The sequence below is a fragment of the Epinephelus fuscoguttatus genome, linkage group LG9 (genome assembly GCF_011397635.1).
Source record: "Epinephelus fuscoguttatus linkage group LG9, E.fuscoguttatus.final_Chr_v1".
Taxonomy (NCBI): Eukaryota; Metazoa; Chordata; class Actinopteri; order Perciformes; family Serranidae; genus Epinephelus; species Epinephelus fuscoguttatus.
Genome location: NC_064760.1, coordinates 4,214,988 through 4,336,883, shown reverse-complemented (window position 1 = coordinate 4,336,883; position 121,896 = coordinate 4,214,988). Strand labels below are relative to the sequence as shown.

General features: G+C 40.7%; 3 protein-coding genes across 4 annotated transcripts in view; 1 reads left to right on the top strand and 2 right to left on the bottom strand.

Annotated features, from left to right (window-relative positions):
- Positions 1–341: 341 nt before the first annotated feature.
- On the bottom strand, positions 342–41,788 carry nfkb1 (nuclear factor of kappa light polypeptide gene enhancer in B-cells 1). Its single transcript, XM_049586424.1, has 24 exons — positions 41,483–41,788; positions 40,320–40,363; positions 37,647–37,728; positions 33,012–33,052; positions 30,184–30,282; positions 16,754–16,905; positions 16,508–16,671; positions 15,632–15,790; positions 13,736–13,840; positions 10,572–10,663; positions 10,275–10,413; positions 9,994–10,137; positions 9,722–9,844; positions 9,466–9,612; positions 7,506–7,635; positions 7,210–7,324; positions 6,062–6,281; positions 5,775–5,944; positions 5,542–5,644; positions 3,881–4,020; positions 3,447–3,516; positions 2,407–2,570; positions 1,886–2,015; positions 342–1,780 (listed from the first exon to the last, which is right to left on the bottom strand). Exons 2-24 carry the CDS (start codon positions 40,356–40,358, stop codon positions 1,695–1,697), a joined length of 2,814 nt encoding a protein of 937 aa, XP_049442381.1. The 5' UTR covers positions 40,359–40,363; positions 41,483–41,788; the 3' UTR covers positions 342–1,694.
- A 4,050-nt stretch (positions 41,789–45,838) lies between these two features.
- LOC125894800 (diacylglycerol kinase theta) lies at positions 45,839–86,395 on the bottom strand. The gene is made up of 23 exons (XM_049586426.1): positions 85,201–86,395; positions 73,381–73,460; positions 68,921–69,020; positions 65,886–65,971; positions 64,460–64,585; positions 63,853–64,006; positions 63,210–63,278; positions 62,883–62,983; positions 61,966–62,180; positions 61,789–61,879; positions 60,849–60,903; positions 60,195–60,256; positions 58,930–59,080; positions 58,752–58,790; positions 56,789–56,904; positions 56,505–56,656; positions 56,099–56,247; positions 55,840–56,018; positions 55,406–55,506; positions 55,165–55,311; positions 54,960–55,071; positions 54,683–54,835; positions 45,839–52,979 (listed from the first exon to the last, which is right to left on the bottom strand). The coding sequence occupies exons 1-23, from the start codon at positions 85,424–85,426 to the stop codon at positions 52,884–52,886; spliced, it is 2,760 nt and encodes a 919-aa protein (XP_049442383.1). The 5' UTR covers positions 85,427–86,395; the 3' UTR covers positions 45,839–52,883.
- Positions 86,396–103,279: 16,884 nt separating this feature from the next.
- mgat4b (alpha-1,3-mannosyl-glycoprotein 4-beta-N-acetylglucosaminyltransferase B) overlaps positions 103,280–121,896 on the top strand; it is a 175,729-nt gene continuing 157,112 nt past the window's right edge. For both annotated transcript variants that reach the window (XR_007450112.1, XM_049586441.1), the window contains exon 1: positions 103,280–103,551. Coding sequence is in view for 1 of the 2 variants with exons in the window: in XM_049586441.1 (XP_049442398.1) it covers positions 103,455–103,551 (97 nt within the window). In the remaining variant the exon portion in view is untranslated. The remainder of the gene's footprint in view (positions 103,552–121,896) is intronic.

Genomic DNA, 121,896 nt, shown 5'->3' with positions numbered 1-121,896 from the left:
TTGTTCTGGTGTCCTGTTCTTTTGTGTGTTTCATGGATATATGTATATATTCACATACTGGATGTGTGTATGTCTTTGTTTATTGTTGTTCAAATCAATAAAAAATACTGTTAGAAAAAGAATAAAAAAGAAACTTGGGAAGAAATGTCCCACAAATTGCAAATAATTCCTAGATTTAGAAAGGTCTTTTTCTAAAAAAAAAAATAAGAAAAAAGCCAGGGAAAAAGTATATAATAATTATTATTATATATCTAAAATTATGTCACAGAATTACAAAAATTTTCCTTGCTTGTTTGTTTGTTTTTTACTTTTTTTTATTATTATTTTTTTGAATAATATTCTTGTTTTAATTTTTTTTTTTTTTTTTTTTTTTACTAATTTCATCCACTTTTTTTGGTTTCTTCAATCATTGCTCGTTGCCTTCTTCCCACGTTTTTGAAAGAAATCAAGCCAATTTGTTCACGTTTCAAAGGGTTAAACCAATCACAAGGGTCTTGGGTGGCACTAAAATCAGGATGCACTGACAGTGCTGTTGCAAAATTGTGTTGACAGATAGCAGAAGGGAGGAGAATTCTAAAAAAGGCAGCCAATAGCAGGCTTATACCAACAATCTACATCCTGTGAGTCAGGTTAGATCGGTTTAAGTCCCTGTAGGAAATAAAACAGCCCTCTCATTCATTACAAGGCCGGACGTGAGCGCAGACTCTGGCTAAATTCATCTGCAACATTAGGGCTATTTTGCAGCAGTTTCCCTCCTGATTATCACAAGAGAAGAGTTGTAAAATCCTGTTTTTGGTTTTTGATAAACCCTCACAGTTAGATATTTAACTCAAACTGGACGTCTGAATCAGATTAAACACACATCCACACAGACTACCGCATGCTTAACAAAGAGCTGTTTTCACACTCAGTGAACTCAGATTATCTTCATCTGAACTGTAGATTTCTGAACCATCTCCTGCAGTGGAGTCATGTTTAAAGAGATCTCTTCACAGCCAGTCTGAACCGGAGGAACCATTAGAAACACCAACAACTCTCCATATGAACATTTGAGCGTTGCATTAAAACAGATTTGCAACAATCTGAACCGATCGTTTCGGGCAAATTTCTTTACAATCATTTCAGTATCAATAGCACCTTTCCCCCTGCAGACAGACGATACCTGCTGCAGAAAAAACAAACCGCAGCTCAGAAGACTTTTGCTGCTGAGAATCAGCCGTCCACTTTCACTCTGTCAGATCTGTCCACTCAGCAGCCAACAGAACATGATTCCAAATATTATACAGTCGATCAAATCAATACTTTTCCCTACCACGTGATATCTGACGGACTCTGCTTGCTTTTTGTTTTGTTTTTCCGAGTGAATGATTCCTTCAAACCCACAGTGATTTCTTTCTTTGTTCAGAGAGGAACAAGAAGCAGATTTACATTCTTTGGTGGAGCTATTGGAGTGTAGTGTGGGCTGAAACCTTACTAACTAATATGTACGTTACAAACATCTTTTCTGTCTCATCAGGTTAAAAATAACACGTTTAATTAAAAACAAATAAAATGTTCGTGATGAGAAACTGTTTCCTCTGAACTCAGCTCAGCCCGGAGTGATCGATCAATGAATCAATCACTGGATGGATGGATGGATGGATGAATGAGTGAATGGATGGGTGAACCCAACTGGGGATGGACCAATGGGACGGTCACGCTGTGGAGAGCTCCACCCCGCTGTCACAGACCCCACTGTCGATCCGAACGTCTGCCTTCAGATCGTGAACCCGAGAATCACCTGCCGAGAGAGAAACAACAGCTGAGTGGACCTGTTGTCACGGTGACGGTGTTTAAATCGACAGGACAGTCATGTGACTGGACTGTAACCATCATGTCTGCTCACCGCTCATCTCATTGGTCATCTGTTCCTCATCGTCGTTGTTGCGCAGCGCCTCCTCCAGGACGCTCAGAGCTTTACAGTCTCCGACTGCCCTCAGACCAGCCAACAGGTCCCTGATCGTCCCACCTGACACCTGCAGGACGACAGATTAAGATGATGTCAGCCTTTATTAAGCCTCAACTTTATTTATCTACACAGCATTTTTCATACAAACATGCAGCCTAAAGTAAAAGCAAATAAATAAAAGCAAAAACAAAACAATGAATTAAATTTAGCATGACAAAAAATTACAACAATAAAACAATAAAATTAAAAAATAAAAGTCAATATAATAAAATAAAATTAAAAACAGGGAAAAACAATGAAAAAAAAGAATAAAACTTAAAAAATTACTAGATTGAAAAACAGTTTGAAGAGATGATGGTTACCAGTTTTATTGAGTAACCCCAGACACAGAACATGAACAAACCAGTCATGTGACAACCGTTTGTGTGTGTATGTGTGTGTGTGTGTGTGTGTGTCACCTCGTAGCTGTCCAGCAGTGTTTTGGCGGGGGAGGGGCTCAGCCTGAAGGCCGTGTTAAGGATCCCGAGACCCAGACTGTGAGCCAGATTCTCCCAGCATCCTTCACTCTCCAGAGCGCGACACACCTGCTGCTTCACCTCCATGTCCAGGCTCACCAGGTCGCCTACACACACACACACACACATATATGTATATTCATACACACACAGATGGTGTATGACGTAAAATACAGTCCAGACTTTCTGTAGGTGTCAGATTTAAATTTAGATTTAAATTCCAACTCATTTATTTATGAATAACTTTTATATTATATGTCTCTATCGTGTCTTGCTTTTGTCTTTTATTGTGAAATACATGTGGTCTAAAAGGTGTGACGTAAATACACTGCCGATTATTGATATTTTATTTGAGTGGATACAAATAAAAGTATTATATTATTGATCATTAATAAGCTTCCTTTTACACTGAACCTGACACTGATTTATTTTTAATCATAGCTTCAGTGTAGACAGAATTATTAAGCTTAAAAATCTGAAAACAGTCTGATAACTGACAAAATGAATAAATAATAAATACATAACTGTATGCATGCGCTCCTTCAGAGCATATAAATACACATGTATGTGCTATAAGTATGCATGCTTTTTAATTTGCTTACTTTTTTATTTGTCTGGTTTTTTTTAGATTTATTTATTGGTTTATATTTTGTATCACTGATCAATTTCATGTTTTATATTTTTATTTTTTATTCAATGATTCTGTTTTTTATCATTCATTTATGTGTTCCTTTTTTGATGATAATTATTATTTTATTATATCTTTTAACAGTAAATAGTTCCATTTTATCATTCATTTTCACTATATTTATTTATATTTTTTAATATATTTTATAATACATTTTTATCTGTACTCGTCTGTCATATATACATTTTTCCTGTTCTTTTCTTTTAAATCTATTTTTTCATGTACACATGGAAATGTTCATGCATCTTACATATCATCAAGTGAGAAATGATGTCCGATTAGAGATTAAACTCACCTGGAGGAGGGACGAAGGATCTGTGTGGAGACTTTGGTTCATACTCTTTACCATTCAGAAGCTCCAACACCTGCGAACACAAACGCCATCATGTAAACTCTGCATATTTTAGATCGTGAAAATAAGATGAGTTTATTTCTGTTCAGCCGCCTGTTGATCAAAAACACTTATTGAGGCTTTGAGAATAAAACCAAGGTTGGGTTTGATGTGAAAGGTTTGTTTTCTAAAGGACGTATGAGAATAAAATATGTGTTAGTACACTTCTACATCACTGCAGCACGGTGAGAGTTAAAGTCACTGAGAGTTCAGCAGAGACAAGATTTTCAGCTGCTCTTTAAACTTTAGAAGTTACCAGGCTCATATTTTGAAAGTTACATGTTAACAGCCAAAAGTAAATGTCTCGTGAGTCGAGGTGCTGCAGGAGGACGGTGTACCTGAGTGGTGGCTGCCATGTTGAGCGGAGTGGTTCCTGGGATGTAGCCTTCATCTTCATCCTCATCCTCCCTCTCTTCATCACAGGAGTCCTCCTCCTTGAAGAACAGAGGCTCAAAGTTCTCCTTCTTAGGGTCTGCACCTGGAAACACACACAGACAGTAACATGTCAGTCAAGCCTTTAAGTTACTACTGCTATTTCAGACAGTAAAAATATAATGTTATGCTTATTTCAAAGGTCCAGTGTGCAGGATTTAGGGGGGATATATTGGGGGCATTAATTTGGAAATTAAATATAATAAGAATGTTTTCTTTAGTGTAAAATCATCTAAAAAAAAAAAAAAAAAAGTCTATGTAGATCGCCATGTTGCTCCATCATGACTGCACTGCTATATTTCTACAGTAGCCCAGAACGGACACAAGCCCTTCAGCAACAAGCACCATCAGAAAAAGACTTATTTCTTAATATAAAACTGCTTTATTCAGTGTTTTTATCTGCTTAAATCACCTGGTCTGTTTATTTGGGAGAGGAGGAGACCTTTGTGGGTAATTTACCTTCCAGGAAAAACGTCCTAAAGGTCGAGGGCCACATGCACAAAGCATCTTAAGTTTGCTCCTTAAGTGTGACACTTAAATGATTTCATGAAATACCTTGCCAATTTCAGACTGGAAAGATCCTGTTGCATAAAACCACAGAGCAATCTTAAATTGTAACAGGGTGTGCAGCTTTGTAAAGTTGAGTGATTCAACTCCAGATGGTCACAATCATTAATTGACCTCTGGTAAAATTTAAAAGTGCCAAGTCAGTTGCTCATCAGGGTTCCACTCTTCTCTGGATGCCTTAATATTTCTCATTTATCTCCATAAACTCAGCCATGTTGCCGTTAAGATGGAGCCAGAGGTACGTTATGTTTTTGTCCTTACTTTGGTTACTAACGTTCTCTGTGCAATGGTTAAATAAACTTTGAGCAATTCCTTAAGTATAAGACCAAGATAAGGAGAAAAACTTAAATCCTTAAGTAAACATTTTACGGAAACCTAAAGGAGAAGACGTGAGGATGTTTTGTGCAACCAATTTTTTTTAACTCTGACTTTAAGGGAAATCTAAAGTTAAGGTGCTTTGGATCTTACGTTCATTTATTCATTCATTCATTCATTCATTTTTCGCAACCACTTATCCTTGTATACAGGGTCGTGGGCGTGCTGGATCAGAGCTGTCACTGGGCGAGAGGCAGGCTATACTAATCACCAGACTATCACAGGGCTGAGACATAGAGATGGACAAACCATTCACGCTTGCGCCTATGGGAAATTTTAAGTAACCAATTCACCTAACGTGCATGTCTTAAGTTAAAAGAGAAAATAGGTGAGCACACATTAGCAAGTGCTAGGCTAAAGGCCTGCCTCCAACATGCCAAACAGCGTTGGAGAAACACCGCTTCGTAACGTGAAACTGCTTTATTCAGTGTTTTTATCTACTTTAATCACTTGGTGTGTTTGTTTTGGAGAGAAGGAGACCTCTGTGGATAATTTGCCTGGTTGAAATCTGCAATCTTCACCATTTGACGCTACTTAATTCCCCCGAATCTCACACACTGTTTCTTTAAACCAACATGGGACACGAGGTCCTTAAAGTGTAGCCAGCGTGTCCTGTGTGTCGTACCTGCAGCCATCAGGAGAGCTGTCAGCTTGATGGAGCCCCGCCCTGCAGCGATGTGGAGGGGGGTGGAGCCATTAAAGGTAAGGGAGTCCACCTTGGCGTTACCCTGACGACAGAAAACATCACACGCTGTTAGACGTCACTGGGTACAACCTGAACCTGACAGCTGTTCATGCTGTATCCGCTCTCTGCTCACAAATACCCAGTCTGCCCAGTAAACCCAGTCCAGTCAGTACCTCCAGCAGCAGGCAGCCGGCCAGCGACACATTCTCGGCCTCGGTGGCGAGGTGGAGGGCGGTCCGTCCACAGCTGCGCTCCTGAGCCTCCACGTTGGCCCCGCCCTCCAGCAGCTCCCTGAGAGAAGACAGCTGATTGGCCAGGACTGCCAGGTGGATCGCACACAGACCTGTAACCATGGAAACAGACAGACAACGGATTGTCGAACATGTTGAACATTCAGTCTTCCTCTGCGTGTGTGTGTGTGTGTGTGTGTGTGTGTGTGTGTGTGTGTGTGTGTGTGTACCTGCTGTGTTGGTGTGTTCCAGCAGCTCTCTCAGCTCTCTGTGCTTCAGTAGAAACTGGACCATCCCTCCTCCTCCTCCTCCTCCTCCTCCTTCCAGCTGAGATGCCAGGTGGAGCACTGTGTTGCCATGACGATCTGTCAGAGTTGGGTCGGCGCCGGCCAACAGCAGCGCCTCCACCGCCTCTCTTTGCTGTGTGATCACAGCCAGGTGCAAAGGAGTCTGGGATACATGGACAGAGAGGTTAAAGAGGGTACTGTTCCTTTTATTATACTCGCCCCCTCACCAGGAAGCTTCCTTTCCTTACCGAGGTCATTTCCTTGTTCTCTAACTAGAAACACCTTTGCTCCTTGCTTCCCAAATGCTTTCCTGCCTCCTCCCCTCTAAATAGGAAGCTTCATTCTTAACTCTTTAAACAAAGAGCTGCCTCACCTGCACTCTAACAAGGAAGTGTTCTCGCTCCCTTGATGGTGCCTAACTCGGTCACTTGCTTGGTCATTGCTTCCAGGGTTAGTGTCCTTTTTGCCTTGTCCCTCCTAAATAAGAAGCTTCCTTGCCCCCATGTGGGAACTTTCTTCCCTTGCTTCCTGACTAAAAAGTCACCTTTCACTCCCTAAATGCGAAGCTTTCTTTGTTGCACTGCAGCCACTAAGCTTCTTTGACCCCTAACTAGGGTAGTTCGTAAATCCAATCTATGGCGTGACTATTTCCGAACGCACTCACGGTAAATGTCTTTGTCCCCTAGCCAGGAAGCTTCCTTTTCCTACAAGGACATGTTCTTTTGTTCTCTATATAAGGTGCGTTTGTAAACCCAATCTGAAGACCAGTCTTGGTGCTCTCCTGCTCCAAGAGTGTGGTGTTCTGAATAACCGAACACTAGAAAGACAGAGCGCATTTAAGTCCCGTCCCCACCAGAGCTGAAAACAATTCATTGCTCTCCATTGACTTTTCTTTGTGTAAAGGTGCCTTCCTGTCATTTACGGCTGCTAGCAAACAACACAAAAATACCTAAAAGCTGCTTTGTGGTGGGATGCACTACCAACATGGTAAAGAATCTGTAACTACGTTTTTACAAGCTGCCGAACTGAAAAACTAAACTTTAAAGCAATAAGACACGAGGCATCAGCAGGAAGAGTTGGTAGTTCAGTACCTGGTAGAGGTGGTTCCTCATGTTGAGCACCTCCTCTCCAGGCAGCGCAAACACAACCTGAGTGAGACTCTTCAGCGCCTCCTTCTGGCTGTGGAGAACTGCCAGATGGAGCCCACTGAGAGGAGAGGGAAGAGGACAGAGAAAATGAAGCAGAGACTCACTGTGCTTTGATTTTTACTTCAATCCAAGATATAAAATTGCAAACGACCTTTTTTAACGAGATCACACAGATGATATTCAAAGACAAGAATAAACAAATTTCAATAAAATATTGTGTGTGTTTTGTGTTTACTGACGTGTCTCCGTCCTCGTCCTGTGCGGTCATCAGGGGGCGCTGTGCAGCCAGCAGGTACGCTGAGTCTCCTGTGACTGAGTACTGAAACAGAGCCTCCAACTGTCTGCTGGTCACCTGAACCAACCGCTCATCTGCATCACACAAAACATCATTTTAAATGTATTTAATAAAGCACAGCTTAGCAATAACATTTCATAAAACCTTTGATATGATTCAGTATGAAAACGTTTGTCAGCTCGCTGCCTTTTGAGTCATGATTCTTTTACCATGAATGAAACCTTTAATCACACAGTGACAGTTACAATAAGTCTGATTAACGTGCACATAATCTAGTTATGACAGAAGGGCTGAAACAATGAGTCAATTAACTGATCAGACTACAAAAAAAAATCATCTTTTTTAACAAACTGACGAGAAATAACGGATTCCAGTTTCTCAAATGTACAAATCTGCTTCTTTTCTTTGTTTCTGTGATATTAAACTGCCTGTCAAAACATCATTCATCATGTCACATGCTGTCAGTGTTAACCTAGTAACAACCTGCACCTGTCATGAAGCAGGCTCTGAAATTTAGCCGACTTGCTTGCTAACTGGCTAACTCAAGTGCTAACTCAAAAACATCGACACATTTTGGAAAAGTAAAAGAGCTGATGGGCACACCAACAACCCAGCTGACAAAAACTCGGCTGCAAAAAAAATACCAAAAACTCCTGGCCGAGTTAAACTCGCAGGTATGAGGCAACATGAAGTATAATCGTCCACTGCACATAAAAATGACTGTTACTGGCCCGAATGTGTTCTCTGCCACACCACTCACTCAAATGAGCATTTAAAAAACTGTCTAAACTTCTGCTTGTCTTGAAACAAAAGCATCTGGCAGAGGCCGAACAAAACAGCCAACTTTCAAAGGAAAGGAAGAGCATCTGGCCAGGCAGTCGACCATATTTGTGCACCGAGCTACTGTCCCGAACAGGCACTGAAGGCATCGTTTTCAGCTTCGTTCATTCGCTTTTGACATTTTGCTGTAGTGTTGTCAATCAATTTTAAAGACATATGCAAATGCTGTTCATGGGGCCTTGGCATGGAAAAGTTCAGAAATTCCTGTTCCAGACCAAACAATTTTTTCATTACTCAAGACGATAACCAGCAGATTTATTAATTAAAAATTATGTTTAGTTACGGCCCTAGTGTAAAACTGACACCAACTCTAAATCTGAATGAAGATGTGTCCTTTAGCTGAGATGACATGAACATATATTTTATTCATAATCACAAGTTGGAGGTTTGATCATCTGCTGTGTTTGATTGAAGTCCAAATTCAGCTGCAGCAGGGTCTGAGTTAATGAGTTAGTGTTTCTCTGTGTGTATGAACACAGTCAGTACATTTACATGCACAGTTGAGTGGAGCTACAGTTACAGCTCGACTAGGACATCTAACTGGCCTACTGTCCTTGTCCCAGTACACAAGCACGGGAGGGGAATCCATTTATTGAGCCAAGTATGTGCGACTCCTCTACGATAGGTGGAGATATGCCCCCTTTCAGCTTGTTAGTATTGGACCTTTTTCCTGTTGACCTATTACGTCACAGACCAAACAATGGACAAATAAGTTAGCTACGGTTAGCTAGCAGCTAACTGCTACCATGGTGGACAACTTTACAGCTCTGTACATTTGGTCCGTCCAAAAGTCACGGCTCTGGATGTAGATTTCTCCATGTTGTTACCGGCTTCTTCTTCTTCTCTTACACATTTAATGCTATTGGACTTCCAGGTAAAAGCCCGGGGCGGAAACTGTGGAGCATGCTCAGAGAACCAGTTTGGGTACGATTTTAGTCGGACTAACATGTTTACATGTAATTTAAAAGTCCAGTTTTCATCGGACTGACACAATTAATCGATTTTCTCTGATGTCATGTGGATGCACTGAGTGTGTACGATGACGGCAGGTTGTAGCTGTGTACCTCTGTGTGGCTCTGGCTCCTCCTCAGTCCTCTCCCCTGCCTCGAGGTTTCCCTTCAGGGCTGAAGCTCTCAGCACGACCCCCGACCCCGAATCATCATCTGGATCACTGTCGTCGCTGCTGTCGTCTGCTGCGCCACCTTCAGAGGCTTCAACACAACATTTCCAATTAAGAATTAGGATCTTTGGTTTGGATGCAAGTGCATATCGTGGTGTTGTGAAATAAAATAGACTGTAGATTTCAGTGTTATTTCTCACCATGTTTGATGCCTCCTCCTGCCAGACCAGCTGAGTATCCTGTGGAGAAACCTCCACCTCCTCCTACTCCTCCTACTCCTCCTCCTCCCCCATAGTTGTAGGTAGTAAAGCCCTGAAAGTAACCTGAAATCAAACACACCCACGACATCAGCTGACAGTCTTGTGATGATGAACAACAGTGACATGAAGACGGTTTATATCTTCTACTTTTCTGAAACATCCGAACTGTCAATGACTCTCCAGGTTTTCCAGGCTTGTGGTGCGGATTTTACCTCCTCCTCCCCCAGAGCCAGGTCCTCCTCCTGCAGCGGGACCTCCACCTCCTCCTCGGTACAGACCTCCACCTCCTCCGTGACCGCTGAAGTCCTGGAAGTTTGGCAACGTCTTCTGTCTCTTCCTCTGCACCTCCTCCTTGTCTGAGTACACACAGGTACAAGAGTGTGAGCATGTGCACAGGTGAGCTTCATGTCACCACAACAGTGTGTTTGTTGGTTGATGCTCTACTGTGACAATGAAATACCAAATGATCTGAGGGTGGAGTCACCTGACCTACCTATGATCTGAGGGTGGTAGGTGAAGGGTTTGGGCTCGCTGGTCTCGTTGTCAGACTTCCTCTTCAGCTGGACAAACACAGACGTGGGCTTCTGCAGGTTCTGGTCTCGATACTTCGGAGTCTTGAACACGATGGCGAACTAACGACAGAGAACACATCATCAAATCACAATATATCGCATTATATCTTGTCGCAATATTCAGCGTATCCCGACATATTTAAATCATGGTAATAATGTATCGTGACTTCCTTGTGTGAAAACTATAAACAGTAGCGCTACTACGTCCTCGTACTGACCTGTCTATGGACGTCTGTCGGGGAGAAATCTCCCAGAGCCTCCCAGGTCAACCCCGAGTCATCTTCTTCATAGAACCGAACCTGGATATCATCTGGAAACACACACACACAAAACAATTTACACTACTTTTAACTCAACATTTTCTTTTTAGAAATACTGGTGTTCTCTCTGTGTTTTTCTTTCATGTCTGAAATCTCTGTCGTGTCTTCGTCCCCATTATTTTAAAGAAAACAGCAACACCTCCATTCATTCAGAGGTTAAATTTAGATTTTGTACAATTTGGTTTAAAAACTGTATTTTTTCTGCCTAATATAACATCAGTCCGGGGAGCTGCGAGCCTCTGACCACATGTTGAATGTACAAACTAATGTTTGTTGTTGAGGCGACCTCAGTGTAAATCCATGAGCAGCTGAACTGGAGGATTGCAGCGAGCTGAGTCCAGATCAGCTGCTGCCGCTCTGCCAAGATAACTAAACAAACAAAAACAAAAAAGAAGAAGCAGGACACAAAAAGAAAATGATCCCAGTCTGAGTCGGTCTCTTCCTCCTGAGGGATTTCACATATTATCGGAGGGGAATTCCCTGAAGCTGGACTTCCTCCAGGAGAACAAACAGCTGCTCTGACGAGGAAAAACTGTTCACAGATCCACTTCACTGCATCCAAATAAAGCTTCAGGGAAACAACACAAATAAGATCTCTTCAGCTGCTGTGCTAAATACAATTAATATGATTTAAATGCTAAAAATCAGCATGACTGTAATAAATGTCATGTGTTTGTGGATGAATACACCCTCAGCAATAAACTTTCCTTTCAGTGTCCATCAGACTTTCAAACTCCTTTTAAAGACCTGCAAGTGTTTCTAGTGGATGAAAATCATATTCATATAGTATCATTTTTCTGAATATCATTTTTTTTACAAGCATGTACTCGTAAAGAAATTATTTCTATGTGGGCTGGCTGCAGCTGGGAAATAAACCTGAGAGAGTTAAGAAAAAAAACATGTGAAAATAAAACACTAATTGGTGTTTTAGTCTTTCATGTTCATGTTTACCAGTGTGACTTGACCGATCCTAACAGTCAGTAAGAAAAGCAGCTGATCACTTACATCTCCTATAAGGGTTTGACTAAAGAATTAATTAGGGATGGATATCGTCAGGATATTATTGATATTGATGTGGATACTGATACTCTAATGACAGGAAAATGTTGAGTATATTCTTGTTTTATAACAATATATATGTATACTTATAACAGCAGCAGAGCTCCAGGCAGCAAGGTAAAAAATACAATCTAATATTACGATATATCTGTAACTTATAAAGTTACATAATGTTACGTTAAATGGCAAATAACTTAAAGCTAAAGACAAGTAGCAAACTAATCCCAGTTAGCTGTAATTCGTTAGCTGAAATAACGATAAGGAAGCACTATAACATCAATGAATTTCCATCATGGGTCCCAGCGTCAGATGTGGGCCCAAGCTTGGAGCTCTGCGGCAGGACCCTGTTGATTAGCTCACCCGCCATCTGCAGTTCATGTTAGTAACCCTACCTGCAGTACTTCCTGTCCTGTCCAGCTTTTTGCTCCACCGCATGAGTAAATTAAGCAAAGTTGGAGCTCACCACACCTCAGGTGTGATCACTGAGCAATCTGTTTGAATAACTGCATTGTTTTTTATTTGTTTTTGTTTTTGGTTTTTTTTTGGGGGGGGGGGTGTTTGTATTTATTTAGTTAGTTGGATGCTTGCACGTCTGCAGCAGCTGGATGCCTGATGCTTTAACTTTTTCTGCCTACACCAGCAGCTAAAATAAAACCAGAATTACTGCCTTGGTGTATTGCCTTCATGAACCAGTCACCAATTCAGTATCTGACCAAATGTCTCACCTTCTGTTCCTGAGATATGACACTGAATAATGGCCAGAAAAGGGTTTTATGCAGAACATTATGATGTCACAGTGAAGTTGACCTTTGACCTTTTGGATATAAAATGACATTATTTTATCCTGTTTGACATCCGTGTGAAATTTTGTCATAATCAGCGTATGAATTCTTGCGTTATGGCCAAAAACATCATTTGAAAGGTCACAATGACCTTTGGCCACCAAAATATAAACAGTTCATGCTTAAGTCCAAGTGGACGTTTGTGCCAAATTTGAAGAAATTCCTTTACGGTGTTCTCGAGATATCGTGTTCACAAGAATGAGACACTCAAGGTCACAGTCACTTTGATCTTTGACCGTTGACCACTGAAATCTAGTAAGTCCATTCCAAAGGTCAAGTGGACATTTGTGCCGATGTTGAAGAATTCTCTTACACCGCCTTTAAGATATCGTGTTTACGAGAATAAGACAGACAGATGGGGGTGTGTACATACTGTACTTACTTACAGACAGACAACCTGAAAACATAATTTTGACTAATTAACCTTAAGTAATTAACCTTTTGCTGCCTATCGATGTGTCTGTGGGACACTCGCACTGCTGCTATGAAAAGCTACATGAGTATAAACAGGTGATGATGATAGATTAGACTCATCTGCGGTTATTTTCCCAAAAGAATACCCTGTCGTAAATGAATCGAGGTACAGTACACAACAGAGAGTACAACCGAAACCATAAATATACAGTATGTTCCTTTACTTTCAAAGCAGCCTATCTGAAAAATAAATCCTCCAAAAGTTTATGTCAGAAAATAAACAATAGTCAATTTGTTTTATATATTTGGTTGTGATGAGATTTCAAGGCTTTCAAGTCCTAATTGCTAAAGAGCCTCTTCCCTGATAAAACCACTCAATGCTCCTTTAAACACGTGTGTGCAGAGGATTCAATGAACCGTCCAGCAGGTGGTGATATTATCAGCCGATAATCACCAAGATAAAACACCTAATTTACATTTCCTACACTCACGATATCACTGTCAAAGTGGAGAAACTCTTAACGTCCGAGCTGATACGAACTGAAAATGGAAATCTGTTTTTTCTTTTAATCCAGTCATCACTTTACAGAAACCAGAAGAGGAAAAAGCTTCATGATGAATCAAACCTGTGACTGAGTCTTTGGGGTTTTTCTCCTCTGATTTTTTTGGGGGGTTTTATGTGTTTTTACGTTTTTTCAGTGTTGCTGTAAAATGTACTTTAGAAACAGTCTTCATATGAAGTCTCACCTTTCTGGACTTTGTCACAGAGCAGGTAGACCTCCTCTCCTCCGCTCACACAGCCGGCGGTTCGATCCATCCTCACGATCTTCAGGTTGGAGGCGTTCGGAGCCTCTGAGGGAAGAAAGACAGAAACACAGCAGGTCAGTCAGTGGAGGAAGAAAAAGGCTGTGGGTTCAGAGACATATAAATGCAGCTGCAGCGAAAAGGTGTTTTCACTGTTAAACCTTACAGTATTTTTCTAATCTACATTTAATTTGGACTAAATGTGTCCTGGAACTTTCCCAAGGACTCCTGGAACATCCTCAAGAGTCTGAAGACGTTCTACAAGTGACTAAAATAAACTTTACTGTAACATTTGACAAATGTTTGTCCAGAAATGATGAGGTCAGTCTGTCCAAGGAATTTAATCTGAACAGTAGCTGCTGAGATGAAGCAGAAGATGAACACTGCAGATTTTAAATACCCCCTGGGCCTTTCCCCTCTGGACAAACTTTACTTGTTTAGCTCCACGACTGTTCAGACTCTAAGAATAGATTGCCATCAGTGTGCTGTTTGTTCTGTTCAACACATTCATACTGTGGCTGTCGTGAACTCTGCACCCTCTGGGGGGACCACCAAGGGTTTTTACAAATGTTGGATGACAAAAAAAGAAACAAGATTAAAAAATAAAACTTCTCAGCTTTAGTCTGAATCTAAAGTGAAAGTGCAGAGCAGTCCTGAGGTGATGAATTTCAGTCTTCTGAGAGGAAGCTGCAGCATACGGAAACCAAACCAGCAGGAAGAGGGAAATGAAACCAGGCGGTCTGACACAACTTGACAATAATCCTCAGCTACAGAGAGTCAACTGCAGACCTGTTCACTACGGAGGGTGTAATCAGAGCTCAATAACTTAGACCTGCAGTGAGTTTTATCCCATTAAATCTCTAACCATCTTATGCTACTACAGTACAACAGCCCTGCAATGGATAGATATTGTTCTGACTTGTGTTATCTGCAATAAATGAGGTAACAGTTTGTTTCAGAATCAGTTTAAGTACTGGCCTGGTTGTACTGCTGCAGCAGCCAATTCACCATGGTTCAATAACCAACATTGATCCATGATATTACAGAGGTTCAGAGTTCAGTTTTAAATCTAAAGTACAGCTCACAGTAGGCCAACGTCACAAACTAACATTTAAAAACTTCTTCCCAAAGTATCATAGTAAAGAAATACCAATAAAACACAGGCGTGACCTGCAAACTGACTTCTGTCTTTCAACCTCTGTAATAAAGCTCTCAACACTCAGAGTGATTAATAAATCTATACATCTATTAATAATTCATAGATTTTTGATTCTTGCCTAAATTAAAAATCTATTAATCAACTCCAGAATGTACAGAATTCAGCTGCCAGGCTGCCATACATTTTAATCATATAATTTTTATCTTATCGGTGTAACAACAGTCTGTTTCCAGTTTTAAATGCTTGTTCAGACATCATGTCTGTTTTTATTCATGTTTCTTCCTCTCTTTATTTTTCCTCCACACACACAGATGAGCCTTTTTCTGTGGTGAAAAATGTGACTGAGATCATGTATGAAAAAGCAGGCTGGCAAAATGTGAAACTAAGCAGAAAATGAAACTTAATTTTGTTGTGGTTTCATACTCGAATCATAAATTAGAGATTTAACTCTCAGGTAGTGCCCACTCTGCAGACTTTTTTTCCGAAGATGGGTTATAAATATTCAGCATGTTTGATTCGGACAGTATTCTGAACCCCTCTGGGATCTTACATCAGCAAATGAGTGAGCAGCCTGAAGAAGGAATCTACAAAACTACCAACTAGCTATCCTCTTTGAAACAGGATTAATGAAAGCAGCCTACAGTGTCTGAATGTGTAACTGTGTGAGAGTTCAGACTCACTGCTGTCGTAGATCGGTTCAGACACGACAGGCTCGAGTCGTCTAGAGAAACCTCCGTCACTGTCGGGAAGGAACGCCGTGAACATGAGCCGGACAACGCTGAGGTCCATTTCTTTAGCCTGAAGAGATGCCGCGCTGCTGATCACACTGCGCTGGTGGTCTGAAGAGAGCGATGGGGACAGACATACTTTCATTAATTAAAAAAACAAAGTGAGAAAAAAAATAAATAAAATACAAGGCAGAGATAAAAAAAAAATATATAAGAAAATGGTTGATATTTTATCAGGTTTTTCATGACCAGACAAAATGTAAGGAACTTCACTTTGTAAAAATTTCCTCACTTTTAGAAAGCCTTCTCCCTTTCCTAAAACGTCCACACATTCCTAAAAAGTCCTCACTTTCCTGAAACATCCTTGCTCTCCTGAAACGTCCACACTTTTCTAAAATGTCTACACTTTCAAAAAATGTTCTCACTTTCCTAAAACATCGTCCTACTCTAAAACATTATTACTTTTCCTCACATCATAAAACGTCCTCACTGAATTTAAAAATTCCTCACATTCTAAGAAATATACTTGCTTTCCTAAAACTTCCTACCTTTCATTAAGTGTCCTCACTTTTCTTAAAAAGTTCTTACTTTCCAAAACATAACCTCACCTTCCTCAAACATCCTTATTTCCCAACTTTCCAAAAAATGTCCTCACTCTCCTTAAATGTACTCACTTTTCTAAAACATCCTCACTTTGCAAAACGTTCTTTCTTTCTGTCTTTCTTTCTTTCTTTCCAATATGTCTCTGCAAGTTCTATAAGTTCAATAGGTCCTCTAAAAGTTACCAGAACAGGATCAAACACACACACACAAACACAGAGGACTGACCGGTGAGGTCTCGGGGGACTCGGACTTCCCCCTGCAGGACATCGATTTCAGGATGGATGGAGACTCCACAGTTGTATCCCAGCCTGAAGGCCTCGATCATCCTCTCCTCCAGAGTCTTCGCCACGTTCTTCTTCGTCACATGAAGGATCCCCAGGTTAGGAAAACTAAGAGAAACACACCTGTGAGTCTCACACCTGACAGGTTCATACCTGTATTTACATTACAATCTGAGTGGTTCCTGCAGACCTGATGTTGGAGTCTTTGGGCTGTAGGTCGGTGATGCAGATCCCTTTGTCGCACTGTTTTCCCACCAGACTGTGAGCGTGGAGCTGAGCGACGGGGGTCAGCGCCGTCACCAGCTGGACCACGACCCGTGCCGGACCCTGGTAGTTACAGATCTGAAACACAGACGGATTTATTGACAGTAGTTGAATAAATTACTAAACAACATTCTTTACTTTTTTGCTCCTGATATTTTAACAATCACCTGGAAAAAAAGGAGGATGTGACTTAAACTGTACTGGGTCTTAGGTCCATGCTGGATCCATAGAAACTATAAGACCTGAGGGTCGAGGGATCAAATACAAAATCTGCCTTCTTATGCTTGGTTTTGAGTTTATTTTTTAAGCTTCAGAATCCAAATCGATGCAACAGAATCAGACATATCATCCATTATTTTATTCCACACATTCTTGAATTTCCCCCTGGGGGATCAATAAAGTATATCTTATCTTATTCTTCTTTCTTGTTGAAACCTGGGGTCTCATTTATAAACATTGTGTACATAGAAAACGAGGCTACAGAGTTTTGATTAGCTCATGTTTCACAGAAACACCAGGCTTCAGCAAAAAATTGGTGAATTTAACTTCCACTTCCACTGGAATTTAATTATTTCCAAATGCATCCTGTGTTTTGATAAAAATCACTCATGCCTGTCATAAATCTTTCATTTTTCACAGATAATCAGCATGTTCTCCACATGTAAGTCCAGCCAACCACAGCTCCCATACAAAGACATATTCAGCTTTATGAACACATAACGCCACTGTCTCAAGCACAGATTAAAATCTGACAACAGCTTACTGATCAGTAAACAGTTTCCTTCCTGTCCTCAGCTGGTCAAATGGCCAGCAGCTGGTTTTAAAGCACGTCATCTGCTTCAGCCAATCAGCTTGTAGTAAAGTCCGCTGGTCGAGTCAAAATGCTGCTGCTGGCTGTATGTGCTTATGCCCCGCCCACACACACACACACATTCTGATTGAGTGATGAATTGGTGCTGGTTATTTATATTATTGTGGCGTATTGATTATGAATACAGTCCATCTGATGCTGGTTTTGTTTCATCACTGTAGCCAGTATCTCACTATCACTATCCTCATTCAGATTTTAAGAAGCTACAAATTATATTCAGCCACAAAATAAGTCTGAAAAGCTGCAAATCAGAAAGGAAGCACAGAGAGTTGTTGACTAGAGATGATACGCCGTCTCATGGTGGTCACTTCCTGTCGACGTTACAGATCAGAAGCGCAGAGAGTTGTTGACTAGAGATGATACGCCGTCTCATGGTGGTCACTTCCTGTCAACGTTACAGATCAGAAGCGCAGAGAGTCGTTGACTAGAGATGATACGCCGTCTCATGGTGGTCACTTCCTGTCGACGTTACAGATCAGAAGCACAGAGAGTTGTTGACTAGAGACGATACGCCGTCTCATGGTGGTCACTTCCTGTCAACGTTACAGATCAGAAGCACAGAGAGTTGTTGACTAGAGATGATACGCCGTCTCATCTAGTTGCATTGGTGGGAACTGGCAGGTTTTCAGAACGTTGCACGTTTCATCTCGTCTTGACGCAAATCTTTGGTCTGAACTAAGACTTCGCCAATGTTGTTTCTCTAATTTTTGGTAGTACATCCAACCAGCCTTGAAAACACAGATGGCTGTGTCTCAGAGGTAGAAGAGGTAGTACTGAAGACTTTCTGCATGAACAGGCACAAACCATCTCAGGGAAGCTCATCTACATGTTTGTGGTCAAAACAGATACCGAATGATTCTGAGGTGTTTGTCATCTGAAATCCTAGCAAAATTAAATTCAAAAATTATAGCTGCTGCGCAGCGATGGGTCAAGTCCGGGCATTTTTAGGCAATTCTGAGCAACAAGCAGAAGAATTGGAAGATATTTAGGAATTTAGCAACACAATCTGCCTTTTTCATCAGCTGAGGCTTGAACTCACAACCTCTGAGACTAAGAATCAATTCCTATCTCACTGAGCTAATTAGTCAGTGACAATTCATGTGTAGCTTCACAAATCGTGCAGGTTTAGCAGCCGTCCATGCATGGAAAAGCAGATTTCAAACCACTGTAAAAAATTCAGTTATCAAAACAAAAATCTGAAAATACACATACTGCATCTAGACAGCATGGAGATGTTGGTAATTTGTTTGTAACAATGATTGATTTGCTCCATAAGTGAAAAACTGATGTTTAACCAGTTGAGCTATGTGCAAAGTGAGAAGCCTCAGATGGTTTCACACTGAAGTATTGACACTGGATCTTTGTGCAAAGTTTGGTTTATTTTCAAGCATGAGAAGGCAGATTTTCTAGCAGAAAAAAGACTTGAAGATGCTGCACAGTGATCAGTCACGCTCAGGCAATTTTAAGCAATAAGCTGGAGCACAAGAAGATGATTACATTACAATGTGGATTCTGCACTAGTTGAGGCTCAAATCCGCAACCTCTGGAACCTAAGACAGTCATCTACTGCTCTGAGCTAATTGGCAAGTAGCAACTCAACAGTGGCTTCACAAATTGAGTAAGCCATTCACTGTTGTGTAGCAAAGCAGCCAACCGTGCATGGAAAAGCAGATTTGAAACCACTGTAAAAAATTCCGTTATTAAGACAAAAATCTGAAAATACACATATTGCATCTAGACAGCATGGAGATGTTTGTAACAATGATTGATTTGCTCCATAAGTGAAAAACTGATGTTTAAAATTGCCATTTTTACATTGACTCCAATTGTTCACATTAGAGCAAAATTCAAAATGCTGTAAAAAAAATTCAGTTTTTGAGATAAAATTCTGAAATTTGCCACACATCATCTACCATGACTCTAGAATTTTGTCATTTTTTTCCTGAACATTGAAGATTTATTTAGCAAGAATTTGCATGTATATGTTTACAGTACTGTTTACAGTCAAACATTTTGATGCACTGTAGGCTCAATTTTTGATAAATCAAAAATCTGAGAAACGTAATTTGTGTAGGACAGTCTGAAGATGCTCTGTAGCAAGTTTGGTGTCAATCGAGCAAAAATTGTGGGAGAAGATAGGTTTAAGAAGTTTTACAGTTTTTGAAAAAAACAGAGTGATGAACTTCATAATTTTTAACAGGTTTAAATGTACAAAAGTTTCTTCAGTATTGGGGCTACAGTTTGATGAAAGTTGTGAAGTTGTAGCACGTATGGTTGATTTGTTATGAATTTTCAAAGTTTTGAACTTTAGACGCTTGCTGTAGCGCCACCATCAGGACTATTGGCTTGAGTTTACAGCTGAGGATATCTGGCATGAGACTGGACCTTTGTGCAAAGTTTGGTGAGTTTTCACCCATGGGAAGTATGATTTCCTCGGAAGAAGAAAGAAGAAGAAGAAGAAGAAGAAGAAGACCTAGGATTACAATAATGTCCTGGCAGCTTAGCTGCCCGGACCCTAATAAAATTGCACATTTTCAAGTGGCCTTTTACTGTGACCATACCAAAGCACACCTGTGTAGCAATGATGCTGTTCAACCAGCATCTTTATGTCACACCTGCCAAAGGAGACCTGCTCACTGACAGAGTTTAACAAATTTCCAACCAAAATTTGTCAGCAATAAATCTACTGAGTGCATTAAAAAGTCTCAGCTCTTTAAGTTCAACTTGTGAAAAATGGTGTTGCATTTAAATTTATCTTCACAATGTCTCTGGAGTGTTTCACTCATAATGATATGTTATCTCACACTAGAACTGAGCTGTTTTACATAAAGGAAATCAGATGTAAAAAATACTGTGTTCCTGTTTCGTGTGTGTGTGTGTGTGTGTGTGTGTGTGTGTGTGTGTGTGTGTGTGTGTGTGTGTGTGTGTGTGAGAATCATGTCACTGCAGGTATTCATTTGCCTGCAGGAACGTTGCAACTGCCGCAGTAAATAAACACGAGCACCACTTCCTCTTCCCGGTTCTGTCGGCCAATTGAAGACACACAAACCCAGTTCCTAGAAACACAGCGAATGCTGCAGCTTAATGGTTTCCTGGCTTGAACAGGTTCACAATAAATATTTGTAATAAATGTCACTCCCAGTAGCTCGAAACAGCCAGGTGGGGTTGGAATACAAACACACTAAGACCTGCTGCTGCAGTAAAACACAAACTATCACAGGTGTCTGCACAGAGCTGTTGTTCAGTGACATTAACATGCACACCAATTACAACAGGTTAGGTCTTAAATCAGCATTAAATTTAAAAATATCTACATCCATCCATTTTCATCTGCTTTTCTGGAGCCGGGTCACGGGGACAGCTAGCCAAGCAAAGCACCCCAGACATCCCTCTCCCCAGCAACGCTTTCCAGCTCCTCCTGTAGGACCCCAAGGCGTTCCCAAGCCAGATGAGATATGTAATCCCTCCAGTGTGTTCTGGGTCTGCCCTGGGGCCTCCTACCAGTGGGACGTGCCCGAAACACCTCAAACAGGAGGCGCCCAGGAGGATCCTGATCAGATGCCCGAACCACCTCAAGTGACCCCTTTTGACGTAAAGGAGTAGCAGCTCTACTCCGAGCTGAATGTTCAAGCTCTTTACCCTGTCTCTAAGGCTGAGCTCAGACACGCTTCAGAGGAAACCCATTATGGCTGCTTGAATCCATGATCTCATTCTTTCGGTCACTACCCAGAGCTCATGACCATAGGTGAGGGTTGGGACGTAGCTGGACCAGTAAATCAAAAGCTTTGCCTTCTGGCTCAGTTCCCTCTTCACCAGGATGGTCCGGTGCAGCACCCGCATCACTGCAGAAGCCACACCAAACTGCCAATCTTTCTCACGCTCCATTCTGCCCTCACTCGTGACCAAGACCCCGAGATACTTGAACTCCCTCACTTGAGGCAGTAACTCACTCCCAACCCAGAAACATGTAGAAAAAAAAAGCAGCAGCAATCACAAAAACTTCTTTGGTTGACACAATTAAAGTCACTTTAATTTCCATTTCTCTGGTGTGACTAACAAGGTCAAAATGAAGGGAGGTTTCTCCTTCTTATCGACTCCGCCAACACAAAGTAAAAACAGTATCAGGCTTATTTCGTTTTGGAAAATGTAGTAAAACGATAACTGAGCAAAAAGTAAGAAAGAAGTCCAGAAACATGAACGCAACATGACAGATCGCTGAGTGGAAAACGTTAAAATGTCAACAGTCTGCGGCTGTGACTGATCAACATGGAGTCGCATGAACATGAAGTAGGCCGGCGATGTGTCGGTCAACTACAAAGGGTTAAAACGTGTCAGTATTTCTGGGCCAGAGTGGGCGCTCACAAAGATATTACACCTCTGGATGTTTCATCTCCGAGCTGAAACTCAACACCTTTCCTGTTTGTGACGCAACTCCACTTCCTTGTAATTACATGTGGGTGTCAGGGGAGGAAATTCCCAACAGACATGAAACAGCAGAGGAGTGTGTGTGCATGTGTGTGTATGTGTATGTGTGATAATATAAACCCGGACAGGTCTAGACAAGCAGAAGATTCTTTAACCTAAAACTCAATTTGTGTCTGTGACTTCTACTGATGTCAGCTGTAAAACTACAAACACACACACACACACACACACACACACACACACACACACATACTGCCAAAGCTGCACAGCTCACTCCATGATATTAACAATTATTGTTTCAATGAGAGAAAAATGTATGGAAAGTTTTGTTTTGCACCTGGACCGACATCTGAATAAACTCATGATGTACCCGAATTCTGTGCAGGAGTTCACAGGAAACAAGTGAAAAAACAAATTAAAAAACTAACTCATTCTTTGGACCACAGCCAAACTCTCAACCAAACGTAATTGAAATGTCTTTGTTTTTAACTTATTCTGCAAAACTGAAAAAAATCACCAGCAACACAAGCAATCAGTGGTGAGGAGTCAGAGGTCAGAGGTCAAAGACAGAAACAAAAATAAATTAAAAATTAGTTATAAAACGATAATGGAAAAATGAACAGCACAGATGCAGAAAATTGAATTTTAAAATGATGAACAGCCATGTCCCATTCAGGGTGTAATAAAATACTATAAAACTAGACAGATAAACAAACAGTAAGGACTATTTTATTGTATGTATGTAGATATGCACACATTAAAAAGGACCACAGCCTAATTTATTATGCTATTAAATGTTCAATAAGTTTGTGTGAATGTGTCTGAATATAAATCTGTGGAGTTCAGCAGGTGTCATGTCAGCAAAGAATAATATTTTTAGCACACAAATCATTCTCAAATGAATAACTTGTGCTCTTGAATTTGTGATTCAGTGCTCTCGATACATTCACAGAAATGACTGTTATATATAGTGCACGCAGGTTATCTTTATTAAAATAGTGTTGCCCAGTCATGAACTAATTTCTGCTCTTAAAATAATAATTCATGCTCATAAAGCCCGGTATACACTGTGTGATTTTGGGCTGTCCCAGATGAGAGATGACTACCAAGAAAGAAACGAGGCGACATCTTTGGTCGTGGCTGTAAAATGGTGGTCCAGTGTCGCACACTGACAGAGGTTCAAGGATGGCCGTCACGGTCAAAGACAGCCTGGGATAAAATTCATACTGTGACCATCTAACTGTGTGATGTTACCACCTACATCTTCTAACCAACCAATAGAAACGCAGCATGAAATAACGCAATGGTGCTTAACCCAAACAAACAGACAGATAGCAGCTCGCCATGGAAGCAAAACACGCTGAAAGAAATGTGTGTGATTCCAGCAAAGAGGAAAACCTTGTGAAGCCTTGCCTGTATGATGTGTCCTCCAGCTCTGACCATGATCGTGTACAGAAGGACGAAGCATGGAAGTTGTGCTATGTTGTACATTTTAAATTGGTTGTTTTATGTCTTTACTTATGTTTTCAGGTCTCACTTCAAAATGACAACTCGATCTTTACGGGAATTACCTGATTAAATAAACACAGTGTTTTATCTTTGACAGTCATTAAACAGATTGTGTTACAGAAGGACAAATTGTTTCAGTTTAAAAACCTCAATAATGACTTGTTTTCCTTTGACACCAGTGTATATTTCAATTCTTTGCAATGGGAGCTCTGCATACTTACACTGCATTACAAATGCCAGCAGCTTAAAGAGGCACTGAATGTCTACGCTGTGCTGAACGCTGTATGTTTGCAAGGTTTTCTTCTGTGTGCCAAGAGCTGAAAAATGTTCAGCTTTGGTAAAACGCTGCATGCGTCACTGACACTTTTTAGTCATCCAGTAACAGTGGAGGTGGAGGGGGGACAAATAGCCTACCACAAAGACCAACCGTCACATCTTACATGCACAAGTGCTGCACAACAACAGAGGAGGAGAAATATGTTAATATACTGTGTATATATATTTTAATACATGTTTCCTCTCATTAACCCACACAGACCAGCGGGTCCCTCCGCTCTCTCTATGTGCTTCTGCCTTCTCGTAATCCAAAGCAAAAATTCTACCACAGTAGTTCCCAACTGGTGGGTCGTGGTCCAAACGTGGGTTGTGAGTCCATTCTGAATGAACCACAAGTGACTCAAAGCATGTCAAGTCCAAACAGTGAATTTCCAGCAGAGAGCTTTTATTTTGAAGTGCTGTTTCCTGCTGTAGAGTGAGTGACTAACGGACAGCCACTAGCTGGACGACATGTCCAAACACAAGTATGACACTGAATATATCAAACTGTGTGGACCTTTAATGACTAAGGAGAACTTTGGACCGGATGGGAACCACTGGCTATTCTGTAACGTAGCAACCAGACACAACCAGAGCGTTTCAGCTGAAAAAACACTGCAGCTCCAAAACGCTCTCAAGCGCTCCCAGCTGGGCATTCCCTGAGGAGCACCTGGCGTTTCAGAATGGAAAATTGTTTTGGTGGACACAAAGCTTCATCTAACAAATCTGTCGTTTGTGAGTTATTTCCAAAAATTCCTGGAACGTAATTTGGTAATAAATAGACACAGTGTTCAATCGGTCGACTTCAAATGTATGAATCTGAGGGTTTGTCTACAGCGAGGTGTGGACTTCAACGTTTACAAAGAATAAAGCTTCTGATAATAAATAAATACTGAAGAAATATTTACTGTTGATATCGAGCAGTTATTTTAGGGGAATTCTTATTTTCTCCTACAACCAAATTACAGACGTCTTTCCAGGAAACGACTGAAGGAATTATTGGGAAATTACAGACCTGTAAAATCAAGTCCGTAAAACAAACCACTTTAGGTTTCTTGAGAACTTCCTGGATACAAAGTGAGGCGGGATACGAACAACGAACATGCCGTAACAGGCTATTTGACAGCACAAATTATGGATTTGAGGGATGGTTTACACATTATAAAGAAAAAAAAAAATCACGTTTCTGATAAAGATGTCAGTTTGGTGAGTCAGAAACATCATCATCATCATCATCATCCCACTGGTCCTAAAAGAACAGGAGGGGCTTTCCCACTCTGCAGCCTCAACACGCACCATGAACACATTTATCTGACACCAAACACAGAGACACAGAAAAAGACTTCCTGCTTTGTTCGCGTGACCTCATCTCATTCATTACAGAAAATATCCATCTGAACACCTCAATAAATATTTTAAATATGTCAATTAATGACGTGACATCAAAAGATTATTTTTTTTTCTTTACAAGGCAGCTCCTCCTCCTTCAGCTCTGCTTCTTATCTCCGCCACGTCATCACTTTAATGCAAATTCTTTTTTACTTAACCACAAAATTTGACACTAGTTGAGTTCCCAAATCATCCAAGTGAGTTCAAATACGTCCAGTTCTCTAATTTATAAAAAAACGTCTTTTGAGGACTTCCTACATCCTTCCTCTTTTGAAAATACTGGAAGTTCTGAACTAAATTAAATAAAATTGAGAAAAAAACATTTATTTTTGCACATTATTATCTGAAAATGTCTTTAAATAATTGTTTCTAAAAAAGAAGAACAAATGATTTCACATCACTGGCCGACTGCTTGCTCTCAGGATTATTAGATGTGACGACACTTGAGAAGAACGTCTGTCAGGACGTGTCTAAAATCTGGATTCGTGTGAATCAAATTTCAGATATATTTCTACAGTAAAGTGCGGTAAAGTCAGAGAGTAGAGGCAGAGAGAGTCAGACTGCAGCAGGAATCTGGGGATTTCCCGTCTCCTCTTGTTTTAGTCAGAACATGTGGGAGCTTCAGACTCCAAACACCAACAGAAACACCATGAAATATAAAGTCCTGTAAATATGAGGGAGTCTCACACAGAACCTCAAACCACACGGGGTCATCCGATACGCAGATGGAGTTTGTGGGAGATCTCAAGAACTGATAAAATGGTATTTTTGGTTGATATTGACAATAAATCAAATATGTAATTTCGAAATGACAAAATCGAAATAAGAAATAATTCTGATAGCTCTCTGGTGTCTGATTCTGAGAAAGCGGTGGTCTGTCGGGACCAGAGAGAATTTCAGACAGATTCCGAACAACACTGAGCTGTGGTTACTTTCCTTTTCGTGATGCAACTAAACATTTTTCATTTTCTCAATTTAATCACTTTATTGTTTAGTCTGTAATACATCAGAAAAAAGACCTTAAGTTGTGATATTAACATGTCTTGTTTAACCTGACCAACAACCCAAAGATTTTTACTTCACTGTCAACAAGACTAAAACAACCCAATATACATTCACCGTTAACTAACTCAGAAACTACCAACACCTTGGTATTTTTACTCAAAAAAACAACTTCACTGATTGTCAAACAAGTTGCTGATTAATAAGTCTCTATATACAGACTCTACATTCACTGAATGTAGAGTCTGTAGGCAAACCCCGGAGATCTTGCCTCCGGAAGAAGAGCGGAAGAGCCCTGGTTTCCGGTTGTAGGCTGTTTGTAGTCCGCGTGATATTGATCAATCACGTTTGAGCTGGCTGCAGTTGTTGCCAGATTAAACAGTCCGCGCGATGAACTAACGAGGCGGAACATAACTGGCGTCACTGCAAACTCTGAATCCATCGCAATGGTTCAGCATATTTACTTATATATAAACGGAAGTCGGAAACGGAAATTCGCCTCCTCCGCCCAAATCAAACCGGAATGCCAAAAAATCAGGGGTCTGCCCCAGAGGCTGTATCGCCGTCTGCCAGAAGTCAGACGCTGAATACAGCCGTTGGGTTCCGAGAATGCTGATTAATTATCTTCTGGTTAACTGATGGTTTTACCTCTAGAGCTGACAGAAGTGAGAACAAACATCCGGAGCTGAAATCACGTGCAGAAAAGGATAAGAGCACGAGATTAAAAACAGCCTGCTGTGTCACTTTACATTGTTTGTGATCAACAAATATTATTCCACATGAATCAGTGTCATGTGGAATAATACAAGTGTAGTGATGCAGGAGTCACATCACTCCACGTGAAATCAAATAAAAGGGGCTCAACACAACAATAAATCCTCCCACGTCCACCACATTTGTATCAATGAGACACACACTACATCCAAAACGATAAAGGTTAATGAGGACTGCATTAGTTTTGTAAAACCTCAGAAATTCAAAGGAAAAAAATACTGAATTAACTTTGTAGAACTTCATTTCTCATTAGGGTTGGGATCTGGATCCGGTTCTTTTTTGGAACCAGGTCCAAAGTTCCATCACATTTGGCTTAACGGTTGCTGCAAATGGTTCCTAGACTATGGGGAAAAAAAAAAACATCACGTGCATTTCCATTACAGTGCGGCACGGGCTGCATATTTCTGTCCGAACCTGACCGAGCCCGACATTATCTAATCACTAAAGCACTGAGTTTGTGTCACACAGTTGTCATGGTTACAGGCTGTTTAACAGGCCGGGTGTGCGCCGGGTGCTCAGCGGACAGAGACTTCTGTGTTTGAGACGGGAGTGGGCGGCGGGAGGTCCGACGCTTTCAGCGAGGGGAGCGGTAGAAATATAACAAAATAAGATAAAATAAGAGACACCAGTCTCCCTCTTTTATTTAATTTTCAGTGTTTAATCAAGGCGGAGGCTGGCGGCGGGAGGTCCGAGGCTTCCAGCGAGGGGAGAGATAGAAACAAACAGCCACTGTGTGTGTTCAGGTGTTGTCACGTAAATAACAGTGCCCAAGCATGAATGCATATAAGTATTTTTTTATTACATTGCTGTGGTTAATTTGAGGTAATAGTGTTACTGTAGAAATCAGAGAATCACTTTTTGTTGTTATATATTCTCAGGGAGATGATACAAGCTCTAAATCTGAAACACACACCACACACAAATGTGTATTTTCATCTAATTGTACTGTGCAACAGTTAGAATAAAGTTTTTGTATTTGTATGACTGCATTTGTGTTTATTATATACTTGTTTAAGTATAGCAAGTATAATGAATATAATGTAGGAATCGGTAAGGAATCGGAATCGTTAAAATCCTAACGAGTCCCAACCCTATTTCTCATGGAGCACATTTTACACGTCAGTCGACTAGGACTCAAGTCGTCACCATTGTTGTTGTTTTTTGTTTGTTTTTGTTGCTAGTCATTCAGTACGTTTACATGACTTGAATCTCACAGTGGGACTAACACACCCAGATCATGTGACTCCTGCATGTATACAGTCAGTCAGACCCAAACTGGCCGAGGCGCTCTGAGCATGCTCCACAGTTTCCGCCCCGGGCTTTGACCTGGAAGTCCAACAGCATTAAATGTGTAAGAGAAGAAGCAGCCGGTAACAACATGGAGAAATCTACATCCAGAGCCGTGACTTTTTGGACGGACCAAATGTACAGAGCTGTAAAGTTGTCCACCATGGTAGCAGTTAGCTGCTAGCTAACCGTAGCTAACTTGTTTGTCCATTGTTTGGTCTGTGACGTAATAGGTCAACAGGAAAAAGGTCCAATACTAACAAGCTGAAAGGGGGCATATCTCCACCTATCGTAGAGGAGTCGCACATACTTGGCTCAATAAATGGATTCCCCTCCCGTGCTTGTGTACTGGGACAAGGACAGCAGTCCAGTTAAATGTCCTGGTCCTAACTGTAGCGCCACTTAACTGTGCATGTAAACATACTAAGTGTGCTGTGCAGTGCACCTCAGGGGACGTTTTGGTCCCCAGATTTTGCTGCAGAGTGAGCGCTCTCGACTTACACACTTCCACTGCAAGGCTCTAAAATAACACTATCTTCTCTATTCCGCTTGGAGATGGTGAATTTACAGCTCACACATACTTAATATGACAGCCTCTGACTTTTGTTTCATTTCCAGTGACGGCAAAAATGTTGTTGCACATTTCCGATCCATTGTTAGCGCTGTTAGCTTGTTTATTATGGTACATGAATGCCACTGTCACACTGCACGTCCCGCTGAGCTCTGTTCAAACTTTAAAACTTTGTATGAAATTTTCAAAAACTGATCGCTGAATATTCGTATTGAACACCTAAATCTGATTTTACTGACAGTTGGTTCAACCCTACTCATAATGGAGCTGACACGGACTAGACTGAGGTTTGCCGAAACTTACCAGCTTTTTCTAGAGCTTTCACCCACATCTCACAGCCTTCACCAGCAAATTTAAAGCTGATTGAAACTCTAGACAAAGCTCGTAAAAGTGGATCTTGTATTAAGACTTTTAAACTGCAGCAGCACAAGGACAGACGTGTCCAGATAGATGGAGAAATGAAACAGTAAGCAATAATGAGAAGCACATACAACTAGCAGAGAAAAAAAAAAAGTAGAAACAGAAACTATAGGAGAGCAAATAAGGACAAGCTATAAGGATGTTTACCCAAAGGTGGTTTTGGTAATCAAAAAAAAAGAAACTTAATATAGAACAAAAGCTTCTGTTGCATCATATAAAAACAGAAGTAAACTTGAGGTTGTGTGTTGCGGTGAATCACAGGGTATTTGTTCTCCTTAAATCCACTTGCATGAAATATTTTGTTAGTCATTCGGAGAAAAACTCAAACTACAGAAAACAAACTGCTTCACCATGACAGAGTCAGCGAACAGGAAACTGTTTCTGCAAACAAAAGTCGACCACACTCACTTTGTGTTCGCAGCTTTCACTCGCCTTTGTGCATCAAATAGTTTATGTCACTTCCTGGACAGTATTTTTAGCCTCTTTGTTTCACACTGGAATGAACTTTAAATGTCACCTGCTGTCAGTCCGGCTTTTCAGTAGTAGACAGGTGAGCTCACTGTGATCCACACACACCTGCAGCTGGAGGTTGACATGTGTTTGTTACGATCTCACAGCTCAAACTGAGGCTGTTTATGACATTGAAATGTCTTTACAAGAGAAGAGGTATCAATACGCCAGCTGATCAGTACTGCAAGTCTTATCTGAGACACGTCACACACCACCAAGAAGACCACACATTAATGTCTGTGGAAGACAGACAGAGCGAGCTGTAACAGACAGGAAGTGTTACCTTGACGGTGGGGTAAGTCTTCCTGTTCTTCTCACTCGAGGCTCCTGGCAGACCGCCGTGAGACGGACCTTCACAGCCGTACCTGAACCTGAAGCCGCGCTGGAAGACAGAGGCACAAACGATGTCATGTTAACATCGAGAACACAACCAGCAGACAGATGTGCACATCTTCTGTAGTCACACCTGAAGCTTCTCAGTGTTTTAATGCTGCGTCATGTTTCAGATCCTGTCAGCACTTTCTCTCTGCACAGCGTTTGTTTTCATCTCCTGCACAGGTCAATGAGGAGTTAGTTTCTAAATTAAAAAATGGATGGATTTGCAGGCAAAAAGACTCAAAGCAGCTTAAAAAAGAGACTAAATTCTGCATAAATGCACCTGTGGATGTTCAGGTAACATGCAGCCCCACTCTCATTCTCACTGCTGTGGTAGAGACTATTTTAAGTTTCTATTGGACTATTAAAAGCAAAGAAATATGCTTTTTTTCCTGTGCCATTAATCTGTTGTCATCAGTTATGTTGAGCAGCTCCACTAAACTTTTAGCTGAAGCGGAGGAAGGCAGATAGAAAGTATGTTTACTAGGAATGCACCGAAATGAAAATTTGTGGCCGAAGCCGAATAATATTAAGTGCTTGGCCGAATACCGAATATCGTCGTTTAGTTTTTCATTAGTTTTTGCAGATGAACCCCCTCCAGATTAGTGTTGTCACGGTACCAAAATTGGGACCCACTGTACAATACCAATGAAAATATCATGGTTTTGAGTAGTATCACGATACCACAGCGAAAATTAGATAGATGTGCCTTTTGTCATTTATAAAAAGATAAATCACTTTTCTATTATAGGCCACATCAATGATATTTCAATGGAATAAATTACTTACTGACTTATACATACTTATTGCATACTTATTATATACACACTTACAGCATCAATGAGTGATGAACATAGGGGGGATCAAAATAAAATAAATAAATAAAATAAAAATCACTTCACTCTCCTTCCCCTTCACAAGTAACAAACGGTCCCTAGAGTGCGGTGAGGTTTGTGGGCCGTGAACGGCTCGTTTCTCCTCTGACACGTCAAGTACTTGTGTTCGGCGGGCTCGGCTGTTCAGGTACTTTTGGGCAGTCCACACGCCAAGAAGAGGATATTATTGGAGCCGACTTCTCCGTTGCCCGGTAAGCCGATGGCCGCCATATTTGACAGGAATACACTACTGTCTGTGTCTGTGACCCCCGTTCAACCCACAATCGGTGGGATTCGCCTTTCGTTTCTGCTGCTGGTTGAAATCTGTAGGCTGCTCGCACAGCGTGCTGAATGATTTAGGCCTATTTTGCTCGCTCAAAACTATTTTTAGTCGCAAATGCGAGTGCCGTGATGGGCGGATCGCCACACTGCCGACATTTTACTCAGCCCATCACGGCACGCTATTTGATTGCGTTATCAAAACACGCCACTATTATTCGGCCTTGCTTTTAATTTATTCCACAGAATACCAAATGTGTGTTTTTTTGCAATATTCAGCCGAATATATTCGGTTACCGAATATTCGGTGCATCCCTAATGTTTACCCTTCATATTTATCATACTTTATAAACCTGAGAACAACAGAATAATGTATGAGCGATGTAACATCCATAATTAAGCTGAACAGAATCTGTTCAAATATATTTTTTTAAGGGATTAGTTAAAAAAAAAAGTTAAATGACATACAACCCAACACAGCAACCCTTCCTGCACTGATGGCTCTGAATGTCCAAAGATCCTGATTTAAGTGATGAAGACACTGATGTGATCTTCTCAAAAATACGACGGAGGGATTCAGACTACAATGTACGAACTGGTAGTGTAAGTGCAAATATCATCGACCAGATAACAGCCATCAGATAATGGTAGAGGTAGTTTTTCTGACTCGTGAACTAAATGTTGAAACTCTGTCTTTGACTTCATGGGTGCAGGGAGGATGTGGTAACATAATATTTTATGTGTTAAGGTTTTGACTGTTGGCAAGGGCTTGGTGGTTAATCAAATTTCATTTTCAATTACAATGTTGGCTTCCAACAATTATGAAAACATGATCAAGATAAAATGATTATCGTGCCACATTCTTTTTCACAATGATGCTCTTGTTTTGTCTCGTGTTATGAATCCAGTGCTGCGCTCTGTGTTGCAATATTGGCGACTTAATGGCTGGATTTAGCAACTATTTAGACTCTCTCATGACTTTATTTCTAAAAAGCGACCAGCGAGGCAAGAAAGTACATTTAATGTTCAAGAAAATCCACCCTTTTTATTAAAAGTTCAATAAATACATGATGTTTCAAAGTCAATGAGTAATTGTGTTCTTGATTTTGGCCAAAATAATTTACTCTAATAAAGCAGCCAAACCTGTGGACATACTGTTTATTTAAATCACTATTCTTAATAAGAATATTTAGTTGTGGGGTGCACAGTAGCTCAGTGGGTAGAGTGGGCATCCAATGTAACAAAACAAGTCCACATGTTGGACCCAACAGAGACCAAAGTTGTTAACAATTTCTTTGGGGAAACACTTTGTTTGTTTATGTAAATATCAGCTGATATAAGATTACTGGATTCTTCAAGAACTCTCAATTATTGATGTTGTTATCAGCTGAACAAAAACCCACCATCAGTCCACGATGCTTTCAGTCCACCTTAAACAACTTTTGCGATTAAAACTTTGAAATGTAAAACTGGGAACTCTTCTTTCATAAAACATTGAAAACATTTTAACACATCTTAAAATGATTCACGTCACTGTGGGTCTCCACATCAATGCAGCGATAGGAGGGCAGGTGAGTTTTACCTGTTTGGGCTGCTCTGTGATCTGCAGGAACGGTCCGTCCACTGAAACCACAAGGAAACAAAATCAACTTCCACACAAACATTCAGCACTGTTAAATTAATTAATCACAGCTTTATAGAGTCTATTAAACAATTTAATAACAAGCTGATTTTTACACTGGAAAAAAAAACAACGTCTCACTCACTGCATACTGCAAACAAAAAATGTTAATTATTAATAGCCAAATGGAATTATCTTTAAAGGAAATATTTTACGTCAAAATATTTAGTATCAGTTTATTTGGTTAGTATAACAGAATTTTATTAGCGGGGCAATATCAGCACCAAAGTCAAAAATCAGTCAGGCTCTGATTTAAATGTAAATCTTTTTTCTTTAATATAAATAAATTAATTAATTAATCAAAAATCTATTATTCCAGTGGTAAACTTTAGTAAACTTTACTTGTGAATATTAAAAATTTGCCTTTCAATATATTTTTTGTTTTTGCATTTTCTGATATATAATTATAATTTTCCTCCTTCATATTGAAAAAATATCTATATCTATCTAGCTATCTTAGATACACAGTATATATATATACACACACTTTACTGTAGACTACTGTAGTGAAGAGTGATAAAAGAGGAACTGAGGTTTTTGATGAATCACATGGATCACTCAGACGTGAATGTAAAGCGGAGATCGTTTCCTCTCCACATCTACAACCCTTTCTATCTTTACTTCAGAATAACGGACTCAAACAGAGAAGTGAGAGCCGTCCCACAGTCACCACAGAGCCCAGATACCAGCACGTCATGAAACTCAACTTTCACTTTACCTTCATCACAGGGCAGGTTTTAGTATAAATACACACATTCGTTTTCCAAAGAGAAAGTTCAGTTTCATAAGTTTTTCCTCTGCAGCTCTTTCATCTCAATATACTTAAACTTTTTACTCCACTACATTTATCTAAGATTTTTCAAACAAAACATATTAAGAGTTTATAAATGAAACTACCAAAGTGCAACTGAAACAATCAGTCATTTAATTAATAAGTTGACTGACAGAAAATTAATTGAAAAATGTTCAGATGGTTGAAGTCAAACCAAACATGAAAATAATTATGATTATAATAATGAAAAAAACCATAAGCTAACAGTTAAAAATGAGCTCCACCTCAACCACCTACAACTTATTTATGATATTTTATAACATCATAAATAACAGTATAACAATCACAGAATATTTATTTTACTTTACTATCTTAACTACACTTTCCTGATTATACCTACATACTTTTACTGAAGGAACATTATCAAAGCAGGGTTTTTATTTTAAAAAAGCGCAATATTAATACTGCTACAAAGACTTCTTTTAAAACGGGGTTTAATGAGTTACTTATCCACAGTCAGTGTATTATATATAAAAGTCGTCAGTCACCACGCCTGCAGATGGTGGAAGTGGAAGTAGGCAGGAGGACTGCCACTGAACCTAAGCTTTGTACTGCTGTGGACGGGGGCGGCAGCAAAACGTATTTTAGACACGTTTAAAAAAAATTAATATGTATGCGCTATATTTAGAATATTTTCACACCTTTGCCTTGATGTCACACAGAGATTTCCGCCTGGTAACTGAAGCCATCACATTGCCCTCTTCAAAGTCAGGCTCTATTGAGAAAATCAGGAATTTAACATTGCTGAACACAGGAGCTGCTGGTCTACCACTGCCTCAACCAGTGTATGACTTGGTGTTAACTAGAGTTAGTTTGGATTCACTAAAGTCACTCAATGACACAAACTAACTAACTGATCAAGGCAGCGGTAGAATGGGAAAAACCCACGTTCAGCTCGCTAAAATTAGCATTTTTGTCAATGGAGTCTGGTGGCTTTGACGAGGGCGTAGAAATGAGGAACTGAAGCTGTTCAGCTTCACCATCATAAAGGGCTGTCTGACAGAAAGGTAAAGGGATGAAAACATTCTCTTTTAACTGATAGTGGATTTTTTAGGGTGGCTAAAAAATGGTTTGCTGCTGCCCCCGTCCACAGCAGTACATGACTTATCTTCTGTAGCAGTACTCCTGCCTGCTTCTCTAAACTGGGGGCGTGCCGACCGCTATCTACTGTATGTAATAAACTGACTATGGATAAGAACCTCATATGACCCTACTTCAAAAAATCCAAAGTAACCCTTCAAGTAAAGGATCTGAACACTTTCACCACTGTTCGTGCCTTAACGATCAAAACACGTGCAACCAAAACAAAACTTCTATTGTCTTACAAAACACTTCCAGCTCACCTCCAACTGTCCAGAGCCTCAAAACAAAGACTAAATATGAAAAAAATTTTTACCAAAAATTACCCCAAAATGTCAAGGCACTCTGAGCTGATGGCAAGACACCTATGTAGGTAAGGTTGGCTGAGTGATGCACACCCTGAGATCATAAATGCACCGTTTGTATGGTCATATTTATCTCTTTAATATCCCAGCTGTATGGGTCCAGAGGTTTCCAAGGTCTAAAAAAATGTCTCTACAGCCCCTTTTACACTGCCTCTTTAAGGCAAGAGTTCCACACCATTTTGTCGCCTCACCGTTCTGTATAAAAGGTAAAATCGCAGAGTGGTGGGACTGAGTTGTCTCGCCTCTGAGCCAGGAACAGAGGTAGTAACAGTGCCAAAATGGTGTCGGTGTGAAAGTGACAGCCAGCAGGACGGGATCAAGGGGGCATGGGTGTGACAGTTTGACGACATGTTATGCTGCGAGTTATAGTGAAGCTGATTTGTGTACTTGTGTTTGAAACTGTCGCTATTAAGCCATGCTTAATGTGTGTTTAATGTGTGTTTTGAATGAACTAAACTTTACAGCAGTTCACAGAAACCCCACCGCTGACTAGGGCTTTGGAGGTGTAACTGCAGTGACAGACACATCACCGCACAAGTATAAATCCGCCTTTATGTGTGCGACCCACCACGGGAGATTTAGAAAGGAACTGTTAGCAGTTAGCAGCTAACTCAAAGAAGAGCAACGACTGAAAATTTCCACAACTTGGGAAAACAATGAGATCCTCACCCTCTGAGCAGGGGACACGATCAGCCAACACATAACAGGGGCCGTAAATGATTATTTCCAAGTTTATGCCATTGTGACTGCTTATTAAGTGCTGCCAATGCCTATGTTACATGCCATACTAGATGCCAACGGTGGTGTGTTAAACGTTATGAACGTCATGCCTCTTTTGATTCCACGATGCCAGGATGCTGTCTAAAATCACACACTGGAGCAGAATGAAGCCGCCGTCGTTTGGATTTGTGTAAAAATGCAAAGGGGGCATAAAGAAGGGACTTTGTAGCGGCTCTGCAGTGCAATCTCGGTGTGAAATGGGCTTAAAATTATGCCGAATTAGCTATTAGCAGCTCCTGTTTACAGTGTATGCATGGATGTACGGACAACTACCACTGGATTACTCTGGCACTGAAGAAAACTTAAAAGCATAATGATCCCAAAGCGAGTTCTGCAGCATTTTTTCTGTGATTTCTGCGTCGACACCACAGATAACGATGTCATCAGGAAGTGTAAAGTGTCACATCTGGCATTCACTCTGAGAGGAAAGAGTTTTGATGCAAACTGTAATCATTTAGCAGCAAATCAGCGGCCGAAACACGTCAACTGGCTTCCTGTTTTTGTCACAACACCTGCACACACCTGTCCCTTTCACCTCACACAGCATCACAGAACATCCTCAAATTAGAGAAGCTGCCATCAGAGTCACAAATCAAAGACAACAAGGATTTCCTAAACAGTGACGCAACACTTCCAACTGTTCAGAGCAGAGAGTTTGAACCAGGAAATAAAGACCAAAGTTTAGTAAAAACAACGTAAGTGAAGCCTAAAACAGTTACAGATGAACATTTATGGACCAAAAACACTTGATAAGAAACTGTCAGCCTCAACTTTTAGTTGAAAGTGCTCTGAAAAATGAAAACTTTGAACATCTATTGTTTTAGAGGCAACACGCCCAAACTATATCTGCTTTTCTGTGGTTTCAAATCTCTCACAGTTTAAGGTCAATCAGTTCACAGAGCTGAAGCACAGGCAGCCGTTTTTACCAAGAATAAAGTCACATTAAGTCCTTTCTGACAGAATTACTGAATAAATGCAGTTAATCAGATCCTAGTTAATAGCAACCACTGGTCAGGAGGACACATTAAATCAATTATCTGAATGCAGCCTACAGACAGAGGAAGTCTGTTCAGCCTCCAGCTCCTGTCTCTCCTCACGGATGAACAACTGTGTGTCTGTGTAAATGGCTCCAACCGATCAGGTCAGCCAAAGAGCATAACAGGTATTTAGGATTGTAATACCTGAGGAGGGAGGGACAAACAAACTACATGACATTTTTGTTGTGGGGTAACAGGTTTGCAAACTACACAGGAGCTCCTGGTGTTGATTTAAGATGTGATAGCCGAGCTGTGATCACAACATGACAGTTTGATATTTAAAGATCAAAGAAACAAACACGTCCACTCTCTGTGAAACTAAATTCACCATGTAAAGTCTTTTCTGCCACGAATAACAAACAGCAGCTCACTGAACACTGAGACAACAGGTGAATAAAGACATTACGCTCTTTAACATCAGGTATAAAGGTGAGACTCTCACCTGTCCGCACAGACGGGGTCTGATGCATCACAGGGAAAGGTGTGAACTCCCACGATGGATCCATCATGATGTTGTCTAAAATCTGAAAGAAGAAGTCAGACAGTGTCAGGAGTCAGGACACTGACAGAGATACGTGAGGTGAAGAGTCTCTATTTATACATTTATAAAAAATGATCCATTTCATCATCATGTTAACATTTTGTAGACGTAGGAGACTGTCTGAGTATTGAAGACAATTTAATGTTCTGCTCCACAAAACATCCAAAATTTAGTGCCAAATCTGAAAGTTCTGTTTAAAATGAGTTCATCTAAACATACCATATGTAATTTTTTTGCCGCACAGGATCTCTCAATCTAAACTGGAATTAAAGCCTCACAGTTGTACGCCTTTGTGAACCAGTCAAGTTGCAGTTACAGTTTACATCCATGTCTGTGAAAACATGGATGCTCTACACATGTCTTCAACCAAGCAGCTCAGAAGATCTGCACAATCAGCACAGTTTCCAAACCAAATGTCTCCCCTTCTGTTACTGAGTTATGGCCAGAAAAGTGTTTTATGAAGACCATTATGATGTCACAGTGAAGCCGACATTTGACCTTTAGGATATAAAATGTTATCACTTCATCATTTTATCCTTTTACATATGTATGGGAATTCTTGTCATAATTACTGTACAAATTCTTGAGTAATGGCTAAAAACATATTTCGTAAGGTCACAGCGACCTTTGCCTTTGACCATCAAATTCTTATCGGTTCATCACTGAGTGGACATTTGTACCAAATTTGAAGAAATTCCCTCAAGGATGCTCTTGAGATATCGCATTCACAAGAATGAACAGATGCAAGGTCACAATGACCTTGACCTTTGACCACCGAGTTCTCAGTTTGTCTTTGACTCAAAGTGGACGTTTTTGCCAAATTTGAGAAAATCCCCTTCAGGGTGTTCCCGGGGTATCACTTTCACGAGAATGAGACAGATGAGGTCATGGTGACCTTGATATTTGACCACCAAATTCTTACCAGTTCAATGTTGAGACCAAGTGGAATTTTATGCCCAAAAAAAAAAGTGCATCAAGGATGTTCTTGAGATATCGCATTAAGGAGAATGAGATTGACACAAGGTCACAGTGACCTTGACCTTTGAGCACCAAAATCTAATCAGTTTGTTCTTGACTCAAGGTGGACATTGGTGCTAAATTTGAAAAAATCCCCTTGAGGGTGTTCTTAAGATATCACTTTCACAAGAAGGAGACAGACGTGGTCACAGTGACCTTGACATTTGACGTATAACCACCACATTCTAACCACTTCATCGCTAAGTCCAAGAGAACACTTGAGCCACATTTAAAGAAATTCCCTTCAAGACAAGCTTGAGATACCTCGTTTACAAGAATGAGAGAGATTGACAGATGGACAATCTAAAAAATATAATGCCTCCGTCCACGGCCAGCAAAAAGATGGATCAGTGCCGTCATTGCAGTCAGTTTCTCCCGGTTAGAATTCCTTCAGTGTTTATCATTTAGGAGGTTTTGTTAAGGGAGCCCAATTATCTGCAGAGGTCACCTCCTCTCCAAAACAAACCAGGTGATTTAAATATAAAAACACTGTGGAAAGCAGTTCCACATTATAAAGCAGATTTCCTCTGGAGATCTCACAGCAGAGGGGCTGGTAACTACAGTGACCACAAAAAATGCCAAGAGAAATCAGAGTTCCTCTGGGCTGGAGCTGAGCTGCCACTAACGTTTGCTCTGTTTCTCTGATAAGTTAAGATACAGACATCTGATGACTTAAAATCCTTAATACAGTTAAAACCAGCTGTTCAAAATTACCAAGATTTAAAAGTGTATCAGGACAACGTGGCTTAAAATTGGACAATTATGACAGTTTCTTGCAGACAGCCACAACCCTGACACACATGCATGAAGGAATTATGATGCCACTGACAGGTGACAGCGAACACAGACAGATTTCTCTGAGTTTGAACATTGTTGGAAACATTTGGGATGATTTAAGTATACAACTCAACAAAACATGTAACATTGGTCCTAGTCGTTTTCAGACATTTAAATGAAGAAAAGTTACATACATTTGTTTATTGTTATGCACCAAAACTAATTCCTTGCATGCAAAAACCTACTTGGTAAAAAACCTGATTCTAAAAAAGATGCTTATAGAGACTACTGTTCAATTCATAAGTATTCTTTATAATATAGCATATTTCACACTTATGATATGTGATGTTACCTGAGCAAACTCCATAAACTGAATCAAGATTGTCAGATGCAGTTGAAAGCTCCCAAATCCTAGTGAGCTTACTACACTTAGATTACTTTATTCCTCAACAGTGAAGCCTCAGTGTCCATACTCAGATCTATTGCACTTGAATGGAGGACACACTTCTCAGTCACAGTACTCATGTTTGTTTTGTAACTCTGCACCAACCTGAGTGCAGGAACGTGATTCACTAGGCTGCACTTGAGCATTTTCTTTCACATAGTGAGTTTGTATTTCAATGTAAGGAGTGTCAGGAGTCATTAAGAATTAAATGTCTGGTTTCTGGTCCTGGATCAGGGCTACAAGGTTTATTATAACAAGGTATTTTATTAATTGCAATCTCATATAACACAACGTTTCCTCCCCTGCTGTGCTGAAACAGTGAGAGGCGAGTTTACCTGGTTGGAAGTATGAAGGTAGTGGTCGTCTCCAGCCATGATGTCTACAGTCAAAGGTCAAACACAACACTTATATTACACCAACAGTGAGACATGCAGTGGTAAATACAAAGTCTGATGAACTAATGATGATGGAAATGACGTAAGCAACCACTAATGTAAAACAAACATTTAATACACTTCATTACATATTTTGTTTATAATTTCCCTTTTAAACCCCCCCCCAAAAAACAGTTCTGTGTATACTATGACGGGTAAAATGTATTATTATCTATTAATAAATAATCCCTCTGACACTTGTTGCTGCTTGGTACCGCGCGTTCCCGCACCGGTTGCACATGAACGCGCCGGTGCTAGCCCTCTGGCTAACAGTTAGCTAGCGCTGCCGGGCTGTTTTTGTTGTTTGTGCCGTTAAAACGACCGTTCAAAAAATAAACAGTTAATATAAACCAACAGTTCTACAGCACCGACAGCAGTAAAGACACTGTTGGCTTTGTATTACAGAATATCCTGAAAGAGTCGGCGCTAACCGCTACCTGTCCAAGCTAACTGGGAGCTAGCCCCACAGGTTCCGTATGCGGAGGACGTAACACGAAACTCCGTTCAAAAACCTGCATGTTTAACGGTTGTTTCACTTTTCATTGTAGGAACTTCAACTGAGGAACATAAATAAATACATTTTAGAGTCAGATGAATTCAATCATGTTTTCGGCAAGTGTAAAATCCACGTAACCTAATTAACAGTCCAATTTAAATACACACTTAAGCTTTTCCACACTGTTTTACCAAGAAACCGCGGACTGCTGTAGGACATTTAGCGACTGAAGCTATGATAAGTAAAGTTCTAACTCCGACTTAAATAAGGACTTCAAGTTGTAAACATACAAGCCGAATTTACAAGTGGCTGTCATAACTACAAAAAAAATCGTTGGTGCTGATGTAAGACTTTCTTATGTTTGCTGACAAGAAAGAAAACCTCAAGTTCCCATTTTTAACACAGAGTTTGGTGTGACGCTCTCAGAGTTACCTGGCTAATAAGGAAGTGAGTAGCATAACAAAGCAGGCTGCCACTGTTATAACGGGTCACGGTAACATTACGGCAATGAATGCAAATACACAGCCGCCTAGTTATAACATAAAGTGGGTAGTTCACGTGTTCTTACCTGGTTAGCTCGTTCAGGTTAACAGTCGGGTTCTCAACATGAACTAATGAGTGACAGTCCTCAGTCCACTTCACTTCAGTTGACTTTTGCACATCATTTCGCCATGCTCGCGCTGAACCAGTGGATCCATTTACAACAACCAGGTTTAATTGGAGTGCGTCATGACGCGACACGACGGCGTCATTACAGTCAGTGGAGAGAAAATTATTTTAATCCGACAGAAGAAATTGGTGTTTAATCCCAGGGACGAGCAGCAGAGTCCTGCAGGTGAAGTTTGCCTCAGTTGTTCTTAAAGTTGATTTCCTTCCCCACTGGAAATTCCCTGTGACGTATAGAGAGGAGGTGAAACACGAAGAGGTCTCACTCTGAAGGATAAAACGAAATGTCTCACTCTCATGAGTCTGACAATCACTACAGGCAGAAATGTTTCTGTGAAGAATATTCAGAAAAAATTTCACATCTTTGAGACTTAAGATCATCATGGGAAAACATGGCGTTTGGTGAAAAATCCAAGAAAATAAGACCTTTTTTTAACATAATAAACCTGGTAGTGATGTTGTAATAATGACTATGTAAATTTAGTTATTAAAAAATCGAGTTTTGTCGTTTTCCTGAAGGATGTTGAGCAATACTAATAAAAAAGCTGCTTGTTTTCATATTTTTGTCTGGTGTGATTTACCCCTGGCTCTTTTGTTATTGTTCTATTCGTAAATGTCCCATGTTGACTGAACAAACTGAACATTAACAATTCTTTTTCAAATGAGAGGGATATAAAAATAATTCAATCCAAATATTACACCCACAGGTGTGACAGACAGACAGACAGACAGACTCACCTGGCTGAGTGTGAACCCTCCTCCAGGCAGCAGAGGAGCAGTAAGACAGGTGAGAGTGTTTCCCTGAGGCAGGGGCGGCATGGTAAGGGGAAAGATGGGACTTGTTGCCAAGGGCCCGAATGGAAAGGGGTCCTGAAAAGTTTGTTTTTGTTTTATTTCTAACTAATTAATGCCATAGCTAAATTAAAAACTGGCCTCATAAATCAGTTAAAAAAAACTAATTTTGAATAAAACAATAGTAAAATCTCTCCAAAGCCCTTCTCACTGCTCCTGCACTATAGGACTCATCTCTTAAAAGTAGTTCCAGGTGGAGCTACTTTATACAGTTAGATAGACCCAGGGGTCGGGCCCCTCTAAAGAGTCACCAGATAAATCTGAAGGATCTTGAGAGGATGAATGGGAGAGAGAAGAGTAAAAAAAAGCTAAGCTCTCATACATCAAATCTGTTGGAAGTTCCTGGGCTTTTCTGTCGTCTGTGATTTTTAATAAAACATTGATAATTTGCTCTCTTAGGGATTCAAACTGTTAAACTAGATCAGTTGGTTTACTTTTCAAATAATTGTATTTATAAATGTATCATAGGTAAGGTTGTGTTTAAGTAACTTCAGCTGTAAAATCAATGTGCTGTAAAAGTATATTTCCCTCCTAGATATATGAGTAGAAGTATAAAGTAGCATAAAATGGAAATACTCAAGTAAAAAACAAGTACCTCGAGACTGAATTTGAGTACAGTAGCGTAAATGTACTTAGTTACTGTCCACCTCTGGACATCAGTGGGCTAAGCAGATGACCCTGAGGAACACCAGTGTGATGTACCACAGACGAAGTCACACTGAGGACAAGATCAACACATATGCAGAGGCCCTACAGTCCTGAAAGGTGACATTTATTATCTTGTGTGAGTTATTAAGTTATTGTAAGTTGTTATCTCGCAGGAACAAGTTATTATATTATCATACTGTGAGAACAAGATAACATCTTCCCACAAGACAATAGTGCGTGCACACAAAATAAGAAATATCATAATCATATGCTATATGTTCATCATGAAAATACATACATATAATAATAATAATGATAATAGATTTTATTTATAACGCACTTTACATTTGAATACAAATCTCAAAGTGCACAGTACAAAGGCAACAATAACAATAAAAGCAACAATAACAGTAAAATCGAGCAACAGAACAAAACAATAAAAACAGTCAGCAGATAAAATCAGATAAGATTAGTCAGGATAGGCTTTCTGAAAAAGGAAGGTTTTGAGTCCTTTTTTAAAAGCATCGACCGACTGTGGAGCCCTGAGGTGGTTGGGGAGGGCGTTCCACAGATGGGGAGCAGCAGCCTTGAAGGCCCTGTCGCCCATGGTCTTGAGCCGAGTCCTGGGCGGGCGCAGACGGTGCAGTTGGCCTGACCGGGTTCTGGCTGAGGTATGTGGGTTGAGGAGTTTGGTGAGGTAGGTGGGGGCTGCACCGTGCAGACAGTGATGGGTGTGAAGGAGGATTTCGAATTCGATGCGGAGGTGAACGGGGAGCCAGTGCAGAGTGTGAAGGATGGGGGTGATGTGCTCATGTTTACGCACTCTCATCAGGACCCGAGCAGCGCTGTTTTGGACATATTGGAGCCTTTGTAGGCTCTTGCCCGGGATCCCGATGAAGAGCGCGTTACAGTAGTCCAGCCTGGAGGAGACAAAGGCATGGACGAGCCTCTCTGCTGCAGGACGAGAGAGAGATGGCCGGAGTTTGGCGATATTACGGAGGTGAAAGAAGGAAGTCTTGCAGATATGGTTGATATGATCGTCAAAGCTAAGATGGGGGTCAAACCTGACTCCCAAATTAGTCACGGAAGGAGAGAGGGAAAAGTTGTGGCCGAAAAAAGAGACGGAAGAAATGTGGGAAGAACGGAGCTGGTGAGGGGTGCCGATATGAATGGCTTCCGTTTTGGAGCTGTTCAGCTGTAAGAAGTTTTCACTCATCCAAGCCTTTATCTCCTCCAGGCAGGAGTCCAGTTGAGTGACAGAGGAGAAGGGAGTGGAGAAGGGGGTGACCTTGAGGTAGAGTTGTGTGTCGTCAGCATAGCAATGGAATTGTATTCCATGCCTGCTGACGACACGACCAAGGGGCAGCATGTAGATGGTGAAGAGGGTTGGACCGAGCACAGAGCCCTGGGGGACCCCACAGACAACAGAGTGGGGGTGGGATTTAGCATCCCCCAGGGCTACGAACTCGGTCCTTCCCGTGAGGTAAGAGTGAAACCATTGAAGGGCGGTGCCAGAGATACCGATGTCGTGTTGGAGGCGGTGAAGGAGGATGTGGTGATCAACAGTATCAAAAGCAGCAGAGAAGGTCGAGAAGGATTGCTACATATGTAGCAGAAAGCCAAGGTGTCTGGCAACAAGAAGGCAGCAGAAATACAAACTCTAAACAAGGAAGTACCCATAGCACACCTATTCACTTAGCTTTCTCATAGCTACACCTAACTCATTGTGCAATATGTCACAATTAACCAACACACATTAACCGTAACCAGTGACAACTATTGTGAAATGCATGAACATTAATCAGTGCGCATATATATATATATATATGTATGTGTGTGTGTGTGTGTTTGTGTACATATGTATATACCAGAGTGATACCTCCTGTCAGTCATAACTTATCTTTGGTGTAGGTGAGTTGTTGACCTTCTGCCCCCTGCTGGTCAAACACAGCAGCACCACAGCTCCCAGTCTGACACAAACACTGGGAGAAGTTCACTTGCTCTAAAATCAGTCTAACAGAAGGAATATATGAAAGTTGCTGCAGATTTGTCGGCTGCACAACCACGATGAGAATCTCCCGTTCCAGCACATCCCAAAGGTGCTCTATTGGACTGAGATCTGGTGACTGTGGAGGCCATTGGAGTACAGTGAACTCATTGTCATGTTTGAGATGATGTGAGCTTTGTGACATGGTGCGTTATCCTGCTGGAAGTAGCCATCAGAAGATGGGTACACTGTGGTCATAAAGGGATGGACACGCTCTTCCACGGACTTCCTGTTGCCTTTCTATCATCTTGAACCAGTCTGGCCATTCTCCTCTGACCTCTGGCATCAACAAGGCATTTTGGCTCACTGGATATTTTCTCTTTTTGGGACCATCCTCTGTAAACCCTAGAGATGGTTGTGCTGAAAATCCCAGTAAATACTCAGACCAGCCCGTCTGGCACCAACAACCATGCCACACTCAAAGTCACTTCAATCACCTTTCTTTATCATTCTGATGCTCCATTTGAACTTAGCTATTTGCATTACAGGTGTACCTAATAAAGTGGCTGGTGAGTGTATGTATAAAATACAACATAATTTATTAGTTGACTGTATATGTTGTAATAATCTGAGTCTGCAGCATTCAATGAAATTACTCAAGTACAAATACTTCAAATCTGTATTTAAGTAAATGTACTTTGTTACTTTACACCACTATCAATGATGCTGCAGATGTCACCAGTTAAAAGAGAAACATGACAGACACCATGATTAGTTCTTAGATGGTATTTAGTTTATTGTGATTAAACACATATAAGAATCAGTTATTTAAACATATATATGTACTATTATATATTCAGCTTTAAATGTTACAACATTCATAATAATCTGAACGTCACATCTAAGAGCATCTGTAGAACAATTAGTGCAATTTACAGTTAAAACTTTACAGTTGAAACTAAAATAGAAAAAAAACAGCTTCTGTCTGCAAAAATATACATATCATCTATTCAATAAAACTTCAGGTAATAAAACTGAACATAGTTACAGCAAAAAGAAAAATCTAGATGACATCTGGAGGCACGTTAGCTCACACACAGGAAACACACGCGCGTTAACACATGTTAACACACACTCACGTTAAACATCAGAGCACTGAGGGTGTCGAAGCGTTTCTCTATGAGGCACTACGCAGACCTCCACCTGCAGGACAAACCACCACCTGGCCTGCTGTCAGGAGGGCGGGGCTTAGTGACGACAGGTGAGTCTGACACTATGAGGCACGACGGACGCAGAGAAGCAGAAAGATCACGTAAAAGCACATTTTTTTTAAAAACATTCAACGACAAATAAAAGTAGTTTATGTCATCGATGGAGGAGTGTGGAGAAACAGAAACATTTAGGGTTTACAGAAATCTGACTGTTCTGGATGCACGAGGAAATATCTGCTCAAAAAGCGCACAAATTAAAAGATTTTAGTCTGAAATTCTGCTGATTCAGTTTCTGGTTTGTCCGCCATTTATTCAATCCAACCAAACTTTAATTCAAATTGTGGTGAAGATTTATTTAGAAGTATTGAAAAAACTAAATCTGGGTCTAAAATCATTCAGCAGACGTGCACAATTTTTCCATTTGATGGAATAATGCAGCCATAAAAACAGTTTTAAGATATGACGACATCATAAACTGTCGCTTTAGATTCTTAATTTGCTCAATATTTGAACGTAAAAGGAGATTTTACGTTTTCTTTTTTCTGATTCTTTTTTGGCCGTTTGGGAACTCATCTTTCAGGTGACAAATCTGTGTCTGTATTTTCGACACTACTTTTAATCTGATGTCGTCATTCAGTTTTGTCCAAATGAACCCCGTTAGTTCTCTTCAGTCTGGACTTTCTTAGGTCATAAATGGCGAAAACACTTTGAGTGTTTACTTTGGACTAAATAAATTCATCTTCAGTGTTGGAACATCAGCTGCAGGATGTTTTGTGCTTTGTTTTTTGTTTAAGTCTGACGAGGAAACTGCTGGTTGTGCATCTTTTAGCTTTATAGCCAGTGAACTTTATATTCCTGCAAATCATAGTGACAGTTTTTAAGATGATTTCAGTTCATTTCTGTCAAATTCAACTTAGAGAGAAGTGAAACTTCCTGCTGAATTTACCAGTTAACTTTTGTTACATTAGTTATGTAATGATATGAACAGAGACTTGAAGTCCTAAAAGGTGTTTTTCTTATAACCTGTGTGAACGAGACAATAACTAGTGCAAAAAACAAAAAAAAAAAAATTACAATCTTTTTGAACTTCAGAGGCTCAACACCATCTAGTGTTAACACACTTTTGACTAGGGACTTCCAGAAAAAAAAAGAAGGTGCATTTCAGGAAGCTGGGATTTTACAGTTTAAATCAACATTTCCATTCTAAAAAATTGGGCTGACCTTAATACCGTAAAACTTAAATTAAAACCCTAGTCCCAATTAAACGCCCAGTCCCTTTTACTACCCCAGTGTGGCTACACATTTTGACAAATAAAGGCCTGTCTCAATTAGAAGCCTGGTCTGGTTGCCAAGCAGTTCATTTTAATAATAAAAGTTCTTCGGATGTGTAAAAGCAGGTTGTTGGCTACCTAAAATTATGTGTCTATTCCTCGATTACCCTGTAAGTTATTCATATTCCTCAGATCAAAAGAATCAAAAGGGTTTTTCATCAAAATGAATCCAAGTTGTGAGGACTGTTTTAACAGGATAATGTGGCGTTGTGTCGGTATGCTGGGTGCCGTCATAATTCTTACTCTGTGATGCGCTGTCTGTGGCAGCTAGATCAAATGAATGATTCAGTACTGATATATTATCTGAAGCCTCATTTCTAAACATGTAATATTCATACTGGTTTAAATAAACAATGTGATTGCATTTCCTGATCTTTGCTGAGCAACAGTTATGTGTGAAAGGAACTAAAGGCCTGTCCCAAATATAGGCCTGTTGATTTCAGTGATTTAAGCAAATAATAGCCCGGGCTACTAATTGGAAGTTTTACGGTAATTCAAGGCTTCAGTTGTTGCCACGGTAATCAATAATGTCTAAATCAGTATTTGAATGCATCATTTTTTGTTGTCGTCTTTCACCAGTAAATTGGTGGACGAAACTGAAAGGAGGTGGCCACTCTCTGACATGAATGAGGTCAGTGTCCTCAGCACCATCACTGACCCCTGCTTCAGGATATTCAATAGACTCCTCATGGGTCGAATATTTGTGGGTAATTATTACAGAAGCTTCCAAACCCCAAAAATGGTATTCGGGACAGCCCTACAAAATAAAACAATAAATAAAATAAAACAAAAATGCTTGTGCTTGATTTTCTGATGAAAAAATAAAAAAGTGAAAATAATGGATGTAACAAATACCCGCAAAATAACTATGTGTGCTCCACCATTGCTTTGAATCGTTTTGCCTTTTTGCAAAAATATTACACGACAAAATAACTTGGCAGGCGACTGTCAGCTCTTACATGTCGAGCTTCTTAAATGTACAAAAGCGGAGTTTTCAAAACCAAAACTGACATCACTAAATATCTCTGCAGCAAGTTTCAAGTCTCTGCAAGCTGGTTTTCATAGAAATAAATTGAAAACAGTGACTTAAAATTACTTGGAGAATGATGAGCAGGAATGTGAAGTTTATGCACCTAATTGTTTAAAACATGTAAAACCAGCAGTTGTGATTCTTAAACAGCGACAGACCGACTCATTAGTGTGAATGAAGAAGAGATAAAACGCTGCTGTAAATACACTCAACACTCAGAACTACAGTACTTCATGCATGTAATAAAACACTGTGACAGTATCTCTTATGTGTACAGTTTAAACTACTCACAGCTACGTGTCAGTACACACAGTGTCGACTGTAGGAAACACCTCTGACTACTGATGAAGCTCAGCAGTTTACTCCACAGTCAATAGAAATGAACAGTTAATGCCTCTGATGTATCAGATCGTCCTTTATTCAAGGCCAGAAACCCTCACTGTAATCTGTATTTATTAAATTCATTGAATAAATTCATTAACTATGAGCATCCGCCTACTTGGGTTTGGTTTAAGGCTTTGAATAAAACCAGGATCCTTGAATCTTGAAACACAGAACTATGAGATATTATTCTAGCACCAAAGACGTCAAAAATAATAGATCTTGTAATAAAAAAAAACCTAAATATTACAACCAGAGTACAGTGATCAAATACTGTTGTGGCTACATGAAGAGCTGAGACGTTCAGCATAAGATCTAGCCCAGAGTCTTAACGTTCTGCATCTCTGGGAATGTGGACGAAGTTCCTCTTTAACTAAATTCTCCTCCGTCTTTCTGTCAAGAGGCGTTTGCGTTCAAACTGGCAGCTGAAGCTCATGTTTGCAAAGTTTCCTGGTGGCAGCAAAATTAACGCGTGCACTTTTATACCTTTGAGCAATAACAGCATTGATGTTAGAAACCTAATAATAACTTGTAGAAAATAATTTAGGTTAACATTTTAGAATAGCAGATCGGATATTGTACAAATGGCTATTATTACAGGAATATGATGATTATTTTACAGTCATACTCTGGAGGAAATGATCATTTTGACAATTCAAAGTTACTGTATATACTGAGACATTTGGTTATACACTGAATTTTTTCAACAAATTGTCTCCTAAATTGAGCAATTTTACCCTCAAATTGCAACTCATTGCTTCAAATGACTAATAATGTGATAAATTTAATTTTATGCCTTCGTATAAGTAATTAGCTAGCTTGCTAGTAGCTAATTAGCCAATTTTTTTTTTTATTTGCTAATATTTCTGGTTTAGATTAGCTGTTGACTAATGTAACTCATTTTCTAGCTCATGTCTGATATCTATAATCCCAGTGCCACAGTCATTCACAGTGCCACATTTTGTTTCAGCATTTTATTAATTTATACCCTTGATTTACCTTTTTATCTTTTGTTTGATTGAATTTTGTTTTAACATTGTTTTGGCAAGCTGGCTTGGCAACCAGCTCACCAAGCTAATACTGAGCTAGTTTTCTAGCTTTCAGTTTCTAGTGATATCCATAGCTTCGCTGTGTTCCCCCATTTTAGTAATTGAAGGAAAGTTTATTTAAACCCTCAATTTATTCTACAAATTTCAGTTTTGGCAATCTAACTTGCTATCTAGCGATCTTGCTAATACAGTAGCTTGCTAACATTTCTGGTTAGATTAGCTAGTAGGCTAATGTAGCCAATTTTCTAGCTCATGTCTGATCTATAATTTCAGTGCCACAATCATTAACAGTGCCACATTTTGTTCCCACGTTTTATTAAATTCATACCCTTTGTTTACATTTTCATTGTTATGTTTAACTGAGTTTTGTTTTAATATTGTTTTGGCAAGCTAGCTTGGCAACTAGTTTGCCAGCTCAATTTATTCCACAAATTAAGTTTTGGCAAACTAGCTTGCTAACTAGCCTGCCAACCTAATGATGTTTCTAGTTTAGTTTAGCTAGCAATGTAGCTAGTTTACTAGCTAATGTCTGGTGCTATCTTTAATTGCAGTGCCACATTTTGTCCCCCAATTTTACTAAATTTATACCATTTTTTTTTACATTTTTGTTCTTCCTGAAATTAATTGATATTTGTTTTAATTTTGTTTTAGAAAGCTATCTTGGCAATCAGCTTGCTAAGCTAACACTGAGCTAGTTTTCTAGCTTTCAGTTTTGAGTGCTATCCGCAGCTACAGCTATTTTACTTAAATTAAGTTTTGTTTTGGCATACTAGCAAAGTAGCTAGCTTTGCTAACCAGCTTGCAAGCTAGATATGGCACTGTAATTTAGCTAGTAGTAACTGCGGCCTTTGATTACAATGGCTCAATTTCTAATGTGATCTCTTCTGTTGGCTTTGGGGGCAAGAGGGAATTTACGAACAACTGTGTTGTCCGTTACAAAAATAGCAAACATTTGTCTCTTTTAAATTTTGGGTTTGCCACTCGAAAACTCAGATAAACTCAGTTTAATAAAATGCACTTAAGACTCAACAAACTAACTGCTATCGGAGAAGACAGAAGGAAAAGTCAGTCAGACTTCACAGCTGAAAACGTTAAACTGAAAATCAAGTGTAAACCTGCAGCACAGTTTCTATCGTAGCAAGAACAACATCTGTAGCATTCCAGCTGATGTTATGCAATCTTAATATGAAAGTTGGACAACAGATAAGTCAATGATGTAAATTAGCAGCCAGCTAACGTAAAGATACAAATTAACGTACAGATTTCTTGGCAGGCTTATGTTTCGGAACAACCTGTAAAATTCTGATTTTTATTTGTTGTAATTAATTGATAATTAATTAATGTAATTAATTTGTTGTAACGTTGTGCGCTAATTGCTTTGTGCTAAGCTAATCAAAACAAAATTGTTAAGGTTGCAAACTTGGTCATATGAGCACTTAGCCCAATGCTAACTTTTTTTTTATTATTATGTGCTACTATTTACAGCAGCATCTCTTGTTTTATAGGCTACTTTTTCTAACTTTTCGCAAAATACATGATCTAGGACTGACAATTTTTTTCGTACGAGTGCAAGTATTTGAAGTGATTAACTTAAGCAGATACAGATATGCAACTGCCAGATTTTGTGTAAATCCGATAATGTCACAAGTTTTTATAGGTTTCTATGAAGTCTCCAAAATCACAGAAGATATTTTTTAATCCTTTGTTCACACGTTATTATCTAGTATGCACAAGATCGATGTCTTGTGCTAAATATTATAACAAAATGATTATTTGTGGCAAAACAAACCTCGTGAAACATGGACACATACGTCCAATCAAATATTTACAGTTGGTGTAAGAGTAAAAACTTCACATTTCCCATTTGCTAAAATACAAACTGTGCTTCAGGATTTACCACTTTATCTTGAGTTTAAAACTTGTTGCCACAGCTCAGTCTGATCTTACTTTTATTTTTTTAATCAGTTCCGTGATTCTTATTCCGGTTACACACTAACTCTGCACGGTGGTTTTTGAGATTTCTTGTTTGATTCTGTGCGCTCATTAGCTTTGAGGAGCTTCACTGCAACATGAATGCTGTCTAAAACCACCATTACCAAAGAATTCTACACAAGAGAAGAAGAAGAAGAGAGCCAGTTCAGCCTCCCAGGAGATCTATTGGTTAAGATTAATGTAATGAGGTTACAGCTTCTCAAAGAAACTGCCTGTCGGTCTCTTCAGGAGTGCTTCAGTACTTCAGTTTCTTCATATTCTCAAATGACAATATGACAAATACTGAGGTCATAATCACTCTATAGCTGCACATTACTTTTTACAACTAAAGTTACTACAATAAATCAACTGACACTGAGTCTACTGCTACCTACTGTACATATACAGTCACATCTGGACAGAAACTCACTTCTGTTAAATACTATAACTTTTTTGTTCAATGCTGAAGCTTATTCATACTGAGAAATTGTCAACTCTTTCTTAATCTAGGCAGAATAATTTTAATCTATGAATTACATGTTATTGTTACGCTTTAGGTACAAAAGTCAATTTAGTTTCTGAATATTAACCATCTGTAAGTGATAAGTGCTCGGTCAGCAGGATGGAAATGTGATCCCAACTGTACCAAACTTGAGGCGATCCAGTTCTTCCTCCCAACGTGTGCGGGCTGTAAACGTTAAACCTCCTTCAATCAAGTCGACCTGCAGCCCGTCAGCATCGCTACACAGCTACGTGAGTGAAATTACAGCTGGCACCAAAATGGCCTCCCAGGTGCAGCAGGAAGTAGGTAAAATCCACGACACTGATTTTCAGGCAGGTTGGTCAGTGTCCTCCGTCTCTGGAGGACGGACTCTCAGAACGTCCGTCCTTTGAACCAGACTTCTTCTGCTTCTGCTTCGACTTCCTCAGCATCCGAACCTGCAGACACAGCAGAGGAAATATGGAGTATAAATAACAACAAATAAACTACAGGTTAACACAGAAAATACCAGACTGCTAATAAACTACGGGTATACAAGAAAAATACCAAATTACTAATAAACTACAGGTATACACACAATATACCAGACCAAACTAAGGATAAAATATAGGTAAATATGGAAAATATCAAACTGCTAATTAAATACAGGTATACACAGAAATACCAAACTACTAAGAAACTACAGGTAAACACACAATATATCAAACTGAGAATAAATACCAAACAACAAATATATTACAGGTATACATACAATATACAAAAGTAAGGATACCAAACTACTAATGAACTACATGTATACATACAAAATGCCAAACTAAGGATAAACTACAAGTATACACACACAATGTACTTAACAAAGGATAAACTACAGGTATACACACAATATACCAAACCAAGGATAAACTACAGGTAAACAGAGAAAACACCAAACAACAAATAAACTACAGGTATACACACAATATACCAAACTACTAAGAAACTACAGGTAAACACAGAAAACACTAAATAACAAATAAATTACAGGTATACACAGAATATATCAAACTAAGGATAAACTACAGGTAAACACAGAAAACACCAAACAACAAATAAACTACAGGTAAACACACAATATATCAAACTGGGGATAAACACCAAACAACAAATAAACTACAGGTATACATACAATATACAAAAGTAAGGATACCAAACTACTAATGAACTACATGTATACATACAAAATGCCAAACTAAGGATAAACTACAAGTATACACACACAATGTACTTAACAAAGGATAAACTACAGGTATACACACAATATACCAAACCAAGGATAAACTACAGGTAAACACAGAAAACACAAAACAAAAAATAAATTACAGGTATACACACAATATATCAAACTAAGGATAAACTACAGGTAAACAAAGAAAACACCAAACAACAAATAAACTACTGGTATACACACAATATACCAAACTACTAAGAAACTACAGGTAAACACAGAAAACACTAAATAACAAATAAATTACAGGTATACACAGAATATATCAAACTAAGGATAAACTACAGGTAAACACAGAAAACACCAAACAACAAATAAACTACAGGTAAACACACAATATATCAAACTGGGGATAAACACCAAACAACAAATAAACTACAGGTATACACACAACATGCAAAACTAAGGCTTAACTACAGGTATACACACAAAATGCAAAACTAAGGCTTAACTACAGGTATACACACAAAATGCCAGACTAAGGATAAACTACAGGTATACACAGAATATACCAAACTACAGGTAAATCCCATGAATACATAGCAAACTCCAAACTACAGGTAAACTACAGGTATAAATAAATTACACCAAACTACGAACACACAACAGGTATACACAGAAAATACCAAACTACAAATAAACTACAGGTGCACACAGCGTATCTCAAACTCCAGTTCAAGTAAAGGCACTCAGAATAAACCAAACTAAAATGAATCACATCAATACAATAAAAGATCGAGAAAATAAAAAAAGAATTGAAAAAACGAAAGAAGAAAGGAAACAAAAGGACAAAAAAATGGAAAGGAGGAAAGATGCAAGAGAGAAAAAAAGGGAAGAAAAGAAAATACAAACTACAGGTGCCCAACAGGGACAAACCTTTGGTCCAGCAGCAGAGATGATGATGTGTCCGGGCGGTTGGATCCACGGTTCTCCGTCCACCTGGACAGGTATGGGTTTGCTCACCGTCAGCCGGATGTAGTTCCCTTGTGCGATACGAATCCCTGAGCGCATACCGCTCTGCACCTGGCCCTACACACACACACACACACACACACACACACACACACAATTTATTTGTTTGTTTCACAGTACCAAAGTTGCACCAAACTTGGACTCCTGTATACGTTACAGCCCTAGTTGTGACTTCTCTCACCATGTGAACGACCCCGGTGACCCCGACCACCTCAAGCAGGCCGTCATCAATGCTTGGTTTCTCATGGCGACCATCGACCTCTGACCCCCAGAGGTCAGCACCAGAACCCCAACTACACACAAACACACACACAGGAACGTGTCAGTGTAAGGTTACAGTGAGGATGTGATATGTAAATGATGTGTGTTTAGTGTGTGTGTGTTACCTGGGTATGTTGAGGAAGATGAGCCCCTCTATGTTTGGTAACGGGACGTTCTGAGCGTCGACCTGAAGCTGCAGCTCTTTGTGGAGACTCCTGGTGTAACTGATCTTCTGCAGGCCGACCTTCACGTACACACCTTTGTTATGGAACCTGTGAGGGGGCGGAGACAGGAAGCAGAATGTAAATGAAGTCTTTGTTTTATAGAAACATGTCTCAGCTGTGTCTGAATAAACTCAAGTGTCACCTGCTGGTGAATTTATCAGGTTCGTCCTCTCGGGCCTGGTGGAAGTCGAGGCTGAGCTCTGCATCGATGCCGAGGCCAAAATAGTTGTTCATCTGCACAATCTGAGACACAAAGAGAGACATTTAACCCCGTTGTTATTACTGTTAAATATACTGTAAACCTCCGGAATGATTGACACTAAAGGAATTCTGACCAGGAGTTCATGCTTGGCACATGGGAGAAGTTTCAGCTGGTTGCCAACTGCAATGCTCACTACTTGATGCCACTAAATCCTACACATTGCTCCTTTAAGACAGAGTTTCGTCCCACAGATTTTGTATTTTCCTATAAAGATTTCTATGATATCAGACAGATGGAGCACTCCAGATTTGAAAGGCTGATTAATAAAACCCTAATGACATGTTCCTGACTGTCCCGCAGGACCTAGACCAGACCTTGGGTGGCTCCAGGAAGCCGTTGTCCTTTCCGTCCTCAGAAATGTCCTGTGCATCCAGCAGGATGGTCCACCGGTCCATCAGAACCTCGTCGGCCTCGTCCACAGAGACCAGGATGTGGTGGGGGTCCTCGCCGCTGTAACCTGGTCCCCATCTCAGGACACGGGCTAAGTCGTTACCTGCAGAGACGAGACAGACTTTAGTAGATACTGACCCTCTCACCTCTCAGAGTCAGTGAGCTGCTCTGTGCTGGTCTGACCTGTTCCCAGCGGTACGATGCCGATGGGCGGCTCTCGACACACCAGTTTGTGCCGCACAGCTTCCAGTACTCCCAGCACCCAGCCCACTGTCCCATCACCCCCACAGACCAGCACCCGAAAACTGGGAACCTCCCGGAATGTGTGGAGGCTGGATTAAAGAAGAAGAACAGGGAACATCAGAAACATTTGATTTTGTACCGCAGTAAGGACGTCTGTCATAAAAAAGGCTGCAGTCGCCGTTCTAAAGTAATCTGATTACTAAAAAGTCTTGCATAGAGAAAACTGTTTGTCATCTACGAATGAGATATTCTTTATGAATTACATGTGACAATAATCATCCGCCCTCTGATGTGAATGTCAGTGACATCACAGCGCTGAGTCTCAGGGTGTGTTTGTTTCTCTCACCCTGCCAGCGGTCCTCCATTGGAAATGTCAAAGACCTGATGAGGGTTCAGAAGTTTCCTGAAGCTGTAGAGGAGCTCTCTGCCTTTCAGGCCGCCGCTCTTTGGGTTGACAAACACCAGCAGGGGACAGACATCTTCTCCCAGCTGGTTGTGCTGAAAGACATCCACAAGAGCTATATTTAATCACCTTTCTAGTGACAAAACACAACCTGATAAAATCCTGGTTAGAAGTCATGTGTGTTTGCATCAGAAACAGTGTTTGTAGTTTTATGAAATGATTCTCACCAAGATCTCTGGGATAACAAGTGAAGTAAGCGTCTTGTTGCTGACAGTTGTGTCTTTAGCCAACATGTAGATCCTCTCTGCTTCAGAGAAACACGAGATCTGCAACGCCACCGCACCTGAGCACACACAGATATATAAGTACACGTCTCAGGTATTTGTTCTTTTCCCTTTTGTGCCATTTTGTATTTCCTACTCCACTACATCTACCTGACAACTTTCGTTACTTTACAAATTCTTTCTTATAAATACTTTACAACCTGACAATAATATGGTTTATGTGGAGTTAGGAAGATATCCACTCTGCGTTGCAGTTAAAAAGAGAATTACTGCCCTTCTTTGTGCAGTTTGCATGTTCTCCCTGTGTCATCGTGGGTTTCCTCCAGGTGCTCCAGCTTCCTCCCACAGTCCAAAGACATGCAGGTTAATTGGTGACTCTAAATTGTCCGTAGGTGTGAATGTGAGTGTGAATGGTTGTCTGTCTCTATGTGTCAGCCCTGTGATAGTCTGGTGACCTGTCCAGGGTGTACCCTGCCTCTCACCCAGTGTCAGCTGGGATAGAAATAATGCACGACTGAAGTGTTTTAAATTAAGACTTAAAAAAATCTTAAGTACCCCCTGCTTACTTCAAAGTACTCCTAGAGCCTTTTTTGGCCAAAAAATAAATACAAAATGTGTCTGGAGCTGCAAAACATATTTGAACCTTATAATTTAAGTCTTATTTAGCCTATAACATTATGGTAACACTTTACTTGAAGGTATCTACATAAGGGTGACATGACACTGTCATGACTATGACATGACACGGTCATGAACTTGTCATAAACATTATGTAAATGTCATAAACGTTTATGACTGCTGTCATTAAGTGTCATTCGGTTTTTGTAATGACAAGTTGACATTGTTTAGGTTGTCTTGATTATGACAAGTTGACATTAATCAAAGTGACATTACCAGAAGATGTCTTTGTCATGACAACTTGACATTAAATTTGTTTGGGATGTCCCTATTATGACAACTTGACATTAACCAGGATGACACTACCAGAAGATGTCTGACAAAGACATCTTCTGGTAATGTCATCCTGGTTAATGTCAAATTGTCATGACAAAGACATCTTCTGGTAATGTCACTTTGATTAATGTCAAGTTGTCATAATCAAGACAACCCAAACAATGTCAACTTGTCATTACAAAAACCGAATGACACTTAATGACAGCAGTCATAAACGCTTATGACATGTACATAATGTTTATGACCGTGTCATGTCATAGTTATGACAGCGTCATGTCACTTTTATGTAGATACCTTCAAGTAAAGTGTTACCAACATTACTAATACATCTGAATGAGCATTTACTGATGCGTTTACTACACTTTTTGATTTTTGGATGTGGAATCCAAAGCTAGTCTAGCTAGGAAAACTTCAGAAGCCACTGCTGTTTAGGTTCAGCTAAATTTATAATAAAAAGTGCCAGGCCATAGAGTTTGAAAATTCAAATGTTGGGAAAAAAACAGCTGGCATTAGCTTATATAACTTTTGTCAAAGCCACAAGGAGCCACTGATGATGGGCTGAAGAGCTGCATGTGGCTCCAGAGCTTCAGGTTGCCAACCACTGTCCTAGGGTTACACACCCCTCCGTTGAGGAACAATGGCTCAGATCTTTCAGAAAATGATTCGGCCAAGAGACAAAATTCTGTCTTTGTTCAACTTTGTCTTAAGGGGCTACAAACCAGAAAAGGTTGGGGAACACAGAGCTGAAAGACTTGTAACAGACTTTTTCAGCCTCTCAGCAGCTTTTAAAGAGAAACAAACTGTCACTACAACATTAAAAATTAAATGATGTAAAAGCTGGTTACAGACAGAAGATCTGATGCTCTTATTCTATTATTTAATCACTGATCACAGCACTGAACATATCCTCAACATCTACCCAGCAGGATGATTTCCATGACAACTGCCTCACCTTGACTGGCATAGATGTGGCTGATGGTGACCAGGTGACCTGCAGAGACAGAGAGAAAAACTGTGAGCTGACCTCAATAAGAAGAAGAAGAAGAAGAAGAAGAAGCAGCAGACAGGAAGTAAAGAGGAGGATGCAGAGTGATGTTCTCAGGTGACGTTAACCAGTGGCTCAGACTCACTCTTGATGGTCAGGTGTTCCTGGATCAGCTCGACGTACTCCTCTTTGTTCAGCAGGGCGGGCAGTCCTCCAATCAGCAGGTTGACCTGCACCGCTCGGTTCCTGCTCTCCACCACGTAGAACCGAGTCTGGTTCATCTGACGCAGAGACACCTGGGAAAATAAACCAATCAATAAATCAATTAATCATGCTTATGTCACCTGTCAACATCATGTCTGTAATATTCACATACAAACTCTATGTCTGAGAATTAATGTGTTGTTTGTAAATGAGATTACAGTGCAAATTAATATGGGAATATAGGTTTGAGTTTGATGTTTTTTATTTTCATTATATATTTTCAGTTAATTTATTTATTGTTGATATTTTGTCATTTGATTTGTTGGCCAAAATGTGATGATGTTCATGGAAAAATTCAATAAAATCCAAATTACAAAAAAGTGAAAGAAGAAAAAGAAAACAGAAGAAGAAAAAAGTATGATTGTTTCCCAGCATTAAAAAAATGTATTAATCTCGATTTTAAAGGGTCATTTTACCCCCAAATAACTGATTTGTGTTCTCAATGTTCTTATTTACCTCCCTTAACTTCATTAGTTGTTTCTTCATGACTCAATAACTTAATTACTAAACTGTGCTCTGTAATTATGCTCTTGTCTCTTTTGTACTATATCTGTAATACATGTAAACTCAATATAATAAATAAATACACCATTGTAGAGACTATAATTTCTAGAATTCATCTGACAAACAGCAGTAAAAATATTCCTGTAAAATTAATTTCTTTCAACCCTTTTGTTTTCTGTCTTTAATAGGTTGTGGAGTCCCTCAGGGAAACGTCCTGGGCCCAGAGGAAACACTGTCCTATTTAACCAAGGAAATAAGATAAAGATGAAAATATCAAATCTGTATTTAAAATAAAGAAATATAATAATAAATATATAATTCATAATCAAGTATTTGTCAGGTCACTTAAATTGAAATTGTTACATTAAATAAAATAAAATAAGTTTAAGCATGCAGGTTTATAAGGTGAAAAGATCTTTTAAAAAGCAGTAAACCAGTGATGGAAGATGTACTCCGATCATTTACTGCAGTACAATTCTGATACAACACTGTAAAAATACTCAAGTAAAAGTCCTGTATTTAAAACCTCACTGTCTAAAACTCAGAACTGAACAGATCGATGTGATAAAAATACTCTGTGTGCTGTGTGTGTGTGTGTGTTTATATGTGTTGTTTCTCTGCAGCTGTTTTATCTCCTCCTACCTTCCTGATCTCCTGCAGCTTGTCCTGAATCTTCTCCTGAGGCGTCAGCGTCTGTCTCTGAACTGGAGGACAAACACAGAGACAACATGACCTTCACTGATGTGTTGTCACCGCAGGTGTAGCGCTGCCAGAACCACGCACTGACACTTTTTTCTCTGAGTTAGGAAGCAGACTATTCACAGTTCGCATGATGATGTCGAAATTCATACACAGTTTTTTAAGCACTTTAAGATCCAATTATTACTGAGGCATATATTATTTAACTTTCAAAAACAAGCCACAGCTTATCTGTGCACGAGCATGCATGTGCTTTCGTACTTATAATGTAAGTCTATTTGCACTACACCCCTGGTTTTCATGCAGAGCTCCAACATGCTGCTCTTATAATCAGGGCGTTTTTATAACTTAATTTAAGGGTTTTTTTTTCAGGCAGATATTTTCAAATTATGGGTTTATGATTATGGGATTTTAATGGCGAACACATTCATCTCCAGCTCTGCTTCATCATCATCATCATCATCATCATCACCTGCTGCAGGTTTAGGCATTTCTCTGTCCTGAGTGATGATGAGTCACTCTGCAGAGACGTCAGAGGGTTTAAAGGACAGAACTGGTGTTTAATGTGTGGGCTTTATTACTGACATTACTGCTCACCTTGCTTGCTGCTCATGCAGACCTCCAACAGGCTGAAACCGGACACATCTTCCTCCTGAAACATCATCATCATCATTAGCAGGAGATTCATTAACCCTTTGAAACCTGGAGCGACATCACTTTCAAGGTTTCAAAGGTAGCAACTTGGTATGAAATGTCCAAAAATTGCAAAAAAAAAAATAAAAATAAATAAATAATAATAATAATAATAAATTATTTTAACAAAAATGGGGACATAAGAAAAAATAAATAAATGTATAATCTTATTAATTAAAATTTAATATAACATTAAATATAATTTTAAGATTTAAAATTATGGTACAAAAATTCTATTTCTTTTTTGTATTTCTTTTTCACAATTTTTTTTTTAACTCTAATTCTATATTTGTTTTATTCTACTGATGCAAATATCACACTTGTAGCCTCAGCACAGTGATAATTTCTATTTTATCTTTATTATTTTAATATCTTAAGTACTAGTGTTAAACACAGCAGCATAATACACATTTTATTTCTATTTTATTTTATTGCTTTATATTTACATACTTCTATTTCATACTTAGCGACTGTAACAAATCATAATTTGCCCTCAGGGATCAACACAGTTTATCTGATAATGATAAATAATTAAATACAATTTTAAAAGAAAAACATAAAAAGGAATAGTTTCACATTTTAGTGAATATGTTTATTAACTTCATGCTACATGTCTGTACTGTAAATGTGAAGCCAGCAGCTGGTTAGCTTAGCTTAGCATAAAGATTAGAAACAGAGGGAAACAGCTGGCCTGCCTCTGTCTGAAGGTGATAAAATCCACCTGTCAGCAACGTCTGGTTTCTTTAATCAGAACAAAGACTAAAGTGTAAACAGTCGTGGTGTTACAGGATGTTTACACTTTGATTTCTGTGCTGGTAAGAAGAAGTCTGAGGGAAACAGTCACCTGTCTGTCGAGCTGACTGAGGACCTCGGTGAGGACCGACTCCGCCGTGCTGTTTTTAGAGACGGAGACAGAGATAAAAGCAGCACCCGACCTGAAACACACCAGGTGAGACCATTAACAAACTGGCCAAACACCAGTACGTTTGAGCCACATGAAGACACTGATAGTGTGTCTCACCTGGGCCAGCTTGCGTACACCTTGATGACCTCAGTGTCTCGGGGTTTGGCCCTCAGCAGCCAGGAGTCACCTCCGTCCTTCAGCGAACCTCGGTTGTCCGGACCGCCGTTACGGTTCAGGATGTCGTCGCTATGGAGACGCTGCAAGCCACCGACCTCCTGCAGCTCATAGTCCTGAGCGTCATCTGGGAGGTAAAAGGCCCGCAGCGCCGCCTCCTGTGAGGTTGCAAAGGCGTAGCACATACGGCTGATTTGTTATGAATGGTCAAAGTTTTCAAAGATGTACAGCTGCTGTAGCGCCACCATGAGGACAGGCAGACACAAGTTTTATCTGAGGAACGGGACTGAACCTGTGTGCAAAGCTTGGTTTATTTTCATGCAGGGGAGGGCAGATATCTTGATAGGAAGAAGAAAGAAAAAGAAGAAATGAAGGAGGAGAAGAAGAACAACAAAGATCAAAGCAGGAGAATGATGAAGAAGAAGAACAAAGAAGAAGATGATGAAGGAGGAGGAGAAGAAGTAGAAAAGGATGAAGAAAAAGGAGAGGAAGAACAACAACAAAGAACACAGCAGAAGGAGAACAAAGAAGAAGAAGAAGAAAGAACAAATTGAAAGAAGAGGAAGAAGAAAGAGAAGGAGGAGGAGAAGAGGTACAAAGAACAAATGAGTATAAAACATGAAAGAAAAGAAGAAGGAGAAGAGGAAGAAGAACAAAGAACAAAAGAGAAGAAGAACACAGAGGAGGAGGGGAGGAAGAAGAAGAAGAATTTTTAACACAATCTTTATTAGCCATCACAAGAAAAAAAGATATCAACACAAACACCAGCAATCAACACATCTGTGGGGAACACGGGGCATTCTTACCCCAGTCATAGCAACAGTAGTAGCGTGTGTGAAATGTTTTAGGGAAGCTCTCACCACCACTTCCTCATTCCTTGTGGCTCGAATCATGGAAACCAATCGGAAGAAACCTCGCTTGGCCGCATCATCACCGTCAAACACCTTCAGAAACTGCTTTCCTGTGGGGCACACACACACACACACACACACACACACTCTCTATGTTTTTGTGTAGCTGTAGGATTGTACCACCACCACTACTCTACACTGAGATATGTTCTATATTTCAAAATAAGTCTGAGAGTTTGTAATTAAAAAACACCTGCAGTGACTTTTATTCTGAAACTCCCCTAAAACTAAGTGAAGGAAAATTTGAAGGATCAGAGATGTAACGTGTGAACTGACCCGACTCTGCAGCAGCCGGCTGACCGTCTTTGGACGCAGCAGCAGATGGATCAACATCATCACAGTTATCTGATGGAGACATGGAGGGGAACAGTCAGAGGGACGACTGGAGATATTGAATATACTGTAGATATATATGTAAACATGTGAGCTGTACTTTGTTGTTAACATTGTTTTTTGTTCTGCACTTTTTCACAGATTTGTCCAGTGATGAAAAGTCTTGTTTTTAAATAAACATTGTTAAAATGACTCGGCTAAAGTTTGTTTCCATCTGCTCCTGGTTAAATCTCACTGTGCACTTTCACTTTTGTTTAATTAACTTGTTTGTGAGTTTTCGACATCCTCATTTGAATCTGATAAACCTGCAGAGACTCTGGTCTCAGTTCTCTGCAGGCCGACACACACACACACACACACACACACACACACTGAACAACACTCTCACAAACACAGTCGTCAGTATTCACATCATGATTTTGTGAAAAACCTCATTTTTAGTTTCGCAGTTCAGACGAAGGAGCGAAGCTTTCAGGAAATGAGCCGAGTGTTTCTGCTTCACACGCAGCATCACAGAGGATGTGGTCTGGTGGTGTGTGTTTATATGTGTGTGTGTGTGTGTGTGTGTGTGTGTGTGTGTGTATACCCAGATCATGGTTGCAGCTCTCGGTGATGCGGTAGCAATGCATCTTGCTGAAGTTTCTGGAGTCGAGGCGGACGCAGGCCGGATGCAGCAGCATGCAGCGCAGACGTCCCAGAGTGCACTCTGGTGGCACGCTGAGGTAACACGCCCCGTGGCTCTGAAAAGATGACAACACACACGGTGGACTGAGTGATCAATCATCAATGGAGCATGATTGATTAGGGTAAGAATTTCAGAGTAAGACAATCAGAGTGAGGAAGAGTGGGGTGGGTCATGCCTTTGCCATCTTAAGAAATGCAAAGTTGCTTCCCAGTGCTGCCAGACAGGCACACACTCAACACACTGCGGTGACACAGTGCTGGTTGAAAATCGTCAATATCACCCTTTAAGATCAACTGATCCACAGCTTTCATCAACTCCTCTCATCTGGACTCTGGAGAACAAACCGTAAAACTGTTAAAAGACGCTGGATGGAAGCATGACAGACGCTAAAAACCAGTTGACACACAGTGAAGTTGGGACTTTAGGGGCCCTACGTGTCTGCAGGTCTGTGAGTCAGTCAACATACAACATCAGCAGGTCTGAGTGACGTGGTTCAGCTGGTTCTTACCGTGATGCCGCACCACTCACACCGCATCCCCGACAGGACGTCAGACGAACCGCAGGAACGTCGACACACCTCACACCTCGCCGCTGACGCCAGGTTCCCCTCCCTCCAGTGGTGGTGGAACGTATCCTGCAGCGAGAGAAAGTAGATCCAGAGTCAGAATTCATTAGAGTACTGGGTTATGATTTTGACTTGTCCTGCCAGAGCACCAAATGTGGATTAATCCGCAGCTGAAAACTGTCATATTTGTGTTTCTAAAGATTTACATCTTTGGTAAAAACCAGCGGGCTTAAAGCTGCACACCAGTCTGACCCAGTTTGTGGTGTTTGTGCTGCTGGTTTCCTGTCAGTCATTTACTGTTGAACTGGTTTTCGATCCGACAGCCATCATCACCTCTAAAGGATTGATTTTAATCAGCGGCTGTGACCGATCAATCAGCTCAGATCAACACACACACACACACACACACACTGAGAGTCTCAGGAAGTCTTTGATTAAAGAGTGTGTGACAGCGGCAGGTGTCAGCTGATCAGCCAGACTGATCAATAACACTCAGTCACATTAGTCTGGCACACACACACACACACACACACACACACGCACACGCACTACTGAAGATTGTGTGCTGCACAGACAGATAGATGCAAAGTCATCTGCAGCAGATTTATGACTTCGGGCAGCACAAATAAAATCAACTCGACTGGATCTCCACTATGTTAGGTAACCAGAGATGATAGCAGAGGTCAAAGGTCACAGCTGTGGAGGTTTATCAAGACACTTTTCCCTGGGAGCAAGCTGGAGAGATGATAAGACTGGGGGTGAGGCAGATACTGTGTGAGGGGAAGAACAGGTGCAGCAGTGACACACTGATTATGGAGCTGATTAAGAACTGGAAATACCAACGTAGTCGTAAGTTGATACAAGAAACTACGCAGCCTAAATCTACAGGATCTTCATCAAAACCTCAGAGTGATGATGAACAGTACCTGCGCCACAGTGTCCGCCCTGGGCTTTGACCCAGAAGTCGAATAGCATTAAATGTGTAACAGTAGAAGAGAAGAAAAAGTAAAGCGTACAGCATGGACCAAATGTACAGAGCTGTAAAGTTGTCCACCATGGTAGCAGTTAGCAGCTAGCTAACCGTAGCTAACTTGTTTGTCCATTGTTTGGTCTGTGACGTAATAGGTCAACAGGAAAAAGGTCCAATACTAACAAGCTGAAAGGGGGCATATCTCCACCTATCGTAGAGGAGTCACACATACTTGGCTCAATAAATTGAAACACAATGCTGTTCACTGTCCAAGGCACCAATGATATTATTTATTGGCTGCAAAAATGGACGTTCACTGACTTTCACTGTAGTTTTGAGCCTCTTCTTTCTGTAGCTGCTTGTATTACAGACTTTACGGTAACCGATCCTCACACTCACCTGCTGCAGAGTCCCATCCAGGTGAGAACTGCGACAGTCTGCACAGCTGAAGATGGCACAGTCAGCGTGGACGTGCAGCTCACACACTGAAACACACACACACACACACGAATTAGTGACGTCCTGGTGGCAGCAGGTCATGTCAGGAATGTGAGGTCAAAGGTCACAACAGGAAGTTAAGAGCCTGGTCTTTACTTGTTTTACTTTTTAGACTTGTCAGCATTCTTTTAAAGCTGAATTCTTCGGAGCAACTTACAATTTATTATTGCATTCTAACTGTGATTCTGATCGACTCTATTTGTATTTTTTATTCTATTTTAATTAGTTTTATTCTACATTTTATTTTATTTTTTGAATGTTGTTCTAATGTTTTTTCCTGTCAGCATAAAGCACTTTGTGTGTTTAAAATGTGGTTTATAAATAAAGTCACATTTCTTATATTATCAGCTTATGTTGAGTTTCTTTAATGTCAAATTCCAGTTATTAATCACACCTTTAAGTCCCTTCATATAACAAACTTTTATCTGAGAGGCTTTCCTGATTTTACCGGAGTTTTAAGTTCATTTAATTTCACTTTTATTTCCTCAGTTTTTACACACTAAAGTGTTTTTATCAGGTCTGTTTCAATTGTTGAAATGTAAAACACTTCGTAACTGTTTTGAAATGCGCTTTAGAAATAAAGATTATTATTACATTATTTTTATTATTTACTTTTTTTTTAATCTCTTTTTATTCATGTCCTTATGCTGCTGCAACAACTTAACTTCCCCTTTGGGAATCAATAAAGGTTTATCTTGCAGTATTTTACTTTCTTCACTTCCACAGTAGTAAAAGTTTACAGCTTCAGGATCACAGCTGTATAATTTTGTTTTTTATTGCTCTCTGCAGCAGCGGTAGCTCAGTCCATAGGGACTTGGCTTGGTGGCAGGTTCAAGTCCATGTAAGGACCAAGTATGGAGCGTGGACTGGTAGCTGGAGAGGTGCCAGTCGCCTCCTGGGCACTGCCCTCAAGCAGCCCCCTCACTCCTCCATTTAATGCATGTAGAGGTCCTGTTTGTGCATGTGTGTGTATTTTAGGCCTGTGTGTGTATGACAACAGGGTGGAAAAAATGTAATTTCCCCTCAGGGATTGATAAAGTCTATCTTCTTCTAAAGAATCTGGACCCAGTTATAATAATATACTAATTAATAATGTGAAGGAGTGGATGGTGTCTGTTGTCAGCTGTAACTCTGCCGCTGTAGGTGTGAGTCTGCTTGCTGAGGCAGCAGGTCAGCGCGGCTCTGTTCACACCTCACATTGTCACACTGACCCCCTCCCACACACACACACACACACACACACACACACCACCACCACCACCACCACCGCCGCAGGGCAGCTGACCTTCAGCAGAATCCACCTCTCACTCAGCAGCATCTCTGAACATGTTCCCATTCAAATGTTGTGCAAATGACTCGTATGCAAACTGTGATAATATCTGAGGTAAATTCAAATTAATGTTAATATTTAAATCCTCTCACACAATACTGCTACAGTCATAAAAAAGTCATTTTTTTAAAACCTGCACATCAGACTTTATATAGTGTGAGAGTGTAAAAGACACATTTACCCAAATTAAAAATAATGACATGTACTATATACTGGTTACAGTTCTGTCCTAGTTCTCAAGTTTCTGTTCTAGTTCTTAGTTTCTATAAATATTCTATTTTTTTACCTGCCTATGTGAGCGTCCAAATATTTTATTGTAATATTGTTGTAATTTATTAGCCTTGCAATACTACGAAGCCCTCTGTGCTGCATGTTTGTATGAGAGGTGCTTTATAAAAAAGTTTCTAGAAATATCAACAACGTATCACACACTTTTCACAGGGACTATGTCTCCAGTAAAAACGCCACATATACCGCCAGCATATTTTGTGAATTATCCAAAACCAGACTGTGTGACAGGACAGATACCACGACAGGGTGGAGAGAGAAATATTGGGTGAACTGGCCCTTTAGTGACAAAATTTGGCATTTTTGTAAACTGTCATCAATCAACTATTTTTCCGCCCATTCACACAAAGTATGAGAAGTTTTTATTTGTTGCTATTTATCTGTTTCAGGGTGTCGACAGGTATCAGACAGTTAAATTTAATGACCCATTTAAGACCCATTAAAGACACATTTGAACCACATTTAGGACAGATTTTTGGACAAATCATGTTCTATTTATTTAAGCACCACAGGTAAGCGTTGCAGGTCAGTAGCATATATGTGGTCTTGTGCAGAGGTAAGTGTTATGTAGGAATATGGTTATTAAAGTGGTTAAGTCAGTCTACATTTTGCCAACAGGTAAGTGCTAGTATGAAGTAAAATGACAGTATTTTAGTTTTTTAAAGATTTTGTAACATTAGAAATGTGGATTTTTACACAGAAAGGCTTCACTCATTGACACAAAAACACACATTAAAAATGGATAAATGAAATTAGATAAATATGTAAGTAGCAGTTAAGACCTCACAAATTCAAATTTAAGACTATTTAAGGACTTGCAGACACCCTGTGTTCCTTGTGTGGGTCCTGGTCTGTATCTGAATAATAGAACATTATCCTTAATTAAAGCAACATTTTTTGGTTGTTAAATTCTTGTTATATTGAGCAGTTTTTCTTCTTCTCTGACAATCGAACGGCAGCAACCAATGAATGAGAAACTCAGTTTTTAACACGTCCTTAAAGGTCCTTGAAAAAAAAATGTATTTCTGGTAAATGATAAAGATTTGATATGATCACATATATGATATGCTCCAGCTGAGTTTAAACTGTTTTGTAACAGTGTCGATGTTCCTCACATTAACGAGCTCATAAAATCAAAATTTCAGACATTAATCTGATAAATTCACTTAAAACAGTTTTTTCTTCTTCAACTTCTCATTGTCCCTGACTGTGTTTCACTCCCTTTAACTTGTTTTACATAACTTCATGACTCACTTTGGAAACTCATTTAAAATACTGTACATTGAACTGGTTTAACTGGTTATGAAACTGGTCTGACCTTCACATCTCAGCGCCGTGCTTCCCTCCGTTTGTTTCCTGCAGACGCAGCAGAAACGTTTCTTCTGACCCGCCGGACCGAAGCAGTGAGCCACCGGGACCTGTAGGGGGCAGCAGAGACACTCTGTTACACAACTAAACGTAATGTGAGCGAGAAACAGAAGACACGATGTTCATGCTGCTGCCAGAAATACATGCACTTTAAAGCACGTTAGCACATGTTAATACGAGTGGGGTTGTATGAGGTACTTCTCCAAAGTTAGTGTATCACCTACAGTAGACTCAGTCAGCATGTGCCCAGTTTGGAGAAGCAGACTGGAGTACCATCACAGAAGCTAAGCAATGCACTGCTGTGGACGGGGTCAGCAAAACATATTTTAGCCTCCTAAAAAATAAATCAGTTTAAGTGTCTGCTATATTTAAAATATTTTCACAGCTTTACCTTAGAGTCAAACGGTGATTTCCGAGGAACTGAAGCCGTTACCTCTACTCTCCAGAGCCACCAGACTCCATTGACAAAAACAATAATTTTACCTTGCAGAACACAGGAGCTGCTGCCTCAATCAGGTAGTTAGTTTGTTACTGTGTGACTTTGGTGAATCCGAACTAACCCTTTGAAACACCAAAGTCACACAATAAGACAAACTAACTAACCAAACAAGGCAGCGGTACACCAGCAGCTCCTGTGTTCTGTGATGTAAAATTACTGTTTTTCTCAATGGAGTCTGGTTTAAAGAGAGTGAGAGTTCCCTGTCGGGAATCGCTGACTGACAGTGACGTAAAGCAGTGATACTATTCTAAATGTAGTGCACACTTGAACTGATACTGAGTTTTTTTAGGTGGCAAAAACATGTTTTGCTGCTGACCTCGCCACAGCAGTACATTGCTTAGCTTCCGTGGCAGTACTCCTGCCTGCTCCTCCAAAGTAGGACCGTGCTGGCCGAAATTTGCTGCAGGTAATACACTGACTATGGATAAGTACCAAAAACAACCCCGGCTAAAAAAAGATCAGACTATTCCTTTGAGGGAAATTAAACTGTAAACTCCACAATATTGCCTGTTAAAAGCCAAAACTGCCTTGTTTTTCTATATTTTGACAAAATAAACTACCTGTCAATGCCAATAAATGTATGAAAATACTTCAGAGACTGGAGTTAATTTATTAGAATAATTAAATAACTAAACATCTGTATCAGTCTTTTATAAACCCTCAGCACAGAGTCAATCTAGCGGCTCCACAGAGGGAGTCGGGATTATCCGCAGTTTGCTTTAAAAGCTGCGAACCAGCCCTGAATATGACGACGACATCACTAAAACGACATGACATGTTATATAACAGAATGACATGTTAACATCAAACACATAGAGGACAGGGACGGAGCTCAGGGCCCCTGAACTCAAAGGGCCTGCAGCTGGGTTTCACTAAAACACATGCAAATATACAGACAGCATGGAGTCAGAGTGACCTGTTTAAAGGGACAGTTCACCCCAAAATCAAAAATACATATTTGTCCTCTTCCCTGTAGAGCTATTTATCAGTCTAGATAGTTTTGGTGTGAGCTGCAGAGTGCTGGAGATATCAGCTGTAGAGATGTCTGCCTTCTCTCTGACATAATGGAACTAGATCTCACTCAGCTTGTGCTGCTCAGAGCTCCAACAAATACATTGAAAGACTCAACAATAATGTCTCTTCGCAGAAATCACGACCTGGTTACTCAAGATAATCCACACACGTTGTTGTGAGCAGTTTCACGTGGGAACTATTTCACCGTACAGAAAGAAGCATCTACTGTAACTCACCTAGCAACACTGAGCTAGCTAACGTTACAGCACAGCCAAGGAGGACAGCATCAATGTTTACATCTTGTACTGGCACAAGCAAAAGCCTCTTGTCCATGAGTAGATGCACGTTTCCTTCTGCATCGTGATACAGTTGGTGGGTGTAGTTCAGTAAAAAGAAAGTAGTTCCTACTAGGGCCTGACCGATTTATCGGCCGGCCGATTTAATCGGCCGATTATAGTCATTAGAGAATAATCGGCCAAAAGTTTGCCAATTGCCGCCGATGTAAACACTTATATTTTCATCACTAACAAAATGCAGGGAATATGGTGTTTTACTTAAAATGATGTCCTTGTGTTACTTTTTGCACTATAACCTACCTCTTAATTCATATAGACTTTGCATGATTATTGTATTTCCCAGAGGTTTACTTCCTTTTTGCACATCATATTTTTGATTTATCTTGTGTTCAAATTGTTCATATGCTGCTTGTTCCACACAATTTCTGATAATAAAAGTATTTGAAAATAGTAAAATGTTCTTCCTTCAATTTATATCTTTGTAGCGAGTGTTTGAACCACATGGCCTTGACCTGTGGGGTGCCCCAAGGGTCAATCCTGGGACCCCTTCTGTTCAATCTCTACATGCTGCCTTTAGGCCGGTTAATACAAAGTAATAATGTGTCCTACCACAATTATGCAGACGACACTCAGATCTATGTCTCACTGACAGCAGGTGAATATGGACCAGTGGATTCACTCTGTCACTGCATCCAACAGGTCAGTGTGTGGATGCAAAACAACTTTCTCCAGCTAAATTCAGACAAGACTGAAGTCATCGTATTTGGTCCACTGAAACAAAGAGAAAGTGTCAGCAGTCACCTCCAGTCTCTCTCTCTAAAACCTACAAATCAGGCTAGAAATCTCGGGGTAATAATGGACTCAGACTTGAACTTTAACAGCCACATCAAATCAATAACATCAGCAGCTTTTTACCATCTAAAAAACATTGCCAAAATCAAAGGTATAGTGTCTAAGCCTGACTTGGAGAGACTTATCCATGCATTTGTCTCTAGCAGGTTAGACTACTGTAACGGCCTGCTCACTGGCCTCTCCAAACAGGCCGTAAGACAGCTGCAGTACATCCAGAATGCTGCTGCTCGGGTCCTGACCAGAACCAGGAAGTACGAGCACATTAGTCCTGTGCTCAGGTCTCTACACTGGCTTCCTGTGGCTCAGAGAACAGACTTTAAAGCAGCTCTGCTTGTGTACAAGTCTCTCCACGGCCTAGCAACAAAGTACATCTCTGACATGTTAGTGCCATATGAACCATCTCGGACTCTGAGGACCTCAGGGACCAGCCTCCTGCTGGTGCCCAGAGTCAGGACTAAACATGGGGAATCAGGATTCCAGTTTTATGCAGCTAAAATCTGGAACAGTCTTTCTGAAGATGTGAGACAGGCCTCTACTCTGACAATGTTCAAATCTAGGCTCAAAACAGCTCTATTTCACTGTGCATATGACTGAAAGGATCTTATCTGCACTCTTCTCTTTTAAAGTTCATTTTATAATGATTATTTATGTTTTTATTTTGTATTGTGATTTTAATGCATTTTCTTGTTCTGTAAAGCACTTTGAATTACTTTGTGTACGAATTGTGCTCTACAAATAAACTTGCCTTGCCTTGCCTATTTAAGCCATAAAAAAGCAGGTATTTCAGGGGTTTTTAAATTGAAAAACGTAAAAATTTAATCGGCCGATATATCGGTTATCGGATTTTTTTATTCCAATATCGGAATCGACATCGACCCCAAAAAATCCGTATCGGTCAGGCCCTAGTTCCTACATGAAAAAAGCCGTCCTTTCACATCGGCATGATACGCCGCGAGGGGGCATTATTGTTTAACGGCGCCCGGTGGCGTCAGGGGGAAACGTAGCGAGACAACAACAAAAGCTAAGGTGGCGGAAGCCCAAGTAGGGCGGACAAAAGGGGTGGTGGATGGGTCCAACAACCACCAACTTTCACCCAGGAGGCTGGTGTTTGTAAAGCCAAACCCTGTTCTGTTTTCCTAAACCCAACCACATGTGTGTGTGTTGACTGAAGACTAAGTGTATGTTGAAAACAGACAATGCATGTAACAGGCTGAAGTTGACACGGCGTCCCAGATCGTCAACAACCAACACACCCAGGGTACCAGGGTGGGGCCCATCAGTCCCCAGGTGCGTACTGTGTCATGCTCCGCCCACTCCTGTCAGTGTGTTCCTGTCTGATGTTTCTCAATTAATATTCATTCATGTGTATGTGTCACTTTCCTGCTGTAGATGTTTCAGATTGTCATTTTAACTCCTTTACATCCTGTTGGGTCGTTTAATCTACAGCAATGCATCATGGTCTATGAGATCATCATATGTCTGTAGTGTAGCTGTAATCACTAACCACTACATTCCACCACAGTCTATGTGTGTGTGTGTGTGTGTGTGTGTTTCAGGTCAGGACAAAGACATAATGTCAGCTCTGAACTCGCCTGGACTGATCAGGTGTGGAAAAAAACACCCGTCCACTCTGTTACCGCTCGTTCATGTTCATTGCCGGGTTATTGATCGGTGCAGCAGTTAGTCAGACTCAATGATCGGCGCTGAGCTGATCAATAAACATCATGTGGGGCTGTTTGTTTTACTCACCCGCACCAGAGAGGGAGTCATGCAGGAACAAGCTGAGCGCAGCGTCTTCAGACATTTCTCGTGACACATGAAGTTACACACTGGAGGAGGAGACAGAGGAGACAGTCAGAGACCGTGGAGCAAGGCACCAACACTGTCAGGTCACAGGTTTGATTCCCTACAGATGAACAACACTGCTGACATGACTTTAATCTTGTTTGGTTGATTCTAAGAAGTTAAATATTAGTAGAAAAAAACAGCCCACATTTCATTTTGTTCTGCGTCTTTATCATGAGGAACTGCTGGTTATCCCATTCACCACCTTTTACCCACAATCCTTTGCAATCAGAGGTGGTTTTCTTAGTGTGGTCTGGATTACATCATCACCTTAACTAAAATGTGTTTTTCAAAAACATTACTCAACGATAAAGAGGACAAACATACAGCTGGTGGGAATAAACTTCTTCTCACAATGTTTAAGTGAACAGACAAGGGTGATTTCTGTGCTGATGTGATTTCGCAACACATACTCCAAACTCATCAAATATCAACACTTGGTCAGAAGCCCGTCACATTAACGAATGATGTCTCCTGTGTCAGATTTGGATGTCAGGGACAGTGTGTCAACGTATGCTCATTGCAAAAGTACACTTTAAACGTAGGTAAAAATCTGTGGGTGCATTCTGAATCATGTACTTTTTCTTTTTAATTATAGCCTGTACTGAAGCGACCCTTAAAAGGTACTGTTGCATGCAGTATGCACACAATCAGGACATACTGTACAACTGTCTCATAATATCATGCCTTGAACTTTGACCCTCAAGTTTTCTAGAGACGGAAGTCAACCCAGAGAGACCTGATGTTATTTTGCAATAAGTTATGACTGCACACACTGTAGATTCAAACATATTATATATGTACAAATACAAATACATTTCTGACCTTCTGCTAGCTACGCCATCCGGACCTCTCAGGTCCTCTGAGACAGGTCTGCTCTGTGTCCCCAGAGTCAAGACTAAACATGGAGAAGCAGCGTTTTGTTTTTATGCTCCACATATCTGGAACAAACTCCCAGAAAACTGCAGCGCTGCACCACCTCTCACTTCTTTTGAATCAAGTTTGAAGACTTATCTGTTTGCCCGCTGCCTTAACCTGGAAATCCAGATGTCCTGCCCCTGGCAAATTCGAATTTGCACTGCATGGGAATCTGGCCCCAACGAGCAGAGCACTTTGAATTGCCTATCAGACCAATCAGATCAGTCTATCTGACAGAAGCAGGCTCTGGGCAGGCGTAACACGATGAGGACAGCGCTGCGCCGTAGGAGTCGAAAAGTAAACAGCCAAGATGGCAGCTGCCGAAGGACCGCGTCCATTCAATTTAGCTTTGGAAGAAACGCTAAGCCAACTACACCTATCTTTTTCCTTGAGAGAGGAACAGAAGACTACCCTTGAAGCCTTTGTTTCCAGGAAGGACGTTTTTGCTGGCTTGCTGACGGAATACGGTAAAAGCATAATATATCAGTTATCCCCACTGGTCGGCAAACAAATGGGTCTCAGTGCTTAGCCGCTGGTGGTCGTAATATCACCACTAATCGCCCTAACGGACGACCAAATTAAAGAGGCTGCCAAATTAGGCATTTCTGCCTGAAGAGGCGAATGTCAGCTCGTCTTCGGCAGTCCTGAATCCTGGCTACTCCAGAAGACCTTCCAAGACAACTCTTGGGGATTGTCGTAGATGAAGTCCATCTCGTTTATAGATGGTAAGAGCCATCTGGTAAACTTACTCTAATGAAATAGTAAGCTATTTGACATGTAGCTACAAGTAACAAGACGAATGTATCTAGCTGTAGCCTGCCTTGTGTTATGAAGCCCACACAACTGATCAATGAAGCATCCTCTCCCATGTTGTTCTCAAGCTCTGATTACGAAGTTGATGGATAGTTTGATCAGGCCTAGTTGTTTTGTGAGGATCAATACGTTGTCACAATGGTTATGTAATAACTTTGCAATGTTCTCTGACATTTCTACCAGGGGAAAAGCCGTGGCGCTCTGAACACGTCACCTTGTTTTTTGCTCTGATTGGCTATTGTGCTATCCAATTGTGTGCGGCAGCATTTGAAATGCCTCAGTTAGTGCCGCCCCTTGGGTAGGAAGGGTGCATCGGTGAGGGCCAGACTCAAAATCTTTCTAGATTTGAGTCTGGATTTCCAGGCTAGCGCTGTCTGTAATTAGGGGTGGGGTGAAAAAATTGATTTTTAGATGCATCGAGATTCTGTCTTGAACGATGCGAGCATTGGTTTGGAAAACTCATAACCGATTTTAATTTTATTTTTATATTTCAAATTACCGTAACTCCTCGACCATTCACGCTATCGACATAATTCCAACAAATTCTGAAAGCTGATGTACGGTACATTAAATAAATACATTACGGTAGTGACGTCATTACCTGTGGAGGAGGGGAGGGAAGTGGGCACAGCAGGAGGAGAGTGACAGCTGACGAGTGCAAGTTGGAATGATGTAGTGGTGTTTTGAGTTTTGGTTGCGTTTTCTTTGTAAATAATATTTAGTTTTGTAAATAACAGTATTTGTGGTTTTTTGAGAGCTTTTGAGTTTTTTTATGCCGTGTTTTTGAGTGTTTTCATCATAATTAGTAGTTTTGCCATCATTCATCTTTTTTGCAATAGTTCGTGCTCTTATAGTTCATAGATAGTTATAGCCAGTTACAGTTTTGTAAATACTGGAGAAGAAATTTTGAATAGGTTGACAAGGGACAGGAGAGACCCGTTGAGATTTGTGGATGAGGAGGATGGACCGGAGGAGACTGGTGGAGTGTACTGCAGTCATCTCAACCACAGTAAGTAATAGGCCTACAGTTTGTATGCACTGGATATGTATTCCCAGCTTGATTACAAAAATGTTTTTCAATATCTCGTGTAAATTTTCTTATTGGCTTGTTTTAGAATCGAGAATCGTTTTAGAATCAAAATCGCTGCCCTCTGAATCGGAATTGAATCGAATTGTGAGGTGCCTAGAGATTCCCACCCCTACCTTTAATTAAATCAAATAATGAATTTTTATTATTCAAATACTTGAATTGATTTTAAACGCACTGCAACTTTATTAAACTCCATTTAAAATCATTTTAAATAATCTTTTTATCTTTGCACCTCTTGTCTGCACCTTTACTATTTCTAATGGTGATTTTTTTTTTATTGTAAATTATTTAGAATAATTTTTTCATTCTTTTATTGTACATCTGTGTCCTTTATTATATTTTATTGCTCTGTAAAGCACTTTGCATTACCCTGGTGTATGAAATGTGCTGTACAAATAAAGCCACCTTGCCTTGTCTTGCTGCTGCAGGGCTTCTGCCCAAGTGGCAAATTATATGACGAGTAGTGATGAGATCATGCTGTGCTGTTTTAGCTAATGCTAACAGGGCAGAGAGAGGAGGAGGAGGAGGAGGAGGAGGAGGAGGAGAGCAGCTCATGGAAACTGACCTTCAGCACTGCCTTGAACTGCATCAACAGCTGACTGTCGGTGATCAGCTGTTGATGCCACAACGTTCACTTGTCCCCGCAATTTTATTGAGAAAAAAAAAAAAAAAAAAAAAGCTTATAAACAAAAACAGCCCACGAAATCCTGGAGGGACTGAAATTAAATTCACTGAATTAGACAAAAACAGACATTCCTGTTTTGTCATTTTATCCATAAACATTTTATTAATTTATAAATTATATCAAAATATGTATTTATATCACAACCTAAAATTACACGATAGAGGATTTAATCCAAACTGCTCTAATAAATGAATGTATGATGAATTTAGTTTTGCATTGTGCAGAGCACACGCGCACACACACACACACACACACACACAATATCAATGTGTCGTAAAGTGATCTGCAGCTCAGATACAGACACTAACAGTTTAGTCATTAAAGAAGAGGAAACAGGTTTTATCTTATTCTCTTTACAGTTATTTAAAGAATGTCTTTATTTTCATCCGGACAAAAGGAGGAAACTCTGCAGCGCTCAGATAAAACACTCACTTCAGCTCAGGGTTCCTACTCGAACAGCTTACAATACTAAAGGCACAAATGTGTGGTGATATCAAGTAACAGGTTAGTGGAAATGTTTTTAAAAGAAGCCACTTGAGTGGGTGTCATCTCCACCTCGACCACTCTGCCTGCCTGCTGCTGCCGTGGCGTTCAGTTTGTGGTGTTCAGTGCCTGTTGTGTCACACTGTGGTAAACCTCACATGTTCACTCTGGACAGTTTCACAAACTGAGCTCATCAACAACAACTCTGCAGCCGAACTCTTCTTTATCTAGAAAACACATCAGCCAGGTTTTGCTCCTCCAAAATGACGTTAATATACCTGATGAAGTCTGACACTAAACACCAGTGAGTCAGCCAAGAGATCTTTACAGTCACGACTTCAGTTACAGAACGAAACGTTATCAAGTTGCTTTATTTTGCGTTTCTGTTTCTTGCACATACAGTGTTCAAACTATAATTTTTGAGTGTGACATGCTGACCCACACATTACTTGTTTCATAACTAACGTATTCATTTATTTTTTTTAAAAAGGCACATAGATACTCTCTTTTTGCAGCTTCCTTAATCCAGTAATAAAAAGTAACTAAATTCTGTCACTTTTAAAGTACTTTACTTGAGTATTTCCATTTTATGCCACTTAATCTCCACCACATCTAAAAAGGTACATATGGGACTTTTTACTCCACTACATATATTTGATAACTTTAGTGACTTTGCAATCCAGATTATTAACACAAAATATAAAACAAGTAATAAATAATGATGTATGATTATAGATTAAATTATCTAGAAGAAGAAGAATATAAAGTGACAAAGTGACATTAAAGTGACAAACAACACATTAATGCATCAATAATTACAATCCAATTACCTAATATATTCTGAAATGGGGCGGCACAGTGGTGCAGTGGTAAGCGTGGTTCTGTAGGCTGAAACCGTTTCCCTCAGTGGAAACAAAGCTTTGATTTACTCTAATTTCACAGATAAGAAACAATAAATTGTGAAGACAATAAAGCCTCCACTAAATAACATTTTAAGTCTTGTGTGTGATTTATCCTGGCTTCATATGAGCAGAGGAAACCTCCGCTCTTCGCTAGGCTAATTTATACAATGTAAAATACCATAGGTTTGTGCTAATAACGTTAGCATGTTGTATTTGTTTGGAAAACGTGTTTAGTATCAGACAGTTGTTTTGTCAGTGAACCTTGTGAGTTGTAATGGAGCCAAATTATGTAACGTTACCTTTGTTAAATGTTGCTGTTGTCCCTGGCTTCATATGGGTAGAGAGAACTCTGCTAGCTGCTAGGCTAATTTATACAATGTAAAATGCCATAGGCTTGTGCTAATAACGTTAGCATGTTGTATTTGTGGGGAAAATGTGTCCAGATAAAGACAAGTGTTTGTCTGTGAATGCTGCAAGTTATAGTGAAGCTGATTTGTGTTCTTGTGTTTGACATTGTCTCTATTAAGACATGTTTAATGTGTGTTTAGTAAGTGTTTAGTGAGTGTTTGTTTGTTTAGTGAATGTTTAGTGAGTGTGTAATGTGTGTATAATGTGTGTTTTGAATCAGCTAAACTTTACAGCACTTCACAGCAACCCCACCACAGACTAGTGTTTTGGAGGTGTAACTGCAGAGTGACACAGACACACCACCACACAAGTATAAATGTTCACAACAGCGTAGGCCATGTGCGCAGGCTACAGTGGAGGCTCTGCCGCACAAGTATATATTCCCCTTTAAAGGCCCATTCTCCACCCAGCACGTTGTTGGGGGGCCCACTCTCCCCAGTGCAACCACACTGCCTGCACTGTCTGTATTTAAGCCCCTGAACCTGAGCATTTCTTCCAGCACTGCTCCAATGTGACGATTTTCTGCTTCATATCACTTTAAATTGAATATTTTGCGGTTTTGGACTGTTGGTCGGACAAAGAAAGATGTTTGAAAATGACACCTTGGGCTCTTAGAAACTGTGCTCTTAGAAACTTTCTCTGTTTTTCAGAGAAAAACAGAGAAAGCTGTTTTTTTTTCAGTAGGCCTACTCAGAGTTTCCTACTGATAAAATCTAATCTCAACCTTGATTTCAACTCAGACAGACACTTTGCAGAACAAAGGGACTATCTTCTATCTTTCAAGGGTGTGTCTGAGCTTTGAGAGAAAAAATAGAAAACCACTGAGGAAACCAAAGAGCCGACGGAAGAGCATCAACAATAAGATTAACACATATCAGACTTAAAGACAACAACACGACTACAGAGAAAATGAATCATTACAGATGCATCAATCCATTGTATCAGTGTGGCACATACACTGCACAATGTCTTAGTCAATGAATCAAACATCTAATGACCTTCAACTACCAGTTACTATAATTCAGTTACAGCCAGTCACTCGCTCAGGGTTTCGTGCCACAGTAAGAGGCTGAGCCAGTTCGTCTGAATCTTGTTTCGACCTGTGGTCAGAGGTGTGCTTTGTTGTAAACACACCTCACAATAATGTCAGTGTGTAGTGACGCACCCTGGAGTACAAATCTACATCACTGCAGCAAGGTCCGGTTTACGAGCGTTGATGCAAACTGGATGAACCAGCATCTGTAATTATGGCACGTTCTGACAATTGAAAATCGCCTACGTCAGCAACCTGTGCAAACAAATCATTGTGCTAAATCCAACATGTTTTGTGTGAGTAGTAAACAACATTGCAACGTGATTAACGTCATATTAGGTTTGTTTATAAATTAACTAATGGAGCCACGTATGTCTGAGAGGCCGTGCACAGCTTACTGCTGAGCTGAGGCAACATGAAGGAGATTCTGATATTTTTGCTCTTTAGAAAAAGTTCCACAAAAGGTGAAGTTTTATTTTCTTAATTATTTTGATGTTTGGAAGAAGAAAAAAGAAGAAGTTAGTACTGTGAGAAATAAAAACACAGTGTGTTTTTGTCAAGTATGTTTTATTAAAGAAGGGTTTCAAGATGTACAACATGAGAACATAATTTCCTTTTCATTTCAGGAAAAAGTACCCAAAAACAACAGACTGTGTCTGTTAGAGCCATTTCTAGCAAGTTCCCTATTATTTTCTTGAGTCACTCTATGAAAGGATGTTTTGCTGCCTCTCACAGCAGCTGGAGTCTGAGAAAAAATAACTACATTCACTGGGCCGACTGCCGGCAACTTTTAAGGTGGAACATTTACCTGTAATGTTACTTAATGCATGAGTTGATGACATGAATCCATCAGCACACCTTTAATTTCAGTGTGACAACTCTGACCATTATTTAAGTCTTTACATGACAGACACTTTTAATAATCAGTGGATCTTCAAGTGTTTATCTTATTAATTTTGGCCGTATTTTGTGAAGGTCATATATTCTAATCCTCACTTCCTGTGGGCTACAGCAACACTAAACCCCTGAGCTTGCCTGAGAAGGACTAAATGCACAAAGCTGCTATTTTTAAATATCCCATGGAGAGAGACTCTCACTGCAGTGGTTACATGAGCCTCAAAACCAGACACAACTCAGCCCTGAGCAGAGTGACCGTCCTCTACTGACCAATCAGACTGCAGTGTTCACAGCTCCACTTTTTAGTACCAGATCTGTGTGCTAGGTACCCCAACAGAGGGGGGACCAAACATGGGGACGCTAAGGAACCGTTCCATTGGTACCATCCACAACTTTTCACAGTGGAAATGGAATAAATGTGCACAGAACTGAACTGTACCGCACTGCACGGTGGAAAAGGGGCATAATGTGCCACCTGACCTGGCATCTCAGGAACCTTAAATTATAAAGGCAGATGTGCTGAATTGAGTTTGGAGTGTGGAAGACGTCACAGGGCTTGTCTTTAACCACCATGTTTTTGGTTAATCTTAGTTTTTATTGCTTGAAGTCGTTGATTTTAACTTGTTTTGTAAAGGGCTGTATATTTGGGGAATTTTTGTTAGGGGAGTTTTGTTTTCATTTTTTTAAAAACGCAACAGTGGAGACAATCTTAGCATTCATAGCGTGATCTTGCAACTCTTCATACATCCTGCAAATCAGTCAACTCTAAAACTAACCAAAGCACCTTGATCATCAAACAGAGAGTAAAACTAAACTAAACATGTATATATATATACTGTATATACTGTATATACATATATGTGTGTGTGTGTGTGTGTGTGTGTGTGTGTGTGTATATGTACAGCTCAATGGGAGGAATAAGACCCAAGCTATCAAGATGTTACCCCAGATACCCCGCTGTTATAGTGAGCTGGCCACAGGAGGAGATGGATGCTGCAGATGTCAAGACATAAAAACAAAAAGAGGGAGGGTGAGGATTAGTTCGTGTCCAAGCCAAGATTTAGGATGAAACAAGGAGCATTCAAGAATACATCAGGAAGCTGTCTCCCTGCTCAGAGAGTGTCTCAGGCAGCAGAAGACAGAGGGTGATGAGGAGGAAGAGGAAATATCATGGAGGACCAAACCCCTTTATTGGGTGTACCATCTGCAGATAAAGGAAGTGGCTGACATCAAGAAATCCTACCAGTGGCCAGAAAAGCACAGAGGCCTCGATCATGGCAGCACAATGAACAGGCACCAGATCCATAGAGGCAGGGGTCCACCATAGCAGACAGGACCCCAGGTGCAGGCTGTGCAAAGAGGCCCTTGAGACAGTCCAGCACATAGTAGTAGGATGTAAGATGCAAGCTGGGACAGCGCACACCGAGAGGCACAACCAAGTGGCTGGGATAGTGTACAGGAACATCTGTGCAGAGTATGGACTAGAAATCTCCAAATCCCGATGGGACACACCACTGAAAGTAGTGAACAACAGGGCTAAGATCCTGAGGGACTTCAAGTTCCAGACTGACAAACAGCTGCGAGCTAGCCAACCAGACACAGTGTTGTTGATACAAGGAGCAGAAGAGGGAAATTGTGGTAGATGTGGCGATACCAGCTGACAGTAACATCAGGAAGTGCCAGGGACTGAAGGAACAGATGTGGAAGGTGAGGTCCAGAGTGGTCCCAGTGGTAATCAGAGCACTGGGGCCTGTGACCCCCAAACTGGGAGAGTGGCTCCAGCAGATTCCAGGTCCAACATCTGAGGTCTCTGTCCAGAAGAGTGCAGTCCTAGGAACAGCTAAGACACTGTGCAGAACCCTCAAACTCCCAGAACTCTGAAATTGGACCCAAGCATGAGAAAGACACACCAACCACTATTCTTTAATGAGAACTGGACACAGTGTTTGGGGTCACGTTCAGGAGCTCCTAGGAAGGTGTCTCAGTGGCGCATAAGGCCAAAACTGATATTAAGCCAAACTGGTCTGGCTCCAGCACAGGGAGACATGAAGTACAATACTTTTCAATGTATGTAATATTCATTCAGTGTCTAAAATAAAGTGAGAGGATGAGAGTCAGCACCTCCAAGTCTGAGGCCATGGTCTTCTGTCGGAGCGTGGGATGGATCGGCGGTTTGGTGCGGCTTCTGCAGTGATGCGGGAGCTGTGTCGGATTGTCGTAGTGAAGATGGAGCTGAGCCAGAAGGTGAAGCTTTCGATTTACTGGTCCATCTACGTCCCAACCCTCACCTATGGTCATGAGCTCTGGGTAGTGACTGGAAGAATGAGATCGCAGATACAAGCAGCCAAAATGAGTTTCCTCCATGGGGTGTCTGGGCTCAGCCTTAGAGATAGGGGGAGGAGCTCAGACATCTGGAGGGAGCTCGGAGTAGAGCCGCTGCTCCTTTGCATCGAAAGGGCTCAGTTGAGGTGGTTCGGGCATCTGATCAGGATCCTCCTGGGCGCCTCCTGTTGGAGGTGTTTCAGGCACGTCCCACTGGTAGGAGGCCCCGGGGCAGACCCAGAACACACTGGGGGGATTATATATCTCAACTGGTCTGGGAACACCTTGGGGTCCTACAGGAGGAGCTGGAAAGCGTTGCTGGGGAGAGGGATGTCTGGAGTACTTTGCTTGGCTTGCGACCCGGCCCCAGATAAGCGGTTGATGTTGATGTTGTCGTGCATCCCTATCTTTTAACATATGTTCTTTCGCCACCCTTAAGACAGCTAAATACTACCTGCACTTTACTGTAGATGTTTTTTTAATTGTATTTATTCTTACTGTGTAAACTGAGCACTGTAGAAATGCAATTCAGTCCTTCTGTATACTGAATATTGTCTACAGAGAGAAAGACTATACATTCTGCCTTGTTCTTGTGCATTACTAAATCACTTTACCTCTAAAAATGGACGTACGCAACCTCTGATGAGGAGATAAACATTTTTAGTCATCTAAGCCAAATGGGTTGAGAACCACATATCTGAACCACTTCATCAGGAGGTCAAACTCTGAGTGAACGCACCTAAAATGCTGTAATAATCCCTCATTATACAGGAAATCTGAGTGTGCACAGAGCAAGTACAGTGGGTCAGACTTGAAGCGGTGATTAAAATCTGAGTGTGCACAGAGCAAGTACAGTGGGTCAGACTTGAAGCGGTGATTAATGTTTACAACAACAGTTTGTCTTTGTTTTCTCGTCCAAATGAGTTTGTCTAACATGGAGGTTTGTTTCTGACTTATTTTTAAAGATGTTTGAGTACAAATTATTATTACTAATAGAAATTAAGGACAAAACTACCAACATGAAGAGACAAGTTGGAGTAATCCCTCAGAGCTGGGTCGTCTGTGTGCAGCTGCAGCTTCAGGGAACATAATCTCCTTAATAATAAAAGCAGTTGGTGTTTTATTTATAATATAATGTATAATAAATATTCTCAGGCACATGAAGCCCTTTGATGACATCACATGTTCCTGTTAATCCAACTCGACGGCTTAAAGAAGAAAACGTTACATAATCCAGCCGAGCAGCAGTGTTGTTGTTGTTGTTGTTGTTGTTTTGCAGCTTTGAGTGCATCTGCTGCCGTTTGTGATGATGAGGATGATGATGATGATGGTCATGTCTCCGCTGGCTGCTCAACAAACACACCTCCTGTTTCCATGCCAACCCCGAGGAAGTAAATCACGACTTGACTGCAGCTCTGATCATGGACAACCAGTGTGTTACTGGGCAGAGTGGAGCGTGTGTGTGTGTGTGTGTGTGTGTGTGTGTGTGTGTGTGTGTGTGTGTGACTGTTGAATGAGGTTGTTTTGAATCTGCTCTTCAGTTCGCCTGCTGAATTCGTAATTAAGTCGTGGCTTTGTGAGAAGGGAAGGAAAAAGTGGTGTGAATGAAAGGAGAGAGGAGGACAGAAAAATGCAGGGCATAAAAATAGAGGACAGAGGAAGGAAAGGTAATGAGGAAAGGAGAGGAAGGACAGAGGAGGAAAGAAGAAAGGAAAGGAAGTGGAAATTAAGTGAATGACGAGGAAAGAAAAGAAAGGGGAAAGGAAGAGGGATGAATAGATGATGCTCGTGTTTGCAGGCTGCAGATGATGCATCTTTCAGTGACTGCTGAATGACTTTGGTCACAATGACACACTGAACAAACGCTGCGTATCTTTCCTTTAAACAAGTTTCGAACTGATCCAGATCTGATCTGAGATCCAGTCCCCACGTGTCAGTTAAAACCTAGCCCCACCACCGCCTGACTGGAAGGCGCTGAAGGACACACCCAAACACACCTTGATCAGGGTCACCTGCAGCTCAGAGGCAGCAGCACACCCACCCAAGGTTGGTGGTTCAATCCAAACTGGGACCACATACCAGTGTATGCACTTATGCATGGCATGAGGTCAAGTTTTCTTATAAATCATGAATAATATACAATAAATAAAACACTATATTTATGCAGTCTTACCTTCACAGAGGAAGCCGATGAGCCCCCAGATGAAGTCGCTGCAGCCGTGGCAGAAGGTGGGTTTGGTCAGGGTGACTTTCCTGAGGCAGTGGCCCGGTGCAGAGCTCTGGTACTTGGGCCGGAGACCAGGCGACTGCTGCGCCCTCTTCTTACCGGTCAGAGGACTCGCTGTCCGGCTGTCCGCGGCGTCAGGGTCCGCCTGTCTGGCCCGGCCGGAGTCCGCCATGTCCTCCTACCTACACACAAACTCACTGACAGGAGCGTGACAGCACGGGGTGTGACTGGTGAGGTGGAGAAGAAAGCCTGGAGCTCTAGAAAATAATCCTCTCCCAGTGGCGAGGCATCCCACCGGGCCGGACGCGGCGGTGCAGCCCGGCGACAGGGCGCCGTGCTCGGTGTGAGTCCTGCAGCTTCCCCCGCTGCCTCAGAAGCTAATTATCCAGGTCCAGAAATACAGAGTAAGGCAACCAGGTCACGACTTTGTGATCCAAACGAGATTAGTTTGCTAACCCCCGGTGGAGACTCATCTCACCGGCTGGACCCAGCGGTGCCACCCAGCGGTGCTGCCCGGCGGAGAGGGCGCTGCGGTCGGCGTGCCTCCCAGAACCTCCCGCCCCACAGAGTAGAAAACAGCCTACCTAACTCCTGAAACATTAATCGAGTATCCCCCTTATTAAAAATGGTGTGGGTGATCCAGGGAGGCGGCAGTGCTCTGTTTTCAAGTCTCTTCGACGTCGTCTTCTCACGGTGGAGAGATCCGTCCACCACGCCGTGATCAGAGTCCCTCCGCCCGGAGACAGCGGTGCCACCCAGCGGCGCTGCACGGAGGACAGTGCGCCGTGCTCGCTGTGATTCCCGGAGCTCCCGCTTGGGCAGCTGAATAAATAAAAATGAAATATCGATCCAGTAGAGGTGGATGCTGAGTGTGTGTGTGTGCGGCAGTGTGAAGTGTTTGAAATGGATGTTATTGTCAGTCAAAGCGCTGCTCAGCCATGCAGCCTCAAACCTGCCCGTCCACACCCGGGAGACAGACGCCAGAACCCGGGTGGAGAAATGTCCAAAACCCGCCGCAGGGCTGGAGATAAACGTTATTCAACAAGTGTGAAGAGAGCTGGAGGGGGGCCGCTTTCATTTTGGGTTTTCTGCTTCCTTCTCCGGGGCTGATTCTTCTTCCGCGTCAGAGTCTCCAACACTGATTTACTCCTCCTCCTCCTCCTCCTCCTCCCTCCGCTTCATCCCCTCTCCTCGTCTCCTTCCCTTCCGCCCTTCCCTTCCTCTTCGTCATTGGGGTTCCTCTGAATCTCACGAATGATTCCTCAACATTCAGCCTATTTTTATGTCACCTTTCCTTCCTCTTTTTCTCCACTCATCTCCTTCCTCTGTTTTACTGTTGTTTTCTGGAGAATTTCTTTTGTTTGTGTGTCTATATTTAAACCCTGAGAGCTCGGATTCATCCAAACATTCACCCTGATGAAGATCTTGTGACCGTCAGCTTGGTTTTATTATAAAAATAGATCAGATTAGATTAGCTTTTATTTTCCCCCTTAAGGGAAATTTGTCCTGGACATTCGAGAGAACATGACACAGCCACACAGTCAAACTACAGTACAGTTACATTATAACCCCAGTTCCATACAACCCAAGAATATTACAGGATGCCCTAGACCAGGGGTAAGCAACCTGCGACTCCAGAGCCACATGAAGCTCTTTCTCCTCTCTCCAATGGCTTCCTGTGGTTTTGACAAAAAGAAGTACATGAAGAACTTTAATTCTTCAACATTTTAATGTTCATTTACCATCGTTGTAAAGTTCTTACATTCTCCAACTGTAAAAGTGTGCAGCCTTTACACCAAATACGAAAACTGTTTTAACATTTCATCAACTACAATGTGCATCATACATCTTTTCCTCTACACGTTGCCAAACCTCTATCCACCTTATTCCTCGCCCTCATGATACCTTGAGTTATGGTTGCAACTTTCAGTGCTGAACCAAAACCGGCAGTTTCCAATGGTAACAGTTTGTTTACAGTACTCTGTTAAATCTTTCCAAGAGCAAATGGGAAATAAAACGTGGAACACGCCACTTGTTATAGCTCAAACAGGATCATGTGATCATACCTCTGCCATCTCTGACAGCCGGCTCAAAGCACTGAGGTTTGTTGTGCGCTAGCAATTAGCTCGCCTTGCTCTGTTAAAATATTGTTAGCTTTAACATGGCCCGAGCTAGCCTGAGGTAACATCTGCTCCTTCTGAGGATGATTTATGATTTCTGATGACTTATTAAGAGACACTAACACATAATTCAGTATTAACTGTAGCTCCATGTAAAGTGAATAAATGTGATGTTTCCCAGCTAACCCTCCGCTTGTCTGCGTAAACCTTTAACAATTAACCTTCTGATTTATTAAAGACTGTTCTGAGCGAAACACGCAGCTGAATTTAGCAGCAGACTTCAGGAATAGTAGCCTAATATAAAGTAGGAGTAAAATAAATTCATGTTTTTATATGATATAAAGGAAGTACGGTAAATCAGTAACACATTCTCAGCCCTAATGACTAAATACATATTTCACAGTTTATTTTCTAATGTAGGTTGAGAATGAAGTCAGACGGGGAAAGACGGGGATATCATGTACTAACGTTGAGTGACGGACCTGTCAGTCTACGTGTCGTTCTCTTCTGCAAATTTCGATTTAATACTTTTTCGCTATGTCTCGTTGGAACTCCTGTGGCTTTATTTCTCATATCAACGGTAACCATGGCAACAGGAACAATCCCTTTTTTGTTCTGGTCACATGTTCAGCACACAGTTGCTGAAGACAGAAATGTAGCTCAGACTGGTTGTCAGTCGTCACAGACACAGACAGTGCAACTGCTCCGCAAAGACGTTTTGGAAAATGCTAAGTTCACATTCGTTAAATATTTGTTAAAAAATAAATCAGTATTTGTGAAACTGAAGGCAAATTATTTTGGAAAATAACCAGTGTTGGCGGTTAGCCGCCAATAGTAGCCACTGGGACTAACCACAGACAGTCTGTGGGACTAACTAGCTTGCTGCTACTTCTGCTATCTCACTGGAAGTTGCGTCAATAATGATTTCTACAGTCATGCCCTCAGGAATAAGGTGGATAGCAGTAGCTTGTCTTGAGTGTCCTGAGCTAGGCTAGCTATGGAGTCCAAGTGTTCAAAAGTCTGATTGCCCATGGATAGAATTTGCTTCTAAGCCGGTTTGTCCTGCTCTCCAATACCCTGTATCGCTTCCCAGAGGGCAGGAGATTGAAGAGACCATGGCCTGGGTGGGATGGGTCAGACAGGATCTTCTTGGCCCTGTTTAGCGCTCGTGTATTTGTTATGTCTTCCAACGAGGTCAGAGGGCAGCCACTGATTCTCTGCACTGATTTAATGACCCCTTGCAGGGCTTTCCTGTCCTTGGCTGTGCAACCTAGGTACCATATAGTGAGGCAGTATGTCAGCACACTTTCTATGGTGGAACGGTGGAAGGAACGCAGCAGATGCACATCCAGGTCACATGTCCTAAGCAGTCTTATGAAGTGTAGCCTCTGCTGGGCCTCTCCGACTACTGCTGACGTGTTGGTGGACCACGTTAGGTTATCAGCCACATGCACCCCAAGAAACTTAAAAGAGAAGACTCTCTCCACACAGACGCCCTCTACCTGTAGTGGGGCAGGGTCAGCTCTCTTCCTCCTCCAGTCCGTCACCATCTCCTTGGTTGTGCTGGCATTCAGCAGGAGGTTATTCGCCTCTGGACCTCCTTCCTGTGTGCTGTCTCATCACCGCCAGAGATGAGGCCCACCACTGTTGTGTCGTCCGCAAATTTGACAATGAGGTGGTAAAACATTAATGAATACTAATTTAGACTTATTAATAATGTTGATAGGTTCATTTAGACTCAACAGGCTGTGCTACCTTCATATCAAGCTCAAATATGTTTTGTAGCTCCAGACAGATTTTTAAAATTATATTAGTCAAAAATGTCTCTTTTGATCGTAAAGGTTGCCGACCCCTGACCCCTAGACCCAAGTGTTGCACAGATGCCCGACCTAAAGTAGTTGCACAAAAGTCCTGTGCAATATTATTGCACAGATGCCCTGCATAATGTTTTTAAAATACTCGCACTGAGAAACTTCTTCTCATGATATGTGGTTATTTTTGGCCGTCTTGCATTGTGTCACCAGGACTGTGGTGCAACAAGTGAAGAAAGAGCTGCAGACAGAGCGGATGCATTACTAACCGCTCAGAAAACACAAAGTGTGACAAAACCCACGATAGAAACTAATACAGAGACGGCAGCATTTTAAAGGGGTAGTTCAGATTTTTTTAAAGTGAGATTGTATGGGATATTTATCCGTAGACCAGGTGCGTAAATATAGACAGTGCAGGCAGTGTAAGATAAGACAAGATAAGATAAACTTTATTGTCCCAAGCGGGAAATTTGTTTTGGGCACATAGTGCGACAAGCTGCATAGCAGATACAACCATCATATATAAACAAAACCCACAGTAGACAGCCATATAGTACGCAAGGCGCAGATTTGAATAACATAATATGCAATTATGACTACTGGGTGAAATAAATACATCAACTTTATCATGTCAGGTAAGGCTAAAAGAATAAAAGGTCCCTAAGGTTGCACTAGCCGAGGAGGTAATCATAAAAAGTGCAATAAAAATCCTGTTGTATCAATAGTGCAGATAAATACAGTAGTGCAAATTAAACTGTGCAACAAGTGAATAGTCACAATAGCAGCCCTGGGGGGGGGGGGGGGGGGGGGCGCGTGTGAATGGTTCAGATTGCCACCTTGTAGCTACGACTGTGTTCAAAGAGGAACTCACATCAAATTAAAAATGGTGCCATTTGTTATTGGCTGTATACACTCAAAAATGCAAACCCATCTCTGTCATGATTTTCTTTACTTTTCTTTTCTTTTCTTTGCTGACTTTGTTTCACGTGTTACATCTGTATAATTGACCCTGTTACATACAGGTCTGCAGTGGTGATTGTTGGGTAACATATATGTTGATGTTGTCTAATGACAAATCTTTATTTGGTCATGTGACAAGACGACACAATACAGGAGCTAGTTTAGGTGCAAAATCTGTCAAGACTGACGAGCTGAGCACAGGACAGGAGGAAAGTAGCAAAGCTCCATAAATTAGATTCCTTTGGCTCCAGTGATGTCACTGTGTGTGCCATATAGCTAGTAACTAGCATGCACTGGGGCCATGTTAATTACCTTACGCCACTGCCATAGACAGTATGTTATGTTATGAGTCTGACATGAAAGCTAAGCTACTGCTAAAACAAATTTGAACCACCTAAAAGTCCCACCAAAAAGTTTAAGTGCACATTGTATTGAGAATATTTTCATCGCTTCACCTTAATGTCAGACAGTGATTTCCAAAATCCGACCACACAGAGCCCTCATGTCTGGAGTGACTTTTTTGTGTGACTAACTTCCTGTAGGAGGCGAAGTGAAAAGACAAACTATTTAAGGACACAGTGACATCTAGTGAATTTTATTAGCATAACTTAGCTGAACCAAAAGGTAGAGATAGCTCAGTCAGGTAGAGTTAAGTTCAAACATTTTTCATAAAGATATAGTGACTCAAAATGTGTTGTACCTTAAAGTGTTAGGAGTGAAAAATAAACATTTTCAGCAACGTATTTGAAAATAACAGCAGACTTCCAAACTTCACATCTGGGCTCTGAGGTTTAAATAAAAGTAGTTATAAATGTAATTTTAGACCTCCACTGTTGCAGTCTTCAGTCATACAATCAAAAAGACATGAACATACAAACAAGCAGACAGAAAGAAATAAGTAATATTTGCAAAAAATGAAAAGCAACTGTCAGTGCACACTTACTTTGATTTACACATTCAAAAGGAGTGGGAGGAAGTATATACTTTGAAATCTAAAATCCCACGCCTTCTCCCTCAGTCATTGAGTGAATGAAACAGATAACTTCCTTATATAGGTAAACCTATTCCTAAGCCTTTTTTAAATATGCCATAGTTATTACCTTTGTCACACAAAAATAATATATGTTATAATAGTAATTACCAAATATCTATCTTACAAAAACCTGTCTTAGTACATGATATAAATTACCAATTATCTGTATAATCTCTTCAGGCCCTCAGGGTGGTGCTGAGAGAATTCTTTAATTCCATTATAACTGTTATAATAAATAAATAATGTTATTGTTTTGCAGGGCACTATTTGTGCCTCAACAGAGTTGTACCTGCTGTACATGACCACTAGATGTCAGTGTGGAACAGTAAAACTTATAAATTTGATTTTCTATTAAAATCATTCAGCAACATTCTTTTAAATTTCTGTCATAGTTTTTCTTAATTTTTCTAGTAAGAGAAAATATAACGGAAGTCAACTCCAGATGCACCAAATGCTCTTAAATCAAATCTGCTTTTACACAGCTGTGTTGAATGATGAATTCCACCTGATTATAAGTAACCTATTAGCATACCATAGCACGCCCTAAATGCTAGAAATAGAAGGTTGTATGAGATTAGAATACTCAAGTAAAGTAAAAGTTCCTCAAATTTGAATAAATGTACTCATTACATTCCACCACTGGTGAGCAAGGGGACACACAGCAACTAAAATTACAGTAATTGGGATCAATGGACAGAGTATAACAGTATGTCTTTAGCTCTTGTGGAGTTTGCATGTTCTCCCCGTGTCAGCGTGGGTTTCCTCCAGGTGCTCCAGCTTCCTCCCACAGTCCAAAGACATGCAGGTTAATTGGTGACTCTAAATTGTCTGTAGGTGTGAATGTGAGTGTGAATGGTTGTCTGTCTCTATGTGTCAGCCCTGTGATAGTCTGGTGACCTGTCCAGGGTGAACCCTGCCTCTCACCCAGTGTCAGCTGGGATAGGCTCCAAACGCAGCAACTAAATGGTTTCTCCTGTGTGGACAGAGAAGCGTGTTTGTGTTATGTGAACCTTTAACCACACAGTGAACAATCAAATGGTTTCTCTCCAGTAAATTCTCATAAAACTCCTCTAGTATTGAAACTTGTTTTACAAACTGAGCAGCTAAAAAGTTTTCCTCTTGTGTGAACTCTTAAGGGTCAGTTTTGACCTTTTTGCAAATGTTTCACCACAGACGGAGCAACTGAAGAGTTTCTCCCCTGTGTGGACTCCAATGTGTTTCTGCAGACATCTCTTGTGGTCAAAGCTTCTCGCACATTCAGAGGAGCTTACTGATGTTTTTCCAGTTTAATATTTCATATCACTTTCAGGTACATCATTGTTTTTCAGAAAGTTTAAATCTGACTGAGGTTCTCTGGTCTCCTTCCAAAAAAGGCGTGGTAAGCATGACTCCTCTGATTGAATAATGGGGATTTATTTGCTCCACTTGCACTGTTGTTGTCACAGTCAATGCATGAGAGTTGGCCACCTTGCAGACAGACCACCAAAAACAGGGACTGTCCCTAGAAAATGGGAACATCTGGTCACCCTCCTTTAACTTTCTAAACTATACACATATCCTCAAAACAAACCCACAACAAACAGCACAACACATATTGCCAATAAAACTGTAATTCCAGAACTAAGACCAAACAACATGCAGAAACTCAACAACAACACAAAGCATGGTCAGAGGTTGTCCATGGAGACGTCTTTCAAACTCTGGGTTGTCATGTCAGCCACATCTTCAAACATGTAGACAAAAACACAAATTGTGACATTGCCTTTAACACTTTAATAAAGTGTGATATTATTACACAGCCATACCATCACAGTCATATCTCTGACAACATGCAAACCACAACTAAACACAAACACCATCACATGCGCAGCTGGCTGAGGCCTTGATTACTCCCAGCTGCTGGAGGGAATTCCCCGATTCCTCCTTGGTGTTGTCTTGTCTCAGCATCACCATCCTCAGCTCCACAGCCTGTGACAGAGAAGGTGTGGGTTATGTGAGCCCAAACTTAAGACTTCCTATGTATAAAGAATCCTCAGGTTGAGTGTCACAGTGTCACTGAAGTCCCAGTATTCCTGCTAGGTTTGTGCATATCATCCTTTATAATAGTTTAGCCAATATGTCTGCTTTTTCATTTACCTCTACCCATCTATGAGCAGGAGCCCAAAGGAGGAAGATATCCAGTCCCCTGGCTGCAATGTAATCTGAGCTGCACACGATATATTTTGTAAATAATATCCTGTCTGCGTGATGATTTTCCAGATATATGAATGATGATGGGGCAGCAAGAGCTCAGTCCAGGGTGTTTTATTTGTGGCCACAAGGAGGCGCTCCAGGATTATTTAAGGGGCCAAATGCCTTTAAACCTTTTGAACATGGCCCATGCACTGTTGGAGGCTTCAGTCATACAGGCATGTCAAGATGAATGTGAAGGTATTTCATGCAGAATAAATACTATTCAGGGTGTTGCTAAGGGGGTCTTTAATTCCATGATAACTGTTGCTACAATACTAAATGCTATTGTTTTGCAGTGCACTTCATATGTGCAGACAGAATTGTACCTGTTGGTTAAGACCACTGGATGTCAGTGTGGGACAGTCAAACCTTTTGATTTGTTTTTGTTACTAAAATAATTCTCTCATATGACTCATTTTGCTCCATCACACTCTGTGTTGTTGTGTTGTTGTGTGGTTGCTGCTCATTTGATTGAATCGCCTCCAGCTGATCTCTGCACGGTGTAAACTTCATTTTCTCCCTTTTATTATGTTGGCGAAAGGTTTGAACATGTTTAAGAAACTTTAATCCTCACATTTGAGCTATATTGTCATACAGCACACTGTTAGTGCTGCTGTTATTTTTTCATCTATGGCAGGGGTCCACTAATTAACTGAACAGATTTAATAAACTACTGTAACTAAGTACAGTTTGAGTGTTTTTGTACTTTACTTGAATATTTCCAGTCAATGCTACTTTATACATCTACTCCACCACATCTCAGAGGGATATATTCTACTTTTTACAGCACTACATTTCATAATGTAAGATACTTTGCAGATTGAGATTATTAAAACAAACATAGTAAACTAATAAATTATCAGTAAAATGAACTCCACCTTTACTAGCTGTAACATTAAAGTGACACACAACATATTAATACATCAATAATTACAATCCAATTATATATATATTGTTCTGTATAATGAGTACTTTTACTTTTAGTAGGCTACTTTAAGTATATTTTGATGCTAATACTTTTGTACTTTTTCCTAAGTTAAAATTGAACACAGGATGTTTACCTGTAACAGAATATTTCCACAAGAAAAAGATGTGAGTACTTCTTCCAGACTGTTTGACCCTGTGAAATAAAAGCGGTGTCCAGTGCGACTCCTCATCACAGGCTGCATATGTCAATCAGTCTAGTTGTGACTAGTTCAACCAACAAATTTTTTTGCAGAGATAAAATATTGGAACAAACAGACAAGAAATGAACATGTTTGTGTAGCATGAATATGTTTTCTCTCCTTCCCCATCTTTAGATGTGTTCTGTGACCCCTTGAGGGTTCCTGACCCTCAGGTTGGGAACCACTGCATCATAACTTCACTGAGGAACACTGCGCAGCAAAATGGAAGATTCAGTCAATCAGATTCTGACTGAGTTACAGGGTCCAAAAACTTCTGAACCTATTGATGTAAATGTTAAAATGTAATGTTAAACTAAAATGCATGTGTGTTTAACTGTCCTGAGGATGCCAGAGTTTCATCCTGGTCATCAGGTGGCGCTGCAGGCTGCGTTTAACATGCTTGGAGTTGCCAACAATGAATAAAACCCTGACTTTTAATTTTATCAGTTGATCCAACTTAGTTATGACATGAACCATAAACTGTACATAAAAGTTACAAACAAAAACATAAGAAAGCTTCAGTTCAAAAATCACAGAATATTTTACATTTATTTAATTTGGGAAGTGTTGAAAATTATTATTTATTCCTTTCTTTATGAAATTAAAATCCATAAATAAAACGGAAAGAAACACATGCGGTTCTCTTAATTGAAGGGTAACTGCGGCCATTTTCAAAATTCATACATGATATTGCTATGGCTTCAGACAGTCCAACAATCTTAGTTAATGTGAACAATTCTCTACCAAATATAAAAACGAGGGCCCTAAAGCTCAAATTTGAGATGTCATAGGATAATAAAGTCTGGAGTTGCACCATAGACAATAAACTGGGGAGATGTTCTAGATGATGCTAAGAGCAGCCTCAGTAATGTTCGGAGTATGTGAGCAAATCTTTTGTTTCTTGACTGAGAATACTGCAATAAAATAAAGCTCATTTGTGTTTAAAAACAGAAAACAAACATTCTGTGGGTCCATAAAACCAGGCTCCTATTCATTGTCTATGCAGCAGCCTCAAACTTTATACGCTATGACATCACGAGTTTGAGATTTACTTCTCTGGTTTCTGGCTTTAAGAGAGAACAGCTCATGTTCACAAATACTGATTGGTCTTTCTATGTTCATGGAAATAACAATCCCTTTAAAGGTTAAAAAACAACCGATAACTCCCAGTGTAAAGTACAGGAAGTGTTACTGAACAAAACAAGATGCGGAACGAATGACACCAGCAGAGGATCATGGGAAACGGTGGGATGTGTAATTTCTCATATCAGTGAGATAATGATGTTTTATTAGTATCAGTATCTGCTGTAAAATATACTTTATCTTCCAGAGAAAAAAGGTTTGACTGTTTAATCAACATTTTCTCACAGTTGTCATCTCATAATATATATCTAAAAAAGTGTATTTATTCCAAGTAAAAACTGGATTATTCTGTCTATTGGTTAAAGGAATGGTTTAAAATGTTGAGAGGTTATCTTATTTACTGTCTTTCTTAGGGTGAGATGTTCAGATGGATATTAGTCTCATGTCTGTTTGTTCAGTATACTGAGCTGGAGTCAGGAGGCTGTTAGCTTAGCTTAGCATAAAGACTGAAAATGGGGACATCACTAGCTGAGCTTTCACTTTTAGAGAGAAAGAGTATAAGAGGATTTCCTAAAACGTTGATCTGGTCCTTTAAGGTTGAACTTGATTTTTTGTAAAACTAAATACATTTAAAAAAAAGCCCATGCAAGGCACTATTATTTGTACATATATATGATAAAATATAATTATGAAAGTATGGTATTTACATGTATTTGTAGGGTTTTACAGTTCTTTAGCAAAAATATGAGAAGGACTGATTGTTATTGACGTGACAAAGCTTAGATTTATTTGCACCTATAGTGTCATTAATTGGCCTCCGTACAGAGAAACAGCAACACCCTCTGTGAGCAAACAGCTGCCTTTTATTCCTGCTGTTAATTAGCTGGAAGATACCACATGAGTGGGACTGAAACCATAAAATTAGATAAATACTCATCTAAAAACATCATCAAAAATAGATCAAATCCAAATAATATTTATTCACTTAGACAAAGTTTTCATACAAATGAAATAACACATAGAAATAAATTCAGTCACACCGATCAGTTTTGTCTCTCCCACTTCTCCCCCCTTATATGTGACTATGGTTTGACCCTGGAGCTCTTAATCAGTACCTGAACACCTGCCTCCATTTTGCCTTAAGTTTGTGCTGTTAAAACGAGGAAGAGGTGAGTGTGTCACGAGTTACAAACCTCTAAACATCTGAAGTGTTCAGTAAAGAATTAAAAAACAACATTTGGATGATTTTTAAAAACAAAAGCAGCTATAAAAAAAACAACTACACAAGCAAAGGTGTAAGAAACTGATGAAACAATGTTATGCTAATGTTAGCGTGTCTAGCTAACTAGTGTACTATCATCATTGCTAACCTAGCATCACTTCCAAGGACATGAATTAGCACATCTTTACATTTTTTGTGAGGTAATGGGTCACAGTCAGGACTGGGACGTTCAGTAGTGATGGTGAAATTGAAGCTTCATGAAGCATTGAACCACTTTGACACACCTGCTTCAAGAACGACACACTGCTTCGAAGCATTTCATACAGTCAGAAGAGTGACATCTGCTGGCTGTGTGTCAGAACTGCATCTAAGTGGAAAACCTGGAAAAGCCTCAAGACTGCCTGTAACGAGGCCTCGCTCCCGGTAGTCACGTGATTGTGGGTGTGCCGAAGCAGGTATCGAAACACTGCCATGGAACACTCGCCCTTCAAAAGATCGACACTGTGTCGAGCAAACTGGCTCGAGCGTAACATCACTAACGGTCAGAAATTTTGTAATTGTAGCTGTCTGTCCTGCATGATGCTATATTAGGGTTAAGGCTACTGTTAGAAACTCTACTCTGTCCTGCAATAATGCTGTATTAGAATTTAAGCTAACGTTGGCAGTCTGTCCTGCTCGAATTTAAGCTAACGTTACCAATCTTTCCTGCTTGAGTTTAAGCTAACGTTACCAGTCTGTCCTGCTCGAATTTAAGCTAACGTTACCAGTCTGTCCTGCTTGACTTTAAGATAATGTTACCAGTCTGTCCTGCTCGAATTTAAGCTAACGTTAACAGTCTTTCCTGCTTGAGTGTAAGCTAACATTACCAGTCTGTCCTGCTTGAATTTAAGCTAAGGTTACCAGTCTGTCCTGCTTGAGTTTAAACTAATGTTACCAGTCTGTCCTGCTCGAATTTAAGCTAACGTTACCAATCTTTCCTGCTTGAGTTTAAGCTAACGTTACCAGTCTGTCCTGCTTGAGTTTAAGCTAATGTTAACAGTCTTTCCTGCTTGAGTTTAAGCCAACGTTACCAGTCTGTCCTGCTCGAATTTAAGCTAACGTTACCAGTCTGTCCTGCTTGAGTTTAAGCTAACGTTACCAGTCTGTCCTGCTTGAGTTTAAGCTAACGTTAACAGTCTTTCCTGCTTGAGTTTAAGCTAATGTTAACAGTCTGTCCTGCTTGAGTTTAAGCTAAAATTACCGGCCTGTCCTGCTCGAATTTAAGCTAACGTTACCAGTCTGTCCTGCTTGAGTTTAAGCTAACGTTACCAGTCTGTCCTGCTCGAGTTTAAGCTAACGTTAACAGTCTTTCCTGCTTGAGTTTAAGCTAACGTTACCAGTCTGTCCTGCTCGAATTTAAGCTAACGTTACCAGTCTGTCCTGCTTGAGTTTAAGCTAAAATTACCGGCCTGTCCTGCTTGAATTTAAGCTAATGTTACCAGTCTGTCCTGCTTGGGTTTAAGCTAATGTTTACAGTCTTTCCTGCTTGAGTTTAAGCTAACGTTACCAGTCTGTCCTGCTTGACTTTAAGCTAACGTTACCAGTCTGTCCTGCTCGAATTTAAGCTAACGTTAACAGTCCTTCCTGCTTGAGTTTAATTACCATAAAAAATAGTTTATCGTTTAATTAATTACGTCTAATTACACTAACACTGATTTACACATCACATACATTTTCTGCTCTTAAATTTATACTATTATTGCTGTTTTTGTCGTTGTTGTAATCAAACATATTTTGCTTTTAGTAGTTTGTTATAACCTGTATTATTTTATGTATTGTTCTTTCTTTCTGTATGTCTGAGTTCCTATTAACTGTGTGAAAATTTTAGTAGGTTGAGGCTTCAAATTAGCCCTCTGTTTTTTTTGCCTCTCCCTGTGCTGTATATTATTATTTATTTTTGTTGTCGTGTTTTAATTGTGCAAAAAATAAAGTATGAACTATAATTACATCTTTGATAAGTCCTGCCGCACTGAGCTGCTGTTGCCTTGGTTGTCAATCATTCAGCCCGTTCACAATCTGAAGTCGATACCGCAACACTGTCAGCGATTTCAGTGTTAGACAGCGATGTTAAGAGACATCTTTCATGTGGTGGTATGATATGATATGCTGCTGGGTGGCACCAGTTTGTAACCTGGCCATGTCCTGCTTGAGTTTAAGCTAATGTTAACAGTCTTTCCTGCTTGAGTTTAAGCCAACATTACCAGTCTGTCCTGCTCGAATTTAAGCTAACGTTACCAGTCTGTCCTGCTTGACTTTAAGATAATGTTACCAGTCTGTCCTGCTCGAATTTAAGCTAACGTTAACAGTCTTTCCTGCTTGAGTGTAAGCTAACATTACCAGTCTGTCCTGCTTGAATTTAAGCTAAGGTTACCAGTCTGTCCTGCTTGAGTTTAAACTAATGTTACCAGTCTGTCCTGCTTGAATTTAAGCTAACGTTACCAGTCTGTCCTGCTCGAATTTAAGCTAACGTTAACAGTCTTTCCTGCTTGAGTTTAAGCTAAAATTACCGGCCTGTCCTGCTCGAATTTAAGCTAACGTTACCAGTCTGTCCTGCTTGAGTTTAAGCTAAAATTACCGGCCTGTCCTGCTCGAATTTAAGCTAACGTTACCAGTCTGTCCTGCTTGAGTTTAAGCTAACGTTACCAGTCTGTCCTGCTCGAGTTTAAGCTAACGTTAACAGTCTTTCCTGCTTGAGTTTAAGCTAACGTTACCAGTCTGTCCTGCTCGAGTTTAAGCTAACGTTAACAGTCTTTCCTGCTTGAGTTTAAGCTAACATTACCGGCCTGTCCTGCTCGAATTTAAGCTAATGTTACCAGTCTGTCCTGCTTGGGTTTAAGCTAATGTTTACAGTCTTTCCTGCTTGAGTTTAAGCTAACGTTACCAGTCTGTCCTGCTTGACTTTAAGCTAACGTTACCAGTCTGTCCTGCTCGAATTTAAGCTAACGTTAACAGTCCTTCCTGCTTGAGTTTAATTACCATAAAAAATAGTTTATCGTTTAATTAATTACGCCTAATTACACTAACACTGATTTACACATCACATACATTTTCTGCTCTTAAATTTATACTATTATTGCTGTTTTTGTCGTTGTTGTAATCAAACATATTTTGCTTTTAGTAGTTTGTTATAACCTGTATTATTTTATGTATTGTTCTTTCTTTCTGTATGTCTGAGTTCCTATTAACTGTGTGAAAATTTTAGTAGGTTGAGGCTTCAAATTAGCCCTCTGTTTTTTTTGCCTCTCCCTGCGCTGTATATTATTATTTATTTTTGTTGTCGTGTTTTAATTGTGCAAAAAATAAAGTATGAACTATAATTACATCTTTGATAAGTCCTGCCGCACTGAGCTGCTGTTGCCTTGGTTGTCAATCATTCAGCCCGTTCACAATCTGAAGTCGATACCGCAACACTGTCAGCGATTTCAGTGTTAGACAGCGATGTTAAGAGACATCTTTCATGTGGTGGTATGATATGATATGCTGCTGGGTGGCACCAGTTTGTAACCTGGCCAGATGGAACCTTTCATGTTGTGGTCACACCAAACCCAATGCGAATTTTCACATCATGCGAGTTTGAACACCAGCATATTTTGTGTCGTAATCGATGAATCAATGAATGAACTTTCGCTGGTACATCCTTCAGCGTCGTACGTCCCCAGAGGATCTCATTGCTGATTGGCTATCATGGCGCAAATTGGTCACTTAAGTTGCACCACCTGGCGGGAATTTGCATCGAATCGCATCTTTACATTGACTTTCCATGTAATTCACTCGTAAATTATTTTATTCGTGCCCGGTGTGAACGCAGCATCACAGTGTTATGATTCGCAGCTGGAGAGTGTCAGTTTGAAACACTGTCGGTAAAGAATGACATAATATAAGGAGCCGTAATGTTCCTACACGGTGGGCGTGAAAGGTAGTAGATGGAGCCAACAAACCCAGGACTTTCACCTAGGAGCCCGGTGTTCACTTCCAGTGTTGGGCAAGTTACTCTAAAAATGTAATATAGCCTGTTACATACTAGTTCTCTTATTTGAAAGTAATGTTACTTTGCAAAATTGCTCTCACTTGTATTACTTAAAATAAAATGACCTCAGAAGAACTGATGCTGATGTTAAATGGATGAGGGTCATGTTGTTTCACAGGAGCTCCAGTTTATTACAGTTAATTTCAAATCCAGTGCTGCAGGTCTGATTTATTCATGTGTTTACATACAGTGGTTACACCTTTGGATTAAAATCCCCTGCTTACATTAATAACAGTGGGGTGATGTAGAGCAATTAAACAGCCTAAACCTTTTAAAATAAATGAATAGCCTTGGACACAGTGAGGGTCAGGCAGAGGATCAAAGTCTGATCATTATGAGATATGGATAAATATTTGTGGACCTATGATATGAAACACAATAAACAAATGTTGAATCAAACTAATTGTCTACATGACTATGACCTAAAGCAACAGCTGATGATCCATGTAGAAGACATGGAAATAAAGACTGTTGTGTTGCAGGGTGGAGCTTATCTCCACAGCATTATGGTATTATCTAAAAAAAAACAAAAAAAACCCCAAAAACAGTTATATCTGACTGTTTCTGTCTCGCAAAATGGATTTGACTGGTAATGTTAGCTTAAGCTCAAGCAGGACAGTTATATCTGACTGTTTCTGTCTCGCAAAATGGATTTGACTGGTAATGTTAGCTTAAGCTCAAGCAGGACAGACTGTTAACATTAGCTTAAACTCAAGCAGGACAGACTGGTAACGTTAGTTTAAACTCAAGCAGGAGAGACTGGTAACATTAGTTTAAACTCAAGCAGGACAGACTGTTAACGTTAGTTTAAACTCAAGCAGGACAGACTGGTAACCTTAGCTTAAACTCAAGCAGGACAGACTGGTAACCTTAGCTTAAATTCGAGCAGGACAGACTGGTAACGTTAGCTTAAACTCAAGCAGGAAAGACTGTTAACGTTAGCTTAAATTCGAGCAGGACAGACTGGTAACGTTAGCTTAAACTCAAGCAGGAGAGACTGGTAACATTAGTTTAAACTCAAGCAGGAAAGACTGTTAACATTAGCTTAAACTCAAGCAGGAAAGACTGTTAACGTTAGCTTAAACTCAAGCAGGACAGACTGGTAACGTTAGTTTAAACTCAAGCAGGAAAGACTGTTAACATTAGCTTAAATTCGAGCAGGACAGACTGGTAACGTTAGTTTAAACTCAAGCAGGAGAGACTGGTAACATTAGTTTAAACTCAAGCAGGAAAGACTGTTAACGTTAGCTTAAATTCGAGCAGGACAGACTGTTAACGTTAGTTTAAACTCAAGCAGGACAGACTGGTAACCTTAGCTTAAACTCAAGCAGGACAGACTGGTAACCTTAGCTTAAATTCGAGCAGGACAGACTGGTAATGTTAGCTTAAACTCAAGCAGGAAAGACTGTTAACGTTAGCTTAAATTCGAGCAGGACAGACTGGTAACGTTAGCTTAAACTCAAGCAGGAAAGACTGTTAACGTTAGCTTAAATTCGAGCAGGACAGACTGGTAACGTTAGCTTAAACTCAAGCAGGAAAGACTGTTAACGTTAGCTTAAATTCGAGCAGGACAGACTGGTAACGTTAGCTTAAACTCAAGCAGGAAAGACTGTTAACGTTAGCTTAAATTCAAGCAGGACAGACTGGTAATGTTAGCTTAAATTCGAGCAGGACAGACTGGTAACGTTAGCTTAAATTCAAGCAGGACAGACTGGTAACGTTAGCTTAAACTCAAGCAGGACAGACTGGTAACGTTAGCTTAATTAAAAATAGTGTAGCTAGAGCCCTGAAGCCCTGATTGGTGGAGCAGAAGTCATTTATTGTTCATTGATACTCAAATGCACCTCAGTGCAACTAAAGCAACAACTAAATGAAAACAATTAAATTAAAATTGAAAAAAAGTTCTTTTAAGAACAAATCATTTTTTCTTGCTTTTCTTTATTTTACTTTAAATTATTTTTTTGCTTCTGTGTCTGTACACTGAGAGCACAAACCCTGCAGTCAAAGCCCATAAATGTGTGCACACTTGACTATCAGATCTGAGTCTGATCATTAGGGTTGTTTATGTTAGGTCTATTTGTTGCCTCAAATCTTCCATTTTATTCTGTTTTATAATTCATTATTTTTAATTCTCTGCCTGGTGTGAATCATTGTGTCATCTGGTTTCATGTCCTAAATAAAGACTAATATTATTTTCATTGCATGTTTATTTTGAGCACATTTTCACTTTCTCTCCTCTCTCTCTTCTTCCTCCCTCCCTATGTCTCTCTACCTGGTTGTGTCTCCTCCCCTCCTCTCCCTCCTCTTCCTCTCTCTGTCTCTCGCTCTTCAGTCTCGCTGCTGCTGCTCAGACGGCAACAGCTCCGCCCGCCTCTCCGTCTCCCACCGCGTCTCTCTGTGTCTACCTGTCTCTCTGTCTGTCTCTACCTGCCTCCCCCCTCCCTCCATCCCTCCCTCGTCCCTCTCCTCCCCCCTCTCGGTGCGGACATGCTCCCGGGGCTCCGGAGATGAGGCTCCGAAATGTCTCCTTCCTGACGGTCTTGTTGTTTGGGCTGTGCGGGCTGGTCTCCCTGTCCTGGTACACCGCCTTCAGCAGCTCCAGAGGTAAGACCCGATCCCGGTGTGTCCCGGTGTGTCCCGGTGTGTCTGTGTGTGCGTGCATGTGTGTGTGTATGTGTGTGTCACGCTTCACACGCCGGTGTGAGGAGCGGGGCTCGTCAGAGAGAAGTCGGCTTGGTTTTGCTGGAGCTCCGCTTTGTGTTTTGGATGTTGCAGAGAGAAGAGGGACGTGAACATGATGGTGTTGATGTGAGGGGAAGGCTGCAGGCTTCACAGGGTCTGGAGGTAAAGGGTGCGCTCGGTTTGTGATGCATCACATGCGAGCTGAGAGCAGAGAGGGTCTACATGAAGGAGAGACACAGAAGGGGTCTGGTTTGATTGTGCAGCTCCACTTTGTGTTGCAGAATTAACACATGATGCTGCTGATGTGAGGGCAAGAGCCAGCGTTGAGTTGCAGAAGGGAGCGCTTGATTTGTGATGCACTACACGCCAGCTAAGGGCAGAGGGTCTGCATGGAGGAGAGACATGGAGAATGGGACAGGGGAGGTTGGCTGACTCTGTTGCAGAGAGAAACACAGATGCTTCTGCATGTGAAGCTTCAGCAGTGAGGTGGTGAAGGGAGCGCTTGATTTGTGATGCACTACAGCTAAGAGAGGAGAGGTTGGTTTGGTTTTTGTTGCAGCTCCACTTTGTGCTTTGGACAGAATAAAAATGTTCCTGTACAGTGAAGCTCAGCTTCATGAGGTAATCAGGGGAGCGCTTGGTTTGTGATGCATCACATGCAGGCCAAGAGGAGAGCGTATAAATGTAGGTATGTATTTATGTTGGGAGAGGTTGTTGGAGGTTGTGCTTTTGCATGTAGAGGGAGGCTGTAGTTGAGAGATAATTAAGGGAGCACTTGATTTGTGATGCATTACATGTCAGCTAATAGCAGAGGATCTACATGGAGAGGGGGACAGGAGGAGGTTAGCTGATTTTGTTGCTGAGAGAAACACAGATGCTTCTGCATGTGAAACTTCAGCAGTGAGGTGGTGAAGGGAGCGCTTGATTCGTGATGCACCACAGCTAAGAGAGGAGAGTCTAAATTGAGCAGAGGGAAGGGGTTGGTTTGATTTTCTTGAAGCTCCATTTTTAGAATAAAAATGTTTCTGTACAGGGAAAGTAATCAGGGGAGCGCTTGGTTTGTTATGCATCACATGCCAGCCAAGAGGGAAGGGTCTAGATTGGAGAAGAGAGAAGCGGTTGGTTTATTTTCTTGCAGCTCCACTTTGTGCTCTAGAATAAAAATTTTCCTGTGTATGTGAGGGGAAGCTCCACTTCATGAGGCAAGGGATGCTTGGTTTGTGATGCATCACACGCCAGCCAAGAGGAGAGGGGCTAGATGGAGAAAGGAGGTTGGCTGATTTTGTTGCAGAGAAGATGCTTGTGCATGTAGAGGGAGGCTGTAGTTTGGAGCCAATTAAGGGAGCGCTTGGTTTGTGATGCACCACAGCTAAGACAGGAGAGGTTGGTTTGATTTTTGTTGCAGCTTCACTTTGTGCTTTGGATAGAATAAAGTTGTTCCTGTACAGGGAGGCTATTCTTTATGAGGTAATCAGGGGAGCGCTTAGTTTGTTATGCATTACATGGCAGCAAGGGGAAGAGGGTCTAGATGGAGAAGAGAGAAGGTGTTGGTGTGTTTTTCTTGCTGTCCACTTTGTGCTTCACAACAAAAATGTTCCTGTGCATGCGAGGGGAAGCTCTACTTTATGAGGTAATCAGGGGAGCGCTTGGTTTCTCATGCGTCACATTCCAGCTGAGAGGAGAGGGTCTAGATGTAGGTGAAGGATGGAGAGGCTGTTGGAGGTTGGCTGATTCTGTTGCATAGAAGATGTTTGTGCATGTAGAGGGAAGCTGGAGCTTGGAGGTGATGAAGGGAGCGCTTGATATGTGATCCATCACAGCTAAGACGAGCAGATGGAGGTACGAGTGGAGGGTTTGATTGTTGCAGCTCCACTTTGTGCTTTGGATAGAATAAATGTGTTCCTGTACAGGGAAGCTCGACTTTATGAGGTAATCAGGGGAGCGCTTGGTTTGTTATGCATCTCATGCCAGCGACTAGGTGGACTAGAGGTATGGACAAGATGATAGGAGGAGGTGGATGATTTTGATGCTGAGAAAAATACAAGATGCATGCAAGAGGAAGCTCCAGCAGTGAGGTAATTATGGGAGCACTCGGTTTGTGATGCAGCACATGCCAGCGTGGTGTCTAGATGGAGAAATGAGAGAGGGGAGAGGTTTCAGCATGTGAAGCTCCTGCTCTCGACATAATGAAGGGAGCGCTTGGTTTGCACCACATGCCAACTGAGCGGAGCGTGTCTAGGAGGGGGAGACGGGGAGGGGTTGGTTTGTAGCGTCTCCACTGTGTATTGCAGACGTACAGCAACATCATGCTTAACGTGCAGGTCAGGGTGAAGCTCTGGGTTCTGAGATAATGAAGGGAGCACTTGGTTTGTGATGCAGTGCATGCCATGTGAGGGTCGAGGGTCAAGATGGAGGAGGGCGAAGTAGAAGAGGTTGGTTTGATGATCCACATTTCAGGTGAGAAGTCAAGATGGAGGAGAAAGAGTTGTGGATGTTATTAAAATATAAATGATGATGTCGGATGTGGAGGCTAGAGGTAAAGGGAGCGCTTGATTTGTAACGCATTGTATGTAGAGACAATAAGGGGAAGAGAGGAGGAGTTGGTTTGAGTTTGTTGCAGAGAAAGATGAATGAAGCTGTGCATGTGGAGGGATGCTCTTCCATGAGGTAATCATGAGAGCGCTTGTTTCGTGTGGCCTTACACGTCAGGTAAGAGGAGAAGGTCAAGATGGAGGAGGGGCAGAGAGGAGGGGTTGGTTTGATTGATTTTCAGCTACACATTAAAAAAATAAAAGATGCTGTAGATGTGAAGGGGGATACACAGGGTCATGAGGTAAACAAGGGAGCGCTTGTTTTGTGTTGGCCTGACATGCCAGGTAATAGGAAAAGGTCAAGATGGAGAAGGAGCAGAGAGGAATGGTTGGATTAATGGTTTTTCAGCTACACTTTAAAACAGAAGAGATGCTTTAGATGTGACGGGGAAGCTCCAGGTCATGGGTCAAGGGTCAAGGGAGCGCTTGGTTTGTGCTGCACCACAAGCCAGCTAAGGGGAGAGGTGTGGTAAGTATATAAGGAGAGGGCAGGTGCTGAAGCATGCAGTCGTGTTTTGCATAAACCACAGACTGAGTATCGGAGGGACAGCAGCAACAGCAGCTCTGGACGTGATAAAGGGCGCGCTTGGTTTGTGATGCCTTACAGACATGGAGGGAGGCCTCTCAGATTGTTTGGTTGTAGCAGTCTGTTGCAAAAGAGCAGCGAGATGTAAGGATGGCGAATAAAGTTTGGACATGAACGTCTGGTGAAAGAGCCCTGGAGGTAAAGGGAGCGCTTGGTTTGTGTTTGCCTTACATACCAGCTAGGAGGAAAAGGTCAGGTGGAGGAGGAGCAGAGAGGAGGGGCTGGATTGATGGTTTTTCAGCTACATTTTAAAAATAGAAAAGATGTGAAGGGGAAGCTCCTGGTCATGAGGTGATCAAGGGAGCGCTTGGTTTGTGGTGCACCACAAGCCAGCGAAGGGGAGAGGTGTGGTAAGTACATGAGAAGAGGGCAGGTGCTGAAGCATGCTGTCATGTTTTGCATAAACCTCAGACTGGAGGGACAACAGCCTCAGCAGCCAGGGGAATCTCAGAGGGAGCGCTCGGTTTGTGATGCTGTACAGATTTGGAGGGAGGTGACATACAATAAGAGGCATCTCAGCTTGTTTTGTTGCAGTGAATAAAGTCTGGATTTGAATGTCAGGTGAAACAGCTCTGGAGGTAAAGGGAGCGCTTGTTTTGTGATGCATGACATGCCAGAGGAGAGGGGGAGTTAGTTGTTGCAGCATGCAGCCTTTCTGTGCAAGTATGAAAGGTTAGTGTCCTCAGCTGCTACAGAGCAGAGCAGGGGAGCGCTTGATTTGTGATGTAACACAGAGCCGAGGGTGGTGTAGAAAGGACGGATGAAAGAAGGGCTGTTTGTGATTTACGGTATGTTTTGTTTTGCTGTTTAGTGGAGGAAATTAGTTGTGGGTGGGTTAGAGGGACTGAGAGCCAAGAGAAACAGCTCTTGAGCAGAAGGGTGTGCTTCATTTATGATTCCTAACAGACCTGGAAGAGAGGAGACAGTTTGTGGGTTTTGCTTTTGTCCTTTCTGCTGGCGTGAGTTAACCTGATGTGTGGAGGTTAACAGGCAGGTAATCTGCAGGCTGCACTGTCAGCTGCCCCAGGAGTAAAGGAGCGCTTGATTTATGGTGTGTAGCAGGCCTGGCTGAGAGGTTTGTGTTTTTGTGTGTGTTTTTGTTGCAGAGTTCAGCTGTTTTGGATGAAGCTGTGATGCAGGAACAAGGTGTGTGTGTTTACACACCGTGCGCTGCAGGCTCAGCTGTCAGCTGTAATGTCCGGTCCATGGGAGCGCTTGGTTTGGGACGAGCCTGCGAGAGAGGTGGATTTAGTGGGATGGACGAGGGAGAGGGTTTTTTCTGGAGCAGATTTTTGCAGCTGCTCGTTGTTTTGAATAATTTTCTGCAGCAGGAACACATCGCTCAGCTAAAAAAAAAAAGGAGCGCTTGGTTTGCGATTCATCACACAGCAGGGGAGCGGGGTGCAGCTGTTGTGGAGCAGATGACGTCTGGAGCTTCAGTCTGCTGTGCTCGGTGTGTTTGTGGCGGGCAGGTGGAGACCAGGCGGCTCCTCAGGAAAAGAAGGGGGCGCCTGATGCATCTCATGCCCGGTCAGAGGGGTGGTGTCAGATTTGTTTGCAGTATGAAAATGTTTTCTGGTTTGCATAAAGTTCAGCTGAGAAATGCAAAAGCTTTGGAGGCTCAGCAGCTTTCTGTGGGGAGCACTTGGTTTTAAACACACCAGTGGGGAGGAGTCAGATGGTAAAAGACAGCAATTAATATCTGATATGATTTTGCTCTGATTCCTTTATGAATACAGTTCTGCAGTTTGCTGCTCCTCGTCCTGACTCATGGAGAAAATATTCGGTCAGTTCTGTTGATGATCCTGTCTTAATGATATCAGATCTGGTGTTTCACATATGGAGAATTTATTTTGGCAACACGTGCGTGGAAGCTCATTAACTCTGCAGACTGATGTAGATATCTGCTGGAGCGCTGCTCTCTGTCACATAGATTAAAGCAATGACTTCTCTGAGAGGACGTTAGTTTATGAACGCAGCTGCTTCACACATTGTGACCCTGATGAGGACTCATGCAACTACACTCTCTGCGTGTAGGAAACTGTGTGATATCTTGTGTTTATCGTGAACACAAAAACACCCAGAGACAATCTGTTTCACCCTGATTACAGTTGTGGTTTCATCATGTTGTTCTTGTGCCTTTCTGTTTTATCACTTCCTTCTCTCTGAGACAAAACCACTTTCTGTTAAATGTCTCAAAGTAGGAAGGAAGACTCACTGTGAAAACTGTCAGAGTGACACGTTTGTTTCTGGTGTGAGGACGAGGAGTAGAATTATTTCATCAACTTTCTTAACTAAAATAGAAAAGCAGATATTTAGGTGTCGAGGTGTCAGAGAGGTGATTTGGGTTTGTTGAGAACAAAAGAGACGCTGTCTGTGAACGTCGGGTTAAAGCGATAAATTGGTTTCAAGGTATAGGGTGACATGAAAGTTGACAGTTATCATACTGTGTACATTGGCTCATACTGGGGGAAAAGCAGCTAGACAGAGCATCCCACCTTTGCTTAATTTTCCAAAGGGCGACTTTTTGCACAACCTTCCATTAAAAATGGTTCAAGTGTCAATTTTAGTATTGAAAACATTTGTTCAACTAAATGTAACCCTTCTGTTTTCATTACTTTAAGGCAGGGGTATCAAACTTAAGGCCTGTGGGCTAGAACTGGCCCGCCAAAGAGTCCGATCTGGCCGTCTAGATGACGAGACTAAGAGGTGCACGATATCAAGAGCAAGTGAAACAATGCGTCGCCTACTTCATGTAAAATTCTGCTTCAGAGGCTTTTCCACCCTGACCAGGATACAGTACTCTGATATAACAATGAATATGTACTGTGACCATGTTTACAGATGTTGAACAATGTGCAAAATTTTGTCAGTCAGCAGCTTCAGTACAAAAGAATCTGTACCAGGAAATGTGTGGAAATTAATGTTATTTTTCTTCAGACATCTCAGCTTGTTCATCTGTTTTGTAAAAAGCGAATGCGTACAGATTGTACTTCTGATTCTTTACACAAAATAAGAATAATTGTGACTGATAATAATAATAATCGTTTTGTCGTAATGTGATATCATAAAACCGTAATATTTCTGACATGGTTATCGTACTGTGAAAATCTCACACCGTTGCAGCCCTAGTCCTCTGATTAAGCTGCAGTATTTGACGAATTGGGATGACCAAGGGTTGGTATTCTTCTTGTCTTCTCATTTTCTATGTTCGTTTATGGGCGTGTACCGCACCAGGTTCAGGTTAGGTCGGGGCTTTATAAAATGTCAGCGACCAGGTGCCTGACTTGACTGTTTGTACTTCCATGTCTGCTGGCGAGTGTGTTTACAAACAGCAGTTCAGAATCCTGCGTAGTTTACCTTTCAGTGAAAGTACCAATACACTAGTGCAGAAACACTCCAATACGAATCAAAGTATTTGTGCAGTAAAATGGCTCCTGTGACTGATATCTGATTCCCTGTGGCATGTTTACTGTTGCAGCTGCTCCAGGTTAAGCTGGTTGAACTACTATACGGTATAATCCAGTGGTTCTCAACCTTGGGGTCGGGCCCCTCTAAAGAGTCACAAGATAAATCTGCGGGGTCGGAGAAAAAAAAAGTTTTGATATACATTTGTTTTTATCTTGCTTTTTTGGTGAAATATTGTTTCGTTTAATCTCACTGGGCCTCAAACAGTTATTGAAATGAAACCATGTGAGAAGCTGAGAGAGGAAACATCTCTATAGTGAAAGTAGAAATGAAAGACATCTGATATGTGAAAAATGGCTCCAACCAGACTCTGCTTTCTTGTTAGTGTTTTAATATGTTTTTGTGTGAAATCTGAATCTGCAAAGTAGAGGCTGTCAGAGAAATGTAGTGCAATAAAAAGCGATGTAGTGGAGTAGGAGATAAAATGGAAATACTCAAGTATAAGGACCTCAAACTTGCACTGAAGCAAAGCACGAGTAAATGTACTTTGTAACTTTCAGTAGAAATTTAATCTCCCTCATAGATCCTCAGAGGACACAAAGATTCATCTCCAAACAACTCTGTGTGAGAAAGAATCTGCAGTTGTTCAAACTGTTGGTTTATTTATTTAAAATGACTCATGACAGAGCCGAAATGTTTCAGAAACATTTATATTGTTTCAGTATTTTCCCCTAAGACTTTGTCACACAACAGAAATAAGACATTCTCCTGACCTGGAGTCTGAACAGTGGACGGGAGGATTTTCTGTCCAGCATGGAGCAGGTTTGCATCATCATTGCTGCATGTGCAATACTGCAGCAACACACAAACATGAGGCCTGTGCAGATCAGGGGGGAAGCTCCGGCTCATGAGGTAATAAAGGGAGCGCTTGGTTTGCCATGCACCACATACCACAGGAGGGGGTGACACATTTGATGTCAGAGGGAGAGCGGCTTCAGCGGCTTGTACATTCACTCAAAAACTACATTTGAGTAAAGTTTTTAGGTACTTGAGTATTTTTACTACTCTGCTACATTTCGGAGGGAGATGTTGTAGGCTACTTTTATTACTGCATGGTACTTTACTGATTTTACACACACTCGTCACATAATCAGCTTCGATGTGCCGCATTAATACAGGTTATACACAGATGCTGTCAGTCGTGCTGCTCAAGTTGGAGATGTGCTTTGATTTTATGTGAGTTCATCAGTAAGAGTGATAAAGCTGTAACTTGCTCTCAGGAGAGCCGCTGATGTCCTGGAAAATATTATTTTAAACTAAAATCATCTTTCAGGCTCCAGAATTCGTCACTCTGAGATACTTTGAGTACATTTTGCTGATGTTACTTTTGTACTTTTACTCATGTAGACTCTTACATGCAGGACTTTTGCTTAGTGATATTGCTCCTGAGAACTTGGTGTCAGTTTGAAAGTGATATTCAAAAGCAAAGCGACATTTTGCTCGCATCCATTCACACTTTCTACAAATCATGTCTGAATCTCCATCTGCCACATTTACATTTGAAACAGCTCAGTGATCAGTTGGACACACACAGGAAGTGTGTGTAAGTGTAAGTGTGAGTGTTAACTGGGGTCTCAGTCAGTCAGTCAGTCAGTCAGACGAGTTGAGACTCGCCCGTTCAGCCGTAACATCTCTGATCTGTTTACTGCTGTTCAGCCTCACCAGCTGAAAGTAGTTTTACAGGTAGACAACACAAACATGACCTGGATGTTGCACCAGAGCTCACACACAGTTTGTGTCCTTACGATGATCTTTGTTAACTCATTATTTTTAATTACTTGTGTTTTAATTTGTTAGTAGAAAATTTGCATTTTGTCTGGATAAAGTTTTAGCTGTTTTCTGCCATTCAGTGTTCACACATCTTCGTCACATGAGACGCAACATTGGGGTCAACATAAATTTGAGAGCAATCATCATTTCATATCTGTATATGACAAAAGATTACCAAGGAAAATATTAATTTAATTTAATGATTCCAATGATTTACTTACAGTCAATGTAGAATAAGCATATTATTTTGTTGTAGATAGTTCATCTTTTAACACAGGCATATTTCCAAGGTGAAAGTCTCTCATAAGGGCCCGTTCTCCACCCAACACGTTGCTGGAGGCCCCAGTGTAACCGCACCACCTGCACTGTCTATATTTATACCCCTGACTTTACATGAAAGCACACAGAAGTTGTTTTTTCCTGTAAATTTTGAATATCAGTCACCAGAAGACGCAGGTCATGTATTCATTTCTTAGATTTACTATTCATATGTATTTTTTAATTTCAGCATATTTTGCAGTGCAGTGTACTTTCAGTTCAGTTTCATATTTTATCTGCATTCATAGATTTTTTTGGGGGGCTCTACATACGTAAAAAAAAAAAAACCTTGAGGAGAAACCAAAAAGATTAAGTAACACAGATAATGAAAACAATTACACAAAAAGCTGGTTGAAGACATGTACGCATGTAGACGGCTGACAGGAAGAGTCACTTATTAGAACAGTAGTTCAGCCACGGGGTCCAGATTTCTCCTCAGTCATTAGTTCAAGGTCCGCACAGTTTAATATATGCAGAGTCACACTTGTGTTTGGCCATGTTGTTGAGCTAGTGTGCTGTCTCTTGTAGGACGCTTTCTCACCAGGATAGCCCGGGAGACTCGGTTCGAGTGGGTGGTGGAATGCCGAAAAATTTCACCCCTTCATTTGGTTCAGTTCACTTTCACACTGCACTTTTGAAAGCAGACGAAACCGCTTGGACAACGTCACGCAGTTACAACAGCTGCTCGTTATCAGTGAGCGCCTGCACCTCCTCACTACTCCATGTCTGCCCACAAAACATTTGCATTTCCCACTGTTAGCGAACCGCACCAGGGTTCACTTGCAAGTGAACCGAGACCCCCAGTTTTCAAGCGGACCAGGGTTCACTAGTTTGGTCTGCACCAGAGTTCGAATGAGGGTTCACACCACTTCAAATGAACCTAACTATCTGTGGAAGCGGACCAGGGTTTGTTTAAAGCGGACCAAATGGTGCCAGTGTGAATGCGTCCCGAGGTAGCTGCAGTCATTCACTCACTCTACAGAAGGAAACTGCACTTCAAAATAAAAGCTCTCTGCTGGAAATTCACTGTACTATAAAATAGAATGTGTTTTTTACAAACTTGACATGTTTGCGAATCAGCTGTGGTCTATTCAGAGCGGACCCATGACCCACTTTTGGACCATGACCCACCAGTTGGGAACCACTGTATTAGGAAGAACATGTGAATAGTTTAAGAGAGTGTAGGGTGGATTAAATGACCTTAACAGGGCTGTTTAAGGACTCCACCTCTTTATAAATTGGGGTTATTAGTGTTTTATTGCACTGTTATTTATTTTTTATATAATGTTCCAGTACATTTTGAATCTGTGTGAACTTTTACTTTTACTGTCTCAGTTTTAAACAGCACTTTACTAGAAAAACTGAAGTTCAGCAAAACTGAAATAAAAATAAAAAACAGCTCCATCTGTTCAAGACTCAAATCTGAAATTGCAGGCGTTTCCAAACTGTTGCAGTATCGAGTTATTGAGAGAGACTTTCCTGGGTCGTGTATCCCTCCACGTCCCACCTCTGTTTTGGCCGGTTGTTGCTTTTCTTCCATTTTGGTTCAGAGTTGTGAAATATTCAGAGATATTCTCACAGATCACAACCACCAACTCTCCTCTCATCCTCCCAAAAAATGATCTGTCCTTCCTTTCCCACCCCGCCCTGAAGGCCGAGGGTGGCGAAGGCATGAAGGGCCCACGGGTCCTGCAGTGAGGAGTGTGTGCGTGTGTGTAAGCAGTGATCTGTAGGAGGTAAAGCAGAGCTGCGGTTTGTTGTTTCGGGAAATATTTGACAAGTTTTTGCTCAGATTGTAAATTTTAACAGAAAAAAAAAAAACAAAAACTGACGCCTCGGCAACAAGAATCTGGTTTATTGCCAAGTAGACTGTCACATACAAAGAATTTGTCCTGGTGTTGTGGTGCATAAAGATGAATAATTGCTGCAAAAGTCAAGAATCCTTAATATAAATTATAAATTTACAATAAATATATGAAGAATATATAAAAAATGTGAAATATATATTTTTGTGAAATGAAAACAACAACCTGTTCTTATTCCCAGGTCTTCAAATACTGACTCTTTTTCACACCCGTCTGTGTCTCACAGTCACACACAGGAGGCCCTTTAGCGTCTTTATGCGACAAACAGCTGAAACACATTGTGGTTAATGTTGTGAAACTGGCGGTTAGGTGTAGACAATAAAACCACCTGGTTAGGTTTAGAGAGAAGATCATGTTTGGGTTAAAATAAGCATCATTTTTACACAACAGTAACGTAACGTGAGTGACGTCAGCGCGCGATGACTGTACGTAAATAAGGTCATGTTGCATCAAAATTGACTTTTGGTTTCACACAGGACACAAACTTCGGTCTCTGGGTGAATGTCCCTCCCCACAATGAATTTCTCGCTCTTTATACCACGTCAGTTGCTCTTAGCTGCAAGTATTTTTGCACATGGACAACCTGGTCTCACCTGAGATCCGGCACTTGGTGAGTGACTTCTGGCGTCAGACACCATCGGAAAAAGCCGCCCTTTCATGTTGGCATGATACACAGCCAGTCGCCGTTATTTTTTTAATGACCCCCAGTGGTGTCAGGGGAAAAGGCAGCTGGACTTTTAATTTTTTTAAGATATTTTGGGGGCATATTTGCCTTTAATCGATAGGAAAGCTGAGTGTGAAAGGGAGAGAGAGAGAGAGGGAATGACATGCAGCAAAGGGCCACAGGCTGGAGTCAAACCCGGGTCACTGCAGCAACAGCCTTGTACATGGGGTGCCTGCTCTATCCACTAAGCCACCGACGTCCCAGTAATCTAAAGATTTGGGGAAACATTACATATCACTTTAAACATGGAGACTTCAGCCTGTTCTGTTACAGCTAACACACTGTGAAGACGTTCAGTAGAAACAAGCAGAAACCTGCAGAAAGTCCAGATTCTAATCTGTGAATCAAAACTGAAACAGAAACACTTTTTCTGTCTGCAGACAAGAATCAGTGCGATGAGTTAATGTTTTATCACAGAAATAAAAAGGAACAGATGACTCACAATTTCACCCGTAATTTTGTCTTTGTGTGACAAAAAAATGTGCTGAAAGTGCAGATTGAACTTTAGAAGAGCAAACAGAGCCGTTTGAAGGTTACAAGACGAAATGAATTCAGCCAACGCAGGAGGCTACAGTGAGGTTGGTTAGAGAGACATAATGAAAATATCTGAACCACAGAGTATTATGGGATACTAGAAAGTACCACAGAGTACCGTATGGTATACAGAGCAGCAGAGGGTCAGCTGTGAGACACCAGCAGATCTTCAGCAGGTTTTGACATGAAATCCTCAGATTAGACCAAAAGTTCAGAGGAATCAGACATGGCTGTGACTCATCCATCTTCCTGATGTCACACACGGACGGACACACACACACACACACACACACACACAAACACACACACATCTCAGCGTTCCCTCCCATCATGCTCCTCTCCATCCCTCCCGGACGAAGGCGTTTTTCTGCTGCAGAGCGGAGATTGATTCACACTCTGATGGCAGTTAACCAGGAGTGTGTGTATGTGTGTGTGTGTGTGTGTGGTAGCACTCAGGGTAAATTAGTTCAGTCAGTGAAGCTGCAGACAGAAGGTGCGTTTGATTTATTCATCCCTCTGAGACTGCAGCAGTGATGTCATGTTCACAGCCACGGGGTCAGAGGTCACCACCTTTTTAATCTAGCCCTGTGATTGGCTTTTTAGCTGATTGTGTTACTGTTCCCATCCCTGGCGGCCATGTTGGACTTCTAAATGGGAAAGATTAAAGGACCATTCTGCTGTTTTTTTTTTAATATTGAGCTCTACTTTTAAAATGGTTATTTAGTCAATTTAAGACTTTAAGATTCCCCCATCCTCACTGGACTCCACACACACACACACACACACACACACACACACACACACACACACACAGAGCTCTATTTAAGCAGAAATTTACAGGATCAGTTCCATGGAACACGAGCAAAGAGCCACAGAGGAAAGTAAAACCAAGGTTATGACAGTTAAACAATGCCAGGCAGGATGTGTGTGTGTGTGTGTGTGTGTGTGTGTGTGTGTGTGTGTGAGAGTGTGTGGGGGAGAGAGAGAGTGTGACAGTGTGTTTGTGACAGGAGGACAAGGCCGAGCATGTTCACTTCCAGCCTGAAAGAGGTTGATGCGTCATCTAATCGCTGTGAGCCGTCTGCTGTTTGTATGTAGTAAACCAATCTGTGTGTGTGTGTGTGTGTGTGTGTGTGTGTGTGTGTGTGTGTGTGTGTGTCAGCGTATAAAGTGTCAGTGGAGCTCAAACCTCTGGCAGCACCAATCCATATCATTATGTCTGATTTCCATTCAGAATAAATAAATAAATCCACTCAGAAAAGATGATGCAGAACCTCCTTGAGAATTTTAATGTTTTAAGTTTTCTTCAGTTTAAATTTAATCCTGTGATATCTGTCCGTACATCGACAGGTACACTGCAAACAGGAGGTGATAATACATGATACGGCATACTTTTAATTATTATTATTTGACCTAATGTAAACAAATATAGGCTCAGTAATAAGCCACATATGGATTAAAATCACTCACCTAGATATATAAATTCAGTCTGAATGGAGCTTTAGATTTCATCATGACAGAAACATGTAACTGCAACTCCACATTCATGTTGTTGGACGACTCATGACAGTGATATATCTGCAGAGTTGGTCGTGTGAGGGTTAAAAATACTTTGTATTGACAGTTAAAGTGATTTTAGTTTAATTACTCTGAAAGCTGACATGAAGCATCAGTTTGTTTGTTTTTAGGCGCTTCTGTGTTATTTGGCTTAAAGTCGGAGGATTTAATACATTTTTGTAATTATGATTTGGATGTTGCTGAACAGTTATATTAGGAACTGGTATTTTCTCCAACTTTGGCAAAAGCGTTTTCTCATTTAGCTTCGGCTGAAATAATAATCTTTTCAACTTCTTAAAACTGAGAAGCTGATAGCTGAATGTTTCACACGTTCCGAATAAAAACGAATACATTTGTGAGTGTAGGAGCTCAGTGAATCTGCAGCATCAGTAGTACCTCTGTGTTCTGCAGCACTGACTGTAGTTGTGTTGGACTGTTGTTACTGGTCAGGAACCAGAGAAGAAGAAGAAGAAGAAAGGAGACTCTGACAGAGATGCAGACGAGTATTGATCCTTTCTGTGCTTTCACTCCTCTCCTCTATCTTTTGTTGTAACTCAGTGCACACATTCATATACGCACATTCATACACATTCATACAGATTTCTACACATTCATACACGTTCAAACACATTGATACACGATAATTACACATTTATGCACAGTTATATACATTTATACACATTCATACACATTTATACACATTTATAAACATTTATACACGTTCATAAACATCCATACGCATTCATACGCATTCATACACATTTCTCCACATTCATAAACATTCATACACGTTCAAACACATTTATACACATTTCTCCACATTCATACATGTTCATACACATTTATACACATTTATACACATTTATACATGTTCAAACACATTTATACACATTTCTCCACATTTATACATGTTCAAACACATTTATACATGTTCAAACACATTTATACACATTTATGCACATTTATATACATTTATGCACAATAATTACACATTTATACACATGTATACACATTTATGCACATTTATATACATTTATGCACAATAATTACACATTTATACACATTTATGCACAATAATTACACATTTATACACATGTATACACATTTATGCACATTTATATACATTTATGCACAATAATTACACATTTATACACATGTATACACATTTATGCACAATAATTACACATTTATACACATGTATACACATTTATGCACATTTATATACATTTATGCACAATAATTACACATTTATACACATGTATACACATTTATGCACAATAATTACACATTTATACACCTTTATACACATTTATGCACAATAATTACACATTTATACACCTTTATACACATTTATGCACAATAATTACACATTTATATACATTTATGCACAATAATTACACATTTATACACATTAATGCACAATAATTACACATTTATACACATTTATGCACAATAATTACACATTTATACACCTTTATACACATTTATGCACAATAATTACACATGTATACACATTTATGCACATTTATACACATTTATGCACAATAATTACACATTTATACACAATAATTACACATTTATACACATTTATGCACATTTATACACATTTAAGCACACTTTTAAACATTTGCATACATTATCCCCATTTTATACATTTATAGAACTTTCTGTACATTTTTTTTTACACATTTATATGCATTTAAGCATATTATACACATTTTTATATATTTTATACATTATTATTCTATTATATCCAATAAACAGTTTGCACATTTATACACATGCATGTTCCCATACTGACAGAATCAATCAATCAACCCATTAACCAATTAATCAGTGCCTTTATTGTCATGGCACAGCTGTACCATAAGATTAGGTGTCTCCAGTGGTACATAAAGAAATTCATAGTCAAGCAGACACAAATATGTATATATTCATTTTCTCATTCTCTGCCTCCTGTTGTTTTGTTCTCCTCTAACCTCCTCCCCTCCCTCCGTCTTAAATACCTCCTCTTTTCGCGCATCTCCCTCCTCCCCCTTCCCTCTCTCTCTTTTTTTTAACTCTTTGCTGTTTGGTTTTCTCTCCTTTTTCCTTTATTCCTTCATTGTCTTCTTCTCTCTACCCTCCTCATATCTTCATCTTTCTCTCACAGATTTCCTTTTGCTTATCTCTTCGCCTCCTCCTCCCTTTTACCATCTCCCTCTTCCTCTTGTCCCTCTCCTCTTCAGTCTTTCCTCCTCTCCTCTGGTAACGTGAGAGGGTCTTTGACAGTTAGGTCAATATGAGGGAAACCGAGAACGTCTGTGTGTGTGTGTGTGTGTGTGTGTGTGTGTGTGTGTGTGTGTGTGTGTGTCTGTGTGTGTGTGTGTGTGTGTGTGTGTAATGTAAGCTCTAGATTAACGATGTGATCTGTGTTACTGTAGCTTCTGTTTGAGGTGTCAGTCACACTGGTAATGACTGTAGCTGTGTGTGTGTGTGGTATTACGGACTTTAATTCCTTCAGCTGTCGGCTTTGATCGGCCTGCTGGAAAATGTGAAACAACAAATATAAAATTGAATAATAGTTGTAATAGATTAATACGTGAAATAAAGAAGATAAACTAATAAAAAACAAAACCAGAACACCGGTGTGAACTCTGCTCCTGAACATTTTTATCTTCAGTAATTATCTATCTTATCAAATTAACTGGCTTATTGTGAAGCTTTCGATTAGTTCTTATATATATAAAAAAATATTACTCCAACCTGCCTTTAGAGCTTTATATGTGCACAGTTGGAACTCATGTAACTGTAACTGTTACATGACAGTTTTCCCTCAGGATAGATAAGTTAAATCATCTTATACACAGTCATTATAGCTCAGTCTTTATTAGCAACTAATCTTATCTATAATTTTAACCAACATTTGATTAATAAAATGTCCAAGCTTACGACTTTAACCCGTTCAATGAAATTCAGATAAAATTAATATAAAACAGGGAAAAATAAGCAGATTTCAGAAGCTAGAACCAGAAAACACTAATTATAGTTGCTGATTTTAATAATCAATTAAACTTTCATTGCAACATTTCATTACAGTCCGCCCCGTGTTTGTTGAGAGACAGAGTGCTGGACCTGCTGTCAGAGAGGAGACAGATAATAACAGTGTTTCCCAATTTGTTTTTAGCCGATGGATAATTACACAAGAAATTAAAAAATGACTTTTAACACAAATAGTTATGAATATTCACATCCTGAAAATCACGTTAGAAACTCTGAGGAGGTAAAAATACCCTGGTGTGTGTGTGTGTGTGTGTGTGTGTGTGTGTGTGTGTGTGTGTGTGTGGTAATAATAGATGGAGGTATCTCACCTAATAACAGTTTCACACCTATAATTGAAGTGAAGTCGTTGTCATCTCCATGGAAACTCGCCCTCAGACTCCTCAATAGGCGCTGAGGTGTGTCGTGATGCTCCGTCTGCTCCAAGAAGGGCTTTTATTTTGAAGGAACAGATGGGTGAAAGTCTTGTTGTTGTTGTTTCATCACTGAGCACATCTGTTCTGATTTCTTATCAACCATCAACTTCCTCCTGCTGTCTGACTGAGGATTTCACTGATCTCATGTTTTATGAAGGATATGTGTCCTGATATTTAACTCCGAAGTCATGACATCACTTCCTGTGTAGTTTCTGTTTCACCAGCTCCAGTAACTCAATACAATCTGTCATCCAGCATTTCTTTAATCAGCTTTTATTAAAAATGAAGCATGTTCCTGGAGTTTACTTTTAATATTCTGAGATAAATCAGCTCCTCAGCAGCTGCTATTAGAAACTGGGACATTTGTGATTTAGCAAAATTAACAATGATATTTTTTGTGTAAACAGAAAAACAACAGCTCCCATGACAAAGTGTGGAAGGTTCCACATATATAAAACTCTCCAACGCTCTCTTCTATAGTCATTCATTTCAGCTTTGTAGTTCTCTGCTGTCCAAAAACTTCAACAGTGTTCAGTCCTCTCAATATAATCTCACACATCTGGTTCTCACACTGTTGAGAAAGTCTCTGTTCCAAGGCTGGAGTTGTCAACACGTTCTCACTCCGACCTCGTCACATATCGATGTTTGGTCATGGACTTTCCACGTCCACATATGATGTCCAAGGTACCCTGGGTGTGTTGGTTGTTGACGTTCTGGGACGCCGTGTCAATTTCAGCCTGTTACATGCATTGTCTGTTTTCAAAATACACTTCTGTTTCCACAGGAAATGTACAGTTTGATACAGTCTCTTTCAAAATAAATGCGCGACGTCGGTACAACACTGCCAATTGATGTTATTTGGCCTTCAACAACCAACGCACATGGTTGGGTTTTGGAGAAAACAGGTTTTGCTCTCCTGGGTGAAAGTTGGTGTTTGTTGGACCCACCCACCTCCCGTACTTGGACTTTTGCAGCCTTAACTTCGCGGCATATCATGCTGACATCAAAGGATGTCTTTTTCGTTGGTGTGTGGCGCTGGAAGTCACTGCCCAAGCACCAGATTTCGATACAGATACAAATACATGGGGCGCTGGCACCATCCACTACGCTACCGACACCCCTGGATTCGTAATTTTTAACGTTGTTACGTATCTCAGGGAGATTTTGAAACAGGCAGAAGTTCTGCTTTCACTTTGGATCTTTAACATATTTTAATATTTATTTGAATATTTATTAATTAAAAGTCATTATTCACAACCAGGCCGTGCAGTTCAGAATGGTTGTTTAGGGCTCGAGCTGCAGCATCAACTGTTAAAGTAATCGCCAACTAATTTTAGAATTGATTAATTGGTTTGAGTCATTTTTTGAAGAGCAAACCCTCAAAATTCTCTGATTCCAG

Coding starts and splice junctions, on each gene's coding strand:
- nfkb1 (XM_049586424.1), bottom strand. CDS start 40,358: ATGGCTGGAGACGACCACTACCTTCATACTTCCAACCAG. Junction 5,645..5,774: donor CCGGCTGCCTGCTGCTGGAG/GTACTGACTGGA, acceptor TTCTGTCGTCAG/GGTAACGCCAAGGTGGACTC. Junction 3,517..3,880: donor ACATGGCAGCCACCACTCAG/GTACACCGTCCT, acceptor TTGTGTTCGCAG/GTGTTGGAGCTTCTGAATGG.
- LOC125894800 (XM_049586426.1), bottom strand. CDS start 85,426: ATGGCGGACTCCGGCCGGGCCAGACAGGCGGACCCTGACGCCGCGGAC. Junction 63,279..63,852: donor GAGCTGCAACCATGATCTGG/GTATACACACAC, acceptor TGTCTCCATCAG/ATAACTGTGATGATGTTGAT. Junction 55,312..55,405: donor CCTGATAAATTCACCAGCAG/GTGACACTTGAG, acceptor GCCCCCTCACAG/GTTCCATAACAAAGGTGTGT.